Source organism: Vombatus ursinus, unplaced genomic scaffold, assembly GCF_900497805.2.
Source record: "Vombatus ursinus unplaced genomic scaffold, bare-nosed wombat genome assembly UNPS02014932.1, whole genome shotgun sequence".
Taxonomy (NCBI): domain Eukaryota; kingdom Metazoa; phylum Chordata; class Mammalia; order Diprotodontia; family Vombatidae; genus Vombatus; species Vombatus ursinus.
This window is the reverse complement of record NW_020954710.1, coordinates 12,408,125-12,552,303: the sequence shown is the minus strand read 5'-3', so window position 1 is coordinate 12,552,303 and position 144,179 is coordinate 12,408,125.

Sequence of the window (144,179 nt, the reverse complement as noted above, 5' to 3'; positions counted from 1 at the left end):
ATTTTAGCCTCAATAGAATGTTGTAAGACAAGTACTGTAAGGATTATTATCAGCCCCATTTTACAAAAGAGGAAATCCACCAGGAATTAGCCAACGAGCATTAAGCACCTACTATGTGCTAGGCACTGTACTCAGTGCTTAAAATACGAAGAAAGACAAGATAGTTCCTGCACTCAAGTAGCTCATAGTTCTATAGGGAATACAACATGCAAACAGTTGGAAATAATCAACAGAAGGAAAGCACTAATATTAACTTGGGGGACTGGAGAAGGCCTCTTATAGATGGCTGGGTTTTAACTAGGATTGGAAGGAAGCCAGGGAAGCCAGGAGGTGGACAAAAGGAGATAGAGAGTCCAGGCATGGCAGATAACCAGAGGATATTCTGAGGGTTGAGAGATGGAGTGCCTTGTTCATGGAATAACGAGGAGGCCAGGATCACAGGGTATGTGAGGGTGGGGAGGGGAAGAAAGGGAGCACAAGACTGAAAAGGTAGGAAATGAATGGGTCATGAAGGACTTTGAATGCGAAACACAGGATTTGATGTCTGACCCCAGACATGAAAGGAAGTCACTGCAGTGTATTGAATAGGGCTATGACATGGTCAAAGCCATACTTTAAGGAGATTAATTTTGAGGAGAAGATGGACCAGAGTGGGTGGAGACTTGGAGAGGCAGGGAAACCAACTGGCAGGTATGAGTTGATGAGGGCCTGCACCAAGGTGGTAGAAGTGTCAGAGGAATAAAGGGAGCAAATGTAAAAGATCCTGAAAGGGACTTGGCCATATGCTAGATACATGATGGGGTAGCAGGGAGGAGAGAGACAGAGACAGAGACATACAAACAGAGAGAGATGAAGCAAGAGAGACAGAGAGAGACAGAGCAGACAGAGAGACAGAGAGACAGAGCCACAGAGATTGAAGATATCAGTTAGATTGCAAGCCTGGGTGAGTCTGATATTGGCAATGCTCTGGACATTTTAAGAAAATTGGGAAGAGGGGAAGTGAAGAGGAAAGATTACAAGTTTAGCTTTGGAGCCCAGTGCCTACCAGGTCATCTTAACTTCTACCAGGACTCACTGCTCCCCTACCTTTCATAGACCTAGACTCTACCAATTCCTGACTGAGTTAATCTAGTCAATTTTGTTCCTCTGCATAGAACATGAATCACCCTGATACTAAGTGAGTGAGAATATTCAAACTCTGTTAACTTATGATGTCCAGCCGACTCTAGGCCAAGCTTCACAGTCTCCACTGCTTACACAGGGAATAATAATCAAACCAACACTATTATTGCTATTGGAAATGGCATAACTGTCTACTCTCTGGCTCCTCTCACCAGCCCTATGATTCATGGCTCACCAGACCAAAATTCTCTTCCCTGGTCACCATTGCCTTGTAGCCATGGTCTCTCATTATTAGGATGTAAATTCCTTGAGAGAGGAAAAAGGGAAGGGAGAAAGTAAAGGGGAATGGGACAAACATTTATTGTGCCCCTACTATGTGCCAGTCACTGAGCTACATGCTTTATAAATATTAAATGTCATTTCATCTCCTATTTCATTTGAGTGAACAGGGACTGTCTCACTTTTCTTTGTGTATGCACAGTGCCTGGCCCAAACTTGTTCATTTATTTGTTCATTCATTCATGCATTTCCTTCATCCACTCAGAGAGATTAAATTTGCCCATGGTCACAGAATTCATAAGTCTGAACATGGATCTTTCTGCTTTCAAAGTCAACTTCCTACCATCTACACCAAACTGCTTCTCAAATAGACTTTACAGTACCAAACCTGCATGACAGAGAACAGGCCTTGGGGTCAAGAAGACCTGAATTCAAGTAGTTCAAATTCTATCTCTGGCACAGCCTAGCTGAGTACCCTGGGCAAGTAACTTCATCTCTCAATGCTCCAGCCAATGGATGTCAAACTCAAATAGAAATGGATCCCTGAGGGTCATCTATTGACTTAGAACATGAGAAAACTGATTCATTGAAGACCTTCTACTCTATTCTAATCAGTATCAATCAATTTTATATGATTATAAGTAATGCATATTTGACCCCAGAGCTGTGAGCCACTGATGGTAAGATCACTTGTGTAATCATAGGAAGCTGGATGGAGGACTTCCACCCTTGTTTTCCCTTGACATGGTGACCAAACCCATCATGTCAGAGGTGACTCAACTACATGGAATATCCCCTAAAATTATTTTTGTGCCTCTGGACCATTCCCTCTCGTCCAACATAAGCAGGAACCCATCTTGTGACCATCTTATGACAACCTAGTCAGTGGAGATATTCCTTGCTTTGCCAACTCTTGAACCTGCTGATTTGTGGTTTTACTTATTTTAGCCTATACATCATGTCAACCAATGGAATTATTCTGTATCTGGTATAGTTGCTCTTGAATGTTCACATATTGAACCCTATAAAAAGGGAGCCCTGGAAGAAAAGGGCATCTCAGATCATGAGGAAGATCTGAGGTCCACTTCATTAGAGGTGACCATGGACCCTTTAATAAAGTGCCATTGGCTCAGAGGTCTGCCTCAGTTTCTCTTATTATTGGTTGGATAATTTTTATTCCCACAGACATGACATTATCTATGTTGTGCTATTCTTTAATTATTTTGTTGAACATTTCCCAATGACATTTCAATATGGTTCAGACTCACTGGGGAGTTTTACTGGGGTCCCCCTGCTCCCAGGGCTGAAAGTGTCACACCTCTGCTCTAGGCAACTTTCTCAGACAGTAAGTGGAAAAAGAAGGTGCTGACATACCTAACTGGAAGGTATCTCTAACTGTTAGAGTTTGCCTCAGAGTCAAGACACCCCAGGGTTCAAATCCAACCTCCGACCTGTAGCATTTGTGGGACTCGTAATGTCTCAGTGACAGTATGCATTGATAAATACTTCTTCACTCTGGATTATCTGCAATAATGAACTTACAGGTCAAGAAATTACCCCAAATAAATGGATAAATGAATTGATGTAAATACCCCCATATAGAGTCAGAATTTAAAGTTTGAAAGACTTCAAAGTTCATTTTGTTCTTACCTTGTGAACTTGTGTGTATGTGTGTGTCTGTGTGTGTGTGCATTGTTTTGAAAGTTGAATTTCAATATAATTAGTTTCCTTTGTACTCCTATGCATTTTATTTTATACATTTAAGAAAAACTATTTTAAAAAGGGGTCATCCATAGGCTTTGCTGCTTGCCAAGGGGAGCCATGATATTCAAAAAGCTAAAATCCCTGCTCTCACCCAACCAGGTCCTGAACAGGAAGGAAAGTCCCCACAAATAGCAGCATCAAACAAGAGAGAAAACTCACTGCTTTCTGCCGCAGCCTATTTTATTTATGAGCAGCACCAGGGGAGCTTCCGAAAATCTGCTTTTCATCAGTTTCCCCTGATTGTGCCACATTCTGCCCTCTAGGGTCACACAAAATAAATCTGATTTTTCTTCCATTTGACAGCCCTTCAAAAACAGATGCCATGTCCTCCCACCTGAGACTTCCCTGTCCCAGGGGAAACTTGCCCACAGTCAGACAGCCTATCAATGTGGGGAAGGGTGGTTGGAGAGGAGAGGAGGAGCGGGGTGTTTGGTAAAGAGCCAGGTGTAAAATCATGGTGTCAGACTAAGATGTCCAGCCCCACATGTAGTGAATTCTTTGATGAGCTCCAGTTTTGGCACAAAGCAGCATGGGCAGAAGCAATGCTAGAATGATGAATCAGGCTTCGAAGAGGTAATAAGATGAGAGAGGAACAGCAGTAAAAGGTACAAGATGAGGACAGGTAAACAAGAGAGGTGCTGAGCAAGGGTTATTGGAAGCCTGTCTGCGACTACAAGGGAGCCAAATGGAATTAGACTGGACTGCATGTAAGATAATGTGTGTGCTAGCACTTTGCTAAGCACTGGACATGAAATAAATAGAAAGCACTCTACATATTGCTTCAGTGAATGCGTGATCCCATGGATAGGAGTGCTCTATCCACAAGTGCAGGTCATCACCCTTCACACCTTCTCTTCCCAGGCGATTTACAGGATCACACGTCATAAATGTAATGCTGAAAAGGACTTCAACAGTTATTTAGCCACACCTTCTTCATTTTACAAATGAAGAAACTGAAGACCAAGTAGGGAAGTGACTTGGTCAAGGTCATGCGAATAATAAATGCCAGAGACACAATTTGAATTTAGGCCTCTGGGAGTCTACACCCAGCTGTCCAAGTTCAGCCGTCTTTTACTGCACCAGAAGGTGTAAGATAGTAGTTGTTGAGCTGAGAAAGATCATATAGGTGATATAGGCCAAATACCTGATTTTATAGATGAGGAAACAGACCCAGAGTCATTAAGTGATAGGCCCCTGGTCAAGTGACTCGGTTACTTTGATGAATCTTTATCTCACTACAACGATGCGGATCACAAGCTTCATTTTGTCCTCTATTGAGCCTTTATAGAATGTGTATCTGATGGTCTAGAGGCCATTTTCTGGGTCTTGTAAGGTTTGGGGGTGCTAATGTAGTCCTCAAGGCAGTCTTGGAATCAGGAATATCTAGGTTCATGCCTTGGACTCCATCAAATATGAGATATTTGATCAGAAACAAATTCTTTAGTCTCTCAGAGCCCCAGGGCACTCTCTAAGGCTATGAGTTACAGAGAAACTATCACTGCATAAGCAGAAGGAGTTCCCACACTGGAAGGGCCCTTCTTTGATGGAATCATAGGACATACCTAAATAAAAAAGGAAAATGGGGTGCATAGTTCAAAACTTAGTCTGTCTGTCCACATGTTATCCCACAGTTTTCCTACATAAGCAACCCTGCTCTCTCTCTCTCTCTCTCTCTCTCTCTCTCTCTCTCAATATATAAATATAATATATATGTATATACATATATACATGTTTATATATGTGTCTATGTGTATGCATACATACATTATACATATATACGTGTTTATATATGCATGTGTATATATACATGTATACATTTATACACACACACATACATACACATATATATGATTGGTGATGATTCTGATACCATTTCTTACATAAAGGTCAGCACTGGTCATATAATACAGCTAACTCCCAGATGTTATGCAACCTTTGTTCTTTCAGTTGCCTATATTTCTGACTCCTCTGAGACTCTCTCATTCCATGATTTATAGCTGTAATAACATCCCTTCAAGAATCCTGGTGATTAAAAAAAAAAGATGAATTTTGGTGACAGGAAGTAGCTTTGGAAGGGGAAACATGGCACAGTTTCCCAAATTCAATTCAATTCAAATTATTAAATATTCACACAGTCCTTACTATGTGCTAAGTACTAAAAAATTTTTAAAAAGTCAAAAAGACAAAAAGCACCTGCCTTCAAGGAGCTTATATTCTATTGGGGTGTGGAGGAAGGACAGGCCCCACATACATAGAAAAATATAAACACCACATAAAATAATTCAAAAGAAATATGTATTTATAATGGACAAAATAACTTATTCACTCAAAGTTGTTCTTAAAGGACATATGAAGAAAAAAACTATTTGCATCCAGAGAAAGGACTCATAAACAGAAGCATGCACAGAATAATTTTACATAGATATAAATACCTGTTTTTGTCTAATAGTAGCCATCTCTAGGATGGTGGGGGGAGAAAAAAAATTACATGATATTCTTGTTGCATATTTGAAAAGGAATAGCTAGTTGTGCATAGTAGATTTGCAGTTTCATGTACAATTGCTTTTTTATTGTACTGTTATGGAAATGATTGTTTTATTCCATAAATTAAAAATAATTTTAAAAAATATGTAATAAGGATAAAGGCCATAAGTGGGTAATCGCATTTCCCCAAATGCTAAATCTCTCTAGAGCATCCATCAAAAATTGGCCAGAGAGTGGATGATCAACACAATTTTGTTCAACTTTGCAAACATTTATTAAACCACCACCTCTGTGCCAGGCACTGCCCTCAAGGAGTCTGGATTTCCAATGAAAGGACACACCATGTACATAGATAAGCGCAAAGTATCTACAAGACCACTTGCTCTCTTCCCTCCGTTCCTTATTGTCTGTTTGCAGCGCTTACTCCAGATCGATGAGATCAAAGAATTAGGGATAATGGGAGCTCAAATCCATCTAATCAAACTGTCTCAATCCACAGATAAGGAAACGAGGCCCAGGTGAAGTGACTTGTTCAAAGACACACAGGGAGTGTGTTATACATCCCCATGAATTAGCAACAAGTGCCCAGATGACAGCATAATTTGAGTGGTCGTTTTTATTTGAAATTAACAGAAATGTCCTAAGGAGATAAGATGACAAGTGCTTATTTCCCCTCTAGGATAGTAACAAAGACACGAGACAGAAGTTTTGTTGAATTTCTATGAGTGATGAATTATTTCCTCTCTCCTATGTCATCTCTCCTTGCCTAGAGTAAGAAAGGGAAGCTGAGGTTGGCCACAGAGAACTCCTTCATGGAAGCCACGCAAGTTTCTGTCTCCCCGGGAAGCCCAAGGCCCGGTCCTTCTCAGGACCAATTCACCACCCCAAAATATCTACTTACATTGTAGTGAGGTAGAAAAAGGAAAAGATAAGAAGCAGGAACCCTGGGTTCTAGACCCAGTTCACATGTGACTTTAGTAAAGTGATTTCCCCAACTAGGTCTTAGTTTCCTCACTGGTAAAATAAAATAAATGAGCTAAAGGATCTTTGGCGTCCCATCCTGCTCCAAGATCCTACAGTTCCATGATGAGGAACCTAGAGGGGTGCAAGAAAACCCTTGACAGAAGACAGCATGCCATTCAAAATTTCAATAGGCAGCCTGAGTCACTCAGGCACAATAAGGACTCAATTTCGATGCCTTGAGGATCAAATAGCATTCTTTTGCTGGACATTTTCAGTTTTTCACAACCTGGCCACTTCCTACCTACTCAGTCTTCTTACCTATTACTCCGACTTCTCCCTCTATAATTAGTTCAGCCACACTGCTCTACTTACTGTTTCACACACCCACCATGCCATCCCTTTGCTATGCTAGAGTTGGGGATCCTTTAGTGTTTGGGATGGACTAGATAGCCACTGAAATATAAGTAATACAATATAATACAATACAATACAATATAATACTATACTATACTGTACCATACCATACCATACCATATTATATTATATCATATTGTATCATGTTGTATTGTATTAGATGAGATGTGATATACATGTGATATACATCATGCAATATAATATTATATTATATATTATGTTATATAATGGGAACAGCTCAGTGGCACAGTGGATAGAGCGCTGAGCCTGGAATCAGGAAAGATCATCTTCAGAGTTCAAATCTAGCTTCAGACACTTATTAGCTGTGTAACCCTGGGCAAGTCATTTCACCCTGTTTGCCTCAGTTTCCTTATCTGCAAAATGAGCTGGAGAAAGAAATGCCAAATCACTCCAGTATCTTTGCCAAAAAAAAAAAAACCCTAAATGGGGTCACGAAGAATCAGACACAACTGAAAAAAACTGAACAACAACTAGCCGAGATACTGGGGTGATTTGCCATTTCCTTCTCCAGCTCATTTTACAGATGAGGAAACTGAGGCAAAAGAGTTAAATTAGTTGCCCAGGTTCATACAGCTAGTAAATGTCTGAGGCTGGATTTGACCTTAGGTCCTCCTGACTCCATGTCTGACACTATATCTATTGCACCACCAGCTGCCCAAGAAAGGCCCAAGTGGGGTTATAAAGAATCAAACATGACAAAGAGAATAACAAATAACAAAACAACAGGACGATGTAACATTATATTACATATTATATATCTTATATATAATGTATGTATACACACATACACATGTATACATATCTATATATGCTCTCTTACTACATGTCCCTTTTAAAACTCCCAGCTCAATTTTGTCTTCTGAATTAAAAACATCAATCATCAAATTGCTCCCAGGGCAGTGAGGGAATACTTATTCCTCTGACTTGAAATCCCAGGATGTTAGTCAGTTATAACTGTTCTGTCAGGTACCACCTTCCTAGAGCGGTTAATGTTCAAATAGCCTGGAACATTTACTTATCTGTTTACATGTTGTATCCACCAAGAATATAGTGGCTCAACGTCTTCGTCTGTTCAGTGGGGATGATAATACCATCATGGCAGAGTGGATGGAATGGATTTGGAGTCAGGAAGACCTGGATTTGTGCATATAGTAGGTGTATAATAAATATTTATGAATTAAATTGAGTTGATGAGATGTTCTTGACATACAGCATACAAAAGCATTAGAATGAAGCTTTTTGAAAGCAGTGATTGTGTCTTATTTGTCTTTGAATGTCCAATTCCTAACATAATGTCTTACACAGAACAGGCACTTAATGAATCCTTGTGGCATCGAATTATCAAAATTATCATATAATAATAACTAAACATTTCATCACCACTTTAGGATTCAGAAGACAAAAATCCTCACAATGGTCCTGTGAGAGGGGTATTGTATATACTTTGTACCTCTGCTTTACAGAACAGTAAACTGGGCCTCAGAGAGCTTAATTCTACTGCTAATTCTCCAATCTGGGATAAGTGCAAAGTGATTATAGACAATGTTTATAGATTTAACTTCCTCCTGGCACAACCATGCCCAGGCACTACCCTCGTCCTGGGATCTCAGTTTCCTCCTGTACAAACGGGGAGATTTTCCACTTACTCAATCAAGCTACATGTTGTTTGTTCCCAAATGATTAAAAATTTCTTGAGGGCCGGGGTGGTAAAAACTTTTTTTTTCTTTGGGTCTCCTGTATCTAGAACAGTTCTACTCAGAAGACAAAGGTAGGATCATGGGACCATAGCTTTAGAGCTGAAAAGAATCTCAAAAATCATTGGGTCCAACTCTCTTGTGTATGAAGTGAGGAAACTGAGGTTCAGGGGGGTTAAGTGATTGGCCCAGGGTCTCACAGCCAGTAAATGATAAAGATAGTATTTGAACCTGTGTCTTCCTGACTCCAAGTCCAGCATTCTATCCACTCTGTCATGATGGTATCATTGTCTCCATTTTACAAATGAGGAAGTCAGGGCACTCTGTTCTTAGCACAGTACCTGACACGTAGTAAGTGCATAATAAGTGCTCATTGAATCAAATTAAATTAAGGAGATAATCTTGACAGCTTTGGATTCTCTGACTTTTTGATCGTTTAATGTGATCATTTTGGTGATATTGGCAAAACCCAAGGGGGAACACTCACACTGAAATAATATTTGACTAGGCCCTTCCTTTTCCTAAACAGTAATCACTGTGAATAATAGGAATGCCAGAATAGAAGGCTGAGGCCATATTAATAAGCACTTTTCCTTCCTTCTCTGTATAAATAGAATATATCAATACCACCCATCCCCTTCCTCATTTCCAGCCACCCAAGGTTAGTATTATTATTTGCTTCCCAGTTTTATTAAAATAGAAAAGTGAATCAATAAAAGTAATATTACAAGGCAATCTATCTCCCATCACATCACTGCAGGAGGGAATTTCCATTCAGATTTCTACAATTCAAAATGAAACTGTTAGCTGATCTTTCTTCAGCTGCAAAAATCCAGGGAATCCAATCTCAGTGTCAACATGGCGAGTCCCAAACTCACTCATGAAGGGACAGGACAGAGGAGACTCTGTGACATTAATATAGCAACACGGCCAGTCAAAGCTCAGTCTAAACTTCCTTGCGTTTCTATTTAATATGATTTTGTCTTGTCAGATGCTCTCAGAAAGGGAGCCCAACTGTCTGATGCTATTTCAAGGGGGGATTATATACATTCTGCCACCAAGACATCATACTTTCTAGAAGTTCATTAGCACAAAACCAGTCTGAAAGTTCCTTGCTTTGAGGATGGAGCAGAAAGTGGGTCATGACTTTAAAGGGGAATTTGGGGAGTTTTCTCACATTTTCTTCCTGATCCTTGTGCCTAGGCAAATTATAATAAAAGTGGCCGCTGTTCTAGTAGTTTAAAGTTTACATCATCTAATTTGTCCTTTCATATAGTTTCGTATGGTGAAAAGAGTGCAGGCTGGGGAGTCATAAGACCTTGGTTCTAATCTTGCCACTGCTACTACTTTTGTGACCTTGGGCAACCTCTCTGGGCTTCAATGTCCTCATCTGCAAAACAAGGGGCTTCAATCTCATGAGACAATGTTTGTAAAGTGCTTAGCACAGTTTGCTGTATAGAATTGATGCTTAATTGATACTTGGGGGATTGCTAGATGGCACAGTGGATAGAGCAAAGAGCCTAGAGTGAGGAAGACCTGAGTTCAAACCCAGCCTCAGATACTTACTAGCTGTATAACCCTGAGCAAGTCACTAGATTCCATTCGCCTCAGTTTCCTCATCTGTAAAATGAGCTGGAGAAGGAATGGCAAACCCCTCCCATATCTCTGCCATGAAAACCACAAATGGGGTCACAAAGAATCAGATACAACTGAAAAACGACTAAATAACAACAACAAGTAAATATTTGTTCCCACTCTCTACTATATGGCAGAGAGGTCCTTTCCAGCTATAGAACAATGATCCTATGAATCATATTCTTCAAGGCAGGCATTGAGATTTAAGATAGATTTGATGCTTGAATTCACTTCAGTGGATATAGCTCTGGGTATGAGTCTGGAAAACCTAAGTTCAAATAGAGTCTCAGACACTTCCTAGCTGTGTGATCCTGGGCAAGTCACTTCAAGACTGTTTGTCTCAGTTTCCTCATCTATAAAATGGGATAGATAATAGTAGCAGCTCCCTCCCAGGGTTGTTGTGAGGATGAAAGGAGATAATCTTCATAAAAGCACTTAGCACAGTGCCTGGCAGATAGAAAGTACTATATAAATGTTAGCTGTTATTATGATAATTAATCGAACACCCTTATTATACAGATGAGGAAAATGAAATCCAGGGAACTTAAGTGCCTTACTCAATGCCACACAATTCGTATGTGTCAGAGGTGGGATTTGAACCCAGATCCTTTGACTTATGAGCTAATGCTTTTTATTAAATTCCTAGTTTAGTCTGAGGACCTGGGTTCAAATCTCATTTCTCCTACGTGTCTGGTCCATAATAAGTACTTAATAAATCCTTTACCAATCTACCAATCCATCCAACTACTTATTACTTCTGGTCCTTACTTATTTACTGAGACTCAGGAGACACTTGGATTAGGACTCTGCTCCTGAAATTGCTTTGTGACTGGACAAGTGATATAAGTTCCTTGGCTTCAGTCATTCAGTTGCAAAATGAGGGACCTGGATAAGAAAGACACTAAGGTCTGTTCCAGCTCTGAAGCCACCAGTTTATGACCTTTCTACTGCTGAGAAATCAGGAGCTCCATGAAGTTAAAGAGGACTTAATCCTTGACACATCTGTCCTTGGAGTCTCCCGTGCAAACTGGGGATGATAAAACCTGTCTCCATCTCCTCCTCCTCCTCTACCTCTTCTCATTCTCTTTCCTTCTTTATTCTTCCATCTTTTCTTTCATTCTTAAGTTGACCTAGCTTGATTGGTGACTTAGTGAATGCAAACTTTTATAACCCAATATACCTAGGCAGCCCTAAACATAAGACCATGCTTATAAATGCAGTCAAGTCATTCTTCCAGCCCAAATGGGAATATACTATTTGCCCTATTACTTTGTAATCCCTACCCCCCCTTTCCCCACATCTCCTGCTTTTTCACCTCTTGTTCTGGGTACTTACAGTCAAATCAATCATATTATTTCTGGAAAAGATATGACTGTCCTAGGAAATGGGCTGTGCTATGACTCTATTTAGTATTTGTGTCTCCCCAGACCCAAACTCCCTTCCTTGGTTACCACTGCTGTCTATCTGATGCCATTTCCCTATTATGATATAAGTTCCTCGAATGTGAGGACTTACTTTTTCGCATGTGTATTCCCAATGTTTAGCACTGAGACTAGCATAAAAAACTATTTAACAAATATTTAATTCATCAAGTCATTCATTTTTTGTTATATTGGTGGGGTTGTTGCTAAGCTGAGAATACTCTGTAGTCTGTTTAATCCATTAAGTGCCTTTCTTTCTCAAATAAAATTGAGTAGTGCATATGTATGTGTATGTATGTGTGTGCTTGCATGCCCGAGCATGGTGGGGAGTCATCTTTGCAGATATACTGAAACAAGGCCTGAAAAGATCACAGCATTCCTGGACCCCATTGGGTTAACAGCTAGAACAAACTGTCCAGTCCTGAGAACAACACTGGGCCAGTAGCAAGTGCTTGATAAATACTTCTTGACTTGACCATCTGGGGAAGAGAAGGGTAACCTCTTCCTTGTAAGGCTGTTTACTGGCAGAAATTGGGCTAAATGACCTCTTCTAAAAAGAGACCCTCTAAATCTAATATAATCTAATTTTGTGCTTGTATGCATATAAATGTGAGTGAATAAATATAATTTTCTTTTTTTATAGTAAATTTTATTTATTTATTTTTTATTTTCAACATTTACTTCCACAAGATTTTGAGTTCCAAATTTTAACCCCATCTCACCCCTCCCCCACCCCAGGATAGCATGCATTCTAAATACCCCTTCCCCTAGTCTGCCTTCCCTTCTATGTCTTCCCCCCTTCTCTCATCCCCTTCCCCCTCAATTTTCCTGTAGGGCAGGATGGATTTCTGTACCCCATTTCCTGTATTTCTTATTTCCCAGTTGCATGTGAAAACATTTTTTTAAACCTGTGTTTTTAAAACTTTGGGTTCCAAATTTTCTCTCTTCCTCCCTCCCCACCCATCCTCATTGATAAGGCAAGCAACTCAATATAGGTTATATATGTGCAGTTATGCAAAACACTTCCATAGTAGACATGCTGTGGAAAACTAACTCTATTTCCCTTAATCCTATCCTGCCCACCCATTTATTCTATGCTTTCTTTGGACCCTGTCCCTCCTCAGACGTATTTGCTTCTGATTACTTCCTTTCCCAATGTGCCGTCCTCTGTGTCATTCCCCTACTCTCTTGTCCCCTTTCCCCCCTATTTTCCTGTAGGGTAAGACAGATTCCCACACCCAATTGAGTGTGTATGTTATTCCCTCCTTAAGTCAAATCCTATGAGAATAAGATTCACTCATTCCCTCTCACCTTCCCCCATTTCCCCTCCACTATAAGAGCCTTTTCTTTTCTGGTTTGGTTTTTTTTTGGATAATTTACCGCATTCTACCTCTCCCTTTCTCCTTCTCCTAGTATATTCCTCTCTCACCCCTTAATTTTATTCTCCAGATATGACTCCTTCATTTTCAACTCACCCTATGCCCTCTAGTTATCTATCTATATCTATATATGTATATATATATAATTTTTTCCCCTCCAACTACCCTAATACTGACAAAGGTCTCATGAGTTACAAATATCATCTTTCCATGCAGCAATGTAAACAGTTCAACCTTAATAAGTCTCTTATGATTTTCTCTTTCCTGTTTACCTCTTCATGTTCCACTTTAGTCTTGTATTGGAAAATCAAATTTTCTATTCAACTCTGCTCTTTTCATCAAGAATGCTTGAAAGTCCTCTATTTCACTGAATGACCATTTTTTTCCCCTGCAGGATTATACTCAGTTTTGCTGAGCAGGTGATTCTTGATTGTAATCCTATCTCCTTTGCTCACCGGAATATTATATTCCATGCCCTGCAGTCCCTTAATGTAGAAGCAGCTAAATCTTGTGTTATCCTGATTGTGTTTCCACAGTACTTCAATTGTTTCTTTCTGGCTGCTTGTAATATTTTCTCCTTGACCTGGGAACTCTGGAATTTGGCTACAATATTCCTAGGAGTTTTCCTTTGGGGATATCTTTCAGGAGGAGATCGGTAGATTCTTTCCATTTCTATTTTGCCCTCTGGGTCTAAAATATCAGGACAGTTTTCCTGGATAATTTCTTGAAAGATGATATCTAGGTTCTTTTTTTTGATCATGGCTTTCAGATAGTCCAATAATTTTTAAATTCTCTCTCCTGGATCTATTTTCCAGGTCAGTTGTTTTTCTAATGAGATATTTCACATTGCTTTCTAATTTTTCATTCTTTTGGATTTGTTTGACAGTGTCTTGATTTCTCATAAAGTCACTAGCTTCCAATTGCTCTCTTCTAATTTTTAAGGAATTATTTTCTTCAGTAATCTTTCAAACTTCCTTTTCCATTTGGACAATTTTGCTTTTTAGGGCATTCTTATCCTCATCGGCTTTTTGGACCTCTTTTGCCATTTCGGTTAGGCTATTTTTTAAGGTGTTATTTTCTTCAGTATTTTTTTGGGTCTCCTTTAGCAAGTTGTTGACTTGTTTTTCATAATTTTCTTGCATCACTCTCAGTTTTTCCTCTACTTCTCTTACTTGCTTCTCAAAATCCTTTTTGAGCTCTTCCAAGGCCTGGGACTGATTCATATTTTTCTTGGAGGCTTTGGATGTAGGAGCTTTGGCTTTGTTGTCTTCTTCTGGTTGTATGTTTTGATCTTCTTTGTTACCAAAGTAAGATAATATAGTCTGACTCTTTTTGTGCTGCTTACTCATGATCTCAGCCAATTGCTTCAGTTTTAAACTCTTTGTTAAGGTAAAAGTCTGCTTCCAATGTGAAGAGTGTACTGTCCCAAGCTTCAGGGGGTTGTACAGCTGTTTTCAGAGCTACTTCTAAGGACCTGTAAATTTTCAGTTCTTCCAATGTGGTATGATAAGGGACGAGGTGTTTCCTCTCCACAGCCACAACAAGCTTCACTACACCAGCGTTCCTCCTAGCCCCAGGATTGCCCCTCAGAACTGTGACCCAGATCCAAGCATGGGCAAAGCAAGAGATTCCTGCCTCAGCACTGACAGAGAGATCCTTGCAATCCCCCTCTGATCAGCCACTCGATTCCCCCTCAATCTGTGGGCCGGAAGCTCAGGAAACAGTCGCTGCCCCAGAGGCGGTGCTCCAGACTTGCGGCTGAGACCTAACTCCTCTCTCACTGCAGTCACAGACTTTTCCCACTGACCTTCCACATTGTCTTTGGCATTCCTGGGTTGAGAATTCTGGAAACCGCCGCAGTTGTCCGAGATTCAGTCCTCTGAGGCCTGCTCCAGGGTCACTGCGGCCTGCGTGCCCACACCGAACTGTGCTCCTCTCCCCTCCCGGCGCGATATACCTTTCTGTTCAACCATCCAGGCTGTCTTTGGCTGGAAATTTGTTTCACTTTGTCTTTTTGTGGGTTCTGCTGCTTTAGAATTTGTTCAGAGCCATTTTTTTTTAGGTATTTGGAGGGCTTTGGGAGAGAGCTCAAGACAGTCACTGCTTTCCCTCTACCATCTTGACTCTGCCCCCTAAATATAATTTTCTTAAGGGTAATTCTAATTGTGCATAACCTGGTTTGCAAGAAGAGAGAGGATAATTTGTTTCTTACAAAACTACCATCCTTTCATGGAATAGTAATTACCAGGGGAACATGGGCTTTTCCATAAAGGCAAGAACACCAGAAGAGCGCCCCGGTGTCCACTTTTGAATCTACCTTTTGGTTCCTTCCTGAGACTGAAGCTCCAAGACAATTTGCATACTTAGTCCAGGAGGCATGATGGAAAGGCAAATGGAAAGGTGGGAAATTATTCATCTCCAGTCTTAAACACACTCAGTGGAAGGACTGCTTACATCCCCAAGGATGGAGGAAAAAGAATAGAATTCAATTGCCTGAATTCAGCTGGAAGTAGGGACTGGGAGCATCCTATTAAGTAGAGCAAGTCTACAGTGTTTACAGCTACCTAAGCAGGGTCTTTTTGTGCTCCCGCTGAAGAAGGTTGTAAAGTTAACAACAGGCCTGAAAATGTCCCAAGGCATCTTTGCTTGAAAATTTTTGCTTTAAAGGAGCAATGACACTTTCCCAAAGCATTAGGGTGGAATTTAAGAGGATGGCAGCTACAAAAAGAGAAAAACAGATGGCAGCTACCAAGAGCTGAGGCCACTAGCAGCCGAGGGTCTGAGATTAAGGGAATGGCAGCTGTAAAAACAGGGTGACACAGAATGGCAAATTTCTGAACAGATGTGGGCCAGAGGAGCAGCAACAAGTGAGTTATTGAACCAGGCATGGAGTTGTAGGAAGTGGAATTGACAATGAGTGAAGCATAGCTGACTCCTTAAAGATGAAGTTCGACTCATGAACACCCACACCAAAGCCTCCTAGCCACAAACAGCATTGGTCCCTACATTTTCCCTCATTTCGATGTGTAGGTTTTCTAGGAATTAGTTCATGTCCCTAAGCTCTTCCTTATCAGAGTTTGGGGAAAAGGGTACTCATTGGTTAAGGTGCATATCTGTGTGAGTGTGTATGGGAAGGAGGGCAGTTCTGAGAATGATTGCATTGTTCAATTGTTTTTCTTGTTAATTACTTTCCTTTTTATCCCAATTAATATTTCATATTTGATGTATAGCCCCTGCCTTATCAGTTAATAGAATAGACACCAGATGGGAGTCCAAGTAATGCATTACCCCAACATTGAATCAGTAACCTACGTAAATTTCAGAGCTCATGGAATACGTGGGATTCCTAATAACAGCTCACATTTATATATCACTTCAAGGTTAGTAAAACAGTTTTTCCACAACAATCCCATGAGGGAACATATATATACATCTATATGTGTGCATATGTATACTTATATGTGTATATATACCTATACATATAAATGTGCATACACATACAAACACATATATACATGTGTGTATATCTATGTATATATAACATTTATAACATATATGTGTGTATATGCATGTATATGTGTATGTGTATATATGTATGTAGATGTAAATATGTAGATGTACATACACATTGCATTGTGTATTATATATACTGTATATACATATATACACATACTATAAAGTAACATATAAGCATATTATATATTACATAAGCAGTATATATACATGTATTTATGTATGCTTATTATTATTATTATTCCCATTTTATAGTTGAAGAAATAGACTCAGAGTAATTAATTAATAGGGGTCAGCTAGGTGTTGCAGTGGATAGAAATTCCAGGCCTGGAGTCAAGAAAACTCATTTTCCTGAGTTCAAATCTGGTCTCAGACACTTACTAGCTGTGTGACCCTGGACAAGTCACTTATCCCCATTTGCCTCAGTTTCCTCATCTGCAAAACGAGCTAGAGTAGGAAATGGTAAACAACTTTAGTATCTTAACCAAGAAAACCGCAAAAGAGATCCCAAAGACTCAGACACAACTGAACAGCAACCCAATATCAAGTTCAGTAGCTGTCTAGTAATGCACAGGTAATAAGAGTCTCAGAATCAGAGCCCACATCTCCTGACTCACAGTTGAACACATTTTTTTACTACACTGCACTGCCCCTCAACGGTGGTGCCTTCCCTCTGTTAATTATCTCATATTTGTCTTACATGTAAACAGTTGTCTGCACGTTATCTCCCCCATTAGACTGTGAGCTCCTTGAGATCAGGAATTGTCTTTTACCTTTCTTTGTATTTCTAGTGCTGAGCACTGTGCCCGGCACATAGTAGTTATTAGATGTTTGCTGACTTGAGTTGACTTGAAACTACACTGCCTCTTAAATGTGCTCTTGAGGAAAATTCCTAACCAAACACAGGATAAAAACAGTAACAAAATAAGGGTGGGGAAGAGGGAGGAGAGAGGAAGTTTGAATTATATGAAGTTGAAATAGTTTCCCATGAGCCCAACCTACAAAGCAAAGACAATAAAGGAAACTGTCTATTGTGTGTGTTGGGGACAGGGAGACCTTTATATCAACTATCTAAGATAAAGGTGAGATATCCAAGAAATGTAGTGAATGAACAGAACCATATAAGATGGAGACTTATTCTCTAATATATGTCGTCAAAAAATATGAACAAGAAGGTCTTAAAAGAATTGTACACTATTAGCATTATTTAAAAAATATTCCAATCACTAATAATAAATAAAATGGCAATTAAAACAATTCTGAGATTTCACCTTATGCCTAGCAAGCTTCCGAAAGACCAAAGAGGGAAATGGAAAATGTTGCAAGTGATAGGAGAAAACAGGCACACTCACACACTCTTGGTGGAGCTGTGATTCGATAAGGTCCTTCTGAAAAATACATTGGAATTGTATGAGAAACACAACTAAAATGTTTGTACCTTTTGACCCAAAGTTCTCACTCCTTGTCAAATACGCCAAGGACAGTAAGAATAAGAATTTTCCAATCTATATCAAAATATTCACATTGTTGCTCAGTTGTGTCCAACTCTTTGTGACTCCACTTGGGGTTTTCTTGGCAAAGATACTGGAATGGTTTGCCATTTCCTTCTCCACCTCATTTTACAGATGATGAAACTGAGGCAAATGGAGTTAAGGGAACTTGTCCAGGGTCACACAGTTGGTAAATGTCTGAGGCTGGATTTGAACTCAGGTCTTTTTGATTCCAAGTCCAGTATTCTATCCACTAGCAAACATTCATAGCAGCATTTTTTTTTATTATAACAAAGAACTTAAAATAATGTAGGTGCCCATCAATTAGGGAATTGCTAAATAGATTGTCCTACATCAGTGTGATGGTTTTTTTGGGGGGGGATATAAGTATTAAGAGAAACATGACAAGACTTTTATGAGTTGATACAGAGAAAAGTATGTAAACCATAGAGACAATGGGTCCGATGACTATTGCAACATAAATGAAAAGAACAATAAAAACCATAATGTGTAATTATCATGATCAGTCTTGGCCCCAGAGAAAAGATGAGGTAATGTAGCTTCTTCTGCTTTCATTGGAGAAGTAGGTAGGTGACTATGGGTGTGAAATATTGCATTCACTGCCATGTATCTGGTTTTGTTTAACTTTTTTTCCCCATGTTGGCTTTTTTATTACAAGGAAATGTTCAAGGCATCACTAAAACTTAAAAGAAAATAAAAGAAATAGTGCTTTTTAATGGAACAGCTTTCAAGGAAGTTAGGTGAAGTCTAAAAGCTTCGGGTGACCTTCTTCACTTGTCAGCACTCCATACTATTGAACTATAAATGCTTCAAAATCCCCATCTCTGCCAGCTTCTCTCCCCCATAAAGTCAGTTTATTTGATAGTCAATCCACTTTTACATAGCATTTATATATGCTCCAACATATAACATTGGACTCCTTAATAACCATTACAGTAAAACACTGACTTCTGCTTTTCCAATTCTCTGGGAATGCAATTAAACCAGTCAGAGTAGATTTTTTTTCTTTTTCCCCCTCTCTGTTAAAGTTTCAGGTTTTCTATCAGTCCATCAGCAGAGACTCAGGGTGGTTAAAGATATACAATTAATCACCAGAATTCAAAAGTCATCATGAGAACATTGCAAAGTGGCTGATTGCCTCTGTCCAGAGTAATTAAAAAAGGATTTTAAAATGTGATTACTCTTGGAGAACATGTTGACCCTGAAGCAAGGTTAAAGAGGTTTTAACCCCACGTTCAAAACTGATGTCAAAAATAGATGTGGAGGAGGAAGGTTAGGCTTCGTTCTGTTAAGCTCTCTATGGATTTGAAGTGCAAATTTAGACATCTACACTACAAATGTTCATGTGGGTTATTTGTGCTCAAGTTGTGGTAGAGCCTTCCAAACTCCGATCAGCCACAGTTGGGTACATACCTTGACCCCAACATATTGATGTCATTTTGGGAATGGACAAGCAACTAGTCAACCAAGGACGTAATGCAGTAGTTACTATATGACTGCTCTTTTACTCTTTGTGTGTGTGTGTGTGTGTGTATGTGTATGTTCATGTGTGTGTGTGTGTGGGTGTGTGCATGCACTTGTCTCTTAGGAATGGGTGGGTATTGAAAAATCTTTATCTTGGAGAAGAGAAGACAGGTTGGGAGTTGAGGGAATGAACCTCTAGAGTGCGAGCAATGGGTAGATGTTGCAAAAAGCCTAATTTAAACTGAATTAGGAAAATCTTATTAATAATTATGGACATTCCAAAATGGAAGGGGATGCCTCAAGAAATAATAGGTTTCTCCCACTTCTACCCTCCACCCTAGAGGGCTTCAAGCAGAGGATAGATGACCTGGAGTTAGAAAGATCCAAGTTCAAATCCAACCTTAGACACTTATTAGTTGTGTGACCCTGGGCAAGTTACTTTCTATCTACCTTAGGTCCCTCATCTGTAAAATGGGGATAATTATAGCATCTACTTGCCAGGACCATTTTGAGGATAAAGCAAGATAATATTTATAAAACACTTGGCAAACTTGAAGTTGTAACACAAATTCTAGCTTATGTTATTACTATGTTATGGGGAGAATTCCTTTTCAGGTCTGGCTTGGGCTAGGCTGTTCCTGAGGTCTCTTCCAAGCCTAAAATCCTATGTCTTTTGTCTCATCATTAGAAAGCTAATGGACAGAGGAAATAATTCAAAGTCTATATTTTCTCAGACAAAAAGAAATGCTCACTTGAGTGACTATACAATGAATACGCATTTGAAAAATCTATTTTCTGTGCATTCCCAGCTTGTAGCATAGAACCTGGAACATAGTAAGTTAAATACATAAACTTAATAAACTGATATCTTTTTCATTGCAGCTCCTTTCAAGATAGCTTCACAAGTTAAACCAGATCATTCTTCAAACTGCTAAGAAGATTTCTATAATCTATGACACAGCAGAAAGAATCTTGGATTTGCAGTCAGAAGGCCTGGGTTCAAATTCCGACTTTGCTACTTACTCCCTGTATGACCTTGGGCAAGTCACTCAAACTCTCTGGGCTTTGTTTGTCTCCAATTCTCCCCTTGATACTTACTGCCTGTGTGATTTAGAAAGTGATGTCATTCCTGAGCCTCAGTTTCCTCATCTGTAAAATGAGAGAGTTAGACGAAATGGCCTCTAAGTTCGCTCCCAACACTAGATTATATTCTGATGAATTGATGAATTGTATTCTGGTATCACTTGGGTAATCTCTATTTCTTTCCAAAGAAGCCAAAGTTATACATACCTAGACCAAGTAAATCCCAGTTTTGATGTGTGTCTGCACTGGGAGGAAAGATAAATTAGCTGATTTAGGGGGAAAAAAGTAGAAGATAGCTAAAGAAATGTTCCAGGGGAAGAAATAAATACTGGGCCAAGAACAGTAGCTGGATGAAACGTATAGAGGAAGATTATTTTAGACACAAAACATTCAGACTCCCATCTCCTGATCTTCACTTTGTAGGAATAACCTAGTGTAATCCTTCAGATAAAAGCAAAGTTCTTTTCAAAAATAATTTTTACATGGCCCATGAAGGGAAAAGAAGCTGCAACAGTCAGCAAGTATGGGCCAGGCAACCCTGGAGCTACCCAAACAGGCCGGGCACCTGAGGGCATATTACTGAACTCTTTGGTCTCCTGCCTAGAAAGAAAATTAATTTCTCCTTTCTAGTGTACCTCACTCACAATCATCATTAAATCCTGAGAACAAAATCCTGGATGGAATCAACGAAAGTCACGGAGATTGGAAATGTAAGCCAGACAGCCGTTGTAGCTTCTGCTCATTTTATAGACCTGAGTTTTATTTCTAGGGTGGCAAAGAAACCTATTTGTTTTCATAAGTTTGTTGACCTTTGAGAAAAAGAAATTATATTCTCTCCCCTGCCGCTCCCCTTGAAATGAAAGATGAAACACCATCCCAGGCATTGTCGGGGAAGAAATGATGATGAAATGGTGACATTTTTTAAAGGGAGAAGGAAGGTGGCCACCCAAGTGAAATCATTAAAGAAGGAAGGCAACCCCCAAACCAAAGTCATTTATCACTTGCCAGAATATAGAACATTGACTATCATAACATTAGTCTCACTTACTGTGAAAGGGATTGTGGGGTATGGAGAAGAGCACTGGACTAGGGGGTCTAGTTTCATTAGTTTTTAATGTCAACTTACTAGTGTTGTGAGTAGGGCAAGACATTTATTTAAACCTCCAAGAACCTCAGTCTTCTCATCTAAAAAATGGGGAGAGGAAAAGTAGTAGTCCCTAGATCACTAGATTGTTATGAGAAAAGTGTTTTATAAATTGTAAGATGTGGAATAACTGTGAATGATGAATATGAGGATGATACCTGGCCCTGGGCTTTCCCCAGTGTGGGGAGGTTTAGGTGAAGCCCTCTTTTTTACCAACGGAGAGCAGCACCTTCTTTGCAAAGTATAGACTCAGATAAATGGGGGGAGCTAGGTGGTGCAGTGGATAGAGCACCAACCCTGGAGTCAGAAGGATCTGAATTCAAATTCTTCTTCAGATACTTGACACTAACTAGCTGTGGGACCCTGGACAAGTCACTTAACCACATTGCCTCACCCCCCTCCACAAAGATATAGACTCAGAAAAGTGCCTGGGGATATTGGAAAGGTCACAGCAAGTACATGTCACAGATAGTTCTTGAACTCCAGAATCTTCTCTTTGTACACTCTTCCAAGCAGCCTCTATAAAGTGAAAATAAAAATAATATATAATAATAAAATAATATATAAATAATATATAATTTTATATTATATTATATTATATTATATTGTATATATTATATATAATATTATATATTATATAAAATATATAATAACAATAATATATAAATACAAACTATTCTTATTATAAACTATAAAGTGCTATATCACCACAAAGCATAATGAGGTACCTAGGGGGTACAGTAGATAGATCATGCTAGACCCGGAGTCAGGAAGATGAGTTCAAATCAGGTCTCAGACACTTACTAACTGTGGAAATCCACACAAGTCACTTAACCTCTGTCTGCCTCAGCTTCTTCAAATGTAAAATGAAAATTATGAGAGCACCTATCTCCCAGAGTTGTTGTGAGGATAAAATGAGATAATGTTTGTAGGATGCTATATAAACTCCAGATCTCCTCCAAGAACCCAGTACACAAAAACTCAGAATTATGTCTTTCTCCACCACGAATGGAAGGGCTGAGTGACTGAGGTGATGGAGAAGTCAGCCATGTCATCACACAATATGTCCAATGAAGGAAATGTACTATAATGGAAAGAGTACTTTAAATTACACCTTATAGGCAGGGATATGCTTGTAAATGTTTAATAACCAGCTCTCCAAAGAAAATAAACAGATGACGTACTTATAATTTTAATCTGATTTATCAACATTTTCCCACCATTTTCTTAAAGTCTAGATAATCATTAAAATAATAAATCAAGCCTTTATTTGTAATCTTTGACAATTCCCAGGTAAAAATCCTCATACTGAAACTTCAACAATCAGCTTTTGCCAACTAGTTCAAAATGGCTCCAACATACCCCAGCAGTATAGGTCATAAGTCAAGTATAAACAACATAGAAGGGCCAAGAATTTACTGAGGAATTACTTTGTAAATACAATGAAAAATGCAGTCTCTACTGGCAAGGAGGAGGGTACCTATGTGTTCTCTGCCAAGTCTAAGCAATTCAGTTCTTCTGTGATTCTAAGAGAATCTTTGACCAGGAGCTGACAGAGATGGCTTCTTTCTTTTCAGAGAGTCACTCCTAGAGTAGTAAACACAGCTTTCCCTAGATCACACCACCTTGGAAGAAATGAAACTTATAGGTCCCTAGAAGTATCTCTGAAAACAGCTGTACAAAACCCCTGAAGCTTGGGACAATGCACCCTCCACCCTGGAAGCAGGGTGCTAATTTAACAAAAGAGTGAGAAGTCAAGAAATAAGTTGGTAAAATGAGAAAGAAAAAAAAAGGAAAAAAATTCTGACCATAGAAAGTTACTATGGTTATTATAGTGGCAAGGGAGATTAAAACATACACTCAGAAAATGAAAACAAAATCAAAGCTCCTACATCTAAAGCCTCCAAGAAAAATAGGAATTGGTCTTAGACCATGGAAGAGCTCAAAAAGATTTTGAAAATCAAGTAAGAGAGGTAGAGGAAAAATTGGGAAGAGAAATGAGAGTGGTGCACAAAAATCATGAAAAACAAGTCAATAGCTTGGTAAAAGAGACACAGAAAAGTACTGAAGAAAATAATACCTTAAAAAAATTGACTAGGCCAAATGGCAAAAGATGCACAAAGAAACAATGAGAAGAATGCCTTAAAAAGCAGAATTGGATAAATGGAAAAAGAGGCACAAAAATTTACTGAAGAAAAAAATATCCTTCAAAAGTAGAATTGTCCAAATGGAAAAGGAGGTCCAAAAGCTCACTGAAGAAAATAATTCCTTGAAAATTAAATTAAGCAAATGGAAGCTAATGACTTCATAAGAAATTAAAAATAATAAAACAAAACCAAACGAATGAAAAAAATAGAAGACAGTGTGAGATGTCTCACTGGAAAAACAACTGACCTGGAAAACAGATCCAGGAGAGATAATTTAAAAGTTGTTGGACTACTTAAAAGCCATGATAAAAAAAAAGAGCGTAGAGGTCATTTTTTCAAGAAATTATCAAGTAACACTGCCCTGATATTCTAGAACCAGAGGGTAAAATAGAAATTGAAAGAATCCACCAATCATCTCCTGAAAGAGATCCCAAAATGAAAATTCCCAGGAATATTATAGCCAAATTCCAGAGTTTCCAGGTCAAGGAGAAAATATTTCAAGCAGCCAGAAAGATGTAATTCAAATACCATAGAGCCACAGTTAGAATAACACAAGATTTAGCAGCTTCTCCATTAAAAGATCAGAGGGCTTGGAATATGATATTCCAGAGAACAAAGAAGTTTGGATTACAACCAAAAATCACCTACCCAGAAAAACTGAATATAATCTTTCAGGGGAAAAATGGATACTCAATGAAATAGAGGACTTTCAAGCATTTTCTATGAAAAGACCAGAGTGGAATATAAAATTTACTTGTGTGTATAAGACTCAAGATAAGCACAAAAAGGTAAACAAGAAAGGGAAATCATAAGGGATTTAATTAGGTTAAACTATGTACATTCCTACATGGGAAGATGATACGTGTAACTTGTAAAAAGCTTTCTCATTAGGGCAAATAGAAGTATATATAGACAGATGGCAGAGGTATTAGTTGAATATGAAGGGATGATATTTAAAAAATTAAATTAAAGGGCAAGAGACAAATAAACTGGGAGAAAGGGAAAGGGAAAGGTAGAATGGGGTAAATTATCTCACATAAAAGAAGCAAGAGAAAGCTTTCACAGTGGAGAGGAAGAAGGGAGAGGTGAGGGGGAGTGAGTGAACCTTACTCTCACCACACTTGGCTCAAAGAAGGAATAACATACACACTCAATTGGGTATAGAAATCTATCTTACCCTACAGTAAAAAAGAAGGGGAAGGGGGTGATAGAAGGGAAGGCAGATTGGGCGAGGGCATAATCAGAAGCAAAACATTTTTGAGGAGGGACAGGGTGAAAGGAGAGAGAGAATATAATAAACAGGGCACGGGAGAATAGGATGGCAGGAAATACAGTTAGCAATAGTAACTGTGAAAAAAATTTTGAATCAAGTTTCTCTGATAAAGGCCTCATTTCTCAAACATATAGAGAATTGGGTCAAATTTATAAAAGAATAAGAGCCACTCCCCAATTGATAAATAATCAAAATATATGACAGTTTTCAAATGAAGTAATCAAAGCTATCTACAACCATATGGAAAATGCTCTAACCCACTATTGATTGAAGAAATGCAAATTAAAACAATTCTGAGGTACTACCTCATATCTATTGCTATGCCTAATAGTACAGAAAAAGAAAATGACCAATGTTGGAGGGGATGTGGGAAAAATGAGAATTAATGCATTATTGGTGATGTTGTGAACTGATTCAACCATTCTGTAGAGCAATTTGGAACTATGCCCAAAGAGCTAGAAAACCATGCATACCCTTTGACCTAGCAATACCACTACTAAGTCTGTATCCCAAAAGAGATTAAAAAAAAAGGACTTATCTATAGCAGCTCCTTTCTGGGGGTAAAGAATTAGAAATTGAAGGGATGCCCATCAATTGGGGAATGGCTAAACAAATTGTGGTATGTGATTGTGATGGAATACTATTGTGCTATAGGAGGTGATGAGTGAGATGCTCTCAGAAGGGCCTGGAGAGACTTCCATGAGCTGATGCAAAATGAAATATACTGTGTGCAAAGTAACAGCAATATTGTAAGATGATCAGCTGTGAATGATAACCATTCTCAGGAATGCAGTGACCCAAGACAACTCTGAAGGACTTATGATGAAGAAAGCTGTCTATCTGCAAAGAGGGAACTGATGGTGACTGAATACAGATTGAAGAATACTTTTACAATTTCTTTATTTTTCCTGAGGTTTTTTTTTTTTGGTCTATGTTTTCTTTCACAATATGACTAATACGGAAATGTTTTGCATGACTACACATGTATAACCTATATCAAATTGCTTGCCTTCTCAGTGGGGAGGGGGGAAGGGAGGAAGGGAGAGAACTGGAACTCAAAGTTTTAAAAAACAAATGTAAAAAATTATTTTTACATGTAACTGAGGGAAAATAAAATACTAAATATATTTTAAAAAATAAACAAGAGATCTTCAAAAATTTAATCCTTGATTTAAGGCTGGTGTTAATGATGTCTACAAAGGAACATCAAAAATATGTGTGATAAATTGGAATAAATTAAAATCATTCTGAAATAAATAAATAAATACAGCATTATGTAATTTCAAAGACATAACATCATCACAAAATGTGATACTACAAAATAGAAACACATAAGAGGGTGCTTACCACCCAACAATTGGAAAAAATAGTGGGGTTAGGTGGTAGATACTGTGATGGGTATGGAGGAAGAAATACACTGCTGCCCTTTGTCAAACACACTGATGAATTCTGGCTCCTGTCCTGGTCAGGCTGACCACCGTTAGTGTTAGCCATCCTTGTCCCCTCCCACTGCTCCTTTCTATCTGGTGTAGTACACACAGCTGGGCTAACTTGAAGTGTTTCCTTGTTTATCATTCCCCAACAGTCAACCGGCGTCCATCCCAGAGCTGATTTGGAATCTGTATACACCATCTACTGCTATAAAACATTTTCACCTTCCAGTAGTCAATCTCTGATCAGACACAATCAGTACATGTCTCCAACCTCAGCCCTTACAGCTGTGCATGGCTCACTCCCTCATTCAGCTGAAATACCTTGTTCACTGGTGGCTTTACTTAATCCCTGATATAGATAAGCAGTAAGGGTGATGGAAAAGTGCACAGTGATGAGAAAAGCTGCCTCCTCATAGGGCATCTCACTAGTCCCCTTACTCTTTGCAAGCCCCAGGGGAAGTTCTACCCACTGGAAACAAGGTTCTTGGCATTCATGGGGAAATAACTCTCACACTAGCGGAGCATCCCAGAAAAGAAAGGTGCCATCTTCATGTGCCCCGGGTCAAGGATACTCTGAGGATCACAAAATCACAGAATTCCTTGGGCTTGGAACGGACCAGATAGATCCTCTGATGTAGCTTTTTTCCTGAAAAGTAATTGCACCTACAATATCCCCAACAAATGGTTGAGTGATCTCATCTAGGGGCTACGGTGCTGCAGAAGAGTAGAAAGAGTTTGGGGCCTGGGTTCAAATTCTGACTTTTCCTTGCTTGATATTATACAATCTTTCAATCCCAAAAAGGGTCATGAAGAGTGGGTCATAGCTGAAAAACAACTAAACAACAAATGATTCAGCCAGCTAGTATTGGTTAAGTGGGTCTACTATGTGCTGAGCACTCTGCTAGATTTTGAAGATACAAACACAAAGAATAAAACAATCCCTACCCTCAAGGCAAGTGCCTTGACCCCTCTGTGCTGCGGTTTCCACATCTGCCAAATGAAGAGTTGTACCAGATGACCTCCCAGACCCCTTTCAAGTCTGAAGCTATAATCCTATCGACCCCTTCTCCCCACCCCACCCCACCTCAGGAATACCCTTCTGCTTTAACTTAGCTCTAACCATCAAGAAGCTCTTTTCCTTACTTGTACCAGCTTCTCTATAGCTTCATTTCATTTAAACAGCATTTATTAAGTACCTTCTATGGGCAAGGAACTGCCAAGCACTGAAGATAAAAAGATGAAAATGAGAAAGTTTCCAAACTTCAGAAGATTAAAATCTACCATCCGTAGGGGGTATAGGGGCAGCTAGATGGTGCAGTGGATAGAGCGCCGAATCTGATGTCAGGAATACATGAGCTCAAATCCAGCCTCAGACACTTATTACCCGTGTGACCCTGGGCAAGTCACTTTACCTTCTTTGTCTCAGTTTCCTCATCTGTAAATTGAGCTGGAGAAGGAAATGGCAAATTGATCCAGTATCTCTGCCAAGAAAACCCCAAATGGGGTCATGAAGAGTCAGACACAAGTGAAATGACTAAACAACAAGAAATCCATCCTGCAAGACCCAAAGGCCAACTGGAATGAGGATAATAATTTCTTTTCCACTATGTCAGTTTCCCAAATACCTGAAGGCAGATGTCATCCTGCAACCTCTTACTCCCTCCTGCCATCCTCCACCCAAATGTTCTCTTCCCCTAGCTCAGTCCAAAATCCCATTCAGTGGTTTTCCTTTAAGGTCATGCGCTTCTGCCTTTTGAGGCCTTCCTGCCAATAACTTCTAATAAATTGTCCATCCCTTTTCAATAGTGACGCATCATCATCTTAAGGAAGCTATATTTAACTCCTCACTGCCTAGTAACAAAGGGGTTTAGGATGTGGTTCTCTTAAACCATGATCCAAAGTACCCCTATTTTTCTTCTCTGAGGCTTTTCTTTCTCTGATTTCTTAAGAATTCTCCCTTTCTTTGGTGTTGGCTTCTTGGGTAGGGGGGGAGGGGGAGAGAAAGAGCTAATTTTTTCCCCATATATCAGTTCTTGATCTGCATGAATTCCAATCTTGAAGATACATTTCCCCACCCATCAAAAAGTACTTGTAAAATATGAAATTATGGATCATACAAAGATGGTACCATTGACTTCACCTTCATTGTATCTCTGAGGGTAAAGTTAGGTTAATACTGATGACACAATCACATTGACAGTATTTTACAATTTTAAGAAAGATCAATGGCTATCTAGGCAACCCAGACCTATACATGAACCCCCTTTAGAAACACACACACACATATATCTATATATGCAAATATATGTGATGTATAAGAGATTATATATGTGATATATATTCATATTATGTTTGCATGTGATATATAATAGACATTATATATCATATATATGATATATACATATTATATATGTGTATATATAGATATAGATACATATTTTAGTAGAGACTTTAGGTCATAGTCTGTCTTGCTACTTAAAACCAATGTGACTTCCATGAGAAGTGATCTAACATGTCTGAGCCCCTATCATATATGATATGATATATATATATGATATATATATGATATGATCATATATGTATATATGAATAGATAGATGCGATACATGATAGATAGATATTGTATATAAATATGATAGATAGATAGATGATACATAGATAGATAGATAGATAGATAGATGGATAGATAGATAGATAGATGGATGATAGATATTTCAGTAGAGACCTTAGGTCATAGCCGCCTTGGTACTTACGACTTGTGTGACTTCCATGAGGAAATCATTCACCTAACATCTCTGAGTCTCTATCATATATGATATATATCATGTGTGTGTGTGTGTGTGTGTGTGTGTGTGTGTGTGTGTGGTCATATTTCATTACAGACCTCAGGTCACAGTCTGCCCTAGTACTTACAATCTGTGTGACTTCCACAAGGCATCTCTGAACCTCAGTATTCTCATCTATGAAATAGGGTAGTCCGTACCCACAAGGGGAGTCACCTGCAGTTGCAAAGATCATAGAATGGAAGTACCAGAAGACACCTCAGAAGGCCATCTTTGTCCCCACTTCTGCAAAAAAAGGAAGGGAAACACAGCTTTATGTTTCAAGAAGAAAGCCACAAGAGAATTTAGTTTATTTTTTTTTGATAGTCACTATGTGACCACAAGCTAGCCACCAAACCTCTCTGAACATCAGTCTTCTCATCAATAAAGATAATAATAATAATAATAATAATTAGCATTTATATAGCACTTTAAGGTTGCAAACCTCTTTACAAATATTATTTCATTTGATCCCCACCACAACCCTGGGAGGTAGGTGTTATTATTTTGTTATCTTTATTATTATCCCTAAAGAGGAAACTGAGGCAAGCAGAAGCTAAATGACTTGCCCAGGGTCACACAATTATTAAATGTCTGCAGTTGAATTTCAACCCAAGTCTTTCTGACTTCAGGTCCAGCATTCTATCCACTGTGCTCCCTGGCTGCCTTGTAGAAAGAATCACCTTCAGGTAGAAAGATCGCAGTCTCAGATTCATAGAGTTTGAAGGAAGGTCAGAGAGTGTCTATTTACTTCTATAATTATCATGCTTATTTCCTTTCCCTACCATGCCAGACTGAACTTCTATTGACCATGGAATCCACCAAAACCTCTGGATTTTTTTCAGAGTAACTATTATCTAGCCAATTCTCAAGGAAGTTTGGTATACTGATTAGTGCTGAATTTACTGTCAAGGGCCTTGGGTTCAAATTCTAGTTCTTTCATATACTAATGGTATGAGACTGGACAAGTCTCTTGGCCTCAGTTTCCTCACTTAAAAATGAGGGAGGTAGACTGAATGTCTTAGAATGTCTCTCTTACTTCTAACTTGATAGTAATAGAAATAATAATACCAAATAGCATTTATATAACATTTTAAAGCTTGCAAAGCATTTTATAAATATTGCCTCATTTCATTTTCACAATAACTCTGAGAGGTAGGTACATTTGTTATTTTCATTTTACAGAGGGAGAAACTGAGGCAGACAGAAGTTAAGTGACTTGCTTAGGGCTACTCAGCTAATAAATGTCTACTTGTGAAACCATTGCTTCTAATCTAATTGCACACCATTGCAAAATGAGATGATGTCTGCACAGCACTTTGTAAACCTTAAAGTACTATATAAACACCAACTAGCATTATTATTTCCTCCAGAGCTAGCATCAAATTCAGGATAAACATAATAGCTGCCATGTCGTAAGTTAAAGAGCTCTTGCAGAGCATCCATCAGTCAGCTCAGTATGTGTTGGGTCCCATGGGGCTCACGCATTCTGTGTGCAATGGCACTGCTATCTGTCAGCGATTGAGGTGTCACCTAATCGCTTGCTGTTCTGGTGATCTGCATTCCCTGAGCACATTAGGAAATAAGGTTCCTTAAGCATGGCTGGTCAATGGAGTCCTAGCCACCAGCTCCAAGGAGGGAGAAGAGAGCTCCAGGGTATGAGGTCCTTGATGCCGGCTGTTATAGTTCTAACCCTCCTGACTGCACGAATGTCATCAGGGCTGGAGCTGTCGGGGAAGAGCAGATGGGAAGATGGATATTGAGGATAGGCTTCTGATAATCAAGGCTTTCAAGCTGTGCTTTTCCTTTCTGAAGGTATTGGCTCTTTAAATTCCTCACCCAGGTTTTGGTATTAATATATCTCTCCAATCACCCACAAAGAGGCGTTGGTCACTGAATTTCTCCTGAAACCCAGGGATGAAGATCCAGTCTGAAAAGTTTCTGTTTTTACAACAAGGAAAAAAAATGAAGAAATGAAGGAAGGAAGAAGGGAAGGAGGAAGGAAGAGAGAAAGGAAGAGGGAAAAAAGGAAGGAAGGAGGGAAGGAAGGAAGAAAGGAATGAAAGAAGGAAAAAAGGGAGAGAAAAAGGGAGAGAGGATGGGAGGCAGAAAGGAAAGGAGGGAAGAAAGGAAGGAGGAAGGAAAGAAGGGAGGGAAGAAGGAAGGAAGGGAGAAAGGGAAAGAGGAAGGGAGAAAGGGAAAGAGGAAGGGAGAAAGGGAGAGAGGAAGGGAGGGAGGGAAAAAGCAAAGAAGGAAGGAAGGAAAGAAGGAAGGAAGGAAAGAAGGAAAGAAAAAAGGAAGGAAAAAAGGAAGACACTCTTGCAATATGATGTCCCTTTAACTCACCTTCACTCCCCTCCAAAGACTTCTATTTCTCTCAAACCTTCTGAGAGCCAACAACCCTCAGCTTCCATGGAACATTTCAGAACGGCCAGGGCCAATAACAGAGAGAGAGGGGGAAATCAAAATGATCTATTTTGCTAAATCCTTGGTAATTTAAATTTTTAAAAATTGAAAAAAAATGTAAGCAATTCGCACTAACTGCTGAGGCCTCCCTGGCATGTGTAATGAGGAGAAGGCATTCCACAGATGTGCATTACCATAATGAAAAAATAATGTGGAACACACTCAAGAGCTCGTCGGCCCAGAGTGGATAGAGGAAGTGTCTTGTTCAAACCCCCTCTACTTCCCCCACCCAGCATTCATCTATTCCTACGTGCCAGAGAGCAATATGGAAGGCAAGCTTGGGAAGGACTCAAATCAAACATAGTCAGGGCTTGCCCTTCTCTCAGGTCTGTGTTTAATTCTCACCCAACTTTGGGATAATGCAGTCATCCATTTGGAGCTAGGCAAAAGTTGAAGGCTACTAAGGACGTCCCTTACATTTTATAGGCGAGTAGACTGAGGTACGGGGAGGGTAAAGTGACTTGCCCAAGGTCACACAGCTTGTAAGTATCTGAGGAAGGATTTGACCTGAGATATTGTGGACTCCACACCTAGAACTCTATCTACTGTACCACCTAGTTTCCTAATTCTACTCCTTGGCAATATGAAAAACTAACTTTCTTCAATAAACTTTGCAGGGACGATCAGATCAGATGAGAGCTTCTGGTTTTTCTGATAGAGCTTGCCTAGGGCTGGGGTGTCCAGGGTTCTTCCTCCATTCTCAATTTCAATCATATCCTTGTCCTCCTCATCAAACTTATCCCCTGACATTTTTTTGGATATCAAATGCCTAACCTTCTAGTTAGGCATTTGGCAGGTACACTGGTTTTGTTCTATGTCTTCACAGCAGTAACTCCATCTGTTTCTGTCTGGGGTTTTCACCTCAGGGCCTAGAATGATACCACGTGCAAACAGGACCTTTGACTTTGACAGTAATGTATGAAATGAGCTTGCCATCACCACTACTCATCCCTTGCTCTCAAATTTGACATTCCCATCCCTCATTGGGCGGGAAGTATGTCACCTTCTTTCAGCCAGCCAATCCTTAATAATAACTCAACACAACACAACACAATATCACACACAAATATGCACACAATACAATTGAATGCAGTATTCCTTAACAAACATTTGTTAAGTACCTACTGTGTGTAGGGCACTATCCTGGGCCCACACTGCAGAGCACTGGGGGTGATACAAAGTTTAGCTAAGATACACACACTCCCCAAACCAAGAGTTTTACAGCCCAATTGGAAGACAAGCTACAAAATGCAATATTGCTTAATAATTTCTTTTTGTTTTCTTTTGTTTTGTTTTGTTTTTTTGTGAGGCAATTGGGGTTAAGTGACTTGCCCAGAGTTGCACAACTAATGATTGTTATGTGTCTGAGACTGGATTTGAACTCAGGTAATATTGCTTAATAATTACATAAGGTGTAAATAAAGTGTGTGTGCCTGCAGCGAGAAGGTCTCTTGATATTGTATAGCGACCAACCTACTTCATATGTCTCCCATCATTAAAGCCCTTGCTTTCACTCCACCATATATTTCTCCAAAGATGCCCTGCTGAATTGTTGGTTTGCCATGTACCCCAATCTTCTCACACCCACTATGTGCCTCTCCATTGCCCTTTTGGTGAACTCAATTTCATTTCTTCAGAGACCGTTGTTTTTCATGACGTGCAAATGTACATCATCTCCCAGGGCACTTCAAGTCTCAGAGTCTATGATCTCATCAATGTGGCTGTTTCTTCCAGGGACTCAGTCTGCAGTCCATCCATGGCTCCCCACTCTATAAATCTCTTACCCAAATCCTCCCAGTAGTGTGTCACAACCAACCTACTGGAGACCTTCCTCATTTGCTCCCAACATCAAGAAGATGCCAGTGAAGCAATGCCTTGCCTCCCTGTCACCATGTGACCAGCCATCTTCTCTTCCTATCATGCTTTTCTCTAATGGTAATCTTTTTTACTTCTTCCCTTTGAAGCCCCAAATTGGTTATAGGGTGTATCCTGCTCTCACCTATTATGAGCCTCTCCATTGACCTCCATGGGACATGAATTTTCAGTTCTTCAGAGACTGTTGTGTTTCATATCTCCCAGAACATTGGTGTTAAAAATAATAGCTACCATTTCTATAGCACTTTAAGGGTCTTTGCAAAGCTCTTTGCTAATATGATCACATTTTATCCACATGATAATCTTGGGAAGTAGGTGCTATTATCATCCCCATTTTGTAGACAAGTAAACTGAAGTAGACAGAGATCAAGTGTCTTGACCAGGATCACATATCTAGTAAGTGTCTGAGGCAGAATCTCTTCTGACTACAGGTCTGGAGCGCTGTCTACTATATCACATAGGGTCGTTAAAGGAACTTTGCACTTTCCTGATTCACTAGAAAAATACTGGTGTTAAATGAAAAAAAATTAAATGTGTATGTTTCAAGGAGAAATTTGGGGGTCATTGCAAAGAACTGTGCAGTTTCCAAAAGTCAATCCAGTTTTCTGCCATTCTCCTCCTGAATTCTGGGTCTAGTTCATGATCCATGTGCAGTATCTGTCCAAGATGTCATTACAAATAGATAAGATAATCAGGTTGCCCACTACCACCATTAAGAAGATAGGGCAGCTAGGTGGTGTAGTAGATAGAATATCAGCCCTGGAGTCAGGAGGACCTGAGTTCAAATTTGACCTCAGACACATAACACTTACTAGCTTTGTGACCCTGGGCAAGTCACTTAACCCCATTGCCTAGCCAAAAAAAGAAAAAAAAAAGATGGGCCTTCTTTATCTAGTTGTTTTTTTCCTGTGTGAATACTTGGGCTAAATTCTTTTGAGTGATCATGGATCTTGTTTAGGAAGGTTTTGTCATGTCCAGGGTTTGATACAATCGACTGGAAGACCTCACCATCTATTGGGAAGCCCTCTTTAACTTAGACATCCCATTTATCCCTAGGCATTTCATTTTCTTCAGATTGCCCCAATGTTCTAGCCTTTAAAAATCCTACCTCCTGCTCATGCATGGTGTTAAGTCTCCCTCCCTGCTTTGAACCATGTAAGTTATTCTTACATTCTCATCCAAGATGTCCTTGACATATATGTAGATAATTCATTTTAAATAATTACGTAGATGAGAACATAAGAATATGAGTTGGTGCTCACCCATTTTTCCCCAGAACTTTCTTCTTCAGATAAGAATCAATCCCCTGATGCCCTCAAATTGTGATGTGTCCAGCATGGACTTCCTCTGTACAGTCTAGGTCTAGCCATATGCCTCTTCTCCCCATTGTTTCCTTCAGGGCCATTTCATTTCCTCAAGAGGCACATCTAAGGCTGAGTACTAAAGTTTGGACTCTAATCAATTAATCAATCAATAAACAAAGATGTGTCAGGCCCTGTGCTAAACACTGGGGATACAAAAAACAGTCCAAAGATAGTCCCTGCCTTCAAGGAGCTTAAAATCTAATAGTCTTTGATAATGAAAAGAGTTTGTTATAAACATATTTAGATATCTTTTCCATTTTTTTTCCTATTTGCTGTTCATTCCTTCCAGTTTCAACGTAAATGCCCTCAAGATGACCTTGCTAAGTTAGGGCTTTCATGATACTTTATACTAGTTTTTTTTTCCAATTTCCTCACACAACTTCTTGCTGTTTAATGAGGCAATGATACTTGTGACCCTTCACCATTCTCTGTAACATTTTATGAATAACTTAATGTTCTAAACAGCTGTTGCCCTTGACTGCCATATCATTCCATGTGACAAGATCAAGGGTTGGCTCACCATGGTTACTTTTGGTCTCATTTGGCAAATTTGTTTTGCAATTGAATTATGTCAGTCAATTTTTTTTTATGAAATTGTTAACAATTGATGTTACTGATCATTGAGAACAAAATTGAGACAGGGTCTTCCCTCAAGGTATTTACAACATGGAGGGGATAATTTGTTTTTATTAGCTCCCCAATACCTAGTACCATGCTTCATTCAGAGAAAGCATTTCCTCTATATTAAATTGAAAAAATATTTAGTCACTTAATAATAGCTGACATTTATATAGCACTTTAAGGTTTACAAACATTTTCTTTACCTTTAATGTTGTTGTTGTTCAGTCATTTTTCAGTTGTGTCCAACTCTTCATGGCCTCATTTGGGGTTTTCTTGGCAAAGTGGAGTGGTTTGCCATTTGCTTCTCCAGCTTATTTTACAGATGAGGAAACTGAGGCAATCAGGGTTAAGTGACTTGCCTAGGGTCACACAGTTAGGAAGTATCTCAGACCAGATTTGAACTCACAAAGATGAGTCTTTCTGACTCCAGGCCCAATGCTCTATCCACTGTACCATCTAGCTGCTCCTATTCACTCTTGACTAATTTTCATGCAATTTGAGGGATGTAATCAACCATTCCTTGAGTTATTCTAAGAGAAGACCCAAGGGATAATTATTTATTCATAAGACAGCTTAGTTAACTATCAGAAAACATTTCTCCAAGGGCTTTTCCCTCAAAAACACCTGAAAAGAGGTTGCATTTTTCATTCTTGGCAGTCCATTCCTTTCTCTCTATCAGGAGCTTTTAGGCCCTATCACATTAGACCAGGGTTGGGGAACCTGTAGCTTCGAGGCCACATGGGGCCCTCTAGGCCCTCAAGTGTAGCCCTTTGCCTGAATCTAAACCTCACAGAACAAATCCCCTTAATAAAAGGATTCAGGCAAAGGGACGCACTTAAGGATCTAGAGGGCCCCATGTGGCCTCAGGGCTGCAGGTTTCCCACCCCTGCTTCACGTCCTTAGTCCTCAGGGAATATCTCAGCCAGCACCTCTTAGAGAGATGCTTAGCAACCGGCCACATTATCGGGGGGAAGTGGGATTTGAAACGGTGGTGGCTTATTTTAGTCACAAGCCTGGAAATAAAAACCAGCTTCCTGCCTGCACCATTTGAAGCTGTTTTTGGCAGCCCTCTCGAGCGGGATTTAGTAGCGCCCAGAGTAGCACTGGTATGGACAAGCAGATGAGGCAGTGTGTATTACAGAGCAGAAACAGAGAGGTAATGGGGGAAACATACTTATAAAAGCTTGGTGACAAGGATGATTGCTGATTACATGCAGCTGCTGGGCCTCTGCTCCAGCCCCAAGCAGAGGAAGCAGAAGGTGCTATCTCCCATCAAGGTCTAGAGGCCGCTTCCTGTCTCTGGGTCTCAGTTTCCCCTGCTGTGAGATGATGGCTGAGTTCTAAAGTGTCATTCTGACACTTGGGGACTGGGAAATATAAAAATGTTTGCTCTGAAATCAGTGTGAGAAGGGGCTATGGGGGGGGAGGGTAGGGCTGAAGAAACAGCTCAGGCTTCAGAAAATGAGGTCTGATAGCTGAAGATCATATGACATCTTAAGGCTATTCCAGTGGAGGCTACCTCCAGGAGGGAAGGGTCAGAGCAGGGTAGGCCAAGGAAAGTGAAAGAGGAACCATGGAAAAGTATTGGATTTGGGGTCAGAGGACCTGGATTCAAATCTTGCCTCTGGCCCTTTTTACCTGTGTGACCTTAGGAAAGTCACTTGACCAACTTGGACCTCAGTTCCTTCATCTGTAAAAGGAGGGGGAGAGGGGATGGAATAGGTGAGCTCTCAGGTCCCTTATAGCTTGGCAACTCTGATTCTATAAACTGGATTCAACTCTAGTCTGTGCAAATTTGAGCAAACTACTTTATTCCTTTAGGACTCAGTTTCCATATCTGTAAAATGGGGAGGTGGGACAGTTAGGTGATGTAGTACATAGCATGCTGGACTTAGGGAGTCAGGAAGTTATATATCTGAATGCTGCCTCAGATGCTAGCTAGGTAACCCTGAGCAAGTCACTTAATGCTCTGTGCCTCAGTTTCCATATCTGTAAAATGAGAGAGAGGGTTGGACTCAATGCCTCTCAGATCCTTTTCAGCTCTAAATCTATGATCCTAACTCAATGACTTTTGAGGTCAATAATCCTGGAATCCCAGATGGTTCTTTCCTCCCTCCTGGCCACACCCTCCTCCCTAAAATAAAGCAGAAAGTTTAGCTCCAGGAATGGTCCGGGTTATTGGCCATCGAGTGGGGGCTGAGGCAGATCTGACATATGCAACTTCTTTATTTTATTCATCCCTGATCACAGTCAGCTGGCTGAGGTTTCCCTGAATATCACAGGCCAGTTTGATCTGTAAATTATTGGTTACATAATACAATATTAAGGTCATAAATCTTCCCAGTAGCAGCAACCATAAAACTCATTGTTTTTTTTTTATTCATTTACTGCACAGACCCAGACTGTTACTTCATTGCAGCACAATTATCCTGCAATTACCGTTATATTGTTACGTAAATAGTGTGCCATAAGCAGCAATTGTAACACACATAAATATATAAACAAACCAGAGCACCCGGGGCCCCAACCCTCCGAGGAAAGGAAGAGACTCCAGGCACAGGTGTTTCCAGACAGAGTTGGATTCAGAGCCCCCAGCGCCTATCCAGCTGCCCATGCAGCTGGGCTCCTGGCAGCCACCGACCACTAAGGCCTATGAGGAGAGTAGGCTTAGCCACCCCCGAAACCCCCGTCCTCCACACACACATAGACAGACAGATACACACACACACACACACACACACACACACACACCCACTGTGAACCAATATCATTAGGGACTGAGGCTATTCAGCAGGAGTAGGAGGGTGGGAAGTTGCCAGAGTGGCACTGCTCTTGTGTGGGGGTGGTTTTTTTGTCACATAATTCCATTTTATTTTATTTTCAGTTTTGAATTCTCTCCCTCCCTCATTCCCCACACGTTAAGAAGGCAAGAAAAACAAAATTTATTATAAATATGTGTATCTGGGCAAAACAAATTCCCTCATTAGCCATCCTACCCTACAAAGAAAGAAAAAGAGAGACAAAGAAGGAAAGAAAAAGAAAGAAAAGAAAAGAAAGAAAGAAATATAAAGAAAGGAAGAAAAGAAATTATGCTTCAGTCTGGCCTCAGATGCTTACTGTGTGACCCTGGGCAGGTCACTTTACCCTGTTTGCCTCAGTTTCCTCATCTGTAAAAATGAGTTGGAAAAGGAAATGACAAATCATTCCAGTATCTTTGCCAAGAAAACCCCAAATGTGGTCATAAAGAGTTGGACACGACTGAAGAAACTGAACAATTCTACTCTGAAGCCATCAATCAGCTCTCTATCTGCAGTGGATGATAGGTTTCCTCATGAGAGTTTTGGAACTGTGGTTGCCACTGCATTTGTGACGACCTTCCTGTCACTGGGCTTGATGCAGTCACGGGCTCTTCAGGCAATAACCAGAGCATTCTACTAGAACAGGGGTTCTTGGAATTTTTAGTGTCATGGATACCTTTGGTAGTCTGGGGAAACCTATGAATCCCTTCTCAAAATAATGTTAAATGCCTGAAATAAATAAAGTTACAAAGAAAAGAAATTATATTGAAATGGTTACCTGTCTTTGTATGTGGCGTGTTTACATATACATACACATATACATACATACCTACATGCACATACATATATATGTTCACTTGTATCTAAACATGCATATATACATTTACACCTACATCCCTATCTCCATACATATACCTATGCATATACACATATGCGTATGTGAATTTATACATATAACACATATACACATGCATGTCAATATACACCTACACATACACACTTGTACATGCAGCTACAGTTGAATATAATATGCAACATAATACATACACATGCATACATGTATATATTATACATATTCAAGACCACTCAGAGAGAGAGAGAGAGAGAGAAGGGTGGGTAAACCCTTGGGAAATGCAAAAACTCTTCTTGGGAAGACAATCTAAGAGTTGGAAGGAACCTCAGTGGTCTCAAAATCCCACCATGGCACACAAAGAATCTCCACTTTTGTCCATGCACAAAAATATATGTCTCATTCTGCACTTTGAGTTCATTACTTTTCTGTTAAAGCCTCCTATGCATGAGGCACTGTTCCGAGCTCTTAACAAATATCATCTCATTTAATCCTCACAATTAGGGAATTAGGTGATATTATTACCCCCATTTTACTATTGAGGAAACTGAGGCAAATAGAAGTTAAATGATTTGCTCAAGGTCACATGGCTAGTAAGTCTCTGAGGTCACATTTGAACTCAGGTCTTCATGACTGCAGACCCAGGATTCTATCCAATGTGCCACCTGGCTTCTTGAGTTCAAATCCTGACCCTGTTCCTTTCATTGTCAGCATGCAGTATGCCAGTGCAAACTTGAACAAGTCACTTAACCTCTATTTCCCTCAGTTTCCTCATGTGTCAAATGGGAGGTTGGGCTGTATGTCCTGAGATCCCTCCCACTTCAAGATCTATGATCCAACGATGCTAGGATGAGGTAATGTCCAAGGTCCCAAGTCTCAGTTAATGGTACTTTGGTAGCAACTGGTGGAATTCCACTATCCAGGACCCATAGAAAGAAGCCATCAGACCCCACCCCTTTTCACAACTACAGCTGACACTCGCCCAGATCATCAGGGTAGAACATTAGGTAGACCGCCGCTCAATGGTGTAAATTGGGACCAGAGAGAAGCACTTTCCTACACTCATCATGTATCCTTCAGAGACCTTGTTTTTCATGTTTGGGAGAAAATGGTGCAGTTATTATGGAAATACAAAAAAAAAATGAAAAAGCAGCAACTCAAAGAGGCATGCAACATCCCTCCTTCGTTTGTGTCATGGTCATGAGGATCTGCTTCTATGACGGCTTCCAGATTCGTTAGAAATTGTGACTTTTACTAATACTAATGAGAAACAGCCACTGACCCTGGAAGCGGCTGGCAGAGTATTTTATCAATGGATCATTGGGATAACCCTGTGAGGCAAATGCCACAGGTATTATCATCCCCATCTTGCAGATGAGGAAACAGAGTCTCGCAGATGGGAAGTGACTTGTTCACAGCCACATAGCTAATAAATGGCAGGGGTGAGATCTGAGCCTTGAGAGACAAGGGGTTGTCTATTATATGGGGGTTCTTTTCCCGTATGGGTTGGGGTGCATGGATGCTGCAGTCCACGCTAACTCTCAAAGTCTGTGAACAGCTAAAGCCAGGTCTCTCTTGACTTCAAGTACAGTCTTCTTTCCCTGTAACAGAACAAGAAGTACAGAGGTACAGAGGTACAGAGTCTCTTCTTGAAGGATATTTCAGCAAAGCTCTAGGGAAATCCTTTGTAGCAGAAAAAGGTACTGAACTTGAAATCGTGATAGTTAGGTCATGCAGTGGATAAAACACTAAACTGGGAATCAGGAAGGCCTGAGTTCAAATCCTGCCTCAAGCATTAATAGCTATGTGACCCTAAGGGAGTCACATGATCTCTCTCTGTGTGTCAGAGTACTCATCTGTACAATGGGAATAATGAAAACACTCACCTTATAGGGCTGTTGTCAACTTCAAATGAGGTAACATTTGCAATTCTTTAAGCAGCATATGAATGTTAGTCATTGTCCCCATCATCCCACCACCACCCCCCATCATCATCATCATTTGGATTCCTCTGACCTGAGTGATCTTGTACATGGCATCTCACCTCGTACCTCAGTTTTCTCATCTGTAAAATAAGGCGAGTTGGACTGCATTGTCTCCCAGGTCCCTTTTAGGGTTAAAGCTATGATTCCATAGTCTTATGCGAAATGTTTCCAGGAAGTAAGCTGGACTGAACTCTTGTATCTTAGGAGCCACCTGATCTCTGGAAAGCCCTCCCTATGGAGAAGAACTATTTAATATGCACACAATTACAATCTATTTTCACAATTAATGAAATGATTACAAATAGCAAATGCATGGCGAGCCATAGAGTCTCTTGGAATAACTTCTTTCAATGGACTACTTTGCAGTGAGTTTGTTTTCTCTCAGTATTTAAATTGAACATACGTTTTTTAACTCTATTTGCATTATCTTATTGAGCAATCATTCCCTGGAACATCATAAAACAAACATTAATTAGGGTTCCAATTGGTGTAATCTCCTCGAAAGCTCTCAGCAATCCTTCATGCCATTTTCTTCTTGCAGTTTTCACTTTAAGAAACTTTAGCAAACAGAAGGAAGTCTCTCTCTCTGTTTCTGTCTCTGTCTCTGTCTCTGTCTGTCTGTCTGTCTCTCTCTCTCTCTCTCTCTGCTTTTGTCCATTTCTCTTACTTTGTGTCTCTGCCTACCTCTGTGTCTCCATATCTCTCTGTTTCTCTGTTTCCCCATGTTTTCCTGTCTCTGTCTCTATCTCTCCATCTCTGCCTCTCTCTATCTCTCTTTGTCTCTCCATTTCTGTACGTCTCTCTGCCTTTCTTCTGTTATCTCATTGTCCCTCTGTGTCTTTGCCTCTCTTTGTCTGTGACTCTCTGTCCACTTCTCTGTCCCTGTGTCTCTCTTTCTGTATCTCTGTATCTGTCTGTCTGTGTTTGTCTTTCTCTATGTCTTTCTCTGTACCTCTATCTGTATCTTCTTTCTTTCTCTCTTTACTGTTGTCTGTATATCTACTAAGAAAAAAAGATGTTTTTGAGTGTTTACTTGTAGACACCAATTAACATTCAAGTAAATGCTCAAGAAACTCTACTACACTTGCTAGAATTGTTTGACCTTTCATCGATTATCTGATATAAAACCACCAAGGCACCTCTCTTCTGCCTTTCTCTGTCTCTGTCTCTGTGTGTGTGTGTGCGTCTGTCTGTCTGTCTGTCTCTGTGTGTGTGTCACTGTTTCCTGTTTTCTTGTCTCTTTCTGCCTCTATCTGTATATCTGTCTCTCTCATCCTCTCTCCCCTCCTTCTCCTTTTCCCTTCCTCCTCTTCTTCTCTCTCCTTGTTTCCTTCCTCTTTTTTCTTCCTCCTCTCAGAAGAGAAAAAAAAACATAGGTCCATGAATACAAGAATCTCTAGACTTGAATGGCCTAGGGTGATCAGAATATAGGCTATTTGAGAAGCATTGTTTTTATATTCCCAGTGCCCAATAAAGTATCTGACACATAGTGGGTATTTCATAAACAATGGTTGATTGTTTGGCACAGAAACCAATCTTCAGCCAAGATTAAAAGAACCTCTCAGATGAGAGGCAGTTAAGTGGCATAGTTGTGAACAGAATGCTAAGCATGGAGTCAGGAAGACCTGAGGTCAAATCCAGGCTCAGCTAATCACAAACTGGGTGTCTCGGTGCAAATCACTTAACCTTGGGGGTTGGTTATCTATGGCCTTCCTGAGAGACCTCCTTTTCTTCGTTTGTTAAGTAAAGAAGTTGGATTGAATATTCTCTAGAGGCCCTTCGAGCTCGGAATCTCTGATCCCATGACCTAATACTTGGATCTCTATATCCATACATATCTGGCTGTGAGGCAGGCTCCTTGGGGGTTTTAGACCAGATAATCAATGGAAGGTCAAACGGGTCTAACTGGAGAGCAGCAGGGTTTCTCTTAGCCATTTGCCTGAATGGCAGGTGGTGACTACAAGAATCTTTTTTTTAACAGGAAAAAAAAACAGAGGAAAGAGAGACAATAAGATGTTACTCCCTTCCTCCCTCCCACTTTGGTGTTTCTCTCTTCCAAGCTATAGAATGGTAGTGGGAGGCTTTTGTTAATGCTGCAAGCATATACATGAGTTCTGAAAGCAATACCCCATTGTATCATGCACAACAGACTGAGATTTCTACTTATGTACCTATATGTGCATTATATATGTAACAGGATGCAAATTTGTGTGAATGTATGTGTACATACGTGTGTGTATGTTGCTGTTTTGTTGTTGTTCAGTCGTTTCAATCATGCCTGACTCTTTATGAACTCCTTTGGGATTTTCTTGGCAAAGGTACTGGAGTGCTTTGCCATTTCCTTCTCCATCTCATTTTACAGATGAGGAAACTGAGGTAAACAGGGTGAAGTGACTTGCCCAGGGTCACACAGCTAGGACGTGTCTGAGACTGGATTTGAACTCATGAAGAAGAATCTCCCTAGTTCCCAGCCCAGTGCTCCAACCACTGAACCACTTAGCTGCACACACATAGACATATTAATATATACACAGACATACACACATACATGCATACATGCACGCATAAATGCACATACAATGCACACATGTACACATACATGTGCATATATTCACACATGTACGTATGTGCCTTGCAGGCATGGGCATGTGTGTCATGTGCACATACACACGTGTATAAGCACGCTTGTGCAATATACATATGTGTTTATGTGCGTGCATCTATATACATATATAACCATGTACACATATACCTATATACACACATACACATATACTCACAAATGTATATATACCTATCTCTGTGTTAGCAGATGTGACTTCATTAGGGTACAGAGATTGGCACCTGCTATGCACTGAGTGCTTGGTACTGAGAGGTGAGTGATTTGTCCAGGATCATGTTGCCATCATGCATAGACGTTGAACTTGAATTCATGTCCTCCTGACTTCAAAGCCATCTCTATCCAGTGAGCCATCCTGCCTTTTGAAGGGTAGATAGATAGATAGATAGATATCTGCATGTCTATTGTATATCTATGCATATTTATAGCTATATAAAAAAATACAGGTGTGTATGTTTATGTGTTTATATTTGGATGTATATATAATTATATGTTTATATATCAATATAAACATACATAGATATACAATAGACATGCACATACATGTTAAGTAATACATATATTATTAATCTAAGAAAGTTTACCCTTTTCCTTCTACATTCACAAAGGAAGGATGGCACTTGACCTTGCAAAATGCTAAATTACAAATTTGGCTCGATCTTGAGATTCCGGGTGGAGTTAAGGCAGGCACAAACCAGTCAGACCAGGAGGCTTCCCAACACAGCCTAGACACCCTACTTTGAACATTCTCCCCCAATCAATGTCCTCCCCAAAACGTGATTGTTCTCAGAAAGACCCTAATACAGGAGGTGCTTGATCTAGTCCCTCTGGAGGTCTTCAAGCAGCAGAAAGTGCATTACTGTTCAGGGTGAGGATCCCTTCTCAGGTATGGTTAGACTAGAAAAACACTGAGGTCCCTCCCAACCCTAAAATTTGGAGTCTGTGACAGCCAAACGCAGTAAGCTCCCTTTGGCCTCTAAATCTATTGTCCTTTGATCCGAGTTGGGCCTCTTAATGAAGCCCAGGATCCCATGAGCTTTTGTTGCTGTCCCATTGCGCCGCTGTATCATATTGAGTATACAGTCCACCAACCCCTCCCCTAAATGTGGTCATTTTAATTTCATCATATCCCACCCCTGACCCACATACGTCATTGGCTCTCCATTGCCCACAGAATAAAATACAAAGCCTCTGCCTCCATTCGAGACTCTCTATGATGTGGCTGAAACTTCTCTTCCACATCTTGGTCTTCCATGGCAGAGAAGTTGATCACCTCACCGATCCTTTTGGGCTCAATACAAGTTCTGGTTCTAACCTCATTGAAGGAAAAGGAGTGAGGAGTAAGTAGAGGGAAGGGAAAGAGAGGGAAAGGGAAGGCCACACCCTCCAGAAAGATGATTCATCTCTAGCAAACCTAAGCTGAGAATGAATTGAAGCTGAGCTCTTGACTTTTAAGCAAGCAGTTCTAAATAAGTGCCTTTAATTTTTTTCCCATGGTTCCATTTGCTCTGAAGCACAACACTTCAAAACACTCCAGTTCTTAACTAGTATGTGTATTTGTAATCTAGAGAATCAGATTTTAAGGTATTCTGCTATGCATTTCTGATGGAAGGAAAGAGGGGCCAAAATGTCTTAGCTACTCATTTTCTCAGTCTCACTACCCTCCCCCCACCACTCCCTACCACACAGTGAAACCATACCTGGGTATTTAGGAAGGAAAGAAAAGGAGTAAGGGTAATAGTTCACTTCTGGGCACCATATTTTAGGAAGGCAATTGACAAGATGGAATACCCTCAGAGAAGGGCAACCAGGATGTTCAGGGAACTGGATACTGTGCCATATGAGGAAGAATTCAAGGCAATATGGAAAAATGGTTAGCATGCTGGGCTTTGTGTCAGAACAATCCTCGATCAAATCCTGCCTCTGATACTTATTAGTTGGGTGACCATGGGTAAATAACAACCTCTCTGAGCCTCAGTTTCTTCATCTATAAAATGAAGATAATACTATCTAAAGTTTCTGTAAGATAGGCTTGTTTTGAGGAGTGCGTATATGCATATATATTACATATATACATGTGTATATATGCACATCTATATATGTATTCATAATACATAATGCATATATACAACATATAATTTATATATTCACATACAAATGCCTTTTACACACAGAACCTTTTACAAAGTTTGAAATGCTGCACAAGTGCCAGCTACTCTCACCAGGCAGGCCGTACCATTGCCAAGTCCTGTACCGGCTCATGATCAGATGGGACCCTGGGACATGCCACCTCCTGCCTTTTGCCCCTGTCTTCTGTGAAGCAACACGACCTTGAGGGATGATCCTGAACCTTTTAACACCTGCCTTCCTCATCAGACGTCTCCCCACCCACAGATGCTTTGCCAGGCCTCATTCTCCAGGGGTTAGCTCATTCCCACTCACCTACTTCACTATCTCCATCCCAATGATATTGAACCTTCAGCTAGAGGGGAACATATCTCTCCCCTCCCCAACCTCAGTTGTTGGTTCTCATTCCCATTCACCTCAATCCTACCCCCACCGAGGTCCCATTTCAGATCACCCCCACACCCCCGATTTCATCCTGTCTGCTCCATAATTGACACACCTCCTCCCAAATTTAGCCTCCTCCTTGCTTTCTTCTTTGATCTTCTGGAACTTACTGAGACCTACCGCATCCACATGACACTGCCTCTCCCACCACACTTTCCCACAATGACTGAACTTTGCACTTTCTCTCACACCCCATGCTCACATTTCCTGGAAAGTGATTAGAATACAAGTTTCTCCCCACTGCTCTTCTACCGCCATTACTCAGTAACATTTCTGCCTCTGAAGTCCCTACCAGCTCTGGATTTATTACCCTATGACATGAGTTCAAAACCAGCTTCTGATGTTTTCTGCTTATGTTTCCTTTTTCTTTACCTATGCTTCAGTTTCTTTATGTGTAAAATAATCAAATAAATGGCTTCATAAGCACCTCCCACAACTAGAAAGGAAAGAAAGAAGCATTTATTAAACACCTACTAGGTTCCAAGCGCTATGCTAAGTGCTTTACAAATATCATCTCATTAAATCCTCATAACAATCCTGAGAGGTAGGTGTTATTATTAAACTCATTTTACAGTTAAGGAAACTGAAGCAGGTAGAGGTAAAGTGACTTGCCCAGGGTCATTCACTTAGTAAGTCTCTGAGGTCAGATTTCAAAGCAAGTCTTCCTGACACCAGGACCAGTGCTTTATCTACTGCATCCCCTAGGGGTGATAGATAGATGGATAGATAGATAGATAGATAGATAGATAGATAGATAGATAGAAAACTAGATAGAGATAGAGGAATCTATATATACACACATACATATATACCTGCATGTACATATATATATATATATATATATACATATATATATATATATATATATATAAAATATGCGTGAATGTATGTATGTATGTTTATGTGTACATACAGAGCACTATGCCTGGAGTCAAGGTGTATCTGAGTTTAAATCTGTCCTAAGACACTTGCTACTTGTGATCCTGGGTAGGTCACTTAACCCTATTTTCCTCAGTTTCTTCATCTGTAAAATGAGCTTGAGAAGGAAATGGCAAACCACTCCAGTATCTTGGCCAAGAAAACTCCAAAGGGGTCACAAAGAGTTGGACGTGACTGAAATGACTGAACAATAACAACGAAATATGTGTAAACACAAATATATAATATCATATATCACACCCATATATAGATATAGATAGATAGATAGATAGAAAGAAAGAAAGATAGATAGATAGATAGATAGATAGATACAGACATAGATATGATTTTTCATGTTTCCATACTCCCTAGAGATTATATCAAATTTGAGTTTTTTGGCTTAGCTGAAGCAAGACCTATCTTACAGTCACCAGATTCATTAAATATTCTATCCCACTTTCTAAAGGCAGTACCTCCAAGTTATCCAAAAAACAGCCACCATAACAAACCCCCCAAACACTGTCAACAATGCTATCTCTTTCTCTAGTGGTGGAAAAATGACACGCCGCCCACCTCCTATCACCACCTACCTTGCATCACTCCTCTTCTCATCGGCTGTGTTATTTTCATCACATTATAATTTTAAAAAGAGAGAGAGCTGTCACCCAAAGGGTAATTGTCCTTGCATGTAATCCCAAGCAGTGCCAAGAGCATCCCATAGTCCATTAAATGCAAGCCTTCTGCCTGAGAAAATCAATTGCAGACTAAATCATAAAGACAAAAATCAATCGGGGCTATGCATTTCAAGTCTGTATTAACATTGGCACATTAAAGAGGATGGGTAAAACTAGTTGATAATTCTGGGGGAAGGGAAGTATTCTCAAACTTCTCCATCCCTAGCCCAGAATCCCAGCCTACCCAGGCTCACTGGGACTTGGTCCTGAAGCAGATGGCATCCAGTAGCAGCACTAGTAGGAAGGAGGGTAGCTTCTGATGAGTAGAGAGACATGTGGGCAAGATAGCTCAATGGGTCTTTTGGGATGTCTCACATACGTGGCTAGAGATGGAGTGCCAAGTGTGAGTGTGGAGGAGTGGGCCAGATGATTAAATGATCAGGTGCCTTCCTGCTCTGTGTCCGAAGCTCTTGTGATAGAATAGAAGACGGGTGGGGAACCTGCAGCCTTAAGGCCACATGTGGCCTCAAGGCCTCGAGTTCCCTACCCCTGGAATAGAAGCTCTGGGAGGCAAGAACAATTTTTTTGTACCAGTATTCCAATGTCTAACACAATACCTGGCACATAGTAGGGACTTCATGAATATTCATTGATAGATTCTTTGGAGAAATGGTGCTAGAAAAATATGAAGTATTGACATAGTGCCAAAAATGCAGCATTTTGGTGTTATATGGTTTTAAATATTCTAGGTGCCTGAGATCATGGTGCTGATGCACAGTAACTGTGTGAAAAAATGCCCCAGATAAGATTTTTACTCTTAAATGTTAGGGTTAGGCCAGGGTTTTAAAGGGAAGATGTCACTGGCATAATCCTCATCTAGTTATTTTATCTTTTTTCCCCTCCTGTCTTCTCTTGGGGCTATCAGAGAATCAGACTAAACCTTACAGTCAGAAGGAAATTCAAGGGTTTTCTAATCCAGCCCATACTTGCCCAAGAATCTCCAAAACATCATATCTGACAAATGGTCATCTAGACTTTGTTTGAAGATGTCTGGTGACAGTTGGGTGACCGCATGGGTCAGGGATAATGTAGAGGGGATCCTTAGTTAGGCACGGGTTGGACTCAAGAATCTCTGAGGTCCCATTAAGATTCTGGTTGATTCTCTGGTAGTTCCAAGAGCTCACAGGAGGAACCTTTTTCATTCTTCTTGTCCCCAGAAGGCACAGCTAAGACCCTTGAGTGGAAGTTTTAGGGAAGCTTATTTCAACTTTATGTAATGAAACATTTACCACAACTATTGTACCACCACATCCTTCCCAAGTCCCTGTTTCTCCAAAACAAAAGTCCCTAGTTGTTTTGAGTGATTTTCATATGACATCATCTCAAGGACCTGTGCTATCTTTGTCTCTCTTTTCTGGATACACTCTAGTCTTTTAATATTGATTCAAATGTGATGGAAGTTGAGGGCGGGGGGATGAGGAATGGCCCATAAGGGAACAGTCAGAGTGTATGTGGGTTTTTTCTCCCTGTTTCCAATTTCAATCATATGTAAACTTTGAGGAGCTCATTCTTGGGACAAATGAGTCAATATGTGATGATAAAAAGTGCCTGCAGGGTCAGAACTAATAACTAAAGAACTGCTGAGCTAGAACTAGGTGTACATAAAGAAGTCTGACCTGCCCATCTCTGTGTCTTTTCTAGGCAGCTGGGAACAAATAGGATTGCTCTGAGGTGGTCTGGAAACTGGAGAGGGGAAAGAAGAAGGTGAGGTACTTGGCATCTCCCCAGCTGCCTGGTGGCAGCTGTAAGCGCATGGCCACTTCCGTCTCTTTGTTGATTCTTTCCTTATCTTAGGTGAGTAAATATTGCAGGAGTGTCTAGGTGACCTTGTGAGTCTGGGATTTGCAGAGACCCCATCAGATCTCATCAGTGACTGGAGTCAGTAGCAGAGGCCAACAGAGCTGGTAGCAATAGCCACAAGAGTGGGGATGGGCTATTGAATGATTATTGCCACAAAAGCTGGGAGATGACTGAGCAGCAACCCTGAGGGGTTGTAAGCAATGTGTAAGCAATGACCTTGTGGGCATTATATGAGCCAGAGAGATCCTGGAGAAGCAGCTGGGTGTCCTTGTCCAGCAGCAGCCAAGCCCGGAGAGAAGCCAGTGCAGCAATCAGATGATAGCTGGCTTCTTTCCCTTCGCTGACATTAGAGCAGAAATGAGGGGTGGGGGAGGGAGAGGGAAGTGCCTGAGGCAATGAATGACCTATCCCACAGAAATGTAAGGAGATAGCCTCAAAGTACAGGGGAAGGACTCATCCATCACCAAGGCCATATTCTGCAGCAAACTGCATGAGGAATCCTCCAAGGCAGAAAAGGATCCCCAGGGCCAGGAGGTGGGAGGTAAACCTTTGCAACGTGTCACCACATACGTGTTCTGTACATGTGGCCTTCCCAGTCATTGTATTTTCACTTAAACCCTCTGTTTCCAAGACCTTGTGTGTTCAAGGGCAGAAAGAGAATTAGAGAGAGAATATTTCCTATCAAAAGATTTTGCTATATCTCCTCAATAGGTTTTTGACAAAGCTAATGGGCTCCATTGATCAGTTGATAATGGGGAATCACACTGGTGGGCAATTTTAACACTAGAAAACTGAGTCTCTTAACTCCTAGAACCCTAAGGAAAAGAGCAGCAGCTGCTCATTGGGGACCTCAAACTATGGGTGCGGAGTGGCTACAGAGAGAGGTTCTGTGCAAAAATTTGGTGACCAAATTCAAACAATTCTGAAGGACAGGAATTTGGACAGAGGACAGTGATACTACTTTCATCTCCCCTGTTCTGGACATTGTACAGAGGATTACCTGGTATTTCCTGGCTGCCTGCTTGACTGAAGTCAGCCTAAGTGGAGCAGAAAATCACATACTTGAAATATTTTGAGGAAGAGTCCTCCATCTCTCTGGTCCTGACTTTCCAAGGCCAAGGGAAAGGCAACACATCATCATTCTAGGGCTGATGGGGGAGGAAAGAAAGTAATGGTAACTAATTTCATCTGTGGCTTCTGGTAAATTGCTTGTATCCCTGCTCAATTCCCTTTTGGGATAAAGTCACTCACTAGGTATCTTATTAGATTGTGTGATTGATGTGATTGCTTCATGGACAAGCGAAGCCAATTCAACTTTTTAAACCATGGTGGGGGTAGAAAGAACAGGTCTTTCATAATTTAACATTTGATTATACTTTGGACAAGAAGAGTTAGACGTCTAAATATTTCAGGTCTCTTCCCAGGCTGCATTGCTACACAACCTTTCTCATATAATATGATTTTCTAGCCCAATTCTTCATTATGATTGAAAAGAAGGTACCAAATCATGGATAAAACTATAAGAGAAGGGTCATGCCGTCATGGATTTCAAGCTAGAAGGGACCTTATGAGAGAGAATATCAGTATTAGAGGAAATCTTAGTATTCAGAATATGAGAGCTATGAGGACCTTAAAATATACCATGTGAGCTCCAAAAAGGGCATTAGAACAGAGACTGTCTGAGTTAGAAGATACCTTTGGATATGAGCAGAAGGGTGCGGGAAATGTTTAGCAATTGGCTCTCTAGGGCAAAAAAAAAGTTATATAATACACTTCTAAGTTTTATCTGCATTATTAATATTTTTCTAACACTTTTTTAAGTCCAGACAATCAACAGAACAATAAATCAAGACTTGATTCCTACCGGTGGCTGCTTTCCAAGTGTAAATGCTCACACTGAAATTTAACAATGGTGAGTTAGTGGGACCTGTTTCCAATATGCTCTTAAATTAGAGCAACAGAGGTTGGGGTGGGCAGAATAGAGAGAGGCATCAAAGCAGAGAAAGTCAGAGCTGAGAGGGGCCTTAGAGCAGGGCATGTCAAAGCTGAGAAAGGAAGAACATCAGAGCCCAAGTCTAAACTCCTTTTCCATTGCTCCACACAGACTCTTGATAGGACAGCACCCATTTTCTGCTCATTAAATAGAGTGACTGTGGTTAGGATGTTTGTGGATTGAACCCAGCACTAGGCTCCCCATGGAGAAAATGGGCAAGCCAGATTAGAATGTTGGTCCATTTCCTCTACTGTGCCCTTACTGAAGAGGAGCATCATTTACCTGTAAACATCTATGGCAAAACATCTGGGGACTTAGGGAAATAAATATTAGATGGATAATCCTCTCTCACCTAGGATTAATTCAGTTTTCCATCAGCATGCCAAGCATAACTAATGCTGCTGGTTATCAGCAGAACCGTTCAGGAGCCTGGACCCTCTCACATTGAGAGGTTCCCTCTCTGTCTTTTCCCATGCTCCTAATCTTTCCCGCCCCTCACATAATTGTCATAGAATTGCTGACTGATTCATGGAACCTAAAGTTAATTGGATTATATACTTCTTGAGGACAGGAAGTATTTTATATTTGTATCCTTGGTGTTAATCACAGTGCCCTGCACTCATTAAGCACTAAAATATTTGATAGGTTTCAGATTGAATTTGAGCAATTCATCAGTAAGCAATTATTAAGTACCTACTATGTGCTAGTGCTCAGTGTCCTGCATTCTGCTAGGGACCAAGAATGAAAAAACAAAATGCCCCCAAAGAAACTTACAGCATCCTACAGTGGAAGGGTCACTGGCATTGGAGTCAGAGGATCTAGGTTCTAGTGTGCCTCTAATGCTTATTGCTTGTGTGATCAAAAGGAAATTATTTCACATCTCTGAGCCTCAATGTCTTCCTCTATAAAGTAAGGTAGTTGCCAGGAGTAGAAGTAATACTTGAACCCTCTCCTGCTGAGGAGGACAATTGAGTTTGGGAGTTCGGAAAGGAAGTGAAGGGAAGAGAGGGGAGGGGGGAGAAGTCAGACTAGACATCCTCTAAAGACCCTTCAAACTCTAGATAAATGGTTCTATGACCCGGTACAAAGCCTAGATATGATGTTTACTGCTGTGTGGTCTTGGGTAAATCATTTTGACTTCCTGGGTCTCAGTTTCATCTGTACATGAAGAATTTGAGTGAGATGACCTCTGAAGACCTTTCTAACTATAGACCAATAACCCACTTGGAGGAACAACATAAACACATGAAAATATATACAGTGTAATTTTAGGGAAAGGTAGAAATTAGCAGCTCCTTCTCCCTCCTCCACCTTGTCAAAATTCAATTAGAATTGAATAAACTTTCATAGATGAATAGGATTTTAAAGGTTACCTAGCATAGTCTTACCACCCATATATGAATCAACTGAAATGAACCTGAATACTCTCAGTGAACAAGAGAACTCAGTCCCTCACCAGGAAGTCTACCATGATGGAAAGACTTGGAACATAATCCCAGCAACATAGTGGGTCTGCTTCCTAAGCACTGAGTTCAAGGAATAGCAAAGAGGTTAGAGTGACTAAATTGAAGAGCATGTGGGAGTAATGTAAGGTGTTAGAAGACTGGAAAAGTAAAGAAAGTGGGGTGTCCATATTATAAAGGGTTTAAATTCCAAATAGAGGATGAAATGGTGCCCTCTCCACTCAGCTCAGCAGCAAGAAACTAGTATGATGGAATGAGGATTCTCTTCTTTACTCAAAAGGCTGGATACCACACAGGAAATGTGAGTGCTAAGATGCAATAATTATTTGTGTCCCATTTCTAGTACAGAACCTAGCACGTTTTTATTGTTCAGTTATGTCTGACTCTTTGTGAACCCATTTAAGTCACAGTTCTTGGGAAAGATACTGGAGTGCTCTGTCATTTCCTTCTCTAGCTCATTTGACAAATGAGAAAACTGAGGCAAACAGGGTCAAGTGACTTGCCCAGGGTCACACAGCTAGTAATTGTCCAAGACCAGATTTGAACTCAAGTCTTCCTGATGCCAGGGCCAGGGCTCTATCCACTGCGCCACCTAGCCGCCACTAGCAGATAGTAGCACATAGTAGGTGCTTAATAAATGCTTGCTGATGGATTCTTTTGATAGTCAGTGTTTTAATAAATACTTTTTGATTGATTGAGTCTTTGTTTCTACCTCTAAAGCTTACACTCCTGAATAAAACACAAGGAAAAAGATTTCTACTTCTAAATTTTTTATCTTTGGAGACAGAACAATCATGAAGAGAAAATATTCAACAAAGTAAGAAACAGTGCTTAAAATAACAAGCAGAAAATGGTCGTATCTTGGATCCTTTACGCCCCAAAGAGTTTAGTTTTGCATCTTACCGCAGCAAAATGTACTGAGCTCTCACCTCTGAATGGGACGAAGTATCCTCAACTCTGCTTAAGGTCAGTCATGAGGCCCCACTCCAGTCTCACAGGACTTTCTTCCTTGCAAAAATTTCCCTGACCTTCAGTTTCTTGATAGTGTTTCTTCCTTTTGAAAAATACTTTCTTTTGTTCCCAGAGAAAATAATTTGACATTTTCCGTGACATCAATGGAGACATTCCAGAGGGCAATTACATCTCTGTCATTTGATGCTGCTTTCAGAAGTTGTCAGGATTAATCCTCACTTTGTCTGAACTGACAGCAGCACCAATGTTCTCTGCCTCAGAAGCTATTCCTCCTCCCTTTTCCCAAGACCCTTCAGGGGAGTTCAAAAACCAACTAGTCTTATGAGATGTACATTTCCCATTTTGGCTTTCAAGATTCATCTCCCCAGTTGCCTTCAAGACATTTCAATCATCCAACATCCAACAAGTACAAAGGGAAGAATGCTAGGTTTAGAGTCTGAAAACATGGGTTCAAATCCCATCTCTGCCATTTACTGTGTGGGGGACCCTGATGAAATCTCTTCACCTCAGCTGATCCTCATTTTCATCACCTGTAAGATGAAGGACATGCTAGACATCCAGAACATCCTTTCCAATGCTAAGTCCTATTATTTCTCAGCTATATTCTAGACACTGTGATAGGTGTTCATGATTTAAAGACAAAATAAATAAGGAAAATGGGAACTCCCCTAAAAGAGCTTGTATTCCATAGGCACTTCCATCTGAATATCCTGCTATCACCTCAAATACAGTAACTCCAAATCTGAGTTTATTATCACTATCCCTTGGGCTTCTGGCTCCACTATTTCTCTTGATGATGCCATCTTTCATCCATTATTCCATGGTCATAGCACTGAGATGATTATTGACCGTTTCTTATCCTTCACCTTTTATATCCCGTTTGGTTTTGTTGATGCTACATCTAATCTAATGCATCAAGCTAGGATATGAAGATGTGACAAAGGAAAATTACCCCGACCTCAAGGAACTTCTACTCTGTGGAAGGGAAAGTGATATAATATATACATCAATATGTATACACATGATAATTTGAGAAGGAGAAGAGCATTAATCCCGCCAGGAAGTCATGGGCAATAGTAAGGACTCCACATGCATCAAAATATTTATAGCAACCTTTTTTTGTGGTAGCAAAGAATAGAGAAAAAAGTAGGTTCCAATCCATCAGGAAAGGGCTAAACCAGTTGTGCTACCTCAATATAATGGAATACTACCATGCTCTAAGAAGTGATGAATATTGTGAATACAGAGAAGCATAGAAAGACTCACATGAACTGACATAAAGTGATGTTAACAGAACCAAGAAAACAATATTTGCAATGTTTTGCTATAACAGAACATTTTTCAGGCATTTTTCATTCGTTTGACTCTTCATGACCCTATTTAGTGTTTTCTGGCTTCTGGTGATACAAGATCAATATATTCTACATATTCTAAATATATTCTAATGGTGGAGGGGAGAGAGTTAATATTCAATAACTTCCATTTACAAAGTGTTTTCAAGTTTGCAAAGCCCCTTGTATTATCCCTATTAAGTCTCACAGCCCCAGAAGGTATAAACTATAATATTATTACCCTCATTTTATATATAAGGGAAATGAGTCTCAGAGTAGTTAAGAGGTTTGCATATGTCACAGTTAGTAAGTGCCAGAACTAAAACTAAACCCAGATTTTCCTGAAACCAAGCCTAGTGCTCTATCCACTATACTATACTGTCTCATGTATCCACATTTATATCACACAAAAGGAAACTTTGAAGGAGAGAATTTCAAATGAAGATACTTATTGGGGATTGGAGTATGAAAAAACCTATATGGAGAGAGAAACAGAGAGACAGAGAGAGAGACAGAGAGAAAGAGAGACCAGCAGAGACAGAAAGATAAAGACAGAGAGACAGAGACAAAGATAGAGACAGATTCAAAAGCAGAGAGAGAGAGAGAGAGAGAGAGAGAGCCAACAGAGATAGAGATAGAGACAGAAGCAGTAGGCAGAGAGAGAAAGGCAGAGAGAGAGATATGGAGAGAGAAGGACAGAGACAGAGACAGAAATAGAAAAAGAGAGATAGACGTAAACAGACAGACTGATAGAAAGAAATATTCATTTAAATTTTTTTGGTTCTTTTTTAAAGATTCATTAATTTATTTGTTTTTAGTTTTCAACATTCACTTCCACAACATTTTGAATTCTAAATTTTCTCCCCATCTAGTCCCTCCCCTCACCCCATGACAGAGTTCATTCTGAATACCCCTTCCTCTAATTTTCCCTCCCTTCTATCTCCCCCCTTTCTCTTATCCCCTTCTTCTTCTATTTTCCTATAGGGCAGGATAGATTTCTATACCCCATTGCCTGTCTATCATATTTCCCAGTTGCACATGAAAACAATTTTTAACATTTGTTTTTAAAACTTTGGGCTCCAAATTTTCTTCTTCCTCCCTCCCCATCCACCCTCATTAAGAAGGCAAGTAATTTGATACAGATTATACTTGTGTAGTCATGCAAAAAACTTCCATAATAGTCATACTGTGGAAAACTAACTATATTTAACTTTCATCCTATCCTGCTCTCCATTTATTCTATTCCCTCTTTTGACATTGTCCCTCCTTAGAAGTGTTTGCTTCTGATTATACCCTCCCCCAATTTACTCTCCTCTCTATCATTCCCCGGCTAGGGTAAGAAAGATTTCCATACCCAGTGTGTATGTTATTCCCTCCTTAAGTCATATCCAATGAGAATAAGATTCACTCATTCCATCTCACCTTCCCTCACTTCCCCTCCACTGTAAAAGCCTTTTCTTGTCTGTTTTATGTGAAATAATTTACCACATTCTACCTCTCCCTTTCTCCTTCTCTCTGTATAATCCTCTCTCATCTCTTAATTTTATTCTCCAGATATCATCCATTCATCTTCAACTCACCCTGTGCCCTCTATCTATCAATCTATCTATACATATATATGTATACATATATATATGTGTGTGTGTATATATATATATATATATATATATATATATATATTTCCCTCTAACTACCCTAATACTGACAAAGGTCTCACAAATATCATCTTTCCATGTAGGAATGTAAACAGTTCAACCTTAATAAGTGCCTTATGATTTCTCTTTCCTGTTTACCTCTTCCATGTTTCACTTGAGCCTTGTACCTGAAAGTCAAATTTTATATTCAGCTCTGGTCTTTTTATCAAGAATACTTGAAAGTCCTCTATTTCATTGAATGTCCATTTTTTCCCCTGAAGGATTATACTCAGTTTTGCTGGGTAGGTGATTCTTGGCTATAATCCTATCTCCTTTGCCCTCTGGAATATTCTATTCCAAGCCCTGTGCTCTCTTAATGTAGAAACTGCTAAAGCTGTGTTAACCTGATTATCTTTCCACAATACTTGAATTGTTTCTTTCTGGCTGCTTGCAATATCTTCTCCTTGACCTGGAAACTCCAGAATTTGGCTACAATATGCCTAGGAGTTTTCCTTTGGGGATCTCTTTCAGAAGGTGATTGGTGTCTTCTTTCCATTTCTATTTTACCCTCTGGTTCTAAAATATCAGGGCAGTTTTCCTTGATAATTTCTTAAAAGATGACACCTAAGCTCTTTTTTTTGATCATGGCTTTCAGATAGTCCAATAATTTTTAAATGATCTCTCCTGGATCTTTTTTCCAGGTCAGTTGTTGTTCCAATGAGATATTTCACATTGTCTTCTATTTTTTCATTCTTTTGGTTTTGTTTTACAATGTCTTGATTTCTCATAAAGTCACTAGCTTCCAATTGCTCCATTATAATTTTTAAGGAAGTATTTTCTTCAGTGAGCTTTTGGATTTTCTTTCCCATTTGGCCAATTCTGCTTTTTTAAAGCAGTCTTCTCCTCATTGGCTTTTTGGACCTCTTTTGCCATTTGGGTTAGGCTATTTTTCAAGGTGTTATTTTCTTCAGTATTTTTGGGGTCTCCTTTAGCAAGCTATTGACTAGTTTTTCATGATTTCCTTACATCACTGTCATTTCTCTTCCAGGTTTTTCCTCTATTCTCTTACTTTCTTCTCAACATTCTTTCTGAGCTCTTCTATGGCCTGGGACTGATACATACTTTTCTTGGAGGCTTTGGATGTAGGAGCTTTGACTTTGTTGTCTTCTTCTGGTTGCATATTTTAACCTTCTTTGTCACCAAAGAAAGATTCTATGGTCTGACACTTTTGTGCAGTTTGCTCATGATCCCAGTCAATTACTTGAGTTATAAACTCTTTGTTAAGCTAGGGGTCTGCTTCCAGTTTGGAGAATGTACTGCCCCAAGCTTCAGGGGTTTTGTGCAACTATTTTCAGAGGTATTTGTAGGGACCTGTAAGTTTTCAGTTCTTCCAGGGTGGTATGATCAAAGGCGAGGTGTTTACTCCTTTCCTAGCCTGTGCTCTGGTCTATGAGTTACCACAAGCACTCTTTTCTGCCTTGGAACTGTGAGGAGGATTTCCTCTCCACCACCACTACAAGCTCCACCACACCAGCTCTTCTCCTCACCCCAGGACCACTACCCAGAACTGTGACCCAGATCCAAGCATGGGCAAAGCAAGAGAATCCTGCTTCAGCACCAGCAAAAAGATCCCTGCAACCTCCCTTTCATCAGCCACTGGATTCCCCCTCAGTCTGTGGGCTAGAAGCTCAGAAAGCAGCCACCACCCCAGGACTGCACCAGGGACTGGGGCTGGGACCTAGCTTCTCTCTCAGCATGGTCACAGACTTTTCCTACTGATCTTCTAAGTTCTCTTTGGCATCCGTGGGTTGAGAGGTCTGGAAACCACCACAGCCGCCTGTGATTCAATTCCCTGAGGCCTGCTCCAGGACTGCTGAGGCCTGTTTTGCCTGCATGCCCTTGCTGAACTGCGTTGAACTGCATTTCTTTCCCAGCCTGGCACAGTATACTTTTCTAATCAACCATCCAGGTTGTCTTGGGCTGGATATTTGTTTCACTCTGTCTTTTTGTGGGTTCTGCTGCTCTAGAATTTGTTTAGAGCCATTTTTTACAGGTATTTGGAGGGGTCTGGGGGAAAGCTCAAGCAAGTCACTGCTTTTACTCAGCCATCTTGACTCCGCCCCCCCCAGTTTAATTTTTAAACTCAAGATAGGGCACTCTATCCAAATATTGTCAGTGATGGAGATCCAGGTTCTGCTACCCCAGATATTCATCATAGTACTTGTGCACATCACCCAAATCTAGTCCTTAAGGTTCTCAAAGAGTAGCCAACAGGGCTGCCTCTGCCTTAAATATGGGTGCTGGCTGCTTGTGTCGTTAGTCTGAAAGGTTTGGTCAATGTAGATTTACTAAGCCCTTACGATGAGCCAAACAGTGTACTATGAGCTAGGTCGGGTGTGAGAGTAAATGTAAGATCTTTAGAAGTTGAGGCAGAATTTGAAACACAGACACAGAAGAGATGACATAAGGCATGGCAGGTACAATATTCCCTCCCTCCTCTTCCCTCCCCCAAAAAGGGGTGAATAAGAGAAAAAATAATAAGACAAGATAGCAGTGGCAGCCATAGTAGTGTTTTATTCATGTGCCAAGAAGCAAAAGAAACAAACAAAATATATTTAAAAACAATTGTCGTATTGCTTCCTGCCCATGGCCTCTCCCACATCCTGATCATTGACAACCAGTCTATTGGCACACTACAAAGAGTTCTCAAATGAAGTTTTCTAGAGTCAATTATTAACTTCTTCATTCCCATCACCCAGCTGCAAACATTCCAAATATTGGATGTAAAAAATATCAACAAAGTTTCTACACTCATGGGCCTCAGTAGAGTTATCAATGAATCCCCAAGGATCCCAGTGCCACTGCTCCTCTGTGCATCATTGTATGGCTGCCAGCAACCTCTGATAGTGCTGTCCAATTACCTCCAGATATAGCTGCTCATCAGCTATGCTAAGTAAAGGTTGTGGTCATTCCCTGTGGCTTCTCCACCACTATTAGAGCTGAAGATAATGGAAGAGGAATGGCCAGCCAAGGGAAGAAACTACTATGGCTGCCATTGCTATCTTGTCTTATTATTTCTTCTCTTATTCACCCCTTTTTGGGGGAGGGAGAGGAGGGGAGGAATGTTATACCTGCCATGCCTTATATCATCTCTTCTGTGTCTGTGTTTCAAATTCCCCCTCAACCTCTAAAGATTTTATACTTCCTCTCACACCCTACCCCTAAGTCTTGGCAGAAGAGGGAGGGTTGAACAAGGGTGTTATTTTTTTCTTCCAACATGGCCTGTGATTTCATAAGCGCAAGGAGCTCTTTGTGAGTAAGTTTCTCTAACAATACAAATCAACCCCTACTATGCAACTAACAGTCTTAGAAGCTGCCTAGGGTATAAGTAGGGAAAGTGACTTTCCACTAAAGTCTTCCTAGTCAACCCTTTGTCAGTTTTGGAACAAGTGACCTGATTCAAACCACCCACCACCAGCCATCTCAGGCTTTTGGTCATTCTGGGAGTTCTGTAGTGCTCCCTCCAGAAGCCATTTTTAACCAAACCCACCTTGAACTGACACCTCCTGATGCTATAATTCTACCTGTTTCTGACTGCTAGGGAACAGATCTCATGGGCCTCTCAGGACACATCACCACTTGCCATGAAATTGGATCTTGAGAGAGGGGACTTGAAAATTCTAAACACCTGACTTCCTCAATGGACCTTTCTCCAACCACTGATCCTCTGCTGGGACATGTTCCTCAATGGTTAATATATTCCCATCACCCCATACACTCCCCATCCCAAAAACTCTGAACCCTTGACTACCAATAGGCAAACCCCATTTCTCATCTCTCTCTACTCACTTCTTCAGTTCCATCACCCATCACCCTGACCCCTTCCCAAAAGTTCAATTGCAGGTTCATCTTCCCCTTCCACTGGAATTCCTTCTCCATAATTAACAAAATTATTTTTGTTTTAAACCTTTTCTTTTTTTTTTTAATTCTATCACTTGCCAGTTAGTAGAACCTGGCTCCCTTCTGAAGATACCACATCATTGTTCATCTTTTGCAGCACTGGTTGAACTTTCCATCATACCCCTAATTCAGTGGGCATTGAAGGGCATTCAGAAAACTTCTTGCTTCATATTGCCACCTCAAGATTCTTCCTCTAGCATTAGAATTAGCAATTCCTGCTCCTTTGAGATTCACATTGTCTATCTATCTATCTATCTACCTACCTATCTACCTACCTACCTACCTGTCTATTGTCCCATACACACATGTAAAAGATACACACACACATACACACATACACACACACACACACACACACACACACACACACAAATTTTCATTGTCAAATTTAATGACCTTTTTTCAATCCTCATCCTTCTTGACCTCTAGGTAGCCTTTGAAAATATTGTTCACCCTCTTTTCCCGAATATTTTCTCCTCAATAAATTTTCATGGGACTGCTCCCTTCTGATTCCCCTCATCCCTGTCTGATCTCTCCTTGGTGTCCTTTCCTGGATCCACATCCAAATAAGTAACACTAAGGGTGGACATCCCCCTAAGGCTATGTCCTGAGCCCTATTTTATTTTCCCTCTATACTCTCTCACTTGGTGATCTCATCAGGGACAATGGGTTCAATTATCATCTTTATGCACATTGTTCCCAGATCTATATATCCAGTCCTAATTTTTCTCTGGATTGTCAATATCATGATTCCAATTGTCTTTTGTACTCCTCAAAATGGATTCCACAAAGTCATCTCATACTCAACATGTCCAAAAATAGAAGTTCTTATTTTTCCTCTCCAAAACCCTCCTCTTTCCCCAATTTTTCCATTATTGTCAAGGGCACACTATACTCTTAATCTCCGAGACTTGCAATCTTGTTGTTATCCTAGATTCCTCACTCAAACTCACCCCACCTATTCAATCTTTTATCAAGCTTTGTTGTTTCTCCCTTTACATTATCTCTCCTTTATGTCCCTTTAACTATACTCACAAAGCCATCACTCTAGTGCAGTCCACCATCTCCTCTTGCCTAGACTATTCCAAAAACCCTTCTAATTGGGGCCACTATTTCAATTATCCTCTCTCTCCAATTTTATCCTTGACTTTCTTGCCAAAGAGTTTTACCTAAACCAGGGATGGGGAACCTAAGGCCTCAAGGCCGCATGTGGCCTTCTAGGTCCTTGGGTGCAAACAAGTTGTACAGAACAAATCCTTTTATTAAGAGGATTTGTTCTGTGAAATTTAGATTGTCAAAGGGACACACTTGAGGACCTAGAGGGCTACATGTGGCCTCAAGGCTGCAGATTCCCCACCCTTGAAACCTATCTCTAACCATGGCACCCCCTATCCAATGAACTCTAGTGCCTCTTTATCTGTGAGATCAAATATAAAATCACATCTTTTGGCACTTAAAACCCTTCACAATCTTGCTTCTTCCTACCTTTCCAGACTCCTTACACATTACTATGTTCCAAATATCCCTTACATAAATCCAGTGACAATGACATTCTTGGTCTTCCTTGCTGCATAGGATGAGCTATCTCTGGACTCTGACTGGACTCCATTACTCCTCATACCTGTTTCTGGATTTCTTCAGGGCTAAGCTCTAATCCCACTTTCTACAGGAGAACTTTCTCTCTCCTCCCCCATCCCCTAAGCCATGCTAATACCTTCCCTCTGAGATCACCTCTGATTTGCTCTGTATACATCTTGTATGTACATTGCTATTTACTGTGGGGACAGTTAGGGGGCACGGTGGATACAGTGCCGGTGTGCAAGGAGTCAGGAAGACTCATCTTCTTGAGTTCACATAGGGCCTCAGACAAGCTGTGTGACCCTGGGCAAGACACTGAATGCTGTTTGCCTCAGTTTCCTCATCTGTAAAATGAGCTAGAGAAGGAAAGGGCAAACCACACCAGTATGTCTGCCAAAAAAAAAATGAAAAAACATAAAAAGAAAACCACAAATGGGGTCAGGAAGAGTCAAACATGACTGAAAAACAACTGAATAAAAACAAAAATTTACATGTGATCTCACCATTGGAATTGAGCTCCTTGAGGGCAGTTACTGCAATTTTGCTTTTGTTTTTCCTTTTTATCCTCAACACTTAGCACATTTGCCTGGAATATAGTAAGCATTTAATAAAAGCATGTTGACTGAATGAATGACTTACCTAGGGTCACACAGACAATACATGTTGGAAGCAAGACTCATACTCAGGTCTTCCTGACTCCGGGGCTCTGTAATGTATCCTTTCCTTCCACCACTCCTACTTCCAATTCATGGTCCAGTTTTGGAATCACCATGGTCAAAACATCTCTATCATTGTTCATGGATGGAGTGTATCATTCTGCTCCCTCTGTCCCCACTTACCATCCCTGTAGTACTCAAGACCAAAGTCTCCCTTCCTAGCTCCAAACCCCTATGTGGGTCTTCTCCTCCTATTAGCATATAAACTCCCTTGGGGAAGGGACTTTTGCTTTTTTATTTGTATCCCCAGGGCTTAACATTGTATGGCACATAATAAACACTTAATAATTTTTAATTAATTCATTCTCCTATTCTCTTTTTATTCTATCCATATTGCTTCATGGTGACTCAATTTTTTAAAAAAGCCTCCATGATAACGTATGTCAGGTTCTTAAAAAAAATTTAAAGAGCTATATAAATTATAACCACTATGAGTAATAGTAGAAATGGTAATAGTAGTAGTAGCAACAGCAGCAGTAGCAGCAGCAGTAGTAGTATCAATAGTAGCAGCAGCAATAGTAGTAGTTGTAGTAGTAGGAGTAGTAGTAGTAGTAGTAGTAGTAGCAGTAGGAGCAGTGTGGTTATAGAAAAAAAAGTGGGAGGAGCAGAAATAATCCAAGTAAGATTTCCCCAAGAAGTTACCACCATTGAACCCTTTACCTATTGGTCCCAGAGTAGCCCCACATGGTTGGGCCCCCGACAAAGGCCAAGCAGAGAATAAGAATGTCTTGCTCTTACCACTCCCCAAGTACCATACACAAATGACAGATGACAACTGCTCCCCCAATGTCCATCAATAATATCAGGGTCATTCCCAGATGCAAGAGGAAGGAAAAAGGAAACCCTAGAATTTTTGATAGCTTTCAATGGCTTGCTCCGTGCAAGGCAACCAGGGGTAGTTAGGAGTAACAGAAGAGTTTCTATGATAATATTATTCTTTCCTGAGGACCCTGTGAGTGGCAGTTTTGCCAACATCTTAAGGAAAGAATCAACAGCCACCTGAATGAATCACCTAACACTTCGTCCAGAGAGGCCATCTTCAAGGCTCAGGAGTCTGGTGATGGCCCAACCAGAGCCGTCTGTCAGGAATCCTGCTGGGTGCCCAGACCCTCTGTGATCAGCAGGGGAAGGTAGAGCCTCTCTCACTATCCGGCCTCTGCTCTGACAAATTACCTTGTTTGAGAATGAGGGTTTTCTCCACTTCCTGGGAATGTGCTCTAAATCCTACTCCTTTCTGCTGCCCAGTTTATCTGCTGTGATGTGCGGCTTCAAAACAAAGCGGATAAATTTCAGTTCAACCCTGAAGCATTTACTGAGCAGCTCCTCTCACCAGACACCATGCTGGAAGCCACAGAGACAAAGACAAATGAACAAGTCCCTGGCCTCAGGGTGGATAGACTCTGCGGGGGTTAGAATACTGGGTTTGAATCCTAGGTTTGTCACTCATGACCTGTGTGACCTTGGGCAACTCCCTTCCACTATGGGTCTCCGTTTCTTCATCTGTAAAATGGAATTGCATTTGAGCCGGTGTTCTTAATTGTTTTTGTTTCTGTAATGGAATCCTTTGACAGTCTGGTGAATCTCTTCTCAGAATGTTTGTTGTTGTTGTTGTTGTTGTTGTTTTTTGTTTTTTTTTGTCTTTTTTGGTGAGGCAATTGGGGTTAAGTGACTTGCCCAGAGTCACACAGCTAGGAAATATTATGTGTCTGAGGGCCAGATTTGAACTCAGGTCCTCCTGACTTCAGGGCCGGAGCTCTATCCACCTAGCTGACCCTCAGAATGTTTTTAAATGCATGAAATAAAATGCAGAAGATTACAAAGGAAATCTATTATATTGAAACAGGCACAGCTGGATTGCACAGTGGATAGAGCTCTGGGCCTGGAGTCAGGAAGACTCATCCTCCTGAGTTCAAGTCTGGCCTCAGGCACTTCCTAGCTGTGTGACACTGGGCAAGTCTCTTCACCTTGTTTGCCTCAGTTTCCTTTTCTGTAAAATGAACTGGAGAAGGAAAAGGCAAACCACTTCAGTATCTTTGCCAAGAAAACCTAGAAAAAGAAGTCATAAAGAATCAGATGTGACTGAAAAGTTACTAAACAATAGCAATATTTACCAAATGCTTTAAAAATAGGATCATGGATTCAAGCTTAAGAGTCCCTGGATTATGTAATTTCTAACATCCTTTTTTACTATGGCTCTCTGATCCTCTGACAGCCACAGTGGGTTTCTGAGACTCCAGGAAGACCAGTCACACCAAGTTGTGACCCTTTGATAGACCAGACCCTCACAGGGCTGAAATGCCCCTTATGTAAGAACAGAAAACAATGCCAAGCCTGCTCAATTAGCATGAACTCGCTGCCCCTAGGAAAAATGCAGATTAATTGGAACCCTTCACCCATCACTCAGTGTATGGGCTATCATGGTCATCCAGCATATGAACCAAAGATTTAGGGGCTCAGGAAAAAAAAAAACCTTCTTTAGTCTGGCATTCAAGGCTCTCTGCAATGTGGCTCCAGCATCCATCTTCCACTTAGTTTTACCCTCCCTTCTTCCTCCCCAGCTCTTCTATGCTCTAGCCCAATCAGAATGCTTGCTACTATGCAAACATATCCCCAATTTCCAGCTTCCACATCTTTGCCCATTCCTACACCTCTGTCCCTTGAAATCGTGTGTCCTTCGAGGAACAGTTCACACGTCAGCTTCCCCATGAAGCCTTCCTTCTTTTCCCAACTGTAAATGATCTTTGTCCACTCTGGACCCTGAAAACAATCCCTCCTTACCCCGACACACAGAAACATACATGTGCACACACACATATACCTTATTTGTCTAATGCATTTACTGTTGTAATTATTGCTACTAATTTGTATTAGGTAACTAGGTGGGGCAGAATGTAGAAAACTGGGTTTATAGTCAGAAAGACTTGAGTTCAAATCCTATCTCAGTCATTTAATAGCTGGGTGACCCAGGTTAACTTTCTTAACCTATTTCAGCCTCATTCTATAGATGAGCATAATGGAATTAACCCCAAAGGGATACTGTGAGGATCAAATGCTTAAGTTTTGTGTTTATTTCCCTAGTTCCTACTACATGCTCAGTGCTTAATAAATGCTTATTAGTTGATTGTAGACTATTTCCTCCAAGAGAAAGTAAACTCCTGGGAGGGCATAGGCATACTTATTTTTGTCTGTATATCCCAGAACATAGGACAGCACCTGGACCATCTTAGTATGCTTCACAATTAATTGTTCAATTGAACAAAGTTGAATGAATGAAGGAGTTGGTATCACCTGGCATTGACCTGGAGCCTCCCTGGTAAATTCAAAGCCCGTCATCTAAGCGGTTTTCCAACATATGGTGACCATCGCTGGCTAGCTGCATCCAAGTTTCAAGTAAATAAGCCATTTGTCCCCTGGCTGATTTATATCAAAGCCCGTCTGTCTTCCAAATTAGGGCTGAGTAATTTATAAACTGTGTGATGTTTGGATTTTAGCAGGAAATATCCATCCATTCTAGGATAAATGATTAAAACGCACTAATTAAATTCATCTGGTGAGCAGCGCCAAGGCCCTAAGAATGGATTAGGCAGTTGGCGCTAAACTGGCCTGCTTGCCACATCACTTAATCGGGAGTTATATAGTCACATAGGGAAAAATCCCCACTTCAGGGGAAAAGAGTTTATGGACTGCAAATGTTGTTGGTTAGGTCTTTTCTTTCCTTTTAAAGGGTAGCAGGAGGTTGATACTATGGATCAGGGAGTTATCTACCAAGGGGCCAGGTAATATGAGTGATGTTAAAACAAAATATATAATAATAACAGTAGTAACTTCAACAACAACAGCTAGCATTTATACAGTGCTTTAAGGTTTGCAATGTATTTTATATATATTATCTCATCTGATCTTTGCAACGGTCCAATGAGGGTGGCTACTATTATTATATACATTTTACATATGAGTAATTTGCCCAATGTTACATAGCTAATGAGTACCTAAGTTTGAACTCTGGTGTAGGTGTATGGTATGTGTGTCTATACACACATACGCAAATGTCTATGTACTGAATACATAAACAAATATGAATTTGCATATACACACATGTATAGCACTTAAATATACATATGTGCATGTGTACATGTACACATATAACATTATGCATATGTGTTGTATATGGATATGCATATGTCTGCATACATGCATGTGTACCTATATATACACACATATGCTACGTGTGTATATGCAAATTTTTTAAACTGCATAACTACCACAAAAGAGTTGCTGTAATTATTTTTGTACATGTAGGACCTTTCCTTATTTTTTCAATCACTTTGTTGTATAAGCTTACCTAGCAATGCTATAACTAGGTCAAAGGGCACCAACAATTTAGTAACATTTTGGAACAATTCCAAAATGGCTTTACCCATTCACAGTTCCTGCAACGGTGCATTAATGCGACTTTTCCCACAGCTCCTCTGATATTTGTAATTTTCCTTTTTTGTAATCTTTGCCAATCTGATGGGAGTGAGGTGGAATCTCAGAATTGCTCTAATTTGTGTTTCTTTAATTAATAGTGATTTGGAGCATTAAAAAATGGATGTAAATAACCTGGGTTTCTGCCTTTAAGAACCGCTCATATCTGTTCATCTTTTATTATTTGAGAAATAGCTTTTATTCTTATAAATTTGAATTGCTTCCTTATTGAACCCTTTATCAGAGGAATTTAAAAAAAATATTTTACCTGGCTGATCGTTTCTCTTTTAATCTTAACTTTATTGGATTTGTTTGTTTCCCAAACTGGAAACTAAAGGATGTCCATCAGATAAAAACATGACTCAGTAAGTTGTGATATATGAAGGAGTAGGAATACTATAGTGCTATAGGCAAAAAGGAAAAGGATTTCAAAGAGACATGGAAGGAATTATAAGTACTACTGCAAAGCAAAGTGAGCAGAAGCAGAAGAACAATTTATACTATAACATTAATTTAAAAAGTAACAATTTTAAGACTTGTATAAACTGATGAAGACTGAAGTGAACAAACCTAGAACAATTTCTATTACAACAACACCATCCAACAACTTTGAAATCAGTAAGAACTATGATCATAACAATGACCATCCATAATTTCAAGGGACTAGGGATAAAACATAATATCCGCCTGAAAGAAATGAATATTATGTTATTACATTAATAACTAATTATTCATTTGTGAATCCACCCCTTTACTCTCATTTCTGTTAGGACTCAACTCCTGCAAAGGTCAATCTCTGAAGAGCAATGGCTGAGTGATTTGCTCCTGGCCTTCAAGGTACATGATCTTCTGTTAATTGGACAGGACCTCACCCAACTGGGACGCATAATTTCTGTTTACAGTGTAAACAGAATCCAGTCTGGGTGAGTGTTTGCCTGGAGGAGGAACCCCTGTCCTTGGTCCCCTCCATTAGAGGTTAGGGCATTTCAGTTCATGAAGGAGAAAACTAGCTAGAGAGTTAGGGATGGAGATGGCTTTCCCTTGCCCAGATGTCTTGAAGCTTGTAAGTTTCATAATCAAGTCGAGTTCTCAGCAGGAGGAGCTGAAGACTTTTGGCCCACCTCCTTATTAAATGCCCATCAATAAGGGGTGACTTTCACTTGTCAGAAGAGTTCCTTTTCAGAAGGAAATTTAAGACCATTCGGGGTCCTCCTTGGAATTTTTGGTTATCAAGAAAAACTGACCATCAATTTATTGATTACTGGCTAGCCTAATTAATAAATTGATCATTAATTACTCAGAAACTCTGTCTCTCAGAGTTTTCATTCATCTAACACCTCTTAACAGAGAGGTGACAGATTCAGGGTTCAAAATAAGACATCTATTTTTGGATACAGTCAAGGAGGGGATTTTTTTTTTTTTTTGCTTGACTATATATATTTGTTGCAAGGAATTTGTTTTTCTTTTTTTTCCAATGAGGTGGGGATGGAAGGAAAAAAAATTAAATTTTTGTGAATTAAAAGAAATTAGACAGGTATGGTAGAGTTGCCACCCATGTGGAATATTGTGTGCACTTTTCAAAGAGGTCACTGCAATGTTAGTTTTATTTAATTGTTTTGTTATAAGAAATATTTTGTTATAAGAAATGTCTCACAGAGAGCCACAGGGGGCAGAGCCAAGATGGCAGAGTAAAAGCAGTGACTTGCTTGAGCTCTCCCTCAAACCCCTCCAAATACCTATAAAAAATGGCTCTCAACAAATTCTAAAGCAGCAGAACCCACAAAAAGACAGAGTGAAATGAATTTCCAGCCCAAGACAACCTGGATGGTTGATCAGAAAGGTATATCTCTCTAGGCTGGGAGAGAAACGCAGTTTGGTGTGGACTTGAAGGCTGAAGTGAATCTGGAGCAGGCCTCAGAGGACTGAACTTCAGACAGCTGTGGCAGTTTCCAGACTTCTCAACCCGAGAACGCCAAAGACAATTTAGAAGACCAGTGGGAAAATCTGCTTCTGCAATGAGAGAGAAGCGAGGGGTCCCAGCCCCATTCCTGGAGCTCAGCCCTGGGGCAGCAGCTGCCTCCTGAGCTTCCAGCCCACAGATTGAGGGGAAATCCAGTGGCTGATCAGAGGGGGGTTGCAGGGATCTCTCTGCTGGTGCAGGATTCTCTTGCTTTGTCCGTGCTTGGATCTGGGTCACAGTTCTAGGTGACGGTCCTGGGGCAAGGAAGAGCACTGGCATGGTGGAGCTTGTAGTGGTGGTGGAGAGGAAATTGTCCTCACAGTTCCAAGGCAGAAAAGAGTACTTGTGGTCACTCATAGACCAGAGCACAGGACAAGAAAGGAGTAAACACCTCACCTTTGATCATAGCACCTCGGAAGAACTGAAAATTTACAGGTCCCTAGAAGTATCTCTGAAAACAACTGCACAAAACCCCTGAAGCTTGAGACAGTACATTCTCCACATTGAAAACAGATCCCTACCTTAACAAAGAGTTTATAGCTCAAGCAATTGGCTGGGATCATGAGCAAGCAGCACAAAAAGAATCAGACTGTATTATCTTAATTTGGTGACAAAGAAGATCAAAACATACAACCAGAAGAAGACAATGAAGCCAAAGCTCCTACATCCAAAGCCTCCAAGAAAAATATGAATTGGTCCCAGGCCATGGAAGAGCTCAAAAGGGATTTTGAGAAGCAAGTAAGAGAGGTAGAGGAAAAACTGAGAGTGATGCTAAAGGAGACCCAAAAAAATACTGAAGAAAATAACACCTTAAAAATAGCCTAACCCAAATGGCAAAAGAGATCCAAAAAGCCAATGAGGAGAAAAATGCCCTAAAAAGTAAAATTGGCCAAATTGAAAAGGAAGTCCAAAAGTTTACTGAAGAAAATACTTCCTTAAAAATTAGAATGGGGCAGTTGGAAGCTAGTGACTATGTGAGAAATGAAGGCACTGCAAAACAAATCCAAAAGAATGAAAAAATAGAAGAGAATGTGAAATATCTCATTGGAAAAACAACTGACCTGGAAAATAGATCCAGGAAAGATAATTTAAAAATTATTGAACTATCTGAAAGCCATGATCAAAAAAAGAGCCTAGACATCATCTTTCAAGAAATTATCAAGGAAAACTGCCCTGATATTTTCGAACTAGAGGGCAAAATAAAAATTGAAAGAATCCACCAATCATCTCCTGAAAGAAATGCCCAAAGAAAAACTTCTAGGAATATTGTAACCAAATTCCAGAATTCCCAGGTCAAGGAGAAAATATGCAGGCAGCCAGAAAGAAATAATTCAAGTACTGTGGAAACACAATCAGAATAACACAAGATTTAGCAGCTTCTACATTAAGGAAACAGAGGGCATGGAGTATGATATTCCGGAAGGCAAAGGAGATAGGATTACAACCGACCGAGTATCACCTACCCAGCAAAACTGAGTATAATCCTTCAGGGGAAAAAATGGTCATTCAATGAAATAGGGGACTTTCAAGAATTCCTGAGGAAAAGACCAGAGCTGAATATAAAATTTGACTTTCAAATACAAGACTCAAGTGAAACATGGAAGAGGTAAACAGGAAAGAGAAATCATAAGAGACTTATTAAGGTTGAACTGTTTACATTCCTGCAGGGAAAGATGATATTTGTAACTCATGAGTCCTTTGTCAATATCAGGGTAGTGGGAGGGAAATAATTATCTGTATGTATAGATAGAGAGATAGAGGACACAGGGTGAGTTGAAGATGAAGGAGTGATATCTGGAAAATAAAATTAAGGGGTGAGAGAAGATTATACTGAGAGAGGGAGAAAGGGAGAAGTAGAATGGGGTAAATTATCTCACATGAAACAGACAAGAAAAGGCTTTTACAGTGGAGGGAAAATGGGGGAAGGTGAGAGGGAATAAGTGAATCTTATTCTCATAGGAAATGGGGTATGGAAATCTATCTTACCTTACAGGAAAATAAGGGGGGAAGGAGACGAAAGAGCAGGGGGTTGATAGAGGGAAGGGCAGATTGGGGGAGGGGACAATTCTGAGGAGGGACAGGGTCAAAAGAGAGAATAGAAGAAATGGAGGGCAGGTTAAGATGAAGGGAAATATACTTAGTTTTTCACAACATGACTACAATGGAAGTGTTTTGCATGACTACACAACTATAACCTGTATCAAGATACTTGCCTTTTCAATGAGGGTGGATGGGGAGGAAGGAAGGGAGAAAATTTGTAACCCAAAGTTTTAGAAACACATGTTAAAAATTAAAAAAAATAAAAAATAAAAAAAATGTCACAGAGAGAGGTGGTCTAGAAATATTTCTAAGGTAAAAATAAAATACATCAATAAAACTTTTAAAAAATAAAGATAGATGAATGGATAAATAAGCAAATAAATGGATGGATAGATGGATGACTGGATGGATGAATGGATGGATGAATGGATGGATGGGTGGATGGATGAACAGATGGGTGGATGACCTGTACAGTATCTAACATTTGCAGGCTACCCAATGGATAGGCTATCATTTGGAAAAAGCCAATGTCCTTGAAGCAGTTATGTGTGAGTGGCTTCATTTCCCTATGTCAGGCAGATATGAAGACGCAGTAGGTGGGAGTGAAGTGGAATCCATACATCTTCTTGTATCCTTTCTTGTGTAAGAGAGTATGTCCACATGGTTGGTATATCATTTAATCAACCCTGTAGTTAGATAAATGTACTCATAAGGCTTTTTCTTTGTTATTTAAAATCTTACACCTGACTTTGACAAAAGGAGTTAAAATAAATGTTTGAATGCTTAAGGCGGAAGCTTCATTTAGCTAGAAAACTTAGTTTTATGGATATGCTGATTCCCCTGCATGGCAGATAAATGATGCGTCAACATATATAATATATGTGACCACTACTGAACCTGAATATAAATTCTCTCCAGCTCAAAAGGACCTGATAGAATTTTCATTTCCCAGCCAAAGTCTTAGAGAATCCAGGGTCGCTTCCAAACACAATAAAACATCAAAGAAAGATTTTCATGGAGGTAAACAGCATATGCAGCATAGAACACCTCATAGAATGGTAGAGTCACAGAATGTCAAAACTGCGAAGAAGGAATCCCAGAATTTCAGAGTCAGAAATGACCTCAGGGGCCATCTACTCAAGTCCACAACTGGAAAATGATCCCCTGCACACTTTAAGCGGTCAAGAAGACTTCGCTCAGAGACCTCCTGTGAGGGGGAATTCACCCCTTCCCAAGGGAGCTGACTGACTCTCTTCCTGGGTAATTCTAATTGTTAAGTAAGTTTCTACTTTTCATTGACCCTAAATCTACTTGTTTTCTACCTATTGCACCTAAATCTTTCCTCTGGTATTATAAAGAACAATAGTCCTGGGGTGGGGAACCTGCAGCCTCAAGGCCACACCTGGCCCTCTAGGTCCTCAAGTGTGGCCCCTTGACTGAATCAAGACCTAGAGGTTCTTGCCCTCAAGGAGCATATAGTCCACTAAGTGAAGCTTACATTCTTAGCCCAAAGCTACCTTAGCTTTCTTGACTTCTCTATCTTATTATTACTTCCTACCAAGTCTAATGAAACCCTTAGACAACCCAGTGCAATTCTTTCTGTTGTCAAGAGTAATAGTAATAACTGATCTGTCTATAACATTTTAAATTTTGCAAGGTACACTGTCTCATTTGAGCCTCACCACAAACCAATGAGGTATGGATTATAGGTGTTATCTCCTTTTTACAAATGGGGAAACTGAGGTACATAGAGTTTAAATGGTACGTCCATAACACAGCCGGTGTCACAGGCAAACTCTGAACCCTGTCCTTCCTGGTTCTAACTCCCACACAGTCAACTGTAACATGATGACTCTCATATATGATAAGGAATCATGACATTTTAAATTTTCAAGGGGCATTGACAATGATGAATGCCACACATATAAGGCTTTAAAATTCACTAGGCACCTTACCCACATATCTTATTTGAGGCTCCTAACAACCTTATAACATGTGAAGTAAAGTTATGAATATGCCTATTTTACAGATGAAGCAGTATGTCACAGCAGAAATCGAGTTGACCTCAAAGCCAAGAAGACCTGAGTTCAAGTCTTCCCTCTGATAAATGCTGCTTATGTCATTGAGGTGAGTCACTCGACCTCTCAGTGTTCTGAGCAACTCTCTAAGATGCTAAGTGGCAAAAAAAGTCTCCCCCTGCACTCACAGAAGGAAATTCATCATCTGGGATTTCTTTATACCTACAAAATCACAAGGCTGGTCCAAGTCCTTATGCCAATCACTGTATGGATCAGGAGACAGTCTCAAAGAAAGTGCGTGCCTCACTAATTAACCATCACAAAGCTAATTAGTGGCAAGAGTAGGATTGTAACCCCAGTGTCTGTAATTCTGAATTTAGCATGGCAGACACCATTCTATGCTATCAAGAAAACACATCAGTCATAAACTCTCTCCCATTTTTTCCAGTTCTGAAACCACAATTAAATCAATACTACCATTGCCACTGGAAAGGAGGTGCAGGTCTATTCCCCTATGACCAACCTTATCACTTTCTCAACCAAAATACTCCTTCCCTGAGTACCATTCCCCTACCTATGATATATCCCCCTCTTAGAATGTAAGCTCTTTGAAGGCAGAAATTGTCTTCACTATTGCCTTTGGATCCTCAGAGCTGGAACACAGGAAGCATTTTAATATAGATATATATATATATATATATATATATATTTAATTTGGCAATTATTAATATTAATACTGTTCCTTCTAGTGATTTCCATGGTCCACTTCCTCAGGCTAGAGTTTTGTTTTTTTTTTCCTTGCCATAGCAAGTTCACATAACCTGCAAATTGCCTGCCACCCCCTGCATCCGCAAACTGGTAGAGATATAGATGAAACATGACAGAAATAATGGGCAGGAAATCTCTGGGTCACCTCTAGTAAGCTCTGCTGTGTTCTCTGGATGAGCCACTGAGAAAACATTATCCTTCTGATTTCAGTTCCTGTTACACATTTGAAATGTCACCTTAATTTAGTGGCATATCATGTACTTTACAACTTGCCAGCCAATGTGTTGGGAAGGGCCATCAAGACAATTGAAGTGACAAAGGGAAATCTGTGGTTTGGGTGTCATCTGTTGCCTTGATGGTCTTCTTTTCTATTCCCAGTCTTGTAAATTAATCTATTCCTTTTCCATTTTAATTTAAGAAGGTGTCTGAAAGCATCCAAACCAATGCTGACTGAATGCTTTTCTGCTGAGCTAGTATAACTGAGTAAGAAAAGAATGACCTGGGTGAAAGAGGCTAATTTGGGAGCTTCCCTGCAAATGCCTAGTAAACTCCAGTGACCCCCAGGATTGTCTTTAAAACGGTATATACCAAATCCATGAGTCCTCTTAGCTTACTTATTTATAAATCCCTAAGCTACTTAACCCCTGTTGCTAGCAGTGGGAAGAGTCAAACTGGTCTCCGGCTTAAATTTCTATAACAAACCAGCTTACTGCTTAGACAACAACCATCATTTCCATATTGAAGGGCTTGGAGATAAATAATGATAGATAAACATAGGTGAGCCCTTGGAAAGTGGAGCTGGGGGTGGGAGGGTTACATCAGGCAAGGCTGGGGAACTTCATCCAAAGTTAGTTGCTCTCAGGACCTCATTACAATCACCCAGGGTTCCAGGGTTCCTCACTTTGATCTATTCCCTGGATCTATTACCTGGTTCTCTAGACCCATCCTTCCCTTCCGTACTCTTCCCAGAAAAACTTAGGAAAAAAGATGATAAATTCAGAGATGGAAAGAATCTTAGAAACTATCTATTTCAGCCCACTCATTTTACAGATAAAGAAATTGAGTACTACAGAGGTTAAAGAACATGCCTAGACAGGTAAGGTAGGAAGTGCTGGGGGTAGGATTTGAATGCAGTTCTAACTAAGGAGTCAATGTTTTATTGTTTGTTTCTTTGTGGTTTTTTTTTTCCCACATCACCCTATTGCTTTACAGATTTAGTTGTTTGTTTCCAATTCCCTCGAGACTTGACTATCTATTAAGAGATAACTAAACAATATGATGGATATAGGATCACAGATTTAGAGCTGGAAGGGACTCCAGAGGCCATATATTCCAACTTCTTCATTTTACAGATGAGGAAACTGAGGCAAACAGGATTAAATGACTTGCTCAGAGTCACACAGCTAGTAAGTGTCTGAGGCTAGATTTGAACTCAGAAAGGTGTCTTCCTGACTTCATGGATGGCACTCTATCTGCCCCACCTCCTAGCTACCCCATAAAGAGCTTTACAAATCTTAAAGTGTTATATAAATGCTAGCTATTACTATCATTATAATTGTAATATCTCACATTTGAATAGGACTTTCCCTTTTATGAAATCCTGTCACATCCATTATCTCCTTCAATCCTGATAATAGATGTATAAAGTATATAGGATGAATGTTACTATGGCTGGTCTATGACTTACTTCCATATGTGCCCTAGGCCATTATGAAATTGATTGGGTGACATGGGAGACACTGGCACAGGACCGCTCAGCATGGCGTGCCCTCATCAGAGAAGGTGCCGTGCTCTGTAAGCAAAGCAAAATTGAAGTAGCTCAAAAGAAACAGGAGATGTGCAAATTTAGAGAATCCACCCCAAATGTTCACATAGACTATTTGTGCCCATCAAGGCTAACCCATAGGCATCTATTGATATTTATCTTCAAGCCCTTAAATATGGAAATGATGATTGTTACCTCAGCAGTAAGCTGGTTTGCTATAAAAATTTAAGCTGGAGACCAAATTGACTCTTTTTATGGCTAGTAACAGGGGTTAAGTAGGACATTCCGAACTCACATTGGTCTGATTGACCACAATCATACACGTTGTAACAACTCTAGCATAATGATGTCATTTTGGTCCTCTTCAAGAACAAGGACAACAACCAACCAACCAACCATTTTCCTCTCATATAAAACAAAGGAATTGGACTAAAGTGCTTTCTATTTCTGTTTATTATCCTCAATTTACACGCAAACCAGAGACTGCCTTATCAAAGGATCCATTGCTAGCATGTGGTTAAGCTTGAGCTTGGACCCAAACCCATCTCTCTTGAATTCCAGTTCACCGTCTGTTCCACTATCCAGCACTGCCTTCCTAAAATTAATCCAATAGTTCATTACCCTTCCCAGGTAACATATGTGTATCATCACAGGAATCTTCAATGACTTACCCTAAAGAGCATGAGTTATGTAGGAAATTAAAACTTATAACTAGACCAGTAAGAAGATATTTTTGAGGGAGGGGGAAGATTGGGTCCCTTAAAGGAGCTGCTTGTTCATAGTGAATGAATTAATGAAAAAGCATTTATCAAGTGCCAGCCATACTGTGTTAAGCACTAGGGATACAAGGAGAAAAACTGGATAGTCACTGCCTTCAAGGAACAAACATCCTAATGGGGAGAAGACAACATATAAAGGAGTATGGGAAGTGGGAAGAGAAAAAGGGTACTTTGCATGAGCATGGCAGGGGTGTGTAAGGCACAAGGCTCTCATATCAGAACTGAGGGTTGCAGTCAGGTAGAGATGGTGGTAGAAAAGGAATAAAGGAAAGTTCAGCTACGAGGCAAATGGAAAAGTCAGAAGACCCAGGGTGCAGAGGCCAGGCAGATGGCAAGGCATATGGTGCCTTAGGTTAAGTCGGTAGGGAGAAAAGGTCCAGAGTCTACAAAGCACAAAAACAGAACTGCTGAGAAGGTCTCAAAGACCTTACAAATTAGTCACAGGGCAGATGATAAGTAAGGTCTGGTGATACTCCATCTCACTAGGAGGAGTGGAGTTGGAGGACTTTTTTCTCATCCAAGCTACGGGAACAATTTAACAGCCTGTATGAGTTCTGGGCAGCCTTTGGCCAGAGGAGGGGAGGAAAAGGGAAGGCAATGAGGGTAGGCCACTCCCAATGGTGACAGGTCTTACTGCTGTCTAGATAAGCCAGATGGGTTTGGGGATAGCCGGGAGGTTGGGTGGGAGTTAAGGGAGTGTCAGAGGGAGAAAAACTGCATTCCTGCAGCGGTACCTTCTCTGATTCTAATAGAGGAAAGAAAAAAAGAGTTCTCTCCACTGAAGTGGCCACATCCATTAGTGGGATTTATAACGTCAGCATGATTTTAAACCGGTAAACAGAATGCAATAGAAATTTATTGTGATTTTGTCATCAGCAATTTGCTTTGAAAAAATCTTGGAGTTCAGTGGACTACTAGCTCATTAGGAGTTAATAGTACAATGTGTTGGCCAAAAAAAAAGCTAACAGGATCTCAAGATTGACTTGAGAGACAGAGCAGTTAGGATTAAATCAAGGGGTCACACTCCTGTCATACTGAATCATGCCAGAACACATTTAGAGTACTGTATTCAGTTCTTGGCTCCATATTTTTAAATAAACATTGAAAAAAGAAGCTAGGTAGCACAATGGTTAGTAACAGGGCCTGGAGTCAGGAAGACTTGAGTTCAAATCTGACTTCAGATACTTATTAGTGGCATGTTCCTGGGCAAGTCACTTAACCTGTGTGCCTCAGTTCATTTTTCTATAAAATGAGGATAATAATAACAACCCTCCTAGGGGGTTGTTGTGAGGATAAAATGAGATAATATTTGTAAACTGTTTTGCAAACCTTAAATTGACATATAAATTCTAGCTATTATTATTTTTTTTTGATGAGGCAATTGGGGTTTAGTGACTTGCCCAAGGTCACACAGCTAGTAAGTGCCAAGTGTGTGGTCTGAGACCAGATTTGAACTCAGGTACTCCTGACTCCAGGCCTCATGATCTATCCACTGCGCCACCTAGCTGCCTATTATTATTATCATTATTATTATTATTATTATTATTATTATTATTAAAACCGTTGAGTGTTTCATAGAAGGGCCTGGAGTTTATCTCTGCTAGATAAAGATAAATTGAAGGGGCTAGGGACATTTAGCCTAGGGGAAAGAAGATTTAGTATAAGATGGGGGGGAGGGGTTAAAGGGGTAGGGAAGAGAATGACAGCTGCCTTCAACTACTTCCAGAGTCCCCTAGGTGGCACCACAGTGCCCAGAACACTAGGCCTGGAGTCAGGAAGACCTGAGTATAAATATGGCCTCAGACATTTACTAGTTATGTGATCCTGGGCAAGTCACATAACTTCTGTTTGCCTCAGTTTCCTCAATTGTAAAATAGGGATAATAATAGCACCAACCTAGCAGAGTTGTTGTGAGGATCAAATGAAATATTTGTAAAAAAAAAAAAAAGCACAGTGCCTGGCACGTAATAAGAGCTATACAAATGTTAGATTATTAGTATTATTATTATTATTATTACTAATATTATCATTTTAAGGATTGCCCTTCAGATAGGATTTAGATTTGTTCTGTTTGGCTCAAGAATGCAAAATAAGGAGGAAAAGGGTATGAAATGAAGAGGGGGAAAGGTACACTGAGGCTTGATATAAAGTAGGGCAAAATCCTAGCAATTAGTTATTCAAAAATAAAGTCATGCCTTGGGAAGTTATGAGTTCCCTTGACCAGAGATCCTCTGGAAAAAGCTAGATGATGACATATTAATCATGTTGAAAAGATGGTTCTTTTTTCTCAGCGGGTTGGGCTAGATGGTCCCTGAGGGCCCCTCAACCTCCAAAATTCTATCATTTTCCATTGTGTGTAAAACATAAAATATGTTTACATGAAAATCATTGATGAGCTTCAGAGCAATCCAATAAATAGAATATTTGATTAAGGTTTAGCAAATAATAAAGAAGAGCTCAAGAGACAGGGTTTCTGGGTGATTAATAATCAACTTATTAATTAGGTTACCTAATAATCAATGAATTGATGGCCAGTAGTTTCTCTGGGTGACCAAAGACAAAACCATGGAGATTTCTGAATGCTTAAATACTTTTGGAAAAGGAGACGGTTCAACAGGTGAAAATCAATGAGGGTGAACAATTGTTCAACAATGATAATGAGGGGTGGGCATATTAATGTGGAGGAAGGTTAAAAGTCTTCAGCTCTTCCTGCTGCTAATATGACTTGATCATGAGATTCAGCCAACTCCAGCAATCTGGACAAAGGAATCCATCTCTACCCAAACTACTCTGGCTTTCTTCTTCATTAACTGAAGGATCCTAAATTCTAATGGAATGTTCCAAAGACAGGGGCCTATTTCTTAAGCGCAAAGATTCACCTGGATTACATTCTATTTGAAAGGTCTTCCAGTTGGGTGGGGTCCTACCTAAGATTGTAGAAATGTTCCCCAAGGATTTGGGCAATCTCAGCTATCAACAATGTCCTTCAGAGACTGACTGGTCTACAGGGGCTGGTCCTTGAATGAGGAAATAGGAAAAACCTCAATCCTAATTTAATAATTGGTTATTAATATAATAGAAAAATAATCATTTCTCTCATTAGCTAGGAAAGAGACTGCAGGGTACAAAAGAAAGACCCCTCGTATTGCTTTCTGGGATGAAATTGTTCACCAGGAAGGAATCCCCCCAATTGATAAAGGACTGAATTTGGTTGTACAGTATAAAATACACAGCTTTCCTATTAAATTTACAGTATTCACCATCACCACTTAGATGTACTCTGTGCTAGACTTTCTCAAAGATACAGGACCCAATCAGAAGCCATGCAAGACCTCCTGGGGAAACCCAGACATGCTGCATGAGATCCCATCTAACTGTGCTAGAGATCTGGCAGCCAGGACCACAGACCATGGGGAGAAAGGTAAAGAAACTCTGTAGCTGAAACATTGCAAGTATGCTGGAGCTGGACATGTTATCTGTCCATTTCCCAGCTAGTTCCAGGGCTGGTCAGACCACAGCTCACTAGCCCTGGAATCTTAAATGCCCACACTCTCCTTATTAGGAATGATCTACAATGCACAATTCCAACTGAGTTCTTCTCCCCATGTGCCTGTTGTTGTCAATAAGACTGGAAATTAGATTGCCTGGAATCTGGTCCCATTTCTGCTTCTTAACTATTGAGTAAGACACCTTCTAGGGTGGCAGCGTGGTAATGTGGAAGGAATTCTGTATTTGGAGTCAAAGGTTTTTGAGTCATTTCTGAATCATGTGTGACTCTTTGTGACCCCTTTTGGGGTTTTCTTGGCAAAGATACTGAAGTGGTTTGTCATTTCCTTCTCCAGCTCATTTGACAGATGAGGAAACTGAGGTAAACAGGGTGAAGAGACTTGCCCAGGGTCACACAGCTAGGAAGTGTCTGAGGCCAGGATGGAATCCAAGTCTTCCTGATTCCAGGCCAGGCACTGTATGCACTGTACTACCCACCTGCCATTTGGAGTCAAAAAGCCAGGGTTCAAATTCCAGCTTTTCCAGTTACAATCAGAGTGCCAATAGGTAAATAAATCACTTTACTTGTTTGGCCCTCAGTTTCTTCCTCTCTAAAATGAGCAGATTAGATGAGATGACCTCTGAAGTCCATTAGAGGTCTCAATTTTTGGTTCTTCTACAAGACACAATTTTCTCAAAAGTAAAACAAGGGGATTAAGCCAGACAATTTTTCAGGTCATTCTAGGATCCTGGGATTTTTGATTCCAGCATTTTGACAACCCCAGCTCCCCAGGTTTTCAGTGCTAAGAATAAAAACCAATATTTATCAAAGAGCTGCTGCGCTAAGCTACTGTAGATCAACCCCAGAAATGTAGACAGGATCACTTGACCTTACAGATTTGTCAGGAAGCACAAAACAGATGCACATATTAACTCTGGCTGTTTTTGTCTCTGTGTCTGTCTTTTCCTCTGCCTTTCTCTGTGCCTCTCTCTTCTTGCTCTCATTGTCTCTATCTCTATCCCTTCCCCTGAGCCTCTTCCTCTCTTTCCTTCCCTCCTCTTCCTTCTCCTGTTCTGTTCTCTCTCTCTCTCTCTCTCTCTCTCTCTCTCTCTCTCTCTCTCTTTCTCTCATAAAACTAAAAGAAATAAAACAGGCATCAATAGTGCTGATTCATTTGAATACACCTTTGAATGTACTTAGTGATTCAGGTCCAATTAGTTCTCAAAATGCCTAGGTAGGAAGTAATCATTAAAAAAACATGTAAATTAAGTTACCTAAGGAGCTTAATGGATTAGTCATTGACTTTTAGCTCCTGTTGAATCTTAACCTTCCACTGAAATTAGTCAACAAAGAACTCAGAATGACCACAAAAAGGTCAGTGTTCTATTAATTATACCCTATTGAGTCAAAATGCCCCTGCCCCATTATCATTGAAGGGAACAAGGTTTTTCCAAATGCCACTCATAGTGTGTTTGGGATAGATCCATGTGTGAGGTCCTCCCACCAACCTCCAACCTGGAGATGGGGAATATAGGAAGGGCAAAACAAGTATCTCCAAGTATTTGAAGGGCTGTCATGTTCTGTTTGGCCCCTAAGGGCAGATTAGGAGCACTAAATGGATCTCGAAGTGAGATGAACTTTGACTCAGTGTAAGAAACTCATCAAGACAAGAGTTCCTGGCAATGACCGAGCAGGCTTCTATGAAGAATACCTCTGGAAAAGATGATGACTCTGCACAGCGCTGCCTCACAAACCCAATTTGCTCAAAGTCAAGTCAAGACATCACCCTCATGATATCATTGGTCCTCTTTGAGAATGAAGAGTCAACAATAACAACGATAACAAGAAAATGATTCTAAAAATAGAGCTATCGAAAAGCAGAGTGGGCCGCCTTGGTAGGTGGTCAATTTCCCCTCACTGGAGGGCTCCAAGAATAAGCTGAATCACCACTTTGTTGGATTGGATGGAGAAGGCATTGTTTGATCAATAATGGGTTGAATTAGATGGCCCTTCTCACTCTGAGACTCTCTGATTCACCCACCTCAAAATCACAGACTTGGGAGCTAGAAGAGACCCAAGAAATCATGAAGTCCCACCCTCCTGTTGTATCGAACTCAGGGGTGGGGATCCTGCAGCCTCAAAGCCACGTGTGACCCTCTAGGACCTCAAGTCATCCCTTTGACTGAATCCAACCTTCACAGAACAATTGAAGTTTGAATTTGAACCCACCCCTGGCATAGATTAAGTAACATTTGCTCTGAGAAGTTAAGTTATTTGCCCAGGGACACATAAACGTAAAGGGCAGAGCAAAAACTGAAATATGGGTCTCCAGGCTCCAAATCTAGTCCTTGACATTGTATCTCATCATCCCTCAAATTGGATCTGACACCGTGGGTGACAAGATGTAGCCTGCTGGCTTCCCTGTGGTCATGTATGAACTGGGAGAGTATCTTTTTTAGCTCCAGCCTAGAGAGTGGGAATTTAAACCTTCCTAATCATCATCAACTCAACAACACACACTCAAAGGGTTCCCCTGTCCCTATGCCTTTGCTCATGCTGTTACCTCAGCCTGCAGTACCTTTCCCCTAGATAGCAAAATACTCCCTATCCCCAACAAGGTAAAATATGACTTCCATGGGGTCTTCCATGATTCCCCAGATGGTATATGATCTTATTTCCTTCTGAATCTTCATAGTACTTTGCCTATAGATTTCTTGAATTCAAACAACCTTTGGGAAGTATCTACATCATGCACCACACCATGCTGAATGCTGTCTAATGAAGCCTATCATATTTTGCCTTGTGTTGTAAGGACAGCAGCTAAGGGGTCAGGCAGGTGGTGCAGTGGACAGAGCACTGGTCTTGGAGTCAGGAAGACTCGTTGTCCTGAGCTCAAATGTGGCCTCAGACACTTCCTAGCTGTGTGACCCTGAGCAAGTCACTTTACCTTGTTTGACTCAGTTTCCTCACCTGTAAAATGAGCTGTGAAAGGAAATGGCAAACCACTCCAGTATCTCCACCAAGAAAACCCAAGTGGGGTCATAACTGAAAAACAACTAAACAACAATTTAAGGTGAACAGAGGATCATACTAGAGCTGAGAGGGACCTTACAATCCATCAGATCCAAATCCCTCACTTTACAGAGGAAAAAACTGAAGTAAAGAGAGAGAAAACCACTCAGGATCAAATATCTAGTAGGAATTTGAAGCAAGATTTGAACTCAGGGCTTCCTAACTCAAAGACCAGTATTTATCCACCCTGTCACTTAGATGCCTCAAAAAAAAAAATGCCCACCAAAGTCTTCATCATGATATGTTCATGGCCTGGGTATTGGAAGTTAGATGGTACAGTAGATAAAGCATTAGACCTGGAGATGGGAAGACTTGAGTTCAAATCCAGTCTCAGGTATTTACTAGCTATGTAATCCTGGGTCAGTCATTTAATCTCTGTCTACCTGAGTTTCTTCATCTGCAAAATGCAGATGATAATAACTTCTACTTCCCAGGGTTATTATGAACATCAAAGGAGATCATGTTTGTATTGTGCTTTGCAAATCTTGAAGGTCATGAAGTGGTACATTATTATTACTATTATTAAGAAAAAAGCTGCAATCAACGTCATGTCGGCAGACAGTGCTCTAGAATCCACGTGATGGAAAGGGGGAAAGGAGGACAGACAGGAAGTAGGAGGGTCTTGGTTTGAATACTGACTTTACTACTTTCTATGTAACCTTGGACAAGACTCTTACCCTTCTGGTTCATCTGAAAGTGAGCATTAACTAAACTCTGAGCCCCCTTCAATTTCCCAATCCCTTCAAGTATTACACATATGTGTTTGTCTCATTTATCTCTGCTAGATCTCTTCCAACTCTTTTTCTTCTTTTTTTCTTTGTTTTTTTTTCATCTATTTTTTTAAATTTATATTTATTTTTATGGTAATTTTTATTTATTTTTTTTGTTTTCAACATTTACTTCCACAAGATTTTGAGTTCCAAATTTTCATCTCATCTTTCTCCTCCCCCCACCCCAAGAAGGTATGCATTCTGAATACCCCTTCCCCTAGTCTGCTTTCCTTTCTATCTCTCCCCTTCTTCTCTTATCCCCTTCCCCCTCAATTTTCCTGTAGGGCAGGATGGATTTCTGTACCCCATTTCCTATATTTCTTATTTCCCAGTTGCATGTGAAAACACTTTTTTAAACATATGTTTTTAAAACTTTGGGTTCCAAATTTTCTCCCTTCCTCCCTTCCCACCTGCCCTCATTGATAAGGCAAGCAACTAAACATAGGTTATATATGTACAGTTATGCAAAACACTTCCATAGTAGACACGTTGTGAAAAACTAACTCTATTTCCCTTAATCCTATCCCACCCCCCCATTTATTCTATTCTTTTTTGACCCTGGCCCTCCCCAGAAGTATTTGCTTCTGATTACCCCTTTACCCAATCTGCCCTCCTCTCTATCATTCCCCTACTCTCTTGTCCCCTCCCCCCCTTTTTTCCTGTAGGGTAAGACAGATTTCCATACCCAATTGAGTGTGTATGTTATTCCCTCCTTAAGTCAAATCCTATGAGAATAAGATTCACTCATTCCCTCTCACTTTCCTCTGTTTCCCCTCCACTGTAAGAGCCTTCTCTTTTCTATTTTTTTGAGATAATTTACCCCATTCTACCTCTCCCTTTCTCCTTCTCCTAGTATAATTCTCTCTCACCCCTTAATTTTATTCTCCAAATATGACCCCTTCATTTTCAACTCACCCTATGCCCTCTATCTATCTATCTATCTATCTATCTATCTATCTATCTATCTATCTATCTATCTATCTATATCTATACATACATACATATAATTTTTCCCCTCCAACTACCCTAATACTGACAAAGGTCTCATGAGTTACAAATATCATCTTTCCATGCAGGAATGTAAACAGCTCAACCTTAATAAGTCTGTTATGATTTTCTATTTCCTGTTTACCTCTTCATGCTCCACTTGAGTCTTGTATTTGAAAATCAAATTTTCTATTCAGCTCTGGTCTTTCCATCAAGAATGCTTGAAAGTCCTCTATTTCACTGAATGAGCATTTTTTCCCCTGCAGGATTATACTCAGTTTTGCTGGGTAGGTGATTCTTGGTTGTAATCCTGTCTCCTTTGCCCTATGGTATATTATATCCCATGCCCTGTGGTCCCTTAATGTAGAAGCAGCTAAATCTTGTGTTATCCTGATTGTATTTCCACAATACATCAATTGTTTCTTTCTGGCTGCTTGTAATTTTTTCTCCTTGACCTAGGAACTCTGGCATTTGACTAAAATATTCCTAGGAGTTTTCCTTTGGGGATCTCTTTCAAGAGGAGATCGGTGGATTCTTTCCATTTCTATTTTGCCCTCTGGTTCTAAAATATCAGGGCAGTTTTCCTGGATAATTTCTTGAAAGATGATGACTAGGCTCTTTTTTTGATCATGGCTTTCAGATAGTCCAATAATTTTTAAATTATCTTTCCTGGGTCTATTTTCCAGGTCAGTTGTTTTTCTAATGAGATATTTCACATTGTTTTCTAATTTTTCATTCTTTTGGATTTGTTTGACAGTGTCTTGATTTCTCATAAAGTCACTAGCTTCCAATTGTTCTCTTCTAATTTTTAAGGAAATATTTTCTTCAGTAAACTTTTGGACTTCCTTTTCCATTTGGCCAATTTTGCTTTTTAGGGCATTCTTCTCCTCATTGGCCTTTTGGACCTCTTTTGCCAGTTGAGTTAGGCTATTTTTTAAGGTTTTATTTTCTTCAGTATTTTTTTGAGTCTCCTTTAGCAAGCTGTTGACTTGTTTTTCATGATTTTCTTGCATCACTCTCAGTTTTTCCTCTACTTCTCTTACTTGCTTCTCAAAATCCCTTTTGAGCTCTTCCAAGGCCTGGGACTGATTCATATTCTTCTCAGAGGCTTTGGATGTAGGAGCTTTGGCTTCGTTGTCTTCTTCTGGTTGTATGTTTTGATCTTCTTTGTCACCAAAGTAAGATAATATAGTCTGATTCTTTTTGTGCTGCTTACTCATGATCCCAGCCAATTACTTGAGTTTTAAACTCTCTGTTAAGGTAAAAGTCTGCTTCCAATGTGGAGAATGTACTGTCCCAAGCTTAGGGGGTTTGTACAGCTGTTTTCAGAGATACTTCTAGGGACCTGAAAATTTTCAGTTCTTCCAAGGTGCTATGATAAGGGGCGAAGTGTTTTCTCTCTACTGCCACAACAAGCTTTACCACACCAGTGTTCCTCCTTGCCCCAGGACCGCCCCTCAGAACTGTGACCCAGATCCAAGCATTGGTAAAGCAAAAGATTCCTGCCTCAGCACTGGCAAAGAGAACCCTGCAATCCCTCTCTGATCAGCCACTCGATTCCCCCTCAGTCTGTGGCCTGGAAGCTCAGGAAACAGCCGCAGCCCCGAGCTGTGCTCAAGACTTGCGGCTGAGACCTAGCTCCTCTCTCACCACAGTCACAGACTTTTCCCACTGACTTTCTAAGTTGTCTTCGGCATTTGTGGGTTTAGAAGTCTGGAAACAGCCACAGCTGCCCGTTATTCAGTCCTCTCGATCTCTTCCCACTCTTGAGATACCTCTGCCCAGAGGTGCCTTCTCCTGACTGGGGAGTCTATAGTCTGGACCACCATTTCAGGAGGGGCCCAGGTCATGCTCCCTTCATTCTCAGCTCCCCACCCCACCTTCCAGCTCCCCTTTCTGTATTGTATTCCCATCTTAGGATATAAGACCCCCTAGGGCACGGAATACCATGGGGATCGGTACATAATAAGTGCTCAATAAATGCACGCTTTATCTATTATCTATCTATTTATCTATACATCCATTCATCTATCTCTTTATCTATCCATCCATTTATCTGTCTATCTATCTATCCATTTATCTATCTTACCCATCTATTCATCCATCTATCTCTTAATCTATCCATCCATTTATTTATCTAATCTATTTGTTTATCTATTTATACATCTATCCATTTATCTATCTGTATCTATACATCATCCATTTATCTATCCATCCATCCATTTATGTATCTACTCTATCTATTTATCCATCTACCTATTTACCTACCTGCTTATCTATCCATCCATTTATATATCTGTCTGTCTGTCTGTCTGTGTATACATCCATCCATTTATCATCTACCTATCTATCTGCCTATCTCTCTATCCATATTAAAGCATCTTGTGGTCAGGGAACACATTTCAATCCCTGTTGTTGTTGTTCAGTCATTTAGTTGTGTCCAACTCTTCATGACACCATGGACCATACTGTCCATTGGGTTTTCTTGGCAAAGATACTGGAATAGTATGTCATTTCCTTTTCCATTGGGTTCAGGCAAACAAATTAAGTGACTTGACCAGGGTCACACAGCTAGTAAGTGTCTAAGGCCACATTTGTATTAGTTCTTCCTGACTCCAGGCCCAGTTCTCTAGTCACTGAGCCACCCAGACACCTTAACACCTAATAAAAGGCTGGGGAGGGCATATGATAGATACTCAACAGATCCTCCTTGACTTGCTTTGGCCTGGAGAACAAAGGATAAGACAGATAGGGGCAAACCTGTGAGTTAATTTGATTCAATATACATTTATTATGCAAGGGACACTGCTAGTGCTTCAAATCTAATGATAAAAATGAAACAGTCCCTGCCTAGAGGAGCTTACCTTCTATGCTGGGTTCAAAACCCACTTTTTTTTTTGTTTTGGTGAGGTAATCGGGGTTAAGTGACTTGCCTAGGGTCATACAGCTAGCATACAGCTAGCATCAGCTAGTCTAAAGCCGAATTTGACCTCAGGTCCTCCTGACTCCAGGGCCAGTACTCCATCCATTGTGCCACCTAGCTGTGCCTCAAAACCCACTTCTGATATTTGCTACCTGTTTGAGCAAATCATTTCATCTCTCTGGGCCTCAGTTTCCTGATCTGTATAATATAAAAGTTGGACCAGATGACCTCTGCAGTATCTCTCCACCAAAGACACCTGATCCTACAGTCTTAGGTAAATACAAAGTTTGTGCAAATTAATACAAAAATAATTTCAGTGGGGAAGGAATTCTGGCAAGTGAGAGCACAGGAAAGGGTAGGAGGTGATGCCTAAGCAGCATTGTGAATGCAGCTAGAAATTCTACCTGGGAGAAGCGAGGCAGAAATTCACCACGGGCCTGTTCAAGGACACAAGAGTGGTTCTCTGAGCTGCCTCTTCACCTTCTCCCCTTTCTTGTGTCACTAGATCTGTCCAGTCTCCCACTGGGCCTGGCTCTCTGGCTTCCCAAGAGGTTGCTCTAGGAACACCTGTCCAGTGTGGAGTCCCCAGCAGCCCCCTTCTCACCTCCAGCCCCATCTGCCTTTTGTCTCCTCTGGTGACTTTGTGGGAGGTACAGGCAGCTGTCTCCTCACAAGCCAGCAAAGAGTAAGAAAGATGCCAATTTGTGGCAGACGTCTGAAGAAACGATTTCTAAAACAGCAATTACCAGAAAGGGGAACAAATTACTACTTACTTCAGAGACTTTCACACATGGAGAATCAGAGCTCGACAAAAATAATCAGGCCAATGTGTTTGCAAAACTGCATTATTTATATTGAAATATCTCATGGAGAAAGGTCAGGAACAGAAATTGAAGGTTAGCAAAGGAGTAAAATACCCAGGTCACTTTATCACGGAAAGGCCAGTGCAGGGCTTTGATTACAGCTGCATTAGGCGTATTTGAGATCTATTTAATGAAACCAGCCTGGTACTGAGCCACAGATTTCTGGGGGGAAATGATTTTAAGCATCCAAACACGATCGTCTGGCTGGCAAACAAATCCACTCTCTGCAGCTCCTCTCTGAGAGCCGACCAGTGCCCAGAGAAATGTCCTGCCATGCTGAGGCCCCCGGCCATTCACTACGGTTTTCTTTTAGGACCCCAGGCCTGAGCCATCAAAGTGGAGAAAGGAGAAAAGGCAGGCCATTTGGCTTTGTTGCTAGGTGACAGAATGACATCAGCTACTGCGGAAAGTTCTAATCCTTCCTCTGATGCTATTTTCCTGTGTGACCCTGGGACCCTTATTTGGTCTCTCTGAGCCTCAGTTTCCATAGAGACTGGGAAAGGGGAAGGGGGAACAAGTGGATGGTGGCAGGAAGAGAGGAGGGAAGGAGGAGAAAGGAAATCTGGTCAGGTGAAAAATGCACTGGATTGGGAGTCTGAAGAAATGGCTCTGAAATTTTACTCAATGACTCATGATTTCTGGGGTCTTGTATGCATGGTTACTCTTCTCTGGGCCTCAGTTTCCATATCTTTAAAATTAGGAAGTTTTACTTCATGACTTCCAGGATTCCCTCCAGCTCTGACATCCGATATTCTAAGGCCCTTCCCATCTCTAACATTTTAGGTTCTAGAGCCCTTCCCAGGGCTGACACATTCTGTGGTTGAAGGTACCTTTCAGTTCTAGACAGTTCATGTTCTGAGGTCCCTCTCAGTTCTGATAAACTAAATTCTAATGGTCCTCCTAATTTTGACATATTCTATGTTCTAAGTGCCCTCCCAGTTCTATGTTCTAGAGCCCTCCCTCCTTTAATATTCTAAATCCTAAGACCCCTCTCTGCTCTAACATCATGTTCTAAGGGCCCTCCCAACTCTAATATTCTGTTCTAAAAACCCTTCCACCTTAAATGTTCTAAGGGTCTCCCATCTCTGGCATCCTATATTCTAAGACCCCCTACCTGCTCTAGCATTTAGGGCTCTAAGGGACCTCTCAACTCTGACATTCCGTGTTCAAAGATCTCAATCACTTTTATACCTCTGGTGTAAGCAATTCATAATAATCTGGCAAGGGGAAGGTAACATTTAGTTCTTTCATTGAAATGGGCCCTCAGCAAAATTATGAAGTCTATTTCAACGCCCATTACCCTGTGTTATACCTCGCTCCTTTCTCCATGAATTGTACACCATTTTCTAGTATCTACAGTGTTCAATCTGTTTCCCCACCTCTCCCAATAAGATTTGCTCTCAGGAACGGATCAGGCATCTCAGTCACTTACTTTGTAGTATGAATATTAGCTTGCCATAGACTTCTGCATTGAGGTCTTTTCTCTAGTTGGGCAACGAAAGCTTTGGTCCTTGAAAAAGGAATTTCAGGCATCAGGGAGCAAGTAGGGAAGGACTCTGTGGGAAAGCATTGCTAGACTCCTACATTCAAGTGATGAGCAGAGAAAGAAAATCTCAGAGTCCAGAGGACCAGGAGTCAAATTCGGCTCCTGATATGTGATATATTGGAAAGAAGGCTGGGTTGGGAGTCAAAGTGTCTGGGCTCAAATCCGAGTTCTGACACTTACTACCTGCATGACTTTGAATAAGTCATCTCTCTAGACCTTGACTTATCTTTAAAAGGAAGGAATTAGACTAGATCATCTCTGAGAGCCTTTCTAGTTCAAAATCCACGACCTTATAATCACTCCAGCTGTGAGATTCTAGGCATGTCACCAAACCTTAAAGTGGTCAGGTAAAGTCTCTCTCTCCTCCTTCTCCTCCTCCTCCTCCTCCTCCTTCTTCTTCTTCTTTTTCTTTTTCTTTTTCTTCTTCTTCTCCTTCTCCTTCTTCTTCTTCTTTTTCTTTTTCTTCTTCTTTCTATCTCGCCATCTCTCTCCATTTCTCTCTGTCTCTCTCTGTCTCTCTCTTTCTGAGTCTCTAGCTCTCACTTTTTTCTCACAGTTAAGCCAATGACTCCAAATCACATTTGTTTTTCAAATATGACACATAGGCCTTTAAAATTTATCATGTATTTTATCTATGTTGTACCATGGAAGCAACAAAAACAACTTTGTGACATAGTATAATCTCTATTCTGCAAGATGAGGATACTCAGGTTAAGTGGGGTTAAATGGTTTGCCCATGGCCACCCAAATATTCTGTATCAAAGACAAGATCTGAACCCATATCCTGAATTCAGGTCCAAAATGCTGGTCCTATCCCATGTTGCCTACCATTTACTAGCTGTATGACCCTGAGAAAGTCAGTTCCCCTCTCTGTGCCTAAGTTTCAACATCCAGACTAAGAGCTGATATTTATTATGTTTTTTACAAATATTATTTCATTTATTCTTCATAATAGCTCTATAAATTAGATGCTATTATTATTCCTTTTTTTACCGATTTGGAAACTGAGTTTGAGACTTGCTTGAACCCAAGTCCACTGTTCTATTTACTATGTCACCGAGATGCCTCTAAATCTATAAAATGATGAGAGTAATACTTTTTTAAACTAAACCTTGTGGTTGTTTGACTCAATTGTATGAGTGGGGATAGAGCGCTAGGTCTAGAGTAAATCTGACCTCAGACACATCTTAGTTATGTGACCCTGGGCAAGTTACTTCACCCTGTTTGCCTCAGTTTCCTCATTTGTAAAATGAATTGGAGAAGGAAATGGCAAACCACTTCAGTATCTTTGCCAAGAAAACCCCAAATGGGATCACAAAGAGTCAGACATGACTGAAAATGACTGAACAACAACAACATTAGATTATCTTCAAGTTCTAAATCATTTGCTCCTGTCAACTCCACAGTCCCAAGAATATATATATCATGAAATCTGCACAGGAAGCCGTAGAGTGATGCTACTGGATTTTCTCAAAAGAGAGAATTCTGATTTGGCCTCAGACACTAAGCTTTATGATGTTGGGCAAACCATGAAAACTCCTTGAGTCTCAGTTTATAAAATGTCTCATTTATAAAATGGGGGTGATAAAGTACCTACCTCAAAGAAAAGGGAAATGACTTTCCCAGGGTCACACAGCTAACCTCAAAGGTTAGTTTAAAGATTAAAGGAGCTAATATATGTAGAGTACTTTGCAAACCTTAAAGTCCTATATAAATGTGAGTTATTACTAATAATAATAATAAATAATAATAAGTATGAGGATGATGATGTATATCCACAGAGAAAGTCAGTAACACTTGAACTTTTTATAATGCTTTTAAGTTTACAGAATGCATTTCACACATTATCTCATGTAGGATTTACAGTATTCTGTAGAGGTAGGTACTGCAGACATTATTACATTTTACAGATGAGAAAACTAAAACTTAGAAAAATTAAGTGCTCCATTCATGGTTACAAAGCTGGAAAGTGTCAGGCATAGAATATGAACCCAGGGCTTCCTTCCTCCAAATCTAGCATTCTATCCACTATGCCCCACTCAAACAATTGGGTCAAACAACCACAAGATTTAGTTTAAAAAAAGTATTAAATTCAAGGATCAAAGGACCTAGATTCAAATCCTCTGCTACCTACAACTTAAGCTACCTTGGCCAAATCAACAAGTTTTTCGAGGCCTTGGTTTTTTTCTCTATAAAATAAGATTGAGTTGAATGATTCCTAAGATTCCTTTTAGCCCTAAACCCATGATTCTTTGTACCTATCATCATCTTGCTGAAGGATGTCACTTATCCGTGAGCCACTCCAGCTGAATGACCATTGGCTTAAAAGGTTGAAAGTGGGACGAAGACAGCAAGCTTAAGTGAGGATCACAGTATTTCTAAGACCAAGTCAATGAGCATTTATTGGGCAGTAACTGAGGATGGAATCCTTAGATAAAAGGTAAACTGAAGATATGATCTTTAGTTTTAAATACTATATAATGTCGTTGTGGGACACAGAAAAGGAAGAAAATGGGGCTTTGTTTGAAGGCACTGGCATCATGGTATGGGGAAAGAGTGTTTCATTGAAGGGAGAGGGAGAATTAGAGACCAGTATGAACAGTGGTGATGCAGATGGATTTCCCTATCCAGGTCCGTGTTTATGTTTGCCTGCACTGTGTATGTCTCCAGGAAAAGACTTGTGCTTTGTTCCATCCTGAAAATTGTCTGAGGTTTTAGGAGCAGGATATTTCTAAAGTTTGAGCAAAATGATGAGAAACACAAGACCAGAGACCATACCTTCTGATACCTTTCTGTTTTCTCTGGCATGCCTAAGGTATTAGTAGGGCCCTGGAAGTCAGCAATGGCAGGACTCAGAGAACTGATTAGAAAGGAATTGCTGGGTGATCTATGCAGCTGTATCTTGGGTCCCTGGGTGTGAATCTCTTTCTTCTTTTATGTTCATGGAGCCAGTTACACATTTTACCTCATTAAGAAAAAGCTGTTGCAAATAACTCCAAAGTAGATGTTCATTGATTGGGGAATGGCTAAACAGCAGTACATGACTGTAATAGAATATTGTTACACATAAGACAGGATTGATGTGGAGATTCAGGGAAACATGGAAAGACTTTTATGAGGTGATACAAAATGGAGTAAGCAGAGCTAGGAAGACAATCCATTGTAGGTTATGACTATGATAATTTAAATGGGGAAAAATTAATGTTCTATAGTTTTAATCATCAAGCCTAACCCCAGACAAGAGATTAGAAAAGTCACCTCCCTCCTTTCTTTGCAGAAATGGGAAGCTATTGGCATGAACTTTTGGAATCAAGGAATGTGTTTATTAGTTTTGCTGAACTTTATTTTTTTTTTAATTTTTGTGACCCTGGGTAGAGAAGAGAGAAGGGATATACTCAGAAATTAAGGTGATGCACAAACAAAAGATTGCATGGTTTGGGGGGAAGGGGAGGCTAGGCAATGGGGTTAAGTGACTTGCCACTAGGAAGTGTTATGTGTCTGAGACCGTATTTGAACTCAGGTCCTCCTGAATCTGGTGCCGGTGCTCTATTCACTGCACCACCTAGCTGCCCCCAAAAGATTGCATTTTTAAAAGCAGCTTCTTATCTGAGTCTGCAAAGACAAATGCTATCTCTCATTTCTCTGTCCATTCCCACTCTGCAATTATTACTTCTTCTCACCCCTCGTCTGGTTGCCTGAAGCATCCATTTCTTCCTCCTTTCTTAAGAGAGTGATTTTACAGTCAGATATTCCAACTTCCCAGGAAAACTTTGGGGAGACAATGGAAAGATGGATGGGGGTGTTACTCGAAGATTGATGAAATTTTTCTAAACATCTGAATGTTACCTGCATATCATGAAGGAACACCCCTTCTAGTCCTCTGTTTATGGGTTCTGGATTCTGTAGAGTTAAAAAATTGAAAATTAGCCATTTCTGGGGGAGGTGATGCAAGTCCTTGTTTTCAAAAGAAGCAAGAAGCTTGATTGAAACCAAACATTTCAGAGAAAGAAAAAAAAATAAAAATCCCTTACAAGTCAGCAGCTCTAACTTTTAGTCTTGACTTGAACCACTAGTTGTATCACAGCCCCATTGACCAGAGGCAGGTAGGTAGCACTGTGGGTGGAGAGCTTAGCCTGGAGTGAAGGTCTGAGTTCAAATTTGACCTCAGCTACTTCCTAGCTGTGTGACCCTGGGCAAGTCACTTATTTCTATTTCCTCAGTTTTCTCAACTGTAAAATGGGGATAATAATAACACCCACCTCCTAGGGTTATTGCAAAGATCAAATGAGCTAATATTTGTAAACTGTTTAGCCTACTACATAGCCCAGCAGGACCAATATATCTCTGGATCCCAAAAGGAGAGAAGAAGGCCTTGCAGTTCTTAATGCAATTCTCAAGACATTCCTCATGGAAGGTGAGGAGAGGTGATGAGGCCTTTTAGCTGTCTTTTTCTGACCAGCTCCGAATCAGCTTAAATGTCAAACCAAACTAAGGGCTGCTTGCAATATCGACAGAGCTTCTGGGTACAAATACAGATGAGCTCTGTATCACAAGATAAGTAAGATGGGAAAGGCCCTTTGAGAATATTTGGGTTGGAAGGCTCCTATTTCCCTTTCTAAAAACCATCTAGATATGACACTCTCTGAGCAAGACAGGCACAGTTCAGGAAAACCAAATGTGGAAGGCTCTGAACTGGGCCAACTTCAGCATGCTAAATAGAACTGACTTGGGGTTCTAGCTTGTTTGTTTTGCTCTATTTTATTTTCCCTTTTGCATAAAAAAATCCTCTTTATTATAGTATTCTTATGCTAGTTTTGTGACCCAAAAGAAAAATAAATTCTTAATCTATATTGGCCCAACACATCCACACATAGTCATCTATATGAATGAGTGGAGAAGACAAGACTTGAAGGTCCTTGAGGACAAGAATTGTTTTCACTTTTGTCTTTGTGTGCCCCATGCCCAGCACAGAATTAGACTCCTGTCCTGGCACTATACTGTGCCACCTAGCTGCCCGCCATCTTGAAGAGGAATTACAAATGTCCTTCTTGGCTTCAGAAGACAGAGCCAGAGAAGTGGGTGGGAGCTGAATTCAACAATCAATCAAGCAACAAACATTTATTATACCTCTCCCATATGCAAAGTGCTAGAGGAGGCATTTGCCAAATAGCCCTGACACAGAGAAAACCTTCCTAACAGTTGGAGCTATCCAAACATAGAAGAAGCCGCCTTGGGAAGTAATGAGTTCCCCAGCACTAAAGGTCTTTAAGCAGGATGACCACAGGTTGAGGATGTCACAGAATGGTTACATGTCCAGGTTTAGTTGGGATCGGATAATAGCTTTATCCTCTTACAGTTTTATGGTTCTTCATAGTCAACAAATATTCAAGTAGCCTTCATAATAGGCCTCCCATACACTAAGGGCAGTGTAATCTTCTTCCCTCTCCCACCCGAGTACATCATCACCTGAATGCTCTCAATGACATTTTTAGCTCTGGAAGCCCACACTGATCATTCTAGTTCTTTACCAATAATAGTCTAGAATTTGTGCAAATCTACTGAACACATTCTCTGACTCAAGGATGGGGCTTGAAGGGGGGGGAGGTGTAAGATAGGGAGCAAAAGATCTAATACAGCTCAGCCTAGACCACAATAGCACCAGAAGGAAGGCATAGGGTAGATTTATCCCTTCTGCCTATCAACTTCTGGCCAGCCCAGTCCCCTTAATGATTTTTAGATTAAAATACTGAGATTCTGGCGTTTCCTTAAAGTGCCTAATAAAGCAATTGGCTTGTAAACCAATCACCCTCCGAAGGAAGCAGAGAAAGTAAAATGGCCAACCTCCCTGGTCCTGCTTAATGAAAAATTTGTAATGTCATTTACAAGGCTCTCAAATGGAATCTTATGAATAAAAGAACACGGCAGACCCCATTGGAAGGAATAAGCCAGAGCCAATTCGTATGCATTGCCAACAGCTCCAACAGAATCCTCATTTCCTCTTGCCATAACCCTTCAGCCTTCCTGAAGCCCTGATATAGTGATTTTGGCCAACACTGGACTTTATAGGTGGCAGGAAAAAAGATTGAGTTAGCTGGGTATAAGCACAAAAATGCATTCACCTACCCACCCACTTCACCCAAGTATCAAGCAGGGGGGAAACAGAGGCAAGAAGTTGATATCACACAAAATAATGTTCTCCCACCCTCAGATCATCACTAAAACATTTAGCTGTCAAAGGACTGGGAGCTAAGAGCCTCTATCACGTTAAGCAGGAGCAGAAATGTGCTGACAAAAGGGAATGGATTATGCTAATGACCTCTTCCCAGTGATGGCTTGTCCCACTCCCACCAACCACAACCACAAACCTGAGAGGATAATCTGTCCAGATGGCATCACTGATCATGTAGTTGCCTGTGGAGCCATTGATCAAAAGGGGCCCATTTTACTATAACTAACTTGAAGGCAATCAACTTCATTATTTGAAACCATTACCCATAGAACTGTCTCCAGGAATTAGTCTTATAAGAGCCCAACTAGGGAATTACTGGATCACTCGTTCATTATAGAGTCTAAGCTCCTACAGAGCAAGGAAAGTTTTGTTTTCTGACTTTATATCTATCCCCAGCTCGGTACTTGACATATAGTCCATATGTAAGAATAACATAGTGTTTTCTGGAAAACTTTAAAGCCAAGGTAAAGGCCAGCTATTAGTAAAGTGGTGGTGTTGCTGCTTCTGCTGCTACTGATGCTGTTAGGACTGCTGTTGTTGTTGCTGATGCTGCCGATTTGGTGATGGTGGTGTTAGTGGTGTTGGTGGTAGCTTTTTTTTTTTTTTTGGACAGGACTTATGATTACACTGGCATAAAGAATACCCGTTTAGGAAATCTCTAACAACGCAATTCAGGACTCTTCAATTCACAGTCTTGGAGAGTTCCTTAGAGCCCTAAGAGATTAAGTGACACTTTCAGAGTCACACAGCCAGTGTATATCAGAAGCAAGACTAGAACAAAGGTCTCCTTGACTCTAGGGTTGGCTCTCTATCTACTAAGACACACCGCCTCCCAATACGTATTTCCTGTTGTTCAATTCAATTCAATAGTATTAACAACTGGCATTTCTATAATGTTTGAAGGTTTGCAAAGTATTTTATAAATATTATCTCACTTAATCCTCTCTGAGCATGTGAAGTAAGTAACACAGATATTATCATTCTGAGAAGTAGACTCAAGTAGCAGACAGAGTGCTAAAAAAGATAGAGGGTGGGAGGGTGGGAAGAAGATTTGGGTTCAAAAATCCATCTATGGGCAAGCCAAGATAGCAGATTAGAGGCAGTGAAAAGGCCAAACTCTCCCAACATTCCCCGCCAAGCAATTTTAAAATAAAGCCTCAAATTGAATTTTGGAGTGACAGAGTCAACAAAAGGTATGAGATATTCTTCCAGCCAATAACAACTTAGGAGGTTGGCAGGAGAGGTCTGTGGGAGCATGCCCAGAGAGCATGCAATAGCAACACCAGAGATAAGCATTATCAGTTTTGGGAGCTCTCAGCCTAAAGACAGTAAGGAGGTCAGACAACTGATCAGAAGGAGATAAGAGGGGACCTTTTGCTGGCACTGGGTGCAACTGGTGTTGATGGACAACTCTATTACCCATCAGCAACTCCAGGTTGTAGTTCTAGGGCAGAGAGGAGTACTTCTGTTTTGTCACTAGGGAGCAGGGTCTCCAGCCACAGTTCCAAGGCAGAGAAAATAGCTAGCACTCACTGCTACAGAAAAGCAAGGGACCTGGTCACAGTTCAAGGGCTGAGAAACACTAGCACTTGTGACTTCAGGGTAGCAGGGGCCCTTCCTGGGTAAAGACCAGAATGCAGATAAGGAGAGCAGTGACCACATCTCTCCCTGGATCACACCACCTTGGAAGCACTGAAAACTTGCAAACCCCCAGAACTAGTTTGGGCAATACCTCCCCTAACCCAGGTGAGCAGAGCTCAACTTTAACTAAATTTTAAAGTCAAGAAATAGGCTGGAAAATTAAGGGGGGGTGGAGAATTTGACCATAAAAATCTACTACGTTGGCAAGGAAGGGCCAGAAAAAAATTCAGACAAAGATGACAATGTAAAATAATTACAACCAAAACTGCAAAGAAAAATGCCAATTGTCTGCAAGTTCGAGAAGAATTCCTGGAATGCTTAAAGAAAGAGATAACACTGTTAGAGGAAAAATTGGGGAAAGAAATGGAAATGATGCAAGAAAATTATGAAAAGACAATGAACTGCTTGGTAAAAGAGTCACAAAAACTACTGAAGTAAATAAATTCTTAAAAATTAGCATTGGGCAAGGGGGAGCTAATGACTCTGAGACATCAAAAAACAGTAAAACAAAGTCAAAAGAATTAAAAATAAAAGAAAATGTGAACTATCTCATTGGAAAATACAAGTGACTTGGAAAATAGATCAAGGGGAGATAATTTTAAAATTATTGAACTACCTGAAATCTATCATAAAAAATAATTTAGACATCATATTTCAGGAAATTATCAAGGAAAACTGCACTCATATCTTAGATCCAAAGGGTAGAACAGATATTGAATGAATCCACCAATCACCTCCCGAAAGAGATGCATATATGTGTGTATATATTTATGTATCTACATCTATATGCGTGTGTATATTTAGTTGGGTATAGAAATCTATCTTATCCAAAGGGAAATAGGAGGGGAAGGGGATAGAGAAAGGGGTAAGATATGATGATAAAAGAGAGGGCAGATTAGTGGAGGCAGTGGTCAAAAAAATTATAGACTTTTGAGAAGGGACAAAATAGAGAGAGAGAGACAGAGACAGAGAAGGATAAATGGAAAAAATAGGACGGAGTGAAATTCACAGTTAGTAATCATAACTGTAAATGTGAATGGGATGAATTCACACATAAAATGGATAGCAGAATGGGTTAGAAACAAGAGTCTAATAATGTGTTTATAAGAGACACACTTGAAACAGAAAGACACATAATGTTGAAATAAGGAGATGGAGCAGAATCTATTACACTTCAGCTGGCATAAAAAAGGTAGGGTAACAATCATGATCTCAGTCAAAGCAAAAGCAAAAAGATCCAATTTAATGAGATAGTCAGGGAAACTCCTTTTTGATAAAAGGTGACATAGATAAGTAATATCAAAATTTTTACAGCAAGTTTCTCTGAAAAAGAACTCTTTTTTCAAATATGTAAAGTCAAATTTATAAAAAAATATATAAAGTATATAAAAAATAAGAGCTATTCCCCAACTGATAAATTTCAAGGGAACATGAACAAGCAGTTTTCAGAAGAAGACAACAAAACTATCTATAGTCATATGAAAAAATGCTCTAAATCACTATTGATTCAAGAAATGTACATTAAAACAAATCTGAGGTACCACCTCACATCTATCAGAAATGATAAATGCTGGAAGGGATGAGGGAAAATAAGTATACTAACAAACTGTTGGTGAAGTTATGAACTGATCCCATAACCATTCTAGAGAACAATTTGAAACAATGCCTAAAGGATTATAAAATTGCATATACTTTTTGACCCAGGACTACTACCACCATTAGTTCTATACCCCAAAGAGATCAAACAAAAAGGAAAAGTACCTAAATGTATGAAAATATTTATAGCAACTTTTTTTCTTCTGCTGGTAGAATATTAGAAATTGAGGCATGCCCATCAATTAAGGAATGGTCGAACAAGTTGTGGTATATAATTGTGATGGAGTACTATTCTGCTATAAGAAATGATGAGGTGGTGGTTTCAGAAAAAAACATTGGAAGACCTATATGAACTGATGCAAAATGAAGTGAGCAAAACCAGGAGACCGTTGTACATAGTAACAACAATATTGTAAGGATAATCAACAGTAAAAGACTTAGTTATTCTGTTCAATACAACGATCCAAGAAAATTCCAAAGGACTCAAGATAAAAAATGCTATCCACCTCCAGAGAAAGAACTGATGAACTCTGAGTGCAAATTAAAGTATAATTTTCTCACTTTTTTGGCATGATATGACTATATGGAACTGTTTTGGATGATTTCACATGTATAAGTGATATTCTATTGTTTCCCTTCTCAGTGGGTAAGGGAGTGAAAGAATTTACAACTGAAAAAAATTTTTGTAAATTTTAAAATAAATAATTATTTAAAAAATAAAGACAAGAAACCTGAAAAAGACAAAGACAAAAAAAAAGCAACATTCCATTTCTAGTATTTACTGTGATGTGGGCAAATCTGAACCTCACTTTCCCCACTTGTAAAATGGCTTCAATAATGCTTACTGAACAGATCTGTTCAGATCAGGTGATGTATGTAAGGTGCTTTGTAGATTCTTACAGTACTATGCAAAATGCAGTTGTTACTCCCATTTTATAGATGAGGAAACTGAAGATGAAAGAGGTTATGTCTTGTTTAAGATTACACAACTAGCAAGTGTCTGAATCAGGCCTTGAACCTCAAGAAAGTCTTTCTAATTCCATGTGTAGCTATACTACACCATGATATCTCTTGGGCTGAGATTTATTAAGCACATAATATGTGCTTAACATTAATGTAATTAACTGGGGATACAAAGTTAAATCAAAACAATTCATGCCCACATGGGGCTTACATTCAACTGCAGTCATGTTCCTTTACCTCACCCTGGAATTAAGAGGTAACATTTTAAAGACTATATGACTTACAGACAAGTTTATGATCAGCTTTAGTGAAGGGAGTTTCTATATCAAGTGTTTCATACTCAGATGAAATCTCCAATAATCGCTGAAAAACAAAGCACAATAATGTAACATATAACAACTTAACACCCATCTAAGTACCCTATGCATGGAGTAATGGGGAGAGCATTGGACTAAGAGTCAGAAAAATCCACATTTGAGTTCTGACTCAGACACTCACTAGCTGTGTGACCCTGACAAAGTCACTTAACTTTTACAGGACTCAGTTTTTCCATCTGTAAATTGAAGGAGTTGTGACCTCTAAGGTCCCTTCCAGCTCCATGTATATGACTCTAAGTCTTAGTTTAAAGCATGCTATAGCTGTTTCTTTTTATTTTTCTCCTTTCTCCTTCTCGCTAGTTCTAGGTGGCAGAGAAAAGCATAAAGTCAGGAGAATGGGCATACTGCTCAGGTGCTTCCCAGGCATGTGACTAGACTAGCCAATGAGAATACATTGTCTGTCTTCCTTCGTGTCCTGTGTCCAATGCTACTTTCTAGGAGAAGCCTTTCACAAACTCCCTTAATGCTAGTGCCCTCCCCCTCTGTTTGATGATCTCCAATTTGTCCTGTATGTGGTTTATTTGTACATAGTTGGTTGCATGTTGTTTTCCCCTATAGACTGAGTTCCCAGAGAATGGGGATTGTTTTTTTCTTATATTTCTTTATATCCTCAGCACTTAGCATAGTGCCTGGCACATAAGTGCATACTGACTAACTGATAGTCTTGGCCAATGGCTCTCTTCAAGTTTATAATGCCATTGCTTACTCACTAGAATATCGTTGGCTAATAGGGCAGCCTGGCTTTCTATAGCTCCCAGCATCCTGGTATCTTCCCATGTGTCTGTATGTGAAAAATATGTCATTCAGAGAACTGGGAGGGACCTCAAAGATCATTGAGTCCAACTTACCTCATTTTACAGGTGAGGAAACAGAGGTCTGGAGAGAGGACATGACACACAAAGACAGTAACAGAGACAGTATTTGACCCTGGGTTCTCTAACTGCTCTTTCCACTAGACTTTGCTGGCTCATCAGTGGCATAAAAGTACCAACTTCCCTGGGTCATGACTTTCAGTATGGGCTCTCCATCATGATGCCTCAGCCTAACGTTAAAGTAAAAAGAAGGGAGGGAGAAAAAAAGCAAGTCCCGCAGGAGTAAAAATGAAAAGTAAAATGTTCAGACAGGAGAGAGAAATTTCAAAAGGCTTTTCATCAGGTGCCAGAGAAGTTATAGACTGACTCTAGCCCCACTCTGGTACAAATGGGATAGATCACTAGAGAATGACAGGCCTGCCAAGTTCCAGGGGTGTGGAAGAGGCACTGACTCCACTCAATGGAATGCAGGAAGGGCCACGACTGTTTATTTCTTGGAAGCTTTGTCTCAGAAAAGTTGCCACCTTCCTCTGAAAAATAAATTCCTTCCAGATGCAGCCCATACATGGAACCCTATTTAGAGGTAAAGCTAAGCGATGTGATACAGCGGAAAGAACGCTGGACATTGAGTCAGGAGACCTGGATTCACCTATTGCCTCTGCCACTTACTAGCATGTGACTTTGAGGGGGTCATGTTTCCTCTCGAGGCCTCAGTTTTCACATCTGTAAAATGTGAGAGTGTAACACCAGCATTAAGTTTCTATGTGGTGCTTACGATCTGGTTTTCTTTAATTGTTTATAATCTCTGGCCTTTCCTGTCCCCTCAGCTGGGGCCTTCCCATTGAGACTGCCTTGAGTGTCCCTTTGTATGGATATAGTTGTTTGCATGTTGTCTCTTCCATTATTGGAGCTCCTTGAGAGCAGAGACAATGTTGTTGCTTTTTTCTTGTATTCCTAGAGCTTAATACAGTTCATGGCACGTAGTAGGTGCTTGACAAATCCTTGATGATGCTGATTATAATGATGATGAGAAGAGGAGGATGAAGTTGGTAGTTCCCTTCTCTATCCTCATTTCTGGCTGTTTGTTGATAATAGAGACAGGATGTCATTTAGCACCAGAATGGGTCTAGCATTGAAACACAGGATCTCAGACTTGGGTCCAACCCAGACCTGAACAAGAATACCCTGCATAGCACCCCCAAACAGTCATGGCCTCTGCTTGAAGTCCTCCAGTGAGGAAGGCCAGACTGCCACCCAAGGCCACCCTTGACCATCTCGTTAGGAAGGTCTTTATTGTGCTCATACTCTCACTGCCTCTTTCAATCTTCTACTCATTATTTCAAGTTCTACCCTCTGGATCCCAGCTGAACTCAACTAAACACTTTTTGTTTCCCAAATCAGTCAATAGCATTTATTAAGTATCTACAGTCAGTTCTACTGCTACTGTGACAGCCATTCCCAAGAAATAGCACACTAAACAAAGTCGTGCAATAAAAAACACAGAGCTTATTGGGTAAGTGCGTTGAGGGAAGCAATGCTCAAAAACTGCATTGGTAACATAATAGTAAAAAGATAAGGACCAAATAAAAATGGTAGTACAGTTTTATACATGTGAAATTGTTAAGAAATGCATAAATACTGCAATAAAAAGGGGTCCTGTCTATGGCCTTGGATTCTTGCTTGGTCCGCACCTTGAGGCTGGAGGTCATGGGGGGTGGGAGGGGGAGGTTGTGTGAACAATGCCTTCTCTGTCCACAACTCCTACTGCACCAGAAAATATACTATAAATAGATCACTTTACCTTGACAAAAACCTGAATTTGCTTGTTTAGCCTCTGACATTTACTAGCTGTGTGAACTCAGGCAAATCATTCAATCCCTTTTTTCCTCAGTTTCCTTATCTGTAAAATGGTGATAACAATAGCACCTGCTTCCCAAGGTGTCTGTGAGAATCAAGAGATAATATTTGTAAAGTGCTTAGCACAGTGCACATGATAAGAACTATAGACATATGAGTTGTTAGTATTATTGTTATTATTATAACTATTACCATTTTTGTAAAAGTGGGAGTCAAGAGGTTGTAACTTGTGAGTTATTATGAAGTGGTTCAGTTTTCTGCATTCTCAGTGTTATGTGTGGAAGAAATCACACAGAAGCAAATTTGAAATTTAAATTATGCACAAAATATTCCCTAATATTTCAATTGCATTGATATAATTGCATTTTTGAAACACATATTTCAGTAGTACTGACTGTACTATGTGCCAGATATTATGCTAGGCAATGGGGTTACAAAAATAGAAATGTCTATCCCTTCAATGAGCTTACCTTCCATCAGGGAAGCAATGTGTAAACGACCCTGCTCTCTGGGACCCAGGCTTGATATGTTTTACTGCCCGCAGGGTTCTCTACTATCCTCAAAGGATTAGGAAATCTGTCTCTTTCTTGGTTTGAGCCCCCACCAGCTGTGTTTCCTGCATTTTTAGAGGCCTGTGATAAGCACTCCAATTTCATTTAAAATCAGATTGACTTTAACAATGGGATATTTGCTTCAGGAACACAGAAAAAAATATACAAACATATTCCCTCAACACTTCCGTGACATTCCACCAGCTCCTACCACCTCAGTCTCTGGGGAGAAGAAAGGGATAAGGCTCATAATTTAGTTTAATTCCTTGGTTCTATATCTTGGTTCTACCAAGTTCAAGTCCAAAGACAACACTGCCAGCTTCTGCTGGACTTCTCTTCCAGACCTCTGCTCCTTGGGGCATCAAGATATAGTTGGCTACAATATCTAGCCTGGATGCTTAGACTCCCAGATGCCCACAACTCTTACTCCATTCCCTGTACCTACAATGTAAAAGTACAAACAAAAAAGCCAAAACTCCAGGCCTATTTCTTTTTTTAAAAATTAATTTATTTTTATTTATCAACAATCATTTCCATAAGCTTTTAAGTTTTTAATTTTTCTCCCCCTCTCTCTCTCCCTCCTTCCCCAAGACAACACACAATCTGATATATGCTATACATATACATTCTTATTAAACATATTTTCACCTTAGTGATGTTGTAAGTAAGAATTAGAACCAATAGGAGGAACCACCAGAAAGAGGAAACAAAACACAACAGAAGAAAACAAAATAGCAGATAGTATGCTTCAATCTCCCTTCAAACTCCATAGTTCTTTCTTTGGATGTGGATAGCATTTTCTATCATGAGGCCTTTGGAGATGTCTTTGATTCTTGTATTGCTGAGAAACGTTGTCTATCAATATTAGTCATCACACAATGTGGCTGTTACTGTGCACAACTTTCTCCTGGTTCTGCTCACTTCACTCAGCATCAGACCATACAAGTCTTTCCAGGTTTTTCTGAAGTCTGTCTGTTCATCATTTCTTATAGCACAATAGTATTCCATTACATTCATATACCACAACTTGCTCAGCCATTCCCCAATTGATGGGCATCCTCTCAATTTCCAAATCTTTGCCACCACAAAAAGAGCTGCTATAAATATTTTTGTAAGTGTGGGTTCTTTTCCCATTTGTATGATCTCTTTGGGATATAGCCCTAGAAGTGCTATTGATGGGTCAAAGGATATGTACATTTTGATAGCCTTTTGGGCATAGTTCTAAATTGCTCTCCAAAATGGTTGGATCATTTCACAACTCCACCAACAATGCATTAGTGTTCCAATTTTCCCACATCTTCTCCAACATTTATCATTTTCTTGTTTTGTCATGTTGGCCAATCTGATAGGTGTGATATGGTACCTCAGAGTTGTTTTGATCTGCATTTCTCTAATCAATAGTGATTTAGAGCATTTTTCCATATGACTATAGATGGCTTTAATTTCTTCATCTGAGAACTGTCCAGACCTATTTCTAGAAGCCACGGGAACTAAGGTGGGGTAAGAGAAGTTATCCCCCTTATTTCACGGTGAAAGTGAAAAGTTTTTGACCCTCAAACACACATACAGGAGAAAAATCCACATGTGGCTCAATCAAGCAGTTCTAAAGATGCAGATAATTAGGGTTATGAAACCAACGTAAAAATATTTGCTCCCAGCCCGATGGTAGGCCAGCACAGAATGTCCATGCATGCATCAGTTCTCCAACATCCCAGAAGCAAGACTCTCAATGTCTTCCATGAGAATAAAACCATCTCAAGAGCTCTAGGCATGCACTAGACCCACTTTACATATACAAAATAAATGAAGAATCCTTTCAAATATGTGAAAAAAGTAATCATGCTGCCCCTACCCCTTCCTCCTGCTGTCTTCTTTTCTCCAAGTTATTATCCTCCCTTCTTGCAATCAGTGCTCAGTGGGTCGCTGTTCACACAGGATGGAATTGTCCAGAGCAAACAAAGATCTCTAGCGTCTGAAAGATAAGTTGGTCTTTAGCAAAGACTCTGGAATATGGTATGTTTCACTGTCCCTGGCCCCTGCAAAGGACCTCAGAAACATCCCAAAGCTTCCTTGGCTGCTTTCTCCAAGACATATTTTGAGTTTTCTGTTTGACTTTTTGTTTTGAATTGTTTCTTTTTTCTCCCAGGACCAATAATACAAACAAACAAAAGAAAGGGTGAACTCTTAGAAACAAGGACTTGCAACTTTTAATGGCATTAATCTGTCACCAGGTGCCAGGGGGGAAATGGCTTGTCTCCATGTCCTGACTGTAATAACTACATATTGGACATTTCTAGACTTGATTTATTAACCATGAGATTTTACCAGCAAGTCGCTATTGACAAATGACAGCAATATTAGAAACCTCAGATCAATACCCTTTAATCGAGTCAAATCCCAACAAATTAAATTAAAGCAAGATGCCACAATAGCCCCAAACTGAACAAAAGAATTTGTGTAAAACTTCCCCCAGACGGTTACGTGATGATGACGTATGATTCACTGTGATGGGTGTGGAAGAGTGAGTGAGTTAGTTTGTTTATTCATTTGTTTATGGTAGAAAACAGCATAGAGGAAGGGTGGATCAAAATCAGCATGGATCTCTGGGGTTACTGAGACAGAGACAAGTTCTGAGTTCCTACCTTATCTGCTGATGCTTTCCATTCAGGGGTGAGTCTATCAGTCCTAAACTGAAGCCTTTCCTATCTTATCCCTATATGGATCAAAGTGAATGGGTATCTTGACAAAGATACTAAAGTGGTTTGCCATTTCCTTCTCCAGCTCATTTTACATATAAGGAAACAGGGTAAATTGACCTTCCCAGGGTCACACAGTTAGTATGTATCTGGGGCCAGATTTAAACTCAGGTCTTCCTGACTATAGGCCTGGCTCTACATAATCCGATCCAATCCAAATCCAATAAATATTTATTAAATGTCTTCTACGTGCTAGAAACTGTGTTCAGTGATAACGATACATTTAAAGAAAAGTATCTGCCCTCAAGGAGCTTACAATCTAATGGGGCAAGACAACACATAAAAGGAGGCAAGAAAAAAGAGGTGAGGAAGAGGCACTGTGGTGTACCCAGTATGGGGACATCTTATTCCATAGAGCTGAAGCCACGAAGAGCAGCAGATTGGACTGGAGAGAGCCCACAAGTTCTGTTTCTGTCCTTTATAAAGGAAGGCATTGAGAGGGATTTGGTCTTCCACCACCCTCCAGACCTTTAATTAGAAGGGAGAAGGGGCTGAAGGAGGTGAGGTCAGTCAAGGTTTGAGTTAGTAGCATGGTGATGAAAGATTGAAAAAAAAAAAAAAAACAAGAAAATGTGAGCCATATCTTATCAAAAACAGCTAACCTGGAAAAGGACCTACGTGTACAAAAATATTTATAGTAGCTCTTTTTTGTAGTTGCAAAGAATTGGAAATTGAGGTGATGCCCATCAGTTGGGTAATGGCTGAACAAGTGGCATATGAATGTAATGGACTACTATGGTGTTATAAGAAATAATGAGCAGATAGACTTCAGAAAAATCTGGAAAGACTTGAATGAACTGATGCTGAGCAGGAGAACATTGTACACAGTAATAGCCACAATGTGTGATGACTAACTTTGATAGACTTATCTCTTCTTAGAAATGCAAGGATCCAAGGTAACTCCAAAGGACTCATGATGGAAAATTCCATCCAGAGGCAGCTAGGTGGCGCAGTGGATAGAGCACCGGCCCTGGAGTCAGGAGGACCTGAGTTCAAATCCAGCCTCAGACACATAATACTTCCTAGCTGTGTGACTCTGGGCAAGTCACTTAACCCCAATTGCCTCACAAAAAAAAAAGAAGAAGAAGAAGAAGAAAAGACAAAGAAAAGAAAAGAAAAGAAAAGAAAAGAAAAAGGAAAAAAGAAAAAAAAAAGAAAATTCCATCCACATCCAGAAAAAGATCTATGGAATCTGAATGCAGATTGAAGCATATTATGCGCTCTCTTTTTTCCCCTCTTTTCTGTTTGCTTTTTTCTTTCTCATGGTTTACTCAATTGGTTCTAATTTTTCTTTGCAACATGACTAATGTGAAAATAGGTTCAATATGAATGTATATGTAGAGCCTATATCAAATTGCATGCCATCTTAAGATGGGAGTTAAGAAGAGATGGGGAGAAAATTTAGAACTCAAAATCTTATGGAACTGAAAACTAAAAATAAATAAATAATTTTTTAAAAAGAAAAAAAAAAACAGCTAACCTGGAAAATATGTCATGGAGAGATAATCTAAGAATCATCAGACTACATAAAAGTCATAACTCCCTCTCCTCCCCCCCCAAAAAAAATCTTGGATACCATATTTTAAAACTCACAAATGAAGATTGCCCAGTTCTCTTTAAACCAGATGGCAAAGTAAAAAATAGAAAGAATCTACCAATCACTTCCTGAAAGAAACCCCCAAATGAACACTCCCAGGAATATTTTAGTCAAAACCCAGAGCTTCCAGGTTAAAAAAAATACAACAATCAACACCACCCCCCCCAAAAAATAAAGGAGTTCAAGTATTAAGGAACCATGGTCAGGATCACACGAAACTTGTTAGCTGCCACTAAAAAGAAAAGGACAGCTATCAATACTACATTTCCAAAAAGCAAAACATAAATGCTTTCAAACACGAATACTCTATTTTGCAAAATTGAGTCTAATCCTATGATGGAAAACTACCTGGACAGAAAGAAGAAATAGATGAGAAGTCTAGAAGACAGGTCACAAGACTAGGAAAGAAGTATCACATGGAAGTGATGGGGAACATCAATTATTCATAAATCTGCTGGAACTCTCTCTCTCTGCCGAAATCAGAGTAGGTAATAACTGGACCCTTAAAAAGCTTAGAGGAACGAATAAGGGGAATTTGGTCCCAGATCTGTTTTTCACCAACCAGGATGAACTATCTGTTAGAATGGGTAATAATGAGATCCTTAGGGGAAAGTGACCACTCCCCCTTAGAATTTATTATTTTGTTGTTGTTCATTAGTTTTCAGTCACATCTAACCCTTCATGTGAGATTTTCTTGGCAAAGATACTGTAATGGTTTGCCATTTCCTTCTCTAACTCATTTTACAGATGAGGAAACTGAAGCAAAAAGGGTCAAGAGACTTGTCCAGGGTCACACAGCTAGTACTGTCTGAGGCCAGGTTTGAACTCGGAAAGAAGAGTCTTCCTAACTCCAAATCTACACCTCTATTCATTGCACAACTTAGCTGCCCCAGAGTTTGTGATAGCGAAGAGGAAATCCAAACATAGTCTTATGTGCGTGGTAGCATTAGAGAGAGCCCTATTCAGAGGATTTCTATGAAGAATATGTGGGATCCCATTACTACTACAGTAGTAATCAGTGGAGGAGAAATGATTGTCTTTCAAGGACGAAATTTTGAAGAGAAAAAGAGAAATAATTCCAGGGGATGAAAAAAAGAGAGTTGCTCAAAGAGATTAATGAGGCCATACGGGGAATCCATCAACTAACTTGAATTTTAAAAGACATATGCAGAAATTTTACCTTCTTAGACCTCAGTTTCTGCACCTGTGAAATGAAGGGGATGGCCCTGGAGGTCTTTTCCAGCTGCAGATCTTCTCATCCTTTGACCTAACAATAAGATAGAAGAAAGGACAGGGAAAAGTGAAGAAATACAAAAGCATTGCACATTTCTATAAGAGATGGGGCAGGAGAACACCCTTCCAGACATTCAAGTTCATAACCTGGGAGTCAAATTTGGTTCTATTCTATTCCATTCTATTCTATTCTGTTCTATTCTATTCTATTCTATTCTATTCTATTCTATTCTATTCTATTCTATTCTATTCTACTCTATTCTCTCTCTCTCTCATTCATTTCTCTTCAAATGTGAAGTCTGGGTGTTTCTACCTCCATAGTATTTCTCTTATCTGTCCCTTCTCTCCACTCCCACAGCTTCCATCCTAATTCAGGCCCATATCACCTTTGCCAGGATTATTGCAATAGCCTCGTAACTGGTCCTTCTGCCAACAGTCTCTACCTTCTAAAATTTATTGTCTGCACAGCTCCCAAATTGCCATAACAAGATAGTGACAATAAGTCATGTCTTACTCAAAGAGCTCTAGTATCCCCTTTGCTTCTAAGATAAAATGAAAACTCCTCTGTTTTCCATCTAAAGCCCTTCACAGTTTGGATTTAGCCAACCATTCAGCATTACTGTATAATATCTCTTTCCCTGCCACCTTAATACATATTTGTTGATTGATTAGTTGATTTTAAGTTCTAGTCACACTTACCTGTTTGCTGTTCCTTTTATAGGACACCCCATTTCCCACCTCTATAACTTTACCCAAACTGTTCCTCATCCCTAGAATGCATATTTGCCTCACCTTTGCCTTGTAGAACCCCAACTTCCTTAAAATCTCAGCTCAAATGCTGTTGCCTACATGAGCTCTATCCTGATTCTCCTAGTTTCTTGTTCTTCCCCCACTAGGAATTATTTTCTATTTAACACATTCACCTATGTCAATATATATTGAGTATATAGTATATAGTATGTATTATATTATATAGTATATATAGTATGTATATACTATATGCATATAGTATGTATATACTCATACCTATGTGTAGACACACATATACACATAACATATATACATAAAACATACATACATGCATATACATGTGTGTATATAGATAGATATACACACTTGTCAGTATTCGTGTTGTTTCTCTCTAATGAAATGTAAATTCCTTGAGGACAGAAACTACTTCCCATTTTTACTCCCTATCCATCTCTGTTAGTATAGTATATAGCACATACAAAGCATTTAATGTTTGTTGAATGAATGATCTGAGGCTGGCAAGGAAAACTAAAGGCAATTTTTTTTAATTAACTGAAATGAGAGAAAGGGAAGGATCAAATAAGGCACAGAAGTGCTACTCAGCACATTTGGGATGGTAAAAGAAAGGCTTCTCGTTTCTTATTCAGCTTCTCTTTCTTCTGCCAAGGAGAGCTGCCTTGCATAGGAAAGGACAGAACAAATATGGCAATAAAGAGAAACTAGTCACCTGATCCAGATGAACCATTCTTGAGTATTGAAAGAACTAAGAGATTTGATGGCTGAGGCCATCAGTGGTCAGTGAAAGGCAGTGGCAAACAGAAAGGCACTTTAGACTGGAAAAAGATTAATGTTGCCAGATTGTTTTTATTTTTATTAATTTTTGAAAGAGAATAGGATTGGAAAATTATAGCTCAGGAAGCTTGGCTTTGAGTCCTGACAAAATTATAAAACATGTTATTAAAGGGATGCTTATTGAATACTTAGAAAAGGAAGCAGTGATCACAGAGAGTTAGCATCAATTCATCAAGATGAAATGATGTTAGACTAATGCCATTTTGATTTATAATAGGGTTGCTAGAATTATAGACTGGGGAAAGGTAAAGATATAGCTTAAAAATACAGACTTTAGCAAGCCACCAAAAGGCAGCAATAGCTGAGGAAAGACTGAAAAAATAAAAAGAAAACTGGTTCTTCAGAGGTAGTAATGATTAATAATAATAATGCATTTATATAGCACTTTTCAAATGATAACTCGTTTGATCCTCCCAATAACCCTATGACGCTGGAGGTGAGGAAATTGAGGCTGGGAAGGTTAATTAACTAGTGCAAAGTCACACCGCCGGTCAGGGTCTAAAGCTGGATTTGATTGACTGATTCCTGATTTCAGGTCCACTGAAATATCTCCTGCACCATGTAGTTACAGAAATATTGTCTCCACAAAAAAGATATTTCTTTAAGTTTCTTTAGCATGGGTATTTCTAGCAGTGATTATGTAAATCAAGCAGAAGTTACTGGCTGTGCCCTCACTGTCCCCTCAGAACCAGCAGCTGCTCCTACAAGACCACCTCTAGCCTCCAGCCCTGCTCACTCTGAATCAGGGCAGCAGGTGAATAGAGGGAATAAGCATTTATTAAGTACCTATTATGTTCCAGGCCCTATACTTTACAAATATCTCATTCGATCCTCACAATAACCCTATGAAGGCGGTACAATTATTAAACCCATTTTACAGTAAAGGAAATTGAGGCATAAAAAGGTTAATTGACTTTCCCATGGTCACTCAGCTAGTACATGTCAGAGACTGGATTTAAGCCCAGTTCTTCCTCCAGGGCCTGTACTACATTCACTGAACCACCTAGCTAGCAGAGGTCAGAGACTGAATGCTGAGGGTCCCTCCTCTGACCTCATAGCCCCCTACTCCAAAGAGCTTTTGGAAGCTGCTGCCTCAGCCATGTGTGTGTGTAATTTGGAGACACAGTTGATTGGAAGTTCATTCACTTCAGTATTCAAGGTTTACAGTCCTGACAGAATATTAGCACTAAAATTTATGAGACATAAACAGGCTAGTTAATGTAAATGTCATAAAATATCTGTTTCTAATGGGCTCTGGATACAAACAAATCTATCTAAGAGCTGAGCTCCCTTCTCCCTCAACCATCCTCCCCTCCCTCTCACACATAACTATCTCTTCTAATTCTTACTAGTCCAGGGCCAGCAAAAAGACCTAGAGGCTAGGGCTCACACTTGGAGTGTTGGGGTCAGTTACATGAAACACACTTTGTGAAGGACATTGGCAAGAAAAGCAACTTGGCATAATGAAAAGCATGTGGGACTAGACTAGGAGATGGGAAGGGTTTTTAACTCCTCCTTCAGTCATCTGCTAGCTTGGTGACCGTGGATATAAGTCACTTAACCTCTCTGATTTCTCTCATCTGTAAAATGGGCATAATAATGCCATCTGCCTCGTGGAGCTATTGTTAAGGTCAAGTTAATATAAGACGGCTTTCGCCCAAGGTGGGGGTTGCTTTTATGCATCTGCATGCACAAAGAAAGCTGTGGCTTTTGAATGGTGGAGAGATTGGTGAGCACCAAACTGATTACCTGAATAAAATTGTCACTGAGTTGATTGGAGACACTCTCCAGAAGAGATATATGAAGAAAGGAGCTCTGGGGAGGTAATGAAGAGAGAAAGAATTTGAACGGCAGACTGAAGCCCACCCAGCTGCAGACAAATGTGGAGCCCAGTTCCTTTATGTTTTTTGACCTCCAGGGCCTGGAATTCTAGAGGCTGCTTAGAGGGGACCTGGCCTGGATGAGGCCGTTCCACACCTCTAGGTCTGGGCTGAGTCTTGCTCCCAGCCAAAAAAGTAATTCATCCTTTCATTTTTCCTGGTATATTCTAGTCTGTAGAAATCTGATTTCTTTTTTTGCCATTTTTCTTAAATTAGCAAATCACTTGATTTTCAGGATATCAGATGGTTTTTTGTGGAACTACCATTTCATGGGGAGGGGCTAAGCTGTGAGTATAGGCCAAGACAATCCTCTACCTGAAGAATGATCAGGGAAGCAGCTTTTGTTTTGAATCTATCACACCCTTAGACCAGGACAACAGAGAACTGGGCTTGGAATCTGACTGAAAATACCAAACAGCAATACCACCCGCAGACCAGATATATGTGATATAATTCTAGCCCCATACCCTTCTAGGGGTAGGAGAGATCCTCAGACTTTGCTCTCGCTCCTGTCAGTGGCAATGCATGCATAGCCATACTCCTGCTCCTTGACCCCTGAGCTATGTCCCTCTATATAGAAAATACACACATATAATCTTCCATATCGAACCATATTTTATATAAGAAAATGTATATAAAGTATTCTGCAAACCACAAGATTTTATATGCCAGCAAAGGTCCCAGTTTCAAGCCACTTGAGAATCTCTTGGAGGAACTGTGAAGTTGAGGCTAGAGGAGGGAAGTTTGTTTTTTGTTTGTTTTTGTTTTTGTTTTGTTTTGTTTTTGGCAAGGGAGGGATGATATTTTCAGTATTCAAAGGACTGTTACCAAGCTGTCCAGTTTGGTTGGATTCTAGAGTGTGTAAAGGATTATAATGTGTGACAAGCCTGAAGCCAGATTGTAAAGGGATTTAATTGCTCAAAAGAGGAGTTTGCATCTAATCCTAGGCACAACAGGGAGCCACCGGAGTTTACTGAGTCAGGGACTGAAATGGTGAGATATGGGTTTTGGGAATTGTACTTGTCCTCCCCTAGAGCAGAGCGATGGGAAGAAACTGCAAAGAGGCAAATTTAGACTGGGCAAAAGGAAACCTTTTCTAACAATTAGTGTTCTTCCAAAGTACTATGGTCTATCTTGGGAGGTGGTGGATGCCCTTTCACCGGTGTCTTCCATCGGAGCCTTGATATCCACTTGCCTAGTATGTCATATTGTAGAAAGAAGTATTTTCCAGAAAAGAGTAGAACTAAGTAGCGGTTGAGATCCCCCCGCCCAGTTCTGATGTTCCATAATTCTCTGCTTCTGGAAAATGAATCTGTCCTAAACCAGAGTCACTTCTCAGTCTCCATCCTTGTCTTGGGGTTCACAGCTTTGAGGGATGCCTTCTAGTGACAAATGACAGTCACTTTGTTTCCATGACAGAGGTTGACACCTTTGGGAAAGCATGGAAAGAGTTATGAGGGTGGCATCTGCTTCTCTCTCATTCCTGACATGAGGTAGAAATTTGCTCTCAGGCAGCCTGCAGCCAAACCCAGAGAAATCTTTCTGGGAAATGACCCTGTAGCCTCCAGTCAGCTAGAATAGACATATGGCTGTGGTGATAACAAACAGAGCTTCAAAGTGAGGGTGATAGGGGTGACCCACAGTAGTGGAAGAGGCCTCCCTAGACACTTCTTGGGGAGCTTTTGAGGCGAGAGGAACGTGAGGAAAATATGTTTTTCAAACCATTGTAGAGCATTGAATTCGGACAAGCTCAGTTTTGCAAGGATGCAGAGGATCATAGGATGTAAGGGCCAGAAGGAATCTTAGAAATTAAATAGTCCAATCCCCTCATTTTGCAGGTGAGGAAACTGCAGTTTAGAGTGGACTTCTTTTGCTTATGCATTCTTTTTACATGGCATGCCTCTATAGAAGGGGCAGCATAGTGCAGTTGATGGATTAATGATGAATGGATGGATGGATGGATGAAAAAATGGATGAATGGATGAAAGGATGGATGGATGGAAGAATAAATGATGGATGAACGGATAGAAGGATGGATCAATGAGTGGATGATGGATGGTTGGACTGATGAAAGGATGGATGGATGGATGGATGGATGGAATGGTGAATAATGAGTGAATGGATGGAAGGATGAATGGATAGAAAGATGGATCAATGAGTGGATATTGGATGGTTGGACTGATTAAAGGATGGATGGGTGGATGAAAGAATGGATTAATGATGGATGGATGGATTGAAGGATGGATAGATAGCCTTGAAAGCAGGAAAACCTGGGTTTAGGTCCTGCTGCCAACACATACTGACTGTGTCACCCTAGGCAAGTCACTTAACCTCTCAGTGCTCTAGGTAAGATAGCTTTGTTGCATATTGGATAGAGTGTGGTGCTTGAAGTCCAGAAGATTTGAATTCAAGTCCTGTTTCAAACACTTAACAGATGTGTGAACCTGGACATCATTTAAACTCTCAGCCTCACTTTCTGCATCTGTAAAATAGGGATAATAATAGCAACCACTTCACAGGGTTATTATAAGGATCAAGTTATATTTCACATATGAAGTGCTTCAGAGACTTTAAAGCACTATATAAAGATTAGTTATTATTATAAATACCATAGGTTGCAAAGAAGGCACCCAACCACTTGCATTGTAGAAAGAGCCTAATCACTAGGAGTTCTCTATATCAATGAAATCACAAATCCAGTCTTTATCACCGTCATTAATACCTACCTGGAGAGGCAGAGTCAAGAAGGAAATGTAAAGGCAGGAACTCACCTGAGTTCTCCCCCAAAGCCCTTATAATACCTTTAAATAATTACTCTAAAAAATTCTAGAGTGGCAGAACCCACAAAAAGAGAGTGAAATAATTTTCTAGACCATGACAACTTAGAAGGTCAGCAGGAAAGATCTGTTGCACAAAGGTGAGAGAGGAGCATAGGCCAGTGCAGACCAGGTCCCAGGAAACCAGAAGCAGGCCTCAGGGCAACGGAATCAGCAGGGGCAGCAGCAACAGCAGGACTCTGTTGCTTTGCCCATATTTGCATCCAGGTCACAGCCCTGGGTGGCAGTCCCTGAAGTAGGAGGAGCACTAGCACACCAGAGCTTGCCGCCACAGTGGAGTGTGGACCCTCATCACAGTTCTAGAACAGAAAAAAGTGCTTTTGATCACTCATAGACCAGAGCACAGACCAGGAGAGTAGAAAACACATCTCTCCTTAGATCGTACCACCTTGGAAGAACTGAAAACTTAAGGTCACTAGAAGTATCTCTAAAAACAGCTATCCAAAACCCCTGAAACTTGGGAGTCCCGTCCCAAGTGCACACTCCACACTAGAAGCAGAGCGCTACTTTAACAAAGAGTTAAAAGTCAAATAATAGGCCGGGAAAATGAACAAAGAACAGGAAAATAATCTGACCATAGAGAGTTGTTATGGTGACAAGGAAGATTAAAACATACACTCAGAAGGAAATAACAGAGTCAAAGCTCCTACATCCAAAGCCTCCAAGAAAAATATGAATTGGTATCAGGCTATAGAAGAGATCAGAAAGGATTTTGAAAATCGAGTAAGAGAGGTAAAGAAAAATTGGGAAGAGAAATGAGAGTGATGCAATAAAATCACGAAAAACAAGTCAACATCTTGGTAGAGAAGACACAAGAAAATACCGAAGAAAATAACACCTTGAAAAATAGACTAACCTTGGGGCAGCTAGGTGGCATAGTGGATAGAGCCCTGGCCTTGGAGTCAGGAGGACCTGAGTTGAAATCCAACCTCAGACACTTGACATTTGCTAGTTGTGTGACCCTGGGCAAGTCACTGAACCCCAATTGACTCACCAAAAAGCAAAAAAAAAATAGACTAACCCAAATGGCAAAAGAGGTCCAAAAAGCCAATGAGAAGAAGAATGCCTTAAAGAGCAGAATTGGCCAAATGGAAGAAGAGGGACAAAAGCTTACTAAAGAAAATAATTCCTTAATAATTATAATGGAGCAAATGAAAGCTAATGATTTTATGAGAAATCAAAAAAAACAGTAAATCAAAACAAAAAGAATGAAAAAAATAGAAGACGATGTGAAATGTCTCATTGGAAAAACAACTGACCTGGAAAATAGATACAGGAGAGTTAGTTTAAAAATTATTGGATTACCTGAAAGCCATGATAAAAAAAGAGCCTAAACATCATCTTTCAAGAAATTATCAAGGAAAAAATGCCCTGATATTCTAGAACCAAAGAGTAAAATAGAAATTGGAAGAATCCACCAATCACCTCCCGAAAGAGATCCCAAAATGAAAACTCCCAGGAATATTATAGTCAAATTCCAGAGCTCCCAGATCAAGGAGAAAATATTGCAAGCAGCCAGAAAGAGAAAATCCAAGCTTCATGGAGCCACAGTCAAGATAACACAAGATTTAGCAGCTTCTAACTTAAAGGACTAGAGTATTTGGAATTTGATATTCCAGAGGGCAAAGGACCTAGGATTACAACCAAGAATCACTATTCAGTAAAACTGAGTATAATCCTTCAGGGGAAATGGATATTAAATGAAATAGAGGACTATCAAGAATTTTTGATACAAATACCAGAGCTGAATAGAAAATTTAACTTTCAAATACAAGTCTCAAGAGAATCATAAAAAGATGAACAAGAAAGAGAAATCATAGGGGACTTAGAAAGGTTAAACTGTTTCCATTCCTACATGGGAAGATGATACTTGTAGCTCATAAGAACTTTCTCATTATTAAAGTAGTCTATATATATACAGAGGGCACAGGTGTGAGTTGAATATGAAGGGATTATATTTATATTTAAAAATAAAATTAAGGGGTGAGAGAGGAAGGTACTGGGAGAAAGGGAAAAGAAGAGGTAAAATGGAGTAAATTATCTCACATAAAAGAGGCAATAAAAGTCTTTTACAGTGTAGGTGAAGAAGGGGGAGGTGAAGGGGAGTGAGTGAAGCTTACTCTCATCAGAATTGGTTCAAAGAGGGAATGACACACAAACTCAATTGGGTATAGAAATTTCTTACTCTACAAGAAAGTAAGAAGGGAAGGGGATAAAGAGATGGGAGGGTGATAGAAGGGAGAGGGGGTAGTCAGAAGCAAAACCCTTTTGAGGAGGGACAGGATGAAAGGAGAGAGGAACAGAATAAACAGGATGGGGGATTAGGATGGAGGGACGTACAGTTAGCAGTAGTAACTGAAAAAAATTTTGAAGTAAGTTTCTCTGATAAAGGCCTCATTTCTCAAACATATAGAGAATTGGGTCAAATTTATAAAAATAAGAGTCATTCCCCAATTGATAAGTGATCAAAAGATATGAACAGTTTTCAAATTAAGTAATAAAAGTTATCTATAACCATATGAAAAATGTTCTAACTCACTATTGATTGGAGAAATGCAAATTAAAACAATTCTGAGGTACTACCTCATATGTATGAGATTGGCTAATAGGACAGAAAAGGAAAATGACCAGTGTTGGAGGGGATGTGGGAAAAATGAGAATTAATGCATTGTTGGTGGTGTTGTGAACTGATTCAACCATTCTGTAGAGCAATTTGGAACTATGCCCAAAGGGTTATAAAACCATGCATACCCTTTGACCTAGCAATACCACTACTAAGTCTGTATCTCAAAAGAGATTTAAAAAATCAAAAATGAAAAGGACCTATCTGTACACAAATATCTATAGCAGCTCTTTTCTTGGGGTAAAGAATTAGAAATTACAGGGATGCCCATCAATTGGGGAACTGCTAAACAAATTGTGGTATCTGATTGTTATGGAATACTATTGTGCTGTGGGAAATGATGAGCATGATGCTTTCAGAAAAACCTGGAAAGACTTACATGAACTCATGTTGAATGAAATGTACTGTGTACAAAATACTAGCAATATTGTGCAATGATCAGCTGGGAATGACTTAGCCATTCTCAGCAGTACAATGATCCAAGACAACTCTGAGGGACTTATGATGAAAAAGATTATTCATCCCCAGAGAAAGAACTGATGGTGTCTGAACACAGATTGAAACATACTTTTTCTTAATTTTATTTTTCTTGATTTTTTTGTCTATATTTTGTTCCACAATATGACTATTGCGAAATGTTTTACACTACTACATGTGTATAACCTATATGAAATTGCTTGCCTTGTCAATGAGGGAAGGAGGCAGGGAGAGAATTTGGAACTCAAAGTTTTAAAAGTGAATGTTGAAAACTGTTTTTACATGTAACTGGGGAAAAATAAAATACTAAACAAAAATACCTACTTGGAGTTTACCCATTCTTATGTAGCCACAACTCATATCCCACTTCCTCCATGAAGCCATCCTTGACTACCAAAGGTCAAGGTCAAATCTCCTTCCTGTCAGCTTCTGTTGAATTTATTAACTGTGTACCATTCATTTGGACCTTATCCCAATACCACTCCCTATTGTTTCATAAATGTATGTCTTATTGAAAGGCAATGGTGATTCAGTATGGAGGATTTTTGACTAGAAGTCAAACAATCCTGATTAAGGTGCCTTCTCTGCCACTTTCTTTCTGTGTGACTTCTCCTAGACCTTATTTCCTTATTTGTAAAATGAAGGTCATGAGTAAGAAAAGGAGAAAGGAAGATGTATTCCTTAAGTGCCTACGATGGGCCAGGCACTGTGCTAAGTGCTTTACAAAATTATCTTATTTGATCCCATAACAACTTTGGGAGATGGGAGTGTTAATACTCCCTTTTTGCAGTTGAGGAAACTGAGACGAATAGAAGTCAAGCGATTTGCCCAAGGTCACTCAGCTAGGATGTGTCTGAGCTAGAAAGACTTTGTAGCCTTTGTGTATTTCACTTTCCATTTGCATCTCTGCTTGGTCTGAATTTCACGGAAAGAGATACCCCAGGGCTAAGTGCCCCTAGTGCCTTCCTCCATCCTCCCTAGTGTTTAGTGCAGTGCCTGGCATAGAGCAGGTGCTTAATAAAAATTTATTGAATTTAATTGAATTAGCCCACTCTCTTAGTACAGTGCCTGGCATACAGTAGGTACTTAATAAATGCTTATTGAATTAGCCCACTCTCCTTAATTTTATAGATGAAGAAATTGAGCCCCAATGACACTGAGTGACTTTTCCAAGGTCACATAAGTTGTAATCTTGAGAGGCAAGATTCCAGCCCCCACTACCAGAGACTATATATGGTCTTGCTATTCAGACCAAAAAAATAAAGAAAAAAAAAGACTCCCTTCTTCTAGGCAAAAACACATTCAAAGGATTTATTCCTGTCTGTTTTCTCATCTCCCTTCCTCAATCTATTTTAATGCTATTCTTGCCTTTCCCATATTTCCTTTTTTTCCCTGTTAATATCCATGTTTTTCATTATTCAGAGTGTAATCAATCTTCTGCCGACTGCACCACGTCCCACACATCCCCGTCACTCAGCAGGTGTCACTTCACAGGCTCTGTCTGAGAAGCTGATGTCTTCATCCTTGGTTCTTTAAATAAATACAGACCTATTTACCCAACTAAATTATCGGGACTCCTTCCCAGGAATGCAGCCGTGTCTTCCAGAAGGCTAGTTTATCTAAGCTCTTTGCCCTGAAAGTGAACAGAGAAATGTGTTTTCTTTGTCTATTTGGCATTTCATGTGCTATATTCTGAACCAGGTCCTAACCAACCTGTTACCGAGTTCAACCCATCCAATCTTCTTAGGTGTGGGGTGATCACTGTGACTAGATACAGAGTATAAAGACCTTGGCTAGGGGGTCCAAGGTCTCCGCAGGACCAGAAAGGTGTCACTGAGTCATCTGCTTGTGACAAAGGGAAATATACTGTAGTGATAGCCTTGAAGCTCAGGAAGACCCAGGTTCAAATCCTATCCCTTACTCACTGTGTGACCTCATGATGTTACAACCTCTCAGAGCCTCAGTTTCTTCATCTTTAAAGGGACTGTAATTAATTCCTTTAGGCCCTACCTCTCAGGACTGATGTGATGCTGAAATGAAGTAATGTACCTAAAGCCCTTGGCAAACCTAAATATATTTAGAGACATCAGCTAATATAATCATTGAGAAGGAGCATGGTCTCCTGGACAAGAAACTCGCCTTGGACTCACAAAGACCTTTCTGTGACCTGAATGGACTGCGGGACCCCAGGGCAAGTCATTTAATCTCTCAATATTTCAGGGGACTGTCAAAGACTAGAGATTGCCAAGTAGGTGCTGCTGTGCATAGACGGTGAGTTAACAAGCATTTATTAAGGAACTACTATGTATCAGGCATTGGGCTAAGTGCTAGAAATACAAAGAAAAAAAACAGCCCCTGCTGTGAAGAAGCCTATAGTATAATGGATGAGGCGACATACAAAGAACAATGTGCAACACATATTAATATATATACATATATATATATTATATATTTATATACACACACATATATGGGTATTTATATATAGTTATAATAAATATATTCATTATGGTTTACAGTGGTATATATAATGTATTAACATATAATAATACTATATGTGTGTTGTATATTTATATATATATACATAATACATATATGTTGTATATTTGTATGTATGCATTATATGTGTGTGCATATAATACATGTGTGTATGTATATACATGATAAAATACATGTGTGCACACATATACATATATGATATGTATGTGTATACAATACATTATAGTATTGTTATATGCATAATAGCACATGATATGTAATAAAATAAATATTGTATACCTGTGATAAATCGGAGAGAATTAACAGAGGGAAGACGCTAGAATTAAAGAGGACAGAGAAAGGCTCCTTGCAGAAAGTGGGATTTTAGCTGGGACTTTAAAGTAATTAAGGAAGCCTGGAGGGGAAGATGAGGAAAGAATGAATTCCAGGCAAGAGGGACAGCCAACGAAAATGCTCAGAACCAGGAAATGGAGTATCTTCTGGAAGGAATGGCAAAGAGGCCAGTGGAAACTTTGAATGCCTAACAGAGAATTTTCTATCTGATCCTGGAAATTTTAGGGAGCCATTGGAGTTCACTGAAGTGTGTATGGAAGGGTGACAAGATCAAACCTGCACCTTAGGAAGATCAATTTGATTGTTGATTGGAGGATGAATTGAAGTGGGGAGAGACTTATGGCAGGAAACCAACCAGCAGGGTGCTGTGACAGTCCCAGACTGAAGAGATAGGGGCTTGCACAAGGCTGGTGTCCATGTCAGAGAAGAGAAGGGATATATTAAAGAGATGTTATGAAGGTAAAATTAACAGACTTTAGAAATAGACCAGATATGAGAGAGTGAGGAGGTGAAGATGATACATAGAGTTTGAGCCTGTGTTATTGGGCAGATGGTGATATCTTTGACAGTTATCTGGAAAAATCAAAAGAAGGAAAGTCTTAAGCAGAAAAATAATGAGCTCAGCTTTGAAGCTGAAGATGTTATTCAGTTTGAAATATACAATAGATAATTGTAGATGTGAAACTGGAAATCGGGAGAGAAGTTAGGGCTGAATCATCGGCATAAAGATGATAATTGAGTCCATGGGAGTTAATGAAATCACCAAGTGATTTCTATAGAGAGAAGAGGACCCCAGACAAAGCCTACCCTTAGTGGGCATGACCTTGACAAAGATTCCACAAAGGAGACTGTAATAGAGTGGTCAGATAGGTGAGAGAAGAGCCAGGATAGAGCAGTGTCATGGAAAGAAAAGAGAGTATCAAGGAAAAGGGAGGGATTGGCATTATCGAGGGAGGGAGGGAAGTCAAGAAGGATGATGATTAAGAAAATAGCCATGACATTTGGCAATTAAAAGATCACTGGTAACTTTGAAGAGAACAGCTTTGATTGTGTGATCATGTTAAAAGCCAGATTGTAGAAGAAGACTGAGGAAAAAAGGAAGTGGAAGCATTGATTGTAGATGGCCTTCCCATGGAAGAGTTTCTGCCAGGGCTTCCCTAGACTGAGGAAATCACAGGAATGATAAAAAGCACATAGGTATATAGAACATACATATAACACACAATATTGTATATACGTATATAATTACTAATACTACAGTTCAGGGATTCTTAACTTTTTTTATGTTTCATGGATCCCTTCAGCAATATGGTAAAGTCTATGATTCCCTTCTCAGGGGAATATTTTTAAATTTATTAAATAAAATGCATAGGACTATGAAGGAATTAGAAGGTTAGCAAAAATAAAGGTTTATTTTTTTCCCCATCCAAGTTCATGGACCCCTGAAATCCCACGTTAAGAACCCATGTCACAGATACTAACGGAAATAGATAGCCAAGTCTGTCCTCCCCATTTCAGCCATGTCTAAAATATGAAAACCATTATCATGGACAAAGCCACACCAATGGCACCCTGGATGTGGACTATTTATTGGAGACATTTTGAAAGTCATGTAAAAGTTATGAGCCGTATAAATACAAAGGATAATAGGCAAATTCTAAGTTGAACCAAAAGGCTGCAAATCAGTCTTTGAGTCCTAAATACAACAAAAGAATATGATTAACTGTGGTGGGTTGGGGCTTTTTCTCTGTTTCTCTCTCAGTCTCTCTCCTTCTCTCTCTTTCTCTCTCTCTCTCTCTCTCTCTCTCTCTCTCTCTCTCTCACACACACACAGACACACACACACACACACACACACACACACATTTTGCTTGTATTTTTTCCTAAAAACCTTTTCTAGCCAGAGGTATCAGACCTCATGTTGGCTGGAGTGCAGGCATTTTCCCTGCTATGAATCATAGACATAGATTTTGACTAGTTTTCAGGAGGCCAAATAAAAGACAGCACCAATATGATTTGTTGTTACTGTTGAGTCATTTGGGTCATGTCTGACTCTTTGTGAAAACCCCATTTGGGGTTTTCTTGGCAAAGATACTGCAGTAGTTTGCCATTTCCTTCTCCAGCACATTCAACAGATAAGAAAACTGAAGCAAACTGGGTGAAGTGACTTGCCCAGGGTCACTCAGCTAGTAAGCATCTCTAGGTAAGAGATGTAGGTTCAAATTCCACCTCTAGCACTTACTACCTGGAGCAAGTCACTTAATGTCCCTGGGTTTTCAGTTTCCTTGTTTATAAATGTTAGGGGTGGGGGGGGGGATAAACTGGCCTCTAAAGTCACTGCCAATTCTAGCCTTATCATCCTATGAACTCCAACCAATTCATTTGTTGTTGTTGTGTGGTTGTTTCATTCCTGTCTGACTCTTTGTGACTCCATCTAGGGTTTTCTTGGCAAAGATACTGGAGTGGTTTGCCATTTCCTTCTCCAACTCATTTTACAGATGAGGAAACTGAGGCAAACAGGGTGAAATGACTTGCCCAGGGTCACACAGTTAGTAAATGTTTGAGGCCAGATCTGAACTCAGGTCTTCCTGACTCCAGGCCTGGCTCCCTATCCACTGAGCCACCTAGGACTAAATCACCTCTAAGGTCCCTTACAGCCCTAAATCTCTGTTCCTGTGATCCTATGCAGAGAAGTCTACTGTCCACATTGTTTAATACTCCCTACCAATATAGCTAACCCTAGGCACACAGCCTTCATTATCATGTGAGCAATTTCAAAGGCCTGCAAGTGAATCCTGACCTTTTTAAGGCAAAGGACAGAGCTTTGCAGAGTATCTCATTCTATGCCAAGAGAAATAACAGTTTTAGCATTTGAAGGTGAAGTTCCAAGTCTGAGAATTATTTCACAGTCCTTTACAAACAGCAGCAGCTGATCATTCTTCTTCTTTCCTCATGGAAAGACCGTTGAATTTGTAGCCAAGAGGCCTAGTTTCAAATCCTGCCTCTGACATTTAGTATCTGATTGATGTGGGGCAAGTTGTCTTCTCAGGGCTGCAATTTCCTCGACAATAAAATGAGGTGCTTGGACCAGATTGCCTCGGATCCCCCTTCCAGCTCAAAATACATGATCCTATCTTCTGTAAAACAAGAGATTTGGACTAGAGGATTGTTCGGGTCTTTCCCACCCCTAAATTCTACCATCTACCTCCCCAGTATCCTGTTCTCCATCAGCTGGACTGCAAACATGGCTCAGGTGGCAGGCAGAGGGAGAGCTGAGCATAAATCCCACAGCTGTTGCTGTGTCCCATTTTAAGAGGAGCAACCCACTGCAAGTGATTAGTTTGTCAAATATTTATGGCTTATTCCCCCAGTGCAGCAGCATCCCAAATAGAATAAGGACAGAAGGCTGCGTGCTGTTGCTTTATCAACTCAATAATTCAATGAAATAAGCTCTCTTATCTTTGGGGATGCTTTAGCCAGCAATGTCCTCTTATCTTGCTTGGGCTCCTGATTGGGAACAGCCATTGGATACTTAATTCAAATTCTTTTAAAAAGGAGGAGGAAAGGTGGGGGGAGGGGAAGGAAGGTGCCTAGGGTTAGCTATATTGGTAGGGAGTATGCTGTCTTCAGTTGCCTTTCGTATCTACCTATTTTAGGGTTAACTTTCAAGAATAGCTCCCAACATCCACCAGATTAAAAGCAGTTTTCAAATTGCCCTGAGGCTATGTGATTGAAATTCAGAGGTGGAGATTTCTCTTCCTGTTTATCTCAATTCCATTTTTCCCCCTGGAAGTTGGGTTAACTTTCCAGGTTTAATGATATAATGGTGCTACATACTAAAGATAATCTTCAGGGATTCCACCAGCACCTAGCTGGGAGAAAGATCGGGCGTTTATGCCAATTTTAGAATGCCTTTAGTAGCAGCATGTCATGGTCAGACTAGCCTGTCTTTTGCAAAAGTCGCAGGTCAGTGTATAGGAGATTTCAAAACTTACAGTGGCACAACTGGGTTTTAGCGGTCTGGGATTTTCCCTCCTATATCTATTGATGGTGTTATGTGAGCCCTCGGTTCTTGTTATGTTGGAGTTCTCATTAGTCATGGGTTCATGCAGCATGGCTCTTTCCTCCAGGTGTTTCACATGACTCAAAGTCAACCTTCTCCTTAGAACCAAGATCAGAGAATCCCAGATTTAGAACTGGAAAGGACCCTAGAAATTATCTAGTCTAGGGATTCTTAACTTGGGGTCCATAATGTATTTTTTTTTTTACATATTGACAAGTATATTTCAATTTAATTCTTTCCTTCATACTCCTCTGTAGATTTTTTTATGCATCAAAAATATGATTCTGAGAAGTATTCCATAGGATTTATCATACTGCCCAAGGGGTCCAGAATACAAAAAAAGTGAAGAACCTTTAATCTAGTCCAAAACTGTTCTTTCACAGAAGATGAAACTGAGCTAAAAGGAAATGAAGCGGTATGTTCAAGGTCACATTGATATAGGCAATCAGTGACAAAGCCATGATTGGAATGCAGGTCCTTTGACTCTACATCCAGAGTTCTCCTTATTGAAATTGGTGATGTTCTAGAGTACAGAGACTTGATGCTGAGAAGGGAGAGACAGAGTCACTGAAGCTCATGAGGAGAAAAAAAAATGACACAGATTATGTTCACGTGCCTGAATTGGGGGACGCAAATCACATCCTAAATATCTGTCATCAAAATTGCCTGAGGAAAAATGGTTATTAAAAGTTTTCCATAAGCATTGCCTAGCTCTTTAATCATGAAGCTATGTTTTCCTCTTCTCTAAGATCTTAAGCACATTTATTGCCTTCACATAAAGGACTTCTAATCATATCGATTTCACTGTAATTAATTTTTAATATATTTTCCAAGGGTGTATGTATATGTACAAAGATATTTTATCATATATTAGGGAAGCGAGTAGTTTCCACTCTTACAGGCTGTTACTAAATAAGCGCTAATTAATTACTGTATAAAATGCTACGATGTTAACCCAATTAGCATTTGCAGTTTGTCTTGTACACTTTGGGGGTGTTACAGGGCACTCACTAGAGCCAATAGGATTAAATTAACCAAACTTAATCACGGGATTGTTTTAACTGATTCCTGACAGCTGGGAGATCAGAGGCAATGGGGTTCATTAGAAAGAGCACTCAGTTTGGATTCTGAGAACTTGTGTTTGTATCTTATATCAGCTACTTAATATCTATGTTACTTGCCGTCATTACTGCAGTTACTGCTGTTGCTTTTGTTCAGTAATGTCAGAATCTTTGTGACCCCATTTGGGGTTTTCGTGGCAGAAATACTGGAGTGGTTCACTATTTCTTTCTCCAGCTCATTTTACAGATGAGGAAACTAAGGCAAACAGGATGAAGTGACTAGAAACTACTAGAAAGTGTCTGACACCAGATTTGAACTCAGGAAGATGAATCTTCCAGACTTCAGGACCAATGCTCTATCCGCTGTACTACTTAGCTGCCCTTCCAGCTATATAGCAAGTGTTTCAGGAAAGCTTACTGATTGATTGGTATTGATACAGGTGGGATTTCACCAGTATAGCATTGCCTCCAACTCTGGAAATTGTAGAACAGGGGACAGCAACTTAGCAAGCTATCGTTGAGAGGTTTCAGAGCCCTGTGCTATGCCAGTGTGAAGTATTTTTGTTATTGTTTTCATCAGTAAAGGTCAAGGATTGATGTCAAGTTCTCTTATCTATGATATCTGCCCAAAGTTGATGTCCTTTTGCAAGTCTTGGATAACCCTGCCATATACCATAACTCCCTTACTATCCAAGGAAGTACTCTTAGATCCCTTTACTTCTGTACTTTAAAGGATGCATAGTCCCCCTGGTGTCCATTTAGCATACATCCCTTACACATTTTCTCATCTTGTACAATCTTTTCCCAAGTCTTTTTGCAAATTTTGCATAGAATATTGACCCAGTGTACTGTACTAGGGGCCTTTTCCAGGTTCTTTGTATCATCATCATCTTCTTCATCACCATCATCTTCATCATCATTGCCATCATCATCATCATCACTACTACTAATAATTTTGGACTAGACATGACTTCTTTGATAATGGAAACTTGCTGGGAGGAAATTCCCTCTTGTAATGTGGGTAGCCATCAAGACATGGTCTTAGTTGCCTGGGGCACTGAGAGCTTGAATGATTTGCCCTGGGCCACCCAACCAGTGTATGTCAGAGGCAAGGCTTGAACCCAGGTCCTCCTAACTCGAAGGCCAGCTCTCCACCCTCTGCTCTACTGCCTCACTCAGTTCTGTGAATATTTCATAGACACACTAGTGCAGCCCTGGGGTTTCCCATCTGCTATCTTTGGCTCTACATAATCAGCCATTTAAAAAAAAAAAGAAAGAAAACCAAAACCACAGCCATTTTCTAACAAGAATGGAATCCCTGAGGTCCAAATTTAAGACGCAGAGAGGGCTAACACTGGCACTGTCCTCCTTGTTCCTGACACCAAAGATGTATTGTGTTTGGTGGTGGAGGTCATTAACTCACCTTTCTGCCTTCATTAAGATAACACTCTTTCAAATTGATATTTTGAGCATCCATTAAAGTTTCCACATTTCTTATGCAGGCCCAGAGAGGAGGAGAGAGATGGGGGGAGGGAAGAAGGAAAAGAGACAGTGGGCAGGGAGGGTGCTGGCACAAAGAGCTTTTATGAGGAAATGCTCCATCTCGGAGGTTAATTTACTGGCCTTGATACATGAATTACACAATGTGCTTATTTATAATATTTACGCTTATTGAAGAAGGAACATTCTGCCATGAGACCATTCATCTACTTCCTTTTGGAGGCTCTTGCTCTTTTTTAACTAATGGGGAGATTGGCCACTAAATAATTTATACTCCACTTTGCCTAAGGACCACATTTCCATGGAAGAAGGTTCACCCGGGACTGTCGGCTGCATTCTGGCCTTGATAATGCGACAATGTACAGAGCTGTGCCTCTACTATTATTTAGAATTACCTGGTAGTAGAACAAGAGTCATGGCATTTCCCAGGGAGCCCTGCTCCATCAGCATCGGATCCCTGACATTCTCACCCAAAGGCCTGGGGACACACTAGCTTGTCCTTGCCAGTCTCCAAAGATGACTTCAGGGGGACCTACTGTGTGATAAGAGCTTTGCACTAGAAGCTTGGGGAGATATTAAATTCATGGTCCCTCTTTTTCATGTAGCTTACTGTCTAGTACAGATTATGACATAAACAAATGACTATTACATAAAGTAATGCTTGATAAAACAAAGCATCATAGGTACAGAGCTGGAAGGGCTTTGAAAAGCCAATTAGTCCAACCACCTCATTTTGCAGATGAAGAAACTGAGGCCAAGAAGGGTGCAAATGAAATGTTGCATAAGGTTTGATGGATAGGAACCTCATATCAGAAAAGGTTTCATTGAAGAGATGACTTTTCATTTGTGTTTTAAATGATCGGTGGGAATGAACCTGAATGGCACTGAGAAACAGCATGCATAACCGACATCTTTCTAATCCTTCCCGTTCTTTTCATTCATACTTTAGCAAATTGATATTCATAAAGCCCAAGTCTAGCAAATCAAAAAGATTCAGTCACTTCCAAAGGCCTTTAGACTAACTCTCTTCTATGATACATAAGCCTTTGGCAATTTAGCTCCATCCTATCATTCCAGCGTAGTTACACATCGCTGTGCTTGGCTGTAGCCTAACTCAACTATTTGCTGTTTCTTGTATAAATAGCCCATCTCCCACCCCTGTGCCTTTGCACATGCTGTTTTCCCTACCTAGAATGTTCTCCCTTCATCTCTGCCTCTTGAAACAATTGGCTTTCTTCAAGGCTCAGTAATTTCAGCTCCATCAAGAGACCTTTTTTCTGATTCTCCCAGATATGCTATACCCCACCTCCTCCTCACTTTGAATTTGACCAGATATGTTACAATAGTCCCCTAACTGATATTCCTGACTTGAGGCTCTCTTATCTCAGCAGCCAACGTGGTCTTCCTAAAGAGCAGGCTTGCCAACTCCCTCTCTCCACCTCCCCCCTTCACTAAATTCCAGAGGCGTCCTATTACCTCTAGCATCACGTACAGACTCTTCTGGTTAACGTTTAAAGCTTTTCACTACCTGACCCCTTCCAACTTTTCTAGTCTTCTCTTTGACTTCCCTACATATGCTATGTAATCCAGACATTTCTCATACACAACACTCTACCTCTTCTCTCCATGTTTATGTACTGACTGTCCCTCATCCCTGGAATATTCTTTCTCCTCAAACCCTCTTAGAATCCCCGGCTTCCTTCAAGACTCAGTCCCACTTTCTGCAAAGGGCTTTCTCATTCCCTCTCCCCCCCCCCCACATACGCTAGTGCCTTCCCCTCTAAAATTATACTTCATATACTCTATATATAGTTATTGCTTTTTCAATTGTCTACTCCATTAAAATGTGAGCTCCTTGAGATTAAGGACTGTGTTTTTGCATTCTTCAAACCCCCCAAACACTTAGCATGATGCTCAACATGCATGCAGTACTTGACTTGCTAATTCAGGTGGCCTTCTAGGATCCAAGATTGAGGGCTGGAAGGGACCTTAGAGAACACCTCATGCCACACCTTTATTTTAGAACTAAGGAAGTAGAAGAACATGAAGGGGGAGTGAAAAGCCAAAGGTCACACCAGTAATAAGTGTCAGGGGCAGGAACTGAATACAGTCCTCTGTTCAAGAGTCAATGCTTTTATTGCTGCACCATGGTTTGCCAGGTCTCTTTCATTTCCTATAGGTCATCTCATCTCTGAATTTCCTGCATTTAAGCAACCACTCACATCTGAATTTATGTTTTGATACGTGTGAACATTGGGTCCCTGTCTATACTCCCTCTGTGATGTCTAATGTGTGCACTCACCCTATTAGTTATTATCATATCCCCTTAATTCTTCTTGTGTCTCTGGCTTTTCACTTTACCCTGACTTTAGCACTTAGTGCTTAGTAACTAGACATTAGACATGAGCTTTCTCTTGATTTTCCTGGTAACAAAATCGGGGAATCTCAAAATCAGAAAGTCCCTTAGAAGCCACCACCTCACATAACCAATCTGTTGTCAAATATTGTTATTTCAACCTTAATACTATCACTCGTGAGCACCCTCTTCTTTCCACTTACACAGCCAACTTACACCAACCTAATAGAAGCCTTTATCACCTCTCACTTATTGCAATGTCCTTCTAATTGGTCTCCCTGTTTCATCCATCCTCCATCCATCTGCCAAAGTGATTTTCCTAGAATGCACGTATGACTATGTGACCTCCTCCTTCAACAAACTTTAGTGGTTCCCTATTACTTCCAAGATTAAATATAACATCCTTTACTTGGCATTTAAAGATCTTTACAAAATGGCCACTTTCCACATTTCTAGTCTTCTAAAACTTCCTCCTCTCCCAACACCACACAAGTTACCTACACTGGACTATTTGCTATTCCTTGCACATGACCCTCCCTCGCCTGAATTTGTGCCTTTGCTCTGGCTGTCCCCATGCCTGAATGCTCTCTCTCCTCTGTCCCCACCTCTTGGCTTTCCCTGGCTTCCTTCATGATTCAGCTCAAACACCACCTTCTGAAGACCTTTCTCAGACCTTCTCCCATACTACTGGTGCCTTCCTTCTGAGATCACCTCCCACTTACAATGTATGTATCTTGTATGCACAGAGTTGTTTGCATGTTATCTCCATCCTCCATTACATTGTGAGCTCCTTGAGAAAAGGGATTGATTTTGGCTTCTCTTTGAATCTTTAGTGCTTAGGAGTCAGTGGCTGGCTCATTAGCAAGTGCTTAATAAATGGGTTTCCCAGAAGTCTTTGGAGCTCAGCCCCTGGGGTGGACCTCATCTCAGCTTCATAGATGCTCTAAGACTCCTTCTTAGTCTAGCTAAGCTGCCATCTTCTACACAAGGATTTTCCTCGTCCTCCTACACCCAGGTATTATTATCTCTCCCAATAGAAATGGCTTTGCATTAGTGTGTATATGCTACATATTTATTTATATTTGTTAAATTTATTTAATATCTCAATAATTTATCAACATTTATCAAAACTGACTGACTAAATAGGAATGCCTTTTACAATATCCTTGACAAATAATCACCCAGTCTTTTATTGGGAACACACTACTTCTAGATCTTTATAAAGATCACCTTTTGTTAACTATTAGCCAATCAGAGTTGGTTGTGAACTGCTAGCACACCTCTAGTACAAGGACATATAAGTCTCAAGAAGTGACCGTGATCCTTCTTTGATTATTGAGAGAACCATAAATCTTTTTTTTGTTAACCATTTGCTGGCAGTACTTGATAAAATTGATTATAATTTACCCCCAAACTCTTTTAAAATTATTTTTACTTGCCACACTACGAAATCTTGGCCAAGTTCCTTAACCTTTCTAGATCTGAAGGTCCTTATTTGTAAAAGAAAAGGATTGGACCAGATGACCTCTGAAGTTTAAATAGATGATCCTGGAAATATTAAAGCTACCTAGAGAAGAAGACATCTTCTGGCTTGAATAAGGAAATCTTTTTTTATAACATGGACCCCCACTTCCTCCAACCACAGTTTGACACACTCAGTGTGTAGACAAAGAACACACATGAGAAGGCATTGCAGCCCAATGCCAGTACTTAAGGTAGATAAAGTTGAAGAAGAAAGCAAAGAAGACCCAAGTTCCAGATAGTTTCCCTAATTTCTGGAGAATGAAGGGGTGTGTGTGTGTGTGTGTGTGTGTGTGTGTGTGTGTGTGTATGTGTGTGTGTGTATGTACATGTGCACACATCTTGGGGAGAGGAATATTAATGAAAAAAAAGCAGTAGCAAGATAAAAAAGGCAGAAAAAGGAGCAATTCAACAGATGCTTCTCTTCCCTGGTTGTTAGATAACACATGTGCATCCAGATATTTCTGATAATGGAAGAAATCTGGGACAAGCCTTGAGCTCAGTGTATCTTGCGCTGCCCCCTGGAGGGCATGCTCAGAATTGCATCCAAGAGGAAGTAAATCCTAGGCAAACAGGGAGGTGGGAGCAGTGTCCATGCTCCTTCCACCACCACCCCCAAGACAGGCTGTCAGAGGGCATGCCATGCGATACTTCCTCTACCTCTTCCCCAGGAGAAGGCTGGTTGCCGATAATAATGCCTGCAAAAAAGCAAGCTCAGGGACAAGTAACAACTCTGAAACCAAGCAGAGGAGAAAGATCAAAGCAGACCTCTGAGGACAGTTGGTCTAATCAGTTTACAGATGAGGAAACTGAGGCCCAAGGAGATTCAGTGAGGTCACACAAGTACTAAGCACCAGAAGCCAATCTTGAACCCTGGGCCTCTGACACCATAGATAATTAATATTTATATAGGGCTTTAAGGTTTGCTAAGCTTATGTTATTTCATTGAATCCCCACAAAAGCCTCTGTGAAGAAGGTGCTGTTGTTATCATCCTCATTTTCACAAATATGGAAACCTGGAGGCTGAGAGATGGTAATCTACTGGCTAAGGGTTACAGAGATGGCAAATGACTAAGACGGGATTTGAACTCAGGCCTTCTTGACTCCAAGTCCAGAGCTCTAGCTCCTATACCACCTAACTGCCTTCTTCCTTCTACTTAATCATGCTTCCTCCCTAGGAAATGACTGGGGCTTTGGGTTTTGTTTGAGTTGGTTTGGTTTTGTTTGGAGAGGGGAAGTTGTTGGTGCAGGATTTTGTTTTCATTTGTTTGCTTTTGCAGGTGGGAGGGGTAGAGATAGCTGTTTGTTCTCCTAGACCCAGGAGAAAAATCCACTGGATACCTACAATAATATCAATGAAAACCAAAGTGAGGGACATCACTTTGATGAAAATGGAAAGAACCCTAGCTCTGGAGTCAGACCTAGGTTCAAAGCCCATCTCTAGCACTTACTACCTAGAACAAGTCACTTAATGTCCCCGGGCCCTTAGTGTCCTCAATTATAAATGCTGGGGGGTGGGATAAACTGGCCTCTGAATCCCCTGCCGATTCTAAACCTATCATCCTAAGAATTCCAACCAATTCATTTGCTTTTCTTTAGTTGTTTCAGTTGTGTCCCATTCTTCGTGATCTCATTTGATGTTTTCTTGGCAAAGATGCTGGAATGGTTTGCCACTTCCTTCTCCAGCTCATTTTACAGATGAGGAAACTGAGGCAAACTTTATGAGATGACTTTCCCGGGATCACACAGCTAGGAAGTATTTGAGACCAAATTTGTACTCAAGAGGATGAGTCTTTCTGACTCCAGGCCCGGCACTCTATCGACTGTGTCACCTAGCTTCCCCAATCAATCTAAATGCACCTTAGAAATAAATGTAATACTCCATGAAACAATTCCATTTTACGAAAACTTTAATGGAAATGCATTATAGCAGACTCTAATTTAATTAGATGGCAACAGCCAAACTGGATTCCAGAAGACTGATGATGACTTGCCTTTCCCTCTTCTTAACAAAGAGGCAGTAGATGATGGATTTGGAATGGGACACACTCTGTTAGACATGGTTGACATTTGTTTGCTTAACTGTTTCCACTCTGTCACAAGACAGTCTGGTGAAGTGGAGAAAGGACTAGATTTGGAGTCAGAAGACCTGGGTTTGAATCCCCACCCTGCTTTTTATGCTTTTGTGACCTTGGGAATTCTTCCTCAGAGTCTCAGTTTCTCCACCTGTAAAGTAATGGCATTGGATTAGATGACTTCTGAGGTCCCTTTCAGCTCTTGTTTTATGCTGCTATGATCTCTAAAATGAGAGAGCTGGACAGTAAAGCCTTTGAGGATTTTTTTTTTCATTTTAAATCTATACTCATGATGTTAGAAGTATTAACCACTGATTCCCTGACATACGAGTGAGTAATGCTTAGATTTTCTTTTTTTTCTTAAAAAGAGAGGAATAGGTTTTCTCAAGTGCCCAGCTCTGCTGTTTGTCCCGTGAGAACGCCAGGCTCAACATGGCAGTCCTTGGGCAGAAATGATTTCTGGATCGGGAGAATGAATTAAGACATGCATGGACAGAGATCCCCACTAGATGGCATCATGAATGCCAACAAAATCCATTTTGCTTGAATGAGCAGAAAGAAGCCAGACTCTCCTGTTAGCAAACACCCCAGAAGACACTATTTCTCCAAGGTGTGGAGAGGAAGCTGGAAGCATTCAGCTTGAGGACATATGAACACCTCTGGAACACCCTGTGCTATGGAGAACACTAGGGAAAAACAATTTTTAAAAAGCAGAGGGAGGTAAGGCATGCGCTAGGAGACTCTGCCTGATAGTGGGGCCGAGAAGTGGCTAATGGCATTTGACTGCACCCCGGAGAGTCTCCCCCCACCCGTGACCTTCAGAAAATTTTGTCCACACCTCCCATAATAAGAGAGAAATCTAGCCTTCTACAGCTGGTCTTGTGGTTTAAAAGCCATCTATGGACTGGGATTTTTGAGGCACTGCCAAATATACTCCTCCTTCCATGCTCTCAAAGAACTCTTGAACTTGATCCTGCTCCAGCGCCTTTAAAAGCTGCCAGTAGAGGTTGATTCTTTGGGAGTAAGGTACTAGGATCTCTAGGAGTCCTCTTAAAACAATAGTTAATAATTATAGCTAGCATTTACATAGTACTTTAAAATTTGAAAAGCCCTACAAATATCTTGTTTGATCCCCACAATAATCTTGAGAGACAGGTACTATTATGATCCCCATTTTATAGTTGAGAAAACTGAGGCAGATAGAAGTTAAGTGACTTGCCCAAGGTCACGCAGTTAGTAAGTATCTAAAGCCAGATTTGAATTCAGGTCTTCCTGACTCCAGGCCCAATAATCTATCCACTATTATAGGTAGGAGCCTCAAATTCTATATCTGTAGGAAGGGTAGCCAATCTACTATTATCAGCCACATAAGAGAGGATTCCTACATAAGGATATGTAGAGAATAATTTCTTAAGCAGCAAAGGCTTCTTCCAACTCTGATACTGGGTGATTACCACTTTGGTGTGAATCCTTCAATCACATTATTCCAGGCCTCCAATGCCCTGAGGCGATCCTTAGAGCTGGAAAGAGCATTAGAGACCACTTAGTTCAGTCTTTTCATTTTCCTGATGTGGAAACTGAGCCTAAGAGAAGAGAAAAGACTTGTTCAGAGTCACACAAGCAAGTTAGTAACAGAATTGAGAGCAGAACTTCCCAGATCACGCCAAGCTCTATATCAGTGATTCTCTGCTCTGCTTAGCTCCTAAGTCCTCTGACTGTATCAGTCAAAGGGAAGTTGACAAGAGACCAAATGAGAACTTCTAGGGTATTGTGGGAGAGATTGCAGACTGAAGCTCACTGCCCTGGCCAATGTCCTCTGCAAGCCGAGATGCTGAACCTACTCGGACCATCCATCTTCCCATTTCATTGCATGTATCCTTCCCCAAAGGCAAGGGCCAGAAGGGTCCGTGGCTCTATGTAGTCAGTCCCCAGGGAGGAAGCCTGATGTGATCCCTACATTAGATGACAGAGATGGAAGGAACATCCAGTCCAATATTCACTTCTAGTTGATGGGAAAATTGAGGCCAAGAAAGAACTGGTTTACTCAAGGTCACAGGAAGCAAGCAGGAGACCTAGGTCTTCTAGGTCTTGAATCTAGGTCTTCTGACTTCCCGCCTAGACCTTTCTCCATGATGCTATTCTGCTTCCATTGGGACATTGTTGTTACTGTAGTAACGGTAACAACAAATCGAGAGTGATCAAACCTATCAATCAATATTTATTAAGCACCTGCTATGTACCAGGCACCGTGCTAAGGGTTGGGCATTTAAAAAAAGGCAAAAGACAGTCATGCCCTCAAGGAGGTTATGATCTAACCAGTCATATTGATTACAAAAGACACTCCCAGTGTGGCAAATCCGTCCAATGCTTGGTAATTCAAAATGCTAGTGCCTTCCCTCTGTTGATTATCTCCAATTTATCCTTATTCGTGCATAACTGTTTGCATGTTGTCTCTCCCATTAGACTGTAAGCTCCTTGGGGACCAGAACTATAGTTTATCTTTGTATCCCCAGTGATATTCAATGTCTGGGTGATTAATCAATGCTTGTTGACTTATTGACTCTTAGAGAGTTACCTGAGCTAATGAGAGAATAAATGATTTGATCATAGTCATACAGGACAGGATTGAACCCAGGTCCTCCTGAATCCAAAGCTTTACCTCTATCAACTGCACTATGTATCTTCTTCACAATAATAAGGATATCATCAGTAAAATTAGGGAGTTGAATTCAAATAGGAGAATCTCTAAAGTCCCTTGTAGTTCTGAATCCTATGACTGATCATACAAAATGACTGTATCATTTTTAAAACATATTTTATTTATTTCATTAAATATTTCCCAAATATATGCAAAAAAATTAACATTCTTTTTTTTAAAATTTGAGTTCCAAATTCTCTCCTTCCCACACTTTTTTTAGGGAGTGTGTCCATGTTTTTATTTCTTTCAAGCCAGCTTGACATGCATTACGTGGGAGTTCCAGTCCAGAACTAGGCTCCCTTAAGTGGCCCAGTCCAAAACTGGCTCTATTTGGGATTTTGCCTCCCACACTTCTTGAGAAAGCAAGCAATATGATGACAATTCTACATGTAAAGTCATGCAAAACATATTTCAATATCAGCCATGTTGCAAAAGAAAACACAGATTAAAAAAAAAGAAAAAGAAAGTTCAAAATATATATACTTCAGTCTGTGCTCAGAGCTCATCAGTTTTCTCTCTAGAAGTAAATAGCATTTTTATCATGGGTCCTTTGGAATTCTCTTGGATCATTATCTTGATCAGAGTAGCTAAGTCTTTCAGAGTTTATCATCCTTACAATATTGCTATTGCTATGTACAAAGCTCTCCTGGTTCTGCTTGCTTCACTTTGCATCATTTCATATGTCTCTGCAGGATTTTTTTTTCCCCTGAAACCCTCTCCCTTATTATTTCTTATAGCACTATAGTATTCTATCACCATCATATTCCCCAAGTTGTTCAGCCATTTCCCAATTGATGGGCATCCACTCAGTCTCCAAATTTTTGCTACCACAAAGGCAGCTGCTATAAATATTTTGCACAAATAGGTTCTTTACCTTTTTCCATGCTCTCTTTGGGATACAGATCTAGTAGTGATATTGTTGGGTCAAAGGATATGCATGGTTTTATAGACCTTTGGGCATAGTTGCAAATTGTTCTCTAGAAAGGTTGGACCGGTTCACTACTCCACCAGGAGTGCATTAGTATCCCAGTTTTCCACACCCCTCCTATATTTGTAATTTTCCTTTTCTATCATGTTGGCCAATCTGATAGGTATGAGGTAATACCTCAGAGTTCTTTTAATTTGAATTTCTCTAATCAATAATGATTTACAGCATTTTTTCATATGATTATCAATAGTTTTAATTTCTTCTGAAAACTGCCTATTCATATCTTCTGACCATTTGTCAATTGGAAAATGGCTCATATTTTTATAAATTTGGCTCAGTTCTCTATAGATTTGAGAAACAAGACCTTTATCAGAGAAATGCTGTAAACTGTTTCTTTCTAACTTTGGCTGCATTAGTTTTGTTTATGCAAGAACTTTTTAATATCTTGCAATCGAAATTATCCATTTTACTTCCTGTGATCCTCTTTATCTCGTTTGGTCATACATTCTTCCCTTATCCATGTATCTGACAGATACATTTTTCTATGCTCCCCTAATTTACTTATGATATCACCCTTTATATCAAAAGCCTTTATCCATATTGACCTTAACTTGGTAAACAGTGTGAGATGTTGATCTATGCCTGGTTTCTCCCAAACTGCTTTCGAGTTTTCCCAGCAATTTTTATCCAATGGTGAGATCTTATCCCAAGAGCTTGCATCTTTGAGTTTATCAAACACTAGATTACTGTGATCACTTACTACTGCATATTGGGCACCTAATCTATTCCACTGATCCACCACTGTTTTTAGCCAGTACCAAATTGTTTTAACTATTACTGCTTTGTAATGTAGTTCGAAATCTGGTACTGCAAGGCATCCTCCCTTCACATTTTTTTTCATTGATTGCCTTGATATTCTTGACCTTTTGTTCTTCCCAATGAATTTCATTTTTTTTAGCTCTATAAAATAATTATTTAGTAGTTTTATTGGTATGGTACTGAACAAGTAAATTACCTAAGAGAGAATTGTCATTTCTTATTATGTTGGTTTAGCCTATCCATGAACAATTAACATGTCTCCAATTGTTTAGATCTGTCTTTATGTGAGAAGTGTTTTGTAATTGTGTTCATATAGTCCCTGGGTTTGTCTTGGTAGGTAGATTCCCAAGTATTTTATGTTGTCTGCAATTATTTAAAGTAGAATTTCTCTTTCATCTCTTCTTGCTGGGTTTTGTTGGTAATCTATAGAAATGCTAATTATTTTCCGGGTTTATTTGATATCCTACAACTTTGCTAAAGTTTTTCATTTGTTTCAACCAGTTTTTCAGGTGATTCTTTAGGATTCTCTATGTATACCATCATATCATCTGCAAAGAGTGATAGTTTTGTTTCCTCTTTGCCTATTTTTATTCTTACAATTTCTTTTTTTGTCTTACTGCTATAACTAGCATTTCTAGTAAAATATTGAATACGAGCAGTGATAATGGACATCCTTGCTTCACTCCTGATCTTATGGGGAAGACTTCAAGTTTATCCCCAGTACAGATAGTGCTTGCCCTTGCTTTTAGAAAGATGTTGTCATTTTTAAAAAGGCTCCATTTATCCCTGTGTTTTCTAATATTTTTAACAGGAAGGAGAGTTGTATTTTGTCAAAAGCATTTTCTGCATCAAGAAAATCATACGATGTTTGGTTGTTTTTGTTACTGATGTGGTCAATTATGCTGATAGTTTTACTAATATTGAATTAGCCCTACATTCCTACTATTAATCTCACCTGGCCATAGTGTAGGATCTGTGTGAAAAATGGCCTTATTTACCATCCTTAAGCTATCATTAATTACCCCTCATGTCACTGGCTTTGGGGAAATTGTCATATAGGTGATCTAATGGAAAGATAACTGAGCTAGGAAGTAGTGAACCTGATTTCCTATCTCAACTTTGCTGAGCACTTGCTATGATTTTGGATATGTCATAGTATTAAAGATCTAGAGCTTGAATGGACTGTAGATGTCCACTGGTCCAAACTCTTTACAGTTAAGGAAACTGAGGCATGGAGAAGTTAAGGGACTTGCCCAATGTAAAGCGGCTAATAAGCAGCAGGACTGGAATTTAAATCCAAGACCTCTAAATCTAGAGATCATTCCCTTACCTTACTCTAAAACAGGGAAGGCAGGAGCCAGAAATACCCATTACTCAGAGATGGAGGTCTCTGGGCGTCCCAGAGACAATTTAGTCTTCCAGAATCTTCTGGCCAGATATCCCGCCTCTTAGTGAATCAGTTTCATGGGACTTCATTGGGTACCCTCAAAATCTGTTTGGGATAGGTTCCCCAACCTAGTTGGAAAGATGTATGAAGCTAATGAAATTTTATCACACTACAAAAAAAATTATGAATACAAAGAAGCTTGGGAAGACTTATATGAACTGATGCAGTGAAGTAAAGCAGAACCAGGAAACTTATCCTGATTCCCTCAGTCCCTAACTCCCTCTTCTTAGAAAATACTTTACATCAACTTTTATATATTTTGCACTTAATTTTCTGGGTACTTGTATAATGTCCCCATCCCAAAAAAAATGGAAGTTCCTTGAGGGCAAGAATTCTTTCTTTTTTTCTTATACAGTACCTAGCTTATCTTGTCCATTTTGTCCAGACGTGGGATTTCATTAGTGCATGACTCCTAGGGAGAAAACTTCCTGTACCTATGGAGATCAGCACCTTTTTTACAGCTTAGAGGAAGTCTTGGAGTTGTATGGGGTGCTACAAGGTTAAATGACTTGCCTAAAGTCACCCAGTCAGGGGCAGGATTTGAAGCTAGGTCTTCCTGACTCTGGGCCTGGCTCTGAATCCATCATACCACACTACCCCTAAATGCCTGGCACACAGTCGGTGCTTAATAAATGTTTGCAGAATGAAAGCACTGTACTAATGTCAGCTTTCTTGTTAAAGCATAAAACAACCTTACAATTAAGACAGGGTAGAACAGATGATGGAGTCTGGAAGAAAAAAAAAACAGAGGGAGGATCTGCCCTCCATGCTTGTCATTCCTGGCATGGCTCTCTGCCAAAGACCTGCTTTGCTTTTGTTTCTTGACAAGGCCTGTGTTCAGAGTTGAAGTCCTCTAGTGAAGTACCATAAATCTACTCCAGCTAGAGTCCCTGCTATAATTGAATCTCTCAGGTAAACTGGGAGAGAGTTAAGATACAGCCGAAACACTGAGCTGATGGGCCACAGAGGGGGCATTAATGATGTGAATGGGCTGCAGTTTAAAATACACACACTCACACGCACAGAAAGGAGCAAGGTGCCCTGAATCCAACTGATCTGTGTCTAAGTATCAAAGTCTGGCATTCCCCACAAGTACAGACTGAGGCATTTTTCTCCTTCAATGTGAAAAAGCAATCCAGCAGAGGAGCGATGTGTCCATGAACACAGACCAGCTGACACAAAAGAGATTATATGAGAGACAGAGACAGAAGATCTATAGATAAAAGGCATTTGGGGGAAATAGTGGCATGTTTTGCAAAAACTATGACATCTCTAGATCTTTAAATATTAGATGGGTGGCAGTAAGAGAATTTTTGAAATAGTTGAGAAGGAAAAATCGTAGAATGATTTTCTTAAAGTCTGCTAGCAGTCTTTAATAGATAAGAATGGTGTTCCCACTCTAACATTAAGTCATCTCTTGGATTAGACAGCATAATACAGTGGAAAGTATTTTGAAATTTGGACAAATAATAATAATAACAATTGCTAACATTTATATAATTCCTTAAGGTTTGCAAAGCACTTTACAAACATTAACTCATTTTATCCTCAGAACAATCCTGGAAGGAGATGATATTATTATGTCCATTTTTTAGATGATGAAACTAAGGTATGTAGAGGCTAAATGACTAGCCCAGGGTGACAGAAACAGTTGGGATTTGAACTTATGTCTTCCTAACTCCAAATCTAGTGTTCTACCCACTGTACCACCTAGCTGCCTCTTAGCACATAGTAGGTGCATAGTAGGTGCTTGAACTGAATTAAATCTATAAATTCTTTGTTCTTATCTCTATCTCTTGTTAATTTGCCTAGCCCATGAAGGGCACGAATTCTTGGAAGGACACAACCATTCTTGGATTAATTAAACAAGGGTCACTGCCTATACTGACTTTCAGTTCTGAGATCCTCCTTCCTTTTTGCAAATTGCTTTGGCCTTAGACTGTGAGAAGATGTGATTGTGTAAGTGTCTGTAATGTAATCCAGGAGCTCCGAGCTAGAAAAGCAGCAGTGGGAAGGGAATATGTGCTGCTGTCATTAATTAGCATTTATTTACTAACTCATATCTGCCAAGTGATTTGCAGTCACTGAATAAACCCATTTCCCATTGTTTTGTCTTGGCTGGCAAATCCCAGAACCAGTGATTCCTAAACAGCAATTATTTTAACGGAGAAAGACATCTTGGATAGTGACTACAAACTGGGCAATTTCCAGTGATCCCTCATCAGTTCCTTAGCCCCATGACAATAGCAAGGAAGGGGCTGCATCATTTTTTTAAAGAGAGAGAACCTCAAATTCTCTTTCCTTCAATTCTTCAGAATGTGTGCAAAGTCAATCTCCTTAGAGGGGTCAAAAGAGGTGACACCATTCCCCCCACTCAACAATACATCGATTACTCTCGTATGGCAACTGGAACAAAGGAACTCAAATGGGCAAGACTTCTTTCTGGACTTCTGGCTGCCTGTTCTTTCATTGTTCAGTCATTTTTCAGTCAAATACAACTCTTCATGATCCTATTTAGGGTTTTCTTGGCAAAGATACTGGAATGGTTTACCATTTCTTTCTCCAGCTCATTTTACAGATGAGGAAAC